This window comes from Triticum aestivum, chromosome 7D, assembly GCF_018294505.1.
Source record: "Triticum aestivum cultivar Chinese Spring chromosome 7D, IWGSC CS RefSeq v2.1, whole genome shotgun sequence".
Taxonomy (NCBI): domain Eukaryota; kingdom Viridiplantae; phylum Streptophyta; class Magnoliopsida; order Poales; family Poaceae; genus Triticum; species Triticum aestivum.
The window spans coordinates 280,432,516-280,576,694 of record NC_057814.1 but is presented as its reverse complement, the minus strand read 5'-3'; positions in this window follow the sequence as shown (position 1 = coordinate 280,576,694).

The window sequence follows — 144,179 nt, the reverse complement described above, 5'->3', positions numbered from 1 at the left end:
ATGTATGGTGTGTATGACCGTTGGTATATATATGTCAGTTTCTATATTACCATGTCATACTGATGATCATCTCTGCATTCCGTGTTATCCATTATATTCCGCATTTCCCTGCCAAGATTTAGCCATCCTTGTCTAAACCGTTGTTTTGTTTCTCCTAGGATGGTTAACACCCGCAACAACCCTCCTGTCCAGGCGCAGGGTGAAGCCAATGCAGTTAGGGGGGAGAATCTGCCTCAGCCGCCTTCACTGGCCAAAGTTATGCTGGAGGCAGAAAGAAACAAGCGTGAGACTAACCGCTTGCTAGAGCGGATCGAGCAGAATACTGCACGTCATCAGAGGAACGACTTGGTGTCCATCAATGACTTTATCAAGTTGTACCCACCGAAGTTTAACCATTCCGTCGAGCCCCTCGATGCGGATGATTGGCTCCGCAGCATTACCCATAAGCTACGTTCTGCCAACGTAGCCGAAGCTGATAAGGTTACCTACGCTGCCTACCACCTCGAAGGCCCTGCTAGCCTCTGGTGGGAAAACTTTGAGGCTATGCGCCCAGCCGGCCAAATCACTACTTGGGCTGAATTCAGTGAGGCTTTCCGTCAGCATCATATTCCGGAGGGTCTCATAGATCGTAAGCGGGAAGAATTCTGCAACTTCACCCAAGGCAGACTGACTGTGGATGCATACAGCCGCGAGTTTGGAAATCTAGCACGCTATGCTCCTGAAGAGGTATCCACCGACGCCCAGAAGCAGGCAAGGTTCCGCAAGGAACTTAGCCCCGAGCTTCGCCGTGATCTTCGTCTGCACGAGTGCACCTCTTTCCAGAAATTGGTCAATAAGGCCATCAGTGCTGAGACAGGACAGACTGACTATGATGCTACACGCAAGCACTCTCGCGATTTTGGTTCCTCATCCGGCTCCGGATCTCAGAAGCGCCGGGTCTGGATTCCAAACACTGCTCTGCCACCTAGGTTCACTCCGAGGCCATCCTTCGAGGCGCCTCGCCCCAACCAGCAGTATGCACCGCCCAAGGTCTATGGTGGCCCCGCTGCTAATGCTGCTCCACGCCCCAATGTTGTGACATGCTTCAAGTGTGGAGAAACGGGTCACTATTTGCGCGAGTGCCCCCGAAACAACCCCAATCAACCTGGACAGTCCGTTGGCCGTGGTAAGCCAGCAGGAAAGACTTACTACGCCAAGCCAGCCACCACTGCACGTGGCCATGTCAACTATGTTTCAGCTGAAGAAACTCATGAGGATCCCAACGTCGTCCTTGGTACGCTCCTTGTTAATTGCCATCCGGCAACTGTTCTTTTCGATACTGGAGCATCTCATTCATTTATCTCTGAGAGCTATGCTCGATTGCACAACACAACATTTTGTGACATGACCACCTCCATGGAAATTCAAACTCCTGGTTCTAGATGGCAAACCTCTAGGATTAGCCATGGAAATGAAATTCTCGTCGACAGATTGGTCTTCCTTGCATCACTAATAGCTCTCAAGTCCTCGGACATAAATATCATCTTGGGTATGGACTGGATGTCAGCCCATTATGCTAAGATTGATTGCTCTACTAGAACTGTTCAACTCACCCATCCGTCGGGCAAGACAGTCAATGTTTTGACACGGGTGTCTAAGCGTCAGCTTTACTCATTAAATGCCAACCCTCTTCCAGACCTTGAAGATGTTCCGGTAGTCCGTGACTTCCCGGATGTCTTCCCAGAAGAACTGCCAGGTATTCCACCTGACAGGGATGTCGAGTTCGTGATAGACCTTGTTCCAGGAACCGTCCCAATCTCTAGAAGACCTTATAAGATGGCACCCCTAGAGCTAGCCGAGCTTAAGAAACAACACGATGAGTCCTTGAAAAAGGGTTTCATCCATCCTAGTTCTTCTCCGTGGGCTTGCCCCGTCCTCTTCGTCAAGAAGAAGGATGGTATGGATCGGATGGTTGTAGATTACCGACCTGTCAACCTAGTCACTATCAAGAACAAGTATCCGCTTCCCAGGATCAACGACCTGTATGACCAGCTCGCTGGATCCTCAGTCTTCTCTAAAATGGATTTGAGGTTGGGCTACCATCAAATCAAAATCAAGAACGGGGACATTCCTAAAACGGCCTTTGTTACTCGTTATGGCCAATACGAGTATACCGTCATGTCTTTCGGTTTAACCAATGCTCCAGCGACCTTCTCTCGGTTAATGAACTCAATCTTCATGGAGTATTTGGATAAATTCGTCGTAGTATACCTCGATGATATACTCATCTACTCCAAGAATGAGGAAGAACATGCCGAGCATCTAAGTCTAGTATTGACGAAACTTCGAGAGCATCGCCTTTATGCTAAATTCTCTAAGTGTGGATTCTGGTTGCCAGAAGTGACCTATCTAGGCCATGTAATCTCTGGTAAGGGTATTGCTGTCAATCCCGAGCGAGTTCAAGCCATCCTTGACTGGACTCCACCTGAATCGGTCAAGCAAGTTTGGAGTTTCCTTGGTTTAGCGAGCTACTGTCGCCGCTTCGTCGAGAATTTCTCCAAGGTTGCTAAACATCTAACTGAACTCCTCAAGAAAGATAAAAAGTTCGAGTGGACCCCACAGTGCGAGTTCAGCTTTCAGGAACTGAAAAGACGCCTGACATCTGCTCCCGTACTCATACCACCAGATTTTTCTAAGGACTTTGTTATCTATTGCGACGCCTCGCGACAAGGACTAGGTTGCATACTCATGCAAGATCGTCACGTGATTGCCTACGCTTCCCGACAGTTGCGTCCACATGAGGATAGTTATCCCACACATGATCTAGAGCTTGCAGCCGTAGTCCATGCACTCAAAACATGGCGACATTATCTTCTCGGTAATCGTTGCGAGATTTTCACCTATCACCGAAGTCTGAAATACATTTTCACCCAACCGGATTTGAATCTCAGGCAAAGACATTGGGTCGAGTTGATCATATTACGATTTAGGAATAACATACACCCCGGGCAAAGCCAACGTCGTGGCTGATGCGCTAAGCCGTAAATCTTACTGTAACAACTTGATGTTACAACAAAGTCAACCACTTCTCCACGAGGAATTCTGTAAGCTTAACCTTCACATTGTCCCTCGAGGGTTCCTATCCGCCCTGGTGGCGACACCTACCCTTACGGCTCAGATCATCAAAGCTCAGAAGGTAGATCCGGGAATCTCCCGTATTAAGAGAAACATCAAGAAAGGAGTTGCGGATTGTTTCACCGTTGATGACCAAGGTGTTGTGTTCTTTGGAGACCGTCTAGTGGTACCCAAGGTACGCAACCTGAGGCGATTGATCCTTAAGGAAGCTCATGAATCTCCTCTCACCATTCATCCCGGTAGTACTAATATGTATCAAGACCTACGCCAGAGGTTTTGGTGGACTAGGATGAAGAGAGAAATTGCTCAATACATTGCTAATTGCGACATCTGCCGTCGTGTTAAAGCAGAGCATCAATGGCCTGCTGGCACCCTTCAGCCTTTGGCTATTCCTGAATGGAAATGGGATAAAATCGATATGGATTTCATTACCGGGTTTCCCAGGACCAAGAGAGGGAATAATGCTACCTTCGTTGTTGTCGATCGTCTTTCCAAAGTAGCCCACTTCCTACCTGTTCGTGAGAGTATAACCGCGAGCCAGCTAGCTGACTTGTACATCTCCCGAATAGTGTCTCTTCATGGTGTTCCATTGGAAATTAACTCAGACCGTGGAAGTCTCTTCACCTCTCGATTTTGGGAAAGTTTCCAGAATGCTATGGGAATTCGTCTCTCCTTTAGCACCGCCTTCCACCCTCAATCAAGTGGTCAGGTAGAACGAGTTAATCAAATTCTGGAGGATATGCTTCGAGCTTCTGTCATCTCTTTCGGCATGGATTGGGAGAAATGCCTTCCATTCGCCGAGTTCGCTTATAACAATAGTTATCAAGCTAGCTTGGGCAAAGCTCCTTTCGAGGTTCTCTATGGACGAAAATGTCGAACGCCTCTTAACTGGTCGGAAACCGGGGAAAGACAACTCTTTGGCCCGGATATGATTCAGGAAGCAGAAGAGCAGGTTCGCATTATTCGTGAGAAATTGAAAACAGCCCAATCTCGCCAAAAGAGCCATTATGATCGCAAACATAAGGCTATGAATCTTGAGGTTGACGAGAAGGCTTACCTTCGGGTTACTCCTTTAGAAGGAACCCATCGATTCGGTATCAAAGGCAAATTGGCTCCTTGTTACATTGGACCCTTTCGCATTCTTGCCAAGCGAGGAGAAGTTGCCTACCAATTGGAACTACCTCCGCATCTTTCCAAGGTTCATGACGTCTTCCACGTTTCTCAACTCAGGCGTTGCTTCTCGGATCCTATCCGTGAAGTGGACCACGAAACGCTTGATCTCCAAGATAATCTCACATATCGGGAATATCCCGTTCGAATCCTTGGTCAAGCCGAGCGTACCACTCGACGCCAAAACATCAAGTTTCTCAAGGTTCAATGGTCACACCATTCCGAGAAAGAAGCTACTTGGGAAAGGGAGGATCGTCTTCGACTTGAGTACCCCACCTTCTTCCCAACGGATCCTAAATCTCGGGGCGAGATTCTTTTGAGTGGGGGTGAGTTGTCACATCCTAGCTAGTTCATGCATTAGAGTGTTGCATCATGTCTACTTTTCACAGAAACTTGAAATGGGGATGCCAGAAACCCCCAGCACCCCCTGAACACAACTAGGGTTTACTAAAATCCTTTTCAATGAACCTGAAATGCCCTCCATAAATGTTCACCAGCTTTGGTCCTGGCCAAAACCTCTGCCAAAAATGGTTTCATATTTTTGGAGGCCATTCTGGATTTTTGCACCAAGCCATAAGTATTTGCATTTGGGCAATTTAAATCCTATAAATAGTTTTAAATGCCCAAATAATCTTGAAGGTATTTTTAGGCTGTTGAGAATAATTTCGAAGGTGCCACTGAATATTTTCAGGATTTTCCTAAATGGAATAGTATTTCTACTATTTCAAAACACAGAACAGAAATAAATAAAAAGAAAAACAGAAAGCAGAGAGGGAATCCTACCTGGCAGCCCACTGGCCGGCCCAGCACTGTGCTGGCACGTGCCAGTCAGCTGCTTGCTCCCGCCAGAGCAGGCAGAGAGGTGACGCCGGCGTGCGCGAGCTCGCCACGGCGCCACCTGCTTGCCGCCTCGCCATGGACGAGCTGGACGACCTCCACGTCGCGCCCCCGAGCCCCTGGACACCCCCATTCGCCCCCATCGCCTCTCCCTCGCTCTCTCTCACCATGGGCGACGCAGCCGCTGCCACCTCGCTGGAGTAGCCGTAGCCACCGCCGTCCTTGCGCCACCCCACCGTGTCCAGCAGCTCCGCCGTCGCCTTCTCCTTCGAGCAAGTCGAGCCCCGAGCGGTCGCTTGCCCCGAAGCCACTGCTTCGACCTCGCCTTCACCGCCCACCGCCGGAGATCCCCTTCGCCGTCACCACCGCAGCAGCTCGTCCCCGACAGCGCCACTTAGCTCATCGCCTCTGCCGTGAGCTTCTGCCCCTTCCCCATCCTCTCATTCCTGCGGCCGCCCCTTGCGTCGACCGCAACCAGCAGCACCGCACACGCCGCCGCACGAGCTCGTCGCCGACGAGGCTCCGACCATCCAACAGTCGCACCACCATGGCCGTTAGCTTCACTGCATCGGCAGGAGCCTGTAGCACCATCGCACGCCCCTCGCCGTGCTCTCTAGCGACGGGTTCGACCACACCCGTACCCCGGCAGCCGCACGGCTCGTCGCCGGCGTCGATTCCGGCGACCCTGAGCTCCACCTTCACCACCAACCGACGCGGGTTTCTCCTAGCTACGCCTAGGTGCTCTCTGCCGCCCATTTGCTCGCCGGAGCACGGATCCCGCACTCCACCGCCGCGTCTGGACGTCGCCGGCGGCTAAACGCCGGCGATTCAGCGTGGTTTGACCACGGGTTTGGCCCCCCAGAGTCACTGTCAGTGGGGCCCGCCTGCCAATTAACCTGAGTTAGAGTTAAAATTAATTCTAATTAGTTTAACTAACTAACAGTGACACTGACACAGGGGACCCACACGTCAGGTTTGACCTGGACGACCCCGTTGACCGCTGACGTCATCATGACACACTGCTCACGTAATAAGTAACTTAATTACTAGAATTATTCTTATATAGGAAATTCCAGAAATTATCACAAACTTCAAAAAATCATAGTAAATAACCTATAGCTCAGGATGAAAAGATTTATATATGAAAAATGATCAGAAAAATCCATTCTATCCATCTGTACTGGTTTCATGCATGTTCAAGCAAATTAACATACTGTTTAATGCAGAACAAGATAAAGCACTAACATGGGCCATTTATCAACTTGGAATTTGAATCTTTGATTCAAAATAGTCCAAACCCATCTGGTCTTAGTTGCATTAGCCCAATACATCCATTCTTGCCATGTCTCATGCATGCATCATATTGTTGCACTTGCTTGGTGTTGATTGTGCTTCAATGTGTCCATTGTGGTAGGTCCTGCCTCCGAGGACATTCACGAGTATCCGACTGAAGGGCAGTATCCCACCACCACTCCGTCAGGCAAGCAACCCGTTGATCATTTCGATACAAACCCATCTTCTCGCTTCTGCTCTCATTTACTGCATTAAGACAACGCGATTCAAACTGCTGTGTGTTGCAGTAGTTGAACCCACTTTCCTTTGCATGACCTGTCATTGCCATAGTAACTAGATGAAACCCACTAGCATGTGTAGGAGTTGACTGAGCCATGTTGTGTTCCTACAATGCTATGCTTGCTACGCTTAGAGTCATGTCAGGTCTGGCTCATCAGGGTGATGAACTAGAGTGAAAGCGTGTGTCGGTAATGAGAGTGAGGTGTTGAATACGATTTGGTAAAGGTATCGATGGGAGGCCATGTAGGAGTACATGGTGGGTTGTTTCATTGAGACCGTCCCTAAGAACTGAGATCTGTATGCGTGATTTAAGATTCAGCTACTACCATGCATTGGGCCCGAAACCAATGGACCCCCTCGGCTTCTTAATCACCCTTGTCCTCTGTCCAGGAGTTGCACGTAGTTTCTGGTGTTTGTAGTAAGCTAGAGGCCGTGGACAGCGCTGACCAAGGGGTGGGCTGTGATGCGGTAGGCTCGTGGCCCAGTGTACCGAGTCGCCCGTTTGGTGTCTCGGGAACCCTGCACACATTGTTCGGGGCCGTATGTGGAAACCTCGGCCGGACTCCCTGCGGATGGAACCTGAATAGGCGATAAACCTGGACTAGAGAATCGAGTGTTTCGGTAGGCTGTGGCCGACACCCTCGCTGGGCTTCCGCTTGAAGGTTGCCGAGTACACACTGTGTAAACGGTGGTAAGTGGTGAGAGCGTGTGTGACGAAGTACACCCCTGCAGGGTATAAAACTATTCGAATGGCCGCGTCCATGGAAAAGGACTACTTGGTCACTTATGCAGTTCATAGACAAGTAAATGGATACTATTGAAAGCCTCAAGATAAGTGTGAGTACCGCGGATGGCTCTCTCGTGGGATGACGAGGGACGATCCACGGTGGAGTATTGAGATGGTGATTAGTGGACTCGTGTGCGAAAACTATTTCACAAGTGGTGTCTCGTACGATAGCTTAGCCAAGAGTCAAAGCTGGCTTGCTGCAATAACTCCACTACCTTCTTGAGAATGAACATGTATAGTAGGATCTGTTGTAAGACTTGCTGAGTACCTTTGTACTCATGTTGCTTCAATTACTGTTTTCAGACGACAACACCGCCACTTCTGATGGGTTCTACGTAGAACTCGACGACGACGAGTGACTTGCCACCCAGGTGGTGATCTGGGCTTGTGAAGGGCCTACGTAGATAGGCAGGCTTCGTCAAGACTTCTTTCTTTCTAGTGTCTCTACCCAGACAAGTTTGCTTCCGCGTGTGCTTGTATGTTTGTATGACTTGAGTGTCGGGTCATGTGACCCCTATCTGTATGAACAAGTTATGTAAGGCTCTCTGGAGCCCTTTAAATAAAGTACTTTGAGTTGTAGAGTTTTTTTGTGATGCCATGTTGTATTTGCACATATCGAGCATATTGTGTGTATGATTGAAATGCTTGGTATGTGTGGGATCCGACAATCTAGTTGTTTATCCTTGGCAGCCTCTCTTATGGGGAAATGTAGTCTAGTGCCTCCTTGAGCCATAGTAGTCCGCTACAGCCCGGTTCACCGGAGTCCTGCTAGCCCAGCACTACTACTCTGGACACTTGACTTGCCGGCATGTGTTTCATATCGTTCCTGTGTCTTTCCCTTCGGGGAAATGTCAAGCGGTGACATTCGGAGTCCTGCCTAGCCTGCTACAGCCCGGGTTCCCGGAGTCCTGTTAGCCCAGTGCTACAGCCCGGATTCACGAGCTGCTGACCGACACGTTCGTTGTTGATTCATGTATGCCTGTCCCCATACGTTAGAGCCGCTTTGGGTTCACGACTAGCCATGTCGGCCCGGGTTCTCTGTCATATGGATGCTAGCGACATAGTCATATACGTGAGCCAAAAGGCGCAAACGGTCCCGGGCCATCGTAAGGCGATACCCGTGGTAGTACCGTGCGTGAGTCCGCAATGTGATATGAGGTGTTACAAGCTAGATCGGTGTGACTTAGAATCGGGGTCCTGACAGCGTTGGCATCAGAGCCGGACTGCCTGTAGGTGCGTTAAGCCAAACCGGTTGATGTCGAGTCTAGAAATGCTCTAGTTATATGTAGGGGAATTGATTGTGGGAGGGAACATAAGGCGCTTTTACTCCTTAACCTTATGCCCTCTGATCTGAGTCATTCTCTTCTCATTTTACGTGGGTTAAGGACTAGGCTCTCTTCTCTCTATCAGGTTCACGTGTTACTAATCCGTAGTAACTTATAGGATTGTTGGTTCCATGCTTCGGTTCAGTTTCTACTACCTTTAGTATGTTGTCAGTTGAACCAGAACCTTGATATGATGTTGTTGAGTGGTTTTGCAAACCGTTGTGAATGTTTCAAGTCTTTCCGAGCATTTACAGCCGTTATGCTGTCCGAATTCTCCTAGAAATTCTAATGCCTTTGCATTATTTCGTGCTTTCAGACGGCCACCCGTTCCCAGAATCAAGTGGTTCGTCTGACCTGGTGCCTCGATGTACCTGGTCACACGGCCATGCTGGTCCGAGTGATGGTTGAGACAGGCTATCGATGGTATACCGAGTATACCGTCGTGGAGCAGTTTCGAGACTTTAATCAAAGCCAATATTTTTGCACAGTCAGGATTTACCCTTCCTATCCTGGATCCGCTGAACCCCTCCATTGCTCTTATGGACTTGGGGTTACCATCGAGATGTCCGTGTAGGACGCAGCTGACTCAATTATGACTATCATACGAGCCAGAACTGCCTTGCTTCAGAACACTAACTTCTGCTATATGCCAGCATCACTCCCTGGGGCACAAGGGTACTATCAGGCTATTTACTGTGATCCTACCCATGAGGATTCACTACTCCGCACCACCACCGAGATGCTTGAGGACAAGGACCGTGAGAATCGTGCCTTGCGAATGGAGCTCTTTAATGCTCGTTCTAATCACTGGGCCACTCTAACACGGTTCGCACCTGTCGTGCAGGCCGGGTATATGGACATGAGGGACTTGTACCCCGTGCGGTCTGGTCTGCCAGATTGTATGGAATGGCGTGATGTAGGAGGCATCACCCCTCCTCGTGGACCCCGTCTGCCACCGATTGTTGGACCAAGGCCACACCCGAGTCCTTATGGACCGCAAGCTCCACAGGACCGACTGTTTCCAGATGATCATGTTCAGCTGCCAGGACATGGCGGTGATTTCTATGAAGATTACTACGGAGACGTCTGAGTTGGTGGTATTTCCACTAGTATTGTAACATTTGTATTCCCCACAGCCCTACGTGTCTTGTGGGATACGACTTGGTGTGTATCACGTTCCGGAGGTATAGAAAAATAATGTATAGGTGCTTGGAATGCCTCTGATGAGATGTATCATCTTTCATCGTAGTTGTACTCCAGCCTGGACTTGTACTAAACTATGTATGGTGTGTATGACCGTTGGTATATGTATGTCAGTTGCTATACTACCATGTCATACTGATGATCATCTCTGCATTCCGTGTTATCCATTACATTCCGCATTTCCCTGCCAACATTTAGCCATCCTTGTCTAAACCGTTGTCTTGTTTCTCCTAGGATGGTCAACACTCGCAACAACACTGCTGTCCAGGCGCAGGGTGAAGCCAATGCAGTTAGGGGGGAGAATCTGCCTCAGCCGCCTTCACTGGCCGAAGTTATGCTGGAGGCAGAAAGAAACAAGCGTGAGACTAACCGCTTGCTAGAGCGGATCGAGCAGAATACCGCACGTCATCAGAGGAACGACTTGGTGTCCATCAATGACTTTATCAAGTTGTACCCACCGAAGTTTAACCATTCCGTCGAGCCCCTCGATGCGGATGATTGGCTCCGCAGCATTACCCATAAGCTACGTTCTGCCAACGTAGCCAAAGCTGATAAGGTTACCTACGCTGCCTACCACCTCGAAGGCCCTGCTAGCCTCTGGTGGGAAAACTTTGAGGCTATGCGCCCAGCCGGCCAAATCACTACTTGGGCTGAATTCAGTGAGGCTTTCCGTGAGCATCACATTCCGGAGGGTCTCATAGATCGTAAGCGGGAAGAATTCTGCAACTTCACCCAAGGCAGACTGACCGTGGATGCATACAGCCGTGAGTTTGGAAATCTAGCACGCTATGCTCCTGAAGAGGTATCCACCGACGCCAAGAAGCAGGCAAGGTTCCGCAAGGGACTTAGCCCCGAGCTTCGCCGTGATCTTCGTCTGGATGAGTGCACCTCTTTCCAGAAATTGGTCAATAAGGCCATCAGTGCTGAGACAGGACAGACTGACTATGACGCTACATGCAAGCATTCTCGCGATTTTGGTTCCTCATCCGGCTCCGGATCTCAGAAGCGCCGGGTCTGGATTCCAAACACTGCTCTGCCACCTATGTTCACTCCGAGGCCATCCTTCGAGGCGCCTCGCCCCAACCAGCAGTATGCACCGCCCAAGGTCTATGGTGGCCCCGCTGCTAATGCTGCTCCTCGCCCCAATGTTGTGACATGCTTCAAGTGTGGAGAAATGGGTCACTATTTGCGCGAGTGCCCCCGAAACAACCCCAATCAACCTGGACAGTCCATTGGCCGTGGTAAGCCAACAGGAAAGACTTACTACGCCAAGCCAGCCACCACTACACGTGTCCATGTCAACTATGTTTCAGCTGAAGAAACTCATGAGGATCCCAACGTCGTCCTTGGTATGCTCCTTGTTAATTGCCATCCGGCAACTGTTCTTTTCGATACTGGAGCATCTCATTCATTTATCTCTGAGAGCTATGCTCGATTGCACAACACCACATTTTGTGACATGCCCACCTCCATGGTAATACAAACCCCTGGTTCTAAGTGGCAAACCTCTAGGATAAGCCATGGAAATGAAACTCTTGTCGACAGATTGGTCTTCCTTGCATCACTAATAGCTCTCAAGTCCTCGAACATAAATATCATCTTGGGTATGGACTGGATGTCAGCCCATTATGCTAAGATTGATTGCTCTACTAGAACTGTTCAACTCACTCATCCGTCGGGCAAGACAGTCAATGTTTTGACCCAAGTGTCTAAGCGTCAGCTTTACCCATTAAATGCCAACCCTCTTCCAGACCTTGAAGATGTTCCGGTAGTCCGTGACTTCCCGGATGTCTTTCCAGAAGAGCTGCCAGGTATTCCACCTGAGAGGGATGTCGAGTTCGTGATAGACCTTGTTCCAGGAACCGTCCCAATCTCTAGAAGACCTTATAAGATGGCACCCCTAGAGCTAGCCGAGCTTAAGAAACAACTCGATGAGTCCTTGAAAAAGGGTTTCATCCCTCCTAGTTCTTCTCCGTGGGCTTGCCCCGTCCTCTTCGTCAAGAAGAAGGATGGTACGGACCGGATGGTTGTGGATTGCCGACCTGTCAACCTAGTCACTATCAAGAACAAGTATCCGCTCCCCAGGATCAACGATCTGTATGACCAGCTCGCTGGATCCTCAGTCTTCTCAAAAATGGATTTGAGGTTGGGCTACCGTCAAATAAAAATCAAGAACGGGGACATTCCTAAAACGGCCTTTGTTACTCGTTATGGCCAATACGAGTACACCGTCATGTCCTTCGGTCTAACCAATGCTCCAGCCACCTTCTCTCGGTTAATGAACTCGATCTTCATTGAGTATTTGGATAAATTCGTCATAGTATACCTCGATGATATACTCATCTACTCCAAGAATGAGGAAGAACATGCCGAGCATCTAAGACTAGTATTCACGAAACTACGAGAGCATCGCCTTTATGCTAAATTCTCTAAGTGTGAATTCTGGTTCCCAGAAGTGACCTATCTAGGCCATGTAATCTCTGGTAAGGGTATTGCTGTCAATCCCGAGCGAGTTCAAGCCGTCCTTGACTGGACTCCACCTGAATCGGTCAAGCAAGTTCGGAGTTTCCTTGGCTTAGCGAGCTACTGTCGCCGCTTCGTCGAGAATTTCTCCAAGGTTGCTCCTCAAGAAAGATAAAAAGTTCACCACCTGCAAGGTAAGTGGTGAGAGCGTGTGTGACGAAGTACACCCCTGTAGGGTATAAAACTATTCGAATAGCCGCGTCCGCGGTAAAGGACTACTTGGTCGCTTATGCAGTTCATAGAAAAGTAAATGGATACTACTAAAAGCCTCAAGGTAAGTGTGAGTACCGCGGATGGCTCTCTCGTGGGATGACGAGGGAGGATCCACGGTGGAGTATTGAAATGGTGATTAGTGGACTCGTGTGCGAAAACTATTTTACAAGTGGTGTCTCGTAGGATAGCTTAGCCAAGAATCAAAGCTGGCTTGCTGCAATAACTCCACTACCTTCTTGAGAATGAACATGTATAGTAGGATCTGTTGTAAGACTTGCTGAGTACCTTTGTACTCATGTTGCTTCAATTACTGTTTTCAGACGACAACACCGCCCCTTCCGATGGGTTCTATGTAGAACTCGACGACGACGAGTGACTTGCCACCCAGGTTGTGATCTAGGCTTGTGAAGGGCCTACGTAGATAGACAGGCTTCGTCAAGCCTTCTTCCTTTCTAGTGTCTGTACCCAGACAAGTTGCTTCCGCATGTGTTTGTATGATTGAATGACTTGAGTGTCAGGTCATGTGACCCCTATCTGTATGAACATGTTATGTAAGGCTCTCTGGAGCCCTTTAAATAAAGTACTTGGAGTTGTAGAGTTTTGTTGTGATGCCATGATGTATTTACACATACCGAGCATATTGTGTGTATGATTGAAATGCTTGGTATGTGTGGGATCCGACAATCTAGTTGTTTATCCTTGGCAGCCTCTCTTATGGGGAAATGTAGTCTAGTGCCTCCTTGAGCCATAGTAGTCCGCTACAGCCCGGTTCACCGGAGTCCTGCTAGCCCAGCACTACTGCTCTGGACACTTGATTGGCCGGCATGTGTTTCATATCGTTCCTGTGTCTGTCCCTTCGGGGAATTGTCACGCGGTGACATCCGGAGTTTTGCCTAGCCTGCTACAGCCCGGGTTCCCGGAGTCCTGTTAGCCCAGTGCTACAGCCCGGATTCACACGCTGCTGACCGACACGTTCGATGTTGATTCATGTATGCCTGTCCCCATACGTTAGTGCCACTTTGGGTTCACGACTAGCCATGTCGGCCCGGGTTCTCTGTCATATGGATGCTAGCGACATTGTCATATACGTGAGCCAAAAGGCGCAAACGGTCCCGGGCCATGGTAAGGCGACACCCGTGGGAGTACCGTGCGTGAGGCCGCAATGTGATATGAGGTGTTACAGGCTAGATTGGTGTGACTTAGAATCGGGGTCCTGACAGCATTGGCATCAGAGCCGGACTGCCTGTAGGTGCGTTAAGCCAAACTGGTCGATGTCGAGTCTAGAAATGCTTTAGTTATATGTAGGGGAATTGATTGTGGGAGGGAACGTAAGGCGCTTTTACTCCTTAACCTTATGCCCTCTGATCTGAGTCATTCTCTTCTCATTCTACGTGGGTTAAGGACTAGGCTCTCTTCTCTCTATCAGGTTCACGTGTTACTAATCCGTAGTAACTTATAGGATTGTTGGTTCCATGCTTCGGTTCAGTTTGTACTACCTTTAGTATGTTGTCGGTTGAACCAGAACCTTGATATGATGTTGTTGAGTGGTTTTGCAAACCGTTGTGGATGTTTCAAGTCTTTCCGAGCATTTACAGCCGTTATGCTGTCCGAATTCTCCTAGAAATTCTAATGCCTTTGCATTATTTCGTGCTTTCAGATGGCCACCCATTCCCAGAATCAAGTGGTTCGTCTGACCCGGTGCCTCGATGTACCTGGTCACACGGCCATGCTGGTCCGAGTGATGGTTGAGACAGGATATCGATGGTATCCCGAGTATACCGTTGAGGAGCACGAGGTGTCCGCTGGATCCATCTTTTCGGAGTATTCGAGATCGATGCAGGGGTGGTGTTTGGCGATCACGGGCGACGCTGTCGGCTTGATGGCCGTGCGGGCTCCCACGGTAAAAATGCCGAGCTGGAGGGCCTGTCCTGAAGTTAGGCTCCTTCCAGAGGTGATATCATCATTGATGACAAGGCGAGCCATAGATTGCTTTTTGCGACTACACAGCGGAGCTCTCAATGAAAGCACCATTGTCGGTGTCAAAACCAGCAGATCTCGGGTAGGGGGGCCCAAGCTATGAGTCTAAGGATCAGAACAGGGGACAATGGGTTCACGGTGTTTACCCAGGTTCGGGCCCTCTTAAAGGAGGTAAAACCCTACTTCCTTTTTGATTGTATTCGATGACTATAGGGCTTACAAGAGTTGATCTACCTCGGGATCATAGTGGCCAAACCCTAGATGTCTAGCCTATGATTATTCTGATCGCCTCTGCGGACTAAACCCTCCGGTTTATATACACACCAGAGGGGCCTAGCTACACACCAGAGGGGCCTAGCACTACAGGAATGAGGCACTATGCCATCTGCCTGGCTGACGACAGAGACCTTTGCCGTCCGCCAGCAGACGGCAATTGGTCCGGCTGAATAGGCTACGGCGAAGGGCTCTTTGTCGTCTGCTGATGGACGGCAAAGATGAAACACTCTTTACCGTCCGCCAGCAGACGGCAAAGAGCCCGGACGGCACAAGTGCCACGTTAGGTCCGTTAAGGGTTAACGGCTTGCTTTGCCGTCCGCTGGCAGACGGCAAAGACAATTGCACATTTGTCGTCTGCCAGCAGACGACGAAGTACTAAAATAGGCCAGCCCCAGGTGCTGCCACGTGTCAAGCTATGCCGTCCGCTGGCGGACGGCAATGGTGCACGCTCTTTGCCGTCTGCCAGCAGACGGCAAAGTGACCAAATAGGCCAGCCAGTGCCCCAGGTTGCACAGGTTGCTGCAACGCGGCAGCTTTGTCATCTGCGGGCTGATGGCAAAGCTCTTTGCCGTCCGCTGGCAGACGGCAAAGAGCCTGTATAGCCCTTGTTTTTTTCTGTTTTTGTTATATCCTTGCATTTTCAAAAGACATAAATTATATCTATAGTTTCAACCTCAAACATAGCCCATGTGTCCATCATCTAGCAGTCCATAACGCAACAGAACACATAGGGTATTAAAACATCCAATACATACATAGTTTCACGGAGTTCATCAACATACATACATAGTTTCACCCAGTTATTCAACATACATTGTTTATCAACACAAAATCAAGACAGAAACTAAAACTAGCAGTCCATCAATCTAGCTTCCATGAAGTGAATCAAATCTGCAAAAATGGGAGTAAGCAAGTTAGAAGAAGAAGAAGAAGACTAGAAGAAGAAGAAGAAGGTTTTTACGCTTTTCCTTCTCATTCTTCTTCTTTTATTCTTTCTTTTTCTTCTCTTTCTTCTTCTATTCTTTCTTTTTCTCCTCTTCCTTGTTTTTCTTCTTCTTATTCCTTATTTGTGTCATTTTAGAGCTTACATAGGTAATTATGCCAGTTTTTAGCTAACTAATCTTATTATGTCAATTTGGAGGAAATTAAGGTAAGTATAGATCATTTTTGTGCTAACATAAGTAATTATGCCATTTTTAGTTAACGTAGGTAAAATGGATCATTTTGGAGCTAACCTAGCTAAAATGGATCATATTGGAGCCAACATACATAAAATAGATCATATTGGAGCTAACCTAGGTAAACTTGCTCATTCTGGAGCTAACCTAGGTAAAATGGATCATATTGGAGCAAACCTAGGTAAAATGGGTCATTTTGGAGCTAAGTTAACTAATTATGCCATATTTGAGTTAACTAAGCATATTATGCCATTTTTGACATAAGTAAGCTAAGTATAGGTCTTTATTTAGCTAACCTAGGTAACTAAGCATTTTAGAGCTAATTTAGTTAAGTATAGATCATTTTGGAGCTAAGTAAGCTAATTATGTCATTTTGTAGGAAGATTGGCTAAGTCTAGGTCATTATGTTAACCATTTTGGAGGAAATAAAGCTAAGTCTAGGTCTTTATGCATTTGGTAGGCAAAACACTAGAGAAATGTTACCGTCATCACGGAGGTGAAGGGTAGATCGGGTTTACGCCAGTGTCAGACGAAGAAGGACCGGTCGGGGTCGGGCTTGCGCCAGTGCGAGACGGAGAAGCATTGGTCGATGCTTGTCGGGAGGCATGCTGCACCAAAGATCATTTGCAATGTCTCGTTAGCATGATGCAACTGAAATGTGAATACTAGTAACTAATGACCATTCAAATGAAACTCACCCTGTCCGCTATACCAATCTGAGGCATCGGCGGAGGGGTCTGACCGTTTTTCTCGCACACGGACTTCACATTTTGATTTCATGAGTCAGTCATATTAGTTAGTAATGAAACAAACATTACATGCATGATTTGGCTAATAAGCAGGAGAAACTTACCACGTGGAGCTCGTATAGGGCCCGGTGAGATGCGTCATTCCGGTTCCTCTCCTTCTCCAGCATCCTTGCCGTCCTCTGCTCCAGCTCGGTCTCCCTCTCCTTGGCCTGCCTGTTTGCCTCCGCCAGAAGCTGCTGGGCCCTAGCCTCGATGGCGAGGTCCACTGGCCGTGGTCGAGGCGGTATGTCAGAAGAGACCTCGCGTGGTGCTTCTTGATCTCCTAGAGACTGCTAGGACAACGTATCAGTCAATCCCCAATGGCTACCAAGCCATGTTTCCTCCCATCACCAGATAGCATCACGAGCTCTGTATCAAAAGGACTCTGGCTCGGGTTGAAGTCATCCCCTTTCGTCGCCTTCCCCCAGTCTCTGTACCTCACGATGTTGTGGGAGGAGATGTTGGTGAAGCTCTCTGGATGATCGAGGTCATCCTCAAAGAATGCCTTGGCCTTCTTGAACGGGGCCATATGGGCCATGGCATAGAGGTCGTACAGCGGTGGCACTTCCTTATTGTTTTGTTTCCCCCAAAAGAGAGGAACAACATATTAGTTAAGGGCTGAAGTTAGCATGAAGAATGAAATTGCATGAATCGTTAAGGGCTGAAACCACATACCCAGTGATCCCCGTACTCAAACAGGTTGGAGCTCCCTTGATGGTGTGGCACACCTCGCATTTGGGAACGCTTATCCCTGGCCTTGTTGTGTTCGGCTAGCCATTGGGGAGAGCACCACTCATCCACCAACGCCTCCCAACAGTCCATCATATCCGCACACCATCTCGGGGGCACCTAAGTTTGGCAAAGAGAAATTTCAGCGCTACGCCTACGAATGAAATCAAGGAAACTAAGTACAAGGCCTTAAGAATAGGTAATTATCTTCATGTACTTCTCCTTACTCAGATACTTGCGGCGGCACTTCTTCTTGGCCCTCCTAATGTTAGTCGAGGCGTAGTAGTCTCGAACAGCCTGCACCCTAGCCTCGTGCCATAAGTTCTGAAGTAGGCGCTTGCACTCGGCTTCGAGAACCCTAGTCGCCTCCGCCTCGTGTTCCTCAGCAACCCTGTAGAAGGTCTGCAATCGAACAAGACAACACTGATTAGTACAATCACTAGGTAATGTTGATTTTTAATTCTATAAAGTAGAAATTACCCAAAACCGCTGCCTCACATTGTCAGCCACTGTCCCGCACACGACACCGTCGACCCTCTCCTCCGGCGGGGCCGGGGCAGCCACGTACAGCTCCCAGCTCATTGCTAGTTGTGGACCCTGACCCTCACCGGGCAACATGACCCACCCCGGGAAGTGGTGCCGGACTAGAGTACCAAGGACCTGGTTGGGCATGCGGACACCATTGAGGTGTATCCAACCCCTGCAGTATGACAAGGCCAACACATTAGATATTAATTTGAAGAAACATGAAGGAAAAAGGTTAAAATAGAGTAAATGCACTTACTTCTCCCCGTTAGGCTGAATCAACCACCTCTGATCACGGGTCGCCGGCACGGCCGGGAGCTTCGTACCACCACGCTGGTAGACCTTCTTCCCTGGTCAACCAGCTCGCCATCGCTAAAACTATCGTCAGACCAGGTCTCCTCGCCATCAGCATGGCCACTAGTCTCCGGAGTCACCTGGGACGAAGACTCTGGGACCAGATTCTCGTGGGACGAAGACTCTGTGGCCCGAGTCTCCTGTGATGAAGGCTCGGCAACACGAGGCTCGTCAGCCCGAGGCTCGTGGACCGGAGTCCGAGACGGGTCCAAGTCTGACGGCTCCACCTGAGACGGAGCACTCCGGTGGTCCGAAGAATCAGCTTCAGGTGGCCGCGAGGAAGGCACAACAACCTTCCTACCTCTCCCGCCGCCACATCCACCTCTAGATCCTCTCTTCGTCTTCCCCCGACCTCTCCCGGCCAAAGAAGAAGGGCCCGCAGGTGTAGGCATGCTTTCTACGAGCACTCTACGAAGCTACTGGGTGGAATATAGCCACCCCTCCCAGCACGCGCCAAGGAAGAAGGAGGCTCGGAGCGCTCTCGACCCACGCCCAGCATCTGTCAACACCTGCAATGACAAAGAGTAAACAAAATTAGTACAACATAAACATAATAAAAAAATTGTGGGTAAAAACAACACCAATACCCCTTTTCTGATATTTCAAGCTTTTGGATATTTACATAGGTAATATTCTCTATGAATTCCAAGAAAATTCTAGCATGTATGACAATGCCATATTTGGTTATCTTGCCAAGTATCATCTCTTGGAGAACAAAATGACATCACCAAAACCCCTCAAACTACTTAACCTAACTAACCTAGAAACTAACCTAACTAACCTAGTCTAAAGATAACTAACCTTGAAAATCAAACTAACCTAACTAACACCTTCTACTTATTCTAAAGATAACTAACCTAACCTAACTAACCTAGAAACTAACCTAACCTAGTCTAAAGATAACTAACCTAGAAATGAACCTAGCTACCTAAGCTAAACAAAATTAACCGAAAATAAACTCCTTTCCACCTTGATCTTTCTTTTTCTTCTTCTTCCTTCTTTTCCTTCTTCCTCTTATCTTCTTTTTCTTCTTCATTTTCCTTATTTTCCTTTTTCCTCTTCACTTCTACTTTTTCTTCTTTTCTTCTTAATATAAAAAACTAACCTAAAATCTAACCTACAATATAGTAACCTAAAAAAAGCTAACCTACAGTATACAATCTACTAACCTAATTAAAGCAACTAAATCTACTAACCTAAAGCAACTAAATCAACTAACCTAAAGCAACTAAATCAACTAACCTAAATCAATTAACCTAAAGCAACAAAACTAAAGCAACTAAATGTACTAACCTAAAGCAACTAAATCAACTAACCTAAATCAACTAATTAACCTAAAGCAACTAAAGCTACTAACCTAAAGCAACTAAATCAACTAACCTAAATCAACTAACCTAAAGCAACTAAATGTACTAACCTAAAGCAACTAAATCAACTAACCTAAATCAACTAACCTAAAGCAACTAAATCAACTAAAAGAGCAAGAAAAAAATAAAAAAAATAAAGGGCAGGACCTCACTAGCGGGCGGAGCGACGACGAGCGGCGGCGGGCGGCTGGACGGAGAGGCGCCGGGTGGTGGGGGCCGGAGCGGTGCCGGGGCGGCGGGCGGCCTCGGGGGTCGGGTGCGGTGGGGGTTGGCGGGGGCGGTGGCGGTGGGGGTCGGGTGCGGTGGGGGTCGGCGGCGGGGGCGGATCAGGCACGGGGACGGCGCGGTGAGGGGAGAGAGACAGAGGGGAGAGAAAGAGGATGGCGCGGGCGCTGACCTTTTTTGATAGGTCAAATCTCTTTGCCGTCTACTAGCAGACGACAAAGAGCCTAGGTAGTGGGGTGGGGCCGGGGGGACGGCCGTTACGTGGTCCACTTTCTTTGCCGTCCGCTAGCGGGCGACAAAAAAGCTTTGTCGTCAGCTACCGGACGGCAAAGAAAGTGGCCATTAAGTTCTTCTCATTAGTGGGCCACCCACTCTCTTTGCCGTCGGCTAGTTGACGGCAAAGCTTCCAAGCCGTCAGCAAGCGGACGGCAAAGAGCAGGCTGACGGCAAACATGTTCTTTGCTGTCAACTCATTCTTTGGCGTCACTTTTCGTCAAGCTGATGGCAAAGACCCTCTTTGCCATCAGCTAGCTGACGGCAAAGAGCTTGCTGACGGCAAAGATCCTGAATCCAGTTGTGTAGGGTTGTACAAAGACGGTTCACAGAGGAAAGGAGTATTACACCCGGACACCATACTTGCCGTTCTATGCACATAGGAGTCCTACCCGGGCACGGGAGGTGGTCTTCTGCTTCGTCTTCACGACCCATCAACCCGACCCATATCGAATAGGTCGGACACCTAGGACCCCTGAATCCAGAACTCCCTCAGTTCTCTCATTCCAGAATAACCAATTATAATTGTGTCCTCAGTTGGAATGCTGAACTGAGCCATGTAGTGTACTGACCATCTAAACTTCTTGTGCAGTTCCACTAAATTTAAGCACCGCTCTTTGCAGAAATAAGCAGACCACAATGCTTCTTGTTCGCGCACCTGTCCCAAAAACCTCTGTGCAGCCGTACTAGCTAGTCCTTGGCCCATGGATGAACTGGGAGAAAGTGCATTCCTGACTAGGATGCAGTTTTTTCCGCTCGTCCTTACACTGCAATCAGAAAGTAAAACATACGAATCAGCTTCTTTTAGATTGTGCTGGTCATTCTACCTAGTTACTACAAATGTAGGAATACCTGGAAGATGGATGATTAGACGATGGCAACTAGGAATAGCCATCTCATTTTGTGGAGTTCTACTAAAACTGAGGTGTGTACTTTTGATTGCACAGATAGAAACAATATGGAGACAAACATCCCTGTTTGTGCAAATATGAAATACGGTTATTTAGACAGTGATAGTTATTTCCAATGGCATATGATTAACAGCAGCATCTATTGTGTTATAATAGGCACTACATTGACAGTATGAAAGTGCCCTTAAGTAAGTAGCATCACATCACATCAACACTTCCACTAGATTAACATGCAGAACAATAGCATTAGTATTACTCTCATGAGAGTAGCACATGGTCAGTACATGTGCAATCAAATTTGTGCAGTTCCACTGGGATGAAGCAATGTTTTTTTTGACCTTGAAGACTGCAGGGCTTACAGCCCACAACATTTTATTAATGATAAGAGCAGGAACAATACAGTGCTTCCTCAAGTTGAAGAAAAAAAGAAGAATAAAACAAGAACCTAAAGACTTCAGGGCTTACACTGGGATGAAGCAATGTTAGCGGTGTGAGATTTAAGTGTAACTGCAAAAACACAATTCATGGGAAATAAAGCAAGACGGAAGCACTTCATAAAATGGTGGTGGCATTGCTTCGATTAATCAATGGCACTAGACCATTACTTAATAGTGACATTAGGTGGCATTGCTTCAATTTATCGATGGCACTAGACCATTACTTAATAGTGACATTTGGTGGCATTGCTTAATGCTTCATGTGATTTCACATTAACGGTAGCGTTATGGGCGTAGGGATAGCAGGGGCATAAAGTGGTGAGGCAGATGTGGTTGCCGAGAGCGGCAAACACTCATCTGGCATGTCTGCATTTGTCCCATTTTTTATCTCCTCGGCGACATGTGAGCACAGGAAATCTAAACCTAGTCCTAGATTCATGCTACAGCTTTCCCACTTTCTTCCCTATTTGAACCAACTCTTAGATTCGACTGTAAGAACTAGCTTTACCTCTAATAATAGTAAAAGTCTAGGTGGCTATGGAACAGCCGATGGAAGTAGAAAAAGATCCACACGCAGACACGTGGGGAGCTGGGGCAGTAGAGCAAGGCAGGTTTCGAAGGAATATATACCTAAGGGTCGTCGGCATGTGGCAAAAACAGAATCAGCAGGCCGCATCTTGGCCACAATACCGCAGGGAGGAAGAAGGGGTCTGAAAGTGCAACTATCCCTGGGTGGTTTTGGTAATTCCTAACAACATATAGCTCATTGAGCTAATGCTATTCCAAGATAAATATTTCAGGAAAGCTCAATGTTTAGCATGTCATGGATTAGAAAGTGGACCCTTCAAAATGCTAAGAACAAAGGATTGGATCAAGCTCAAAGCACAAGACTCTACATTTTCTATTTTAGTGATCCAAGATCACATTGAGTCGATAGGAAAAGCCAATACTATTAAGAAGGGATGAGGTGTTCCTTAATGAGGATCTTGCTCAAAATGCTTAGTGATATTCTCCAAAACCCTCCACTACTTTCTCATATCCACATATGTCCTAAACCAAAAAGTCCAACTCAGCCCCATCGATTCTGTCCATCCGGAGCCACCGAGTTCAGTTGACATAGCCACTGCCAGAAACCCTAATCAATTCGGTCTTACCGATAGGGATCTCGGTCTCACCGAGATGGGATTGCAAACTCTCGGTTCCCTTCGTAACGTTTCGGTCAAACCGAGATGAGCGATCGGTCCCACCGAGATTGCAATGCAAACTCTCTGTTTCCCCTTCGTAACGTTTCGGTCCAACCGAGATGAGTGAATCGGTCCCACCGAGTTTACCTGACCAACTCTCTGTTTGGCTATTACCAAAATCGGTCTCACCGAGTTTGTGTAATCGGTCTCACCGAGATTACGTTATGCCCTAACCCTAATGACATCGGTCCCACAGAGTTGACATGTCGGTCCCACCGAGAATCCTAACGTTCACATTTTGAACTAAATCGGTCCGACCGAGTTCTCTGAATCGGTCCCACAGAGTTTAGTGATTTGTGTGTAACGGTTAGATTTTGTGTGGAGGCTATATATACCCCTCCACCCACTCTTCATTCGTGGAGAGAGCCATCAGAACATGCCTACACTTCCAATACATATTTTCTGAGAGAGAACCACCTACACTTGTGTTGAGGTCAAGATATTCCATTCCAACCACATAAATCTTGATCTCTAGCCTTCCCCAAGTTGCTTTCCACTCAAATCTTCTTTCTACCAAATCAAATCCTATGAGAGAGAGTTGAGTGTTGGGGAGACTATCATTTGAAGCACAAGAGCAAGGAGTTCATCATCAACACACCATTTGTTACTTCTTCGAGAGTGGTGTCTCCTAGATTGGCTAGGTGACACTTGGGAGCCTCCGACAAGATTGTGGAGTTGAACCAAGGAGTTTGTAAGGGCAAGGAGATCGCCTACTTCGTGAAGATCTACCCTAGTGAGGCAAGTCCTTCATGGGCGACGGCCATGGTGGGATAGACAAGGTTGCTTCTTCGTCGACCCTTTGTGGGTGGAGCGCTCCGTGGACTCGGGCAACCGTTACCCTTCGTGGGTTGAAGTCTCCATCAATGTGGAGGTACGATAGCACCACCAATCGGAACCACGGATAAAAAATCTCCGTGTCAACATTGCGTTTGCTCCCTCAATCTCATCCCTTTACCTTCATGTGCAATTGTTTTACATTCCGCTGCTATACTCTTAGAATTGCATGTATAGGTTGATTGCTTGACTTGTGCTAAGTTGCTAAAATCTGCCAAGAACTAACATTGGGAAAAGGCTAGATTTTTATTTGGTCAAGTAGTCTAATCACCCCCCCCTCTAGACATTCTTCCGATCCTACAAGTGGTATCAGAGCTTTGGTGGGAGAGAACCGAACCGTGAAGCTACCGCGGAAGAGTTGAAGATGCTACAATACAATGCTCAAGCTTGTGATATTCTCTTCAACGGATTGTGCCCCGAAGAATTCAACAAAATCAGCCGTCTTGAGAATGCAAAGGAAATTGGGGATACTTTGATTGATATGCACGAAGGTACCGACTCCATCAAGGAATACATATTGGTTGTGCTTCCAAGTCAACTTGACAAGTTCAAAATGAAGGATGGTGAAGGTGTCGCTGAAATGTACTCTAGGCTTGCTCTCGTCACAAATGAGATTGCCGACTTAGGAAGTGAAGAGATGACCGACAAATTCATCATCAAGAAGATCCTAAGAGCCTTGGAAAGAAAATATGATACCGTGTGCACATTGATCCAAATGATGCCCAATTACAAAGATCTCAAGCCAACGGAAGTCACTGGAAGAATTGTTGCTCATGAGATGTCGCCTAAGGATAAGGAAGAGCTTCACAACAAGTCAAGTGGTGCTTACAAAGCCACATGTGATACTCCCACATCTTCAAGTGAGAAACAAAACTTCAATGAAGAATTGAGCCTAATGGTAAAGAACTTCAACAAGTTCTACAAGAGTACAAGCAAAGAAAGAAGTTCCAGGTCAAGGTCCTACAATGACAATAGATCTTCTAGTCGTGAGCGAAATTGCTACAATTGTGGACGACCCGGACACTACTCCAATGAGTGTACGACCCCCGACAAAAGATGAGAAGATTCTCCCAAAAGAAGAAGTAGAAGAGAAGAATCACCGCCAAGAGAAAGGAGGAGTAGAGATGATCATTATGAACGAAGACCCTCTCGGAGAAGCAAGGATTCGGAAAGAAAGGAAAAGTCATCAAGGAGCTACACAAAAAGAAGACATCAAGCTCATGTTGGTGAGTGGGTATCCGGCTCCGACTCCGACAATCACTCCGAAAGAAGTTATCACTCCGACTCCGAATATACTCAAGATGAAAGTGTTGCCAGTCTAGCACTTGTGTCAACCAACTCCTATGATATATTTGACTCACCAAATGACGGAATTGGAAGATGCTTCATGGCGAAAGGTCCAAAGGTAACAAATCCCGAGTATGTTGATTTCAATAGTGATGAAGATGATTTGCTAGGTGATGATGATTTACTTGTTGACAACTCTAGTGATGAAAACTATGATGAAACGTCAATTAATCATGCTAATCAAGATAAAACGAATGATGATGATAAGAAGGAGATTGAGCGTCTAACCACAGAACTAAACACTCTTAAGTTAGCTCATGAAACTACCTTGGAAAATCATCGAGAACTTTTAAAGACTCATGATAAGCTACGCTTTGAAAAGCTCAACTTGAGCAAGAGCATGAGTATTTAAAGGAAATCAATGATGATCTTCACAAGAAAAGTTCTTCTTACATTGCCAAGCGCTTACTCTTGTCTACTTACATGCCACAAGTTAAATCTAGCAACAAGAACAAGAAAGATTCTTCACCTAGTAGTAACAACAATCATGCTAAATCCAATGTTGATGCTTCTAGTAGTTCTCTTGATTCCACTAATGATTCTCTTAGCCAAGTTACACTTGAGCAAGAAAATAGCTTATTGAAGGGAATCATAGATAAATGTGTTTACAAGAGTCTTGCGGGAAGTAAGCAATTTGAGGAAAGTGTGCACAAGCAAGGAAGACACCGGAAGAATCAAGGTGTTGGTTTTGCACGAAAGTTCAATGCCAATGGAGTTGAGTGGGAAGAAGATCAATACCCCAAGACGAAGTTTGTTCGTCAACAAGAGAAGTATGTGTTGGGGAACGTAGTAATTTCAAAAAAAATTCCTACGCACACGCAAGATCATGGTGATGCATAGCAACGAGAGGGGAGAGTGTTGTCCACGTACCCTCGTAGACCGAAAGTGGAAGCGTTAACACAACGCGGTTGATGTAGTCGTACGTCTTCACGATCCGACCGATCAAGTACCGAACGCACGGCACCTCCGAGTTCAGCACACGTTCAGCTCGATGACGTCCCTCAAACTCCGATCCAGCCGAGTGTTGAGGGAGAGTTTCGTCAGCACGACGGCGTGGTGACAATGTTGATGTTCTACCGACGCAGGGTTTCGCCTAAGCACCAGTACGATATTATCGAGGTGTAATATGGTGGAGGGGGGCACCGCACACGGCTAAGAGATCAATGATCAATTGTTGTGTCTACGAAGATCTTTATCGGTCAAACCGCATAACAACATACGTTGTTCCCTTTGTCATCGGTATGTTACTTGCCCGAGATTCGATCGTCGGTATCTCAATACCTAGTTCAATCTCGTTACCCGCAAGTCTCTTTACTCGTTCCGTAATACATCATCCCGCAACTAACTTATTACTTACAATGCTTGCAAGGCTTATAGTGATGTGCATTACCGAGTGGGCCCAGAGATACCTCTCCGACAATCGGAGTGACAAATCCTAATCTCGAAATACGCCAACCCAACAAGTACCTTTGGAGACACCTGTAGAGCACCTTTATAATCACCCAGTTACGTTGTGACGTTTGGTAGCACACAAAGTGTTCCTCCGGTAAATGGGAGTTGCATAATCTCATAGTCATAGGAACATGTATAAGTCATGAAGAAAGCAATAGCAACATACTAAACGATCGAGTGCTAAGCTAACGGAATGGGTAAAGTCAATCACATCATTCTCCTAATGATGTGATCTCGTTAATCAAATGACAACCCATGACAATGGCTAGGAAACTTAACCATCTTTGATCAACGAGCTAGTCAAGTAGAGGCATACTAGTGACACTCTGTTTGTCTATGTATTCACACATGTATTATGTTTCTGGTTAATACAATTCTAGCATGAATAATAAACATTTATCATGATATAAGGAAATAAATAATAACTTTATTATTGCCTCTAGGGCATATTTCCTTCAGTCTCCCACTTGCACTAGAGTCAATAATCTAGTTCACATCGCCATGTGATTTAACATCAATAATTCACATCACCATGTGATTGACACCCATAGTTCACATTGTCATGTGACCAACACCCAAAGGGTTTACTAGAGTCAATAATCTAGTTCACATCGCTATGTGATTAACACCCAAAGAGTACTAAGGTGTGATCATGTTTTGATTGTGAGATAATTTTAGTCAACGGGTCTGTCACTTCAGATCCGTAAGTATTTTGCAAATTTCTATGTCTACAATGCTCTGCACGGAGCTACTCTAGCTAATTGCTCCCACTTTCAATATGTATATAGACCGAGACTTAGAGTCATCTAGATTAGTGTCAAAACTTGCATCGACGTAACCCTTTACGACGAACCTTTTGTCACTTCCATAATCGAGAAACATATCCTTATTCCTAAGGATAATTTTGACCGATGTCCAGTGATCTACTCCTAGATCACTATTGTACTCCCTTGCCAAAATCAGTGTAGGGTATACAATAGATCTAGTACACAGCATGCCATACTTTATAGAACCTATGGCCAAGGCATAGGCAATGACTTTCATTCTCTTTCTATCTTCTGCCGTGGTCGGGCTTTGAGTCTTACTCAATTTCACACCTTGTGACACAGGCAAGAACTATTTCTTTGACTGTTCTATTTTGAACTACTTCAAAATCTTGTTAAGGTATGTACTCATTGAAAAAACTTATCAAGCGTCTTGATCTATCTGTATAGATCTTGATGCTCAATATGTAAGCAGCTTCACCGAGGTCTTTCTTTGAAAAACTCCTTTCAAACACTCCTTTATGCTTTGCAGAATAATTCTACATTATTTCCGATCAACAATATGTCATTCACATATACTTATCAGAAATGATGTAGTGCTCCCACTCACTTTCTTGTAAATACAGGCTTCACCACAAGTCTGTATAAAACTATATCCTTTGATCAACTTATCAAAGCATATATTCCAACTCCGAGATGCTTGCACCAGTCCATAGATGGATCGCTGGAGCTTGCAATTTTGTTAGCACTTTTAGGATTGACAAAACCTCCTGGTTGCATCATATACAACTCTTCTTTAATAAATCCATTAAGGAATGTAGTTTTGTTTATCCATTTGCCATATTTCATAAAATGCGGCAATTGCTAACATGATTCAGACGGACTTAAGCATAGATACGAGTGAGAAACTCTCATCGTAGTCAACACCTTGAACTTGTCGAAAACCTTTTTGCGACAATTCTAACTTTGTAGACAGTAACACTACTATCACTGTCTGTCTTCCTCTTGAAGATCCATTTAATCTCAATGGCTCACCGATCATTGGGCAAGTCAATCAAAGTCCATACTTTGTTCTCATATATGGATCTTATCTCAGATTTCATGGCCTCAAGCCATTTCGCGGAATCTGGGCTCACCATCGCTTCCTCATAGTTCGTAGGTTCGTCATGGTCAAATAACATGACCTCCAGAACAGGATTACCGTACCACTCTGGTGTGGATCTCACTCTGGTTTACCTACGAGGTTTGGTAGTAACTTGGTCTGAAGTTACATGATCATCATCATTAACTTCCTCACTAATTGGTGTAGGAGTCACATGAATAGATTTTTGTGATGAACTACTTTCCAATAAGGGAGCAGGTACAGTTACCTCATCAAGATCTACTTTCCTCCCACTCACTTCTTTCGAGAGAAACTCCTTCTCTAGAAAGGATCCATACTTAGCAACGAATGTCTTGCCTTCGGATCTGTGATAGAAGGTGTACCCAACTGTCTCCTTTGGGTATCCTATGAAGATACATTTCTCCGATTTGGGTTTGAGCTTATCAGGATGAAACTTTTTCACATAAGCATCGCAACCCCAAACTTTAAGAAACGACAACTTTGGTTTCTTGCCAAACCACAGTTCATAAGATGTCGTTTCAACGGATTTAGATGGTACCCTATTTAACGTGAATGCAGCTGTCTCTAATGCATAACCCCAAAACGATAGTGGTATATCCGTAAGAGACATCATATATCTCACCATATCTAATAAAGTACGGTTACGATGTTCGGACACACCATTACACCGTGGTGTTCCAGGTGGCGTGAGTTGCGAAACTATTCCGCATTGCTTAAAATGTAGGCCAAACTCGTAACTCAAATATTCTCCTCCACGATCAGATCGTAGAAACTTTATTTTCTTGTTACGATGATTTTCCACTTCACTCTGAAATTATATGAACTTTTCAAATGTTTCAGACTTCTGTTTCATTAAGTAGATATACCCATATCTGCTCAAATCATCTATGAAGGTCAGAAAATAATGATACCTGCTATGAGCCTCAATATTCATCGGACCACATACATCTGTATGTATGATTTCCAACAAATCTGTTGCTCTCTCCATAGTTCCAGAGAACGGCATTTTAGTCATCTTGCCCATGAGGCACCGTTCGCAAGCATCAAGTGATTCATAATCAAGTGATTCCAAAATCCCATCAGTATGGAGTTTCTTCATGCGCTTTACACCAATATGACCTAAACGGCAGTGCCACAAATAAGTTGCACTATCATTATTAACTTTGCATCTTTTGGCTTCATTATTATGAATATGTGTATCACTACCATCGAGATCCAACAAACCATTTTATTGGGTGTATGACCATAGAAGGTTTTATTCATGTAAACAGAACAACAATTATTCTCTAATTTAAATGAATAACCGTATTGCAACAAACATGATCAAATCATATTCATGCTCAACGCAAACACCAAATAACACTTATTTAGTTTCAACACCAATCCTGAAAGTATAGGGAGTGTGCGATGATGATCATATCAATCTTGGAACTACTTCCAACACACATCGTCACCTCGCCTTTTACTAGTCTCTGCTTATTCTGCAACTCCCGTTTCGAGTTACTACTCTGAGCAACTGAACCAGTATCAAATACCGAGGGGTTTGTATAAACACTAGTAAAGTACACATCAATAACATGTATATCCAATATACCTTTGTTCACTTTGCCATCCTTCTTATCCACCAAATAGTTGGGGTAGTTCCGCTTCCAGTGACCAGTCCCTTAGCAGTAGAAGCACTTAGTCTCAGGCTTAGGACCAGACTTAGGCTTCTTCACTTGAGCAGCAACTTGCTTGCCGTTCTTCTTGAAGTTCCCCTTCTTCCCTTTGCCCTTTTCTTCAAACTAGTGGTCTCGTCAACCATCAACACTTGATGTTTTTCTTGATTTCTACCTTCGTCGATTTCAGCATCACGAAGAGCTCGGGAATTATTTTTGTCATCCCTTGCATACTATAGTTCATCACGAAGTTCTACTAACTTGGTGACGGTGACTAGAGAATTCTGTCAATCACTATTTTATCTGGAAGACTAACTCCCATTTGATTCAAGCGATTGTAGTACCCAGACAATCTGAGCACATGCTCACTGCTTGAGCTATTCTCCTCCATCTTTTAGCTATAGAACTTGTTGGAGACTTCATATCTCTCAACTCGGGTATTTGCTTGAAATATCAACTTCAACTCCTGGAACATCTCATATGGTCCATGACGTTCAAAACGTCTTTGAAGTCCCGATTCTAAGCCGTTAAGCATGGTGCACTAAACTATCAAGTAGTCATCATATTGAGCTAGCCAAACGTTCATAACGTCTGCATTTGCTCCTGCAATAGGTCTGTCACCTAGCGGTGCATCAAGGACATAATTCTTCTGTGCAGCAATGAGGATAATCCTCAGATCACGGATCCAATCCGCATCATTGCTACTAACATCTTTCAACATAATTTTTCTCTAGGAACATATCAAAATAAACAAAGGGAAGCAATAACGCGAGCTATTGATCTACAACATAATTTGCAAAATACTATCAGGACTAAGTTCATGATAAATTCAAGTTCAATTAATCATATTACTTAAGAACTCGCACTTAGATAGACATCCCTCTAATCCTCTAAGTGATCACGTGATCCATATCAACTAAACCATGTCCGATCATCACGTGAGATGGAGTAGTTTCAATGGTGAACATCACTATGTTGATCATATCTACTATATGATTCACGCTCGACCTTTCGGTCTCAGTGTTCCGAGGCCATATCTGCATATGCTAGGCTCGTCAAGTTTAACCTGAGTATTCCGCGTGTGCAACTATTTTGCACCCGTTGTATTTGAACGTAGAGCCTATCACACCCGATCATCACGTGGTGTCTCAGCACGAAGAACTTTCGCAACGGTGCATACTTAGGGAGAACACTTTTATCTTGAAATTTTAGTGAGAGATCATCTTATAATGCTACCGTCAATCAAAGCAACATAAGATGCATAAAAGATAAACATCACATGCAATCAATATAAGTGATATGATATGGCCATCATCATCTTGTGCTTGTGATATCCATCTCCGAAGCACCGTCATGATCACCATCGTCACTGGCGCGACACCTTGATCCCCATCGTAGCATCGTTGTCGTCTCGCCAACTATTGCTTTTACGACTATCGCTACCGCTTAGTGATAAAGTAAAGCAATTACATGGCGATTGCATTTCATACAATAAAGCGACAACCATATGGCTCCTGCCAGTTGCCGATAACTCGTTTACAAAACATGATCATCTCATACAATAAAATATAGCATCATGTCTTGACCATATCACATCACAACATGCCCTGCAGAAACAAGTTAGACGTCCTCTACTTTGTTGTTGCAAGTTTTACGTGGCTGCTACGGGCTTTAGCAAGAACAATTCTTACCTACGCATCAAAACCACAACGATAGTTTGTCAAGTTGGTGCTGTTTTAACCTTCGCAAGGACCGGGCGTAGCCACACTCGGTTCAACTAAAGTGAGAGAGACAGACACCCGCCAGTCACCTTTAAGCAACGAGTGCTCGCAACGGTAAAACCAGTCTCGCGTAAGCGTACGCGTAATGTCGGTCTGGGCTGCTTCATCTCACAATACCGCTGAACCAAAATATGACATGCTGGTAAGCAGTATGACTTATATCGCCCACAATTCACTTGTGTTCTACTCATGCATATAACATCAACGCATAAAACCAGGCTCGGATGCCACTATTGGGGAACGTAGTAATTTCAAAAAAATTCCTACGCACACGCAAGATCATGGTGATGCATAGCAACGAGAGGGGAGAGTGTTGTCCACGTACCCTCGTAGACCGAAAACGGAAGCGTTAACACAACGCGGTTGATGTAGTCGTACGTCTTCACGATCCGACCGATCAAGTACCGAACGCACGGCACCTCCGAGTTCAGCACACGTTCAGCTCGATGACGTCCCTCGAACTCCGATCCAGCCGAGTGTTGAGGGAGAGTTTCGTCAGCACGACGGCGTGGTGACAATGTTGATGTTCTATCGACGCAGGGTTTCGCCTAAGCACCGCTACGATATTATCGAGGTGTAATATGGTGGAGGGGGGCACCGCACACGGCTAAGAGATCAATGATCAATTGTTGTGTCTATGGGGTGCCCCCCTGCCCCCGTATATAAAGGAGCAAGGGGGGAGGCCGTCGGCCTAGGAGGAGGGCGCGCCAAGGGGGGAGTCCTACGGCCACCGGGAGTAGGATTCCTCCTTTCCTTGTTGGAGTAGGAAAAGGGAAGGGAGAAGGAGAAAGAAGGAAGGGGGCGCCCCCCTCCCTAGTCCAATTCGAACTAGTCCATGGGGAGGGGTGCGGACACCCTTTGGGGCCTTTCTCTCCTTTCCCGTATGGCCCATTAAGGCCCAATACGAATTCCCGTAACTCTCCGGTACTCCGAAAAATAGCCGAATCACTCGGAACCTTTCCGATGTCCGAATATAGTCGTCCAATATATCGATCTTTACGTCTCGACCATTTCGAGACTCCTCGTCAAGTCCCCGATCTCATCTGGGACTCCGAACTCCTTCGGTACATCAAAACATATAAACTCATAATATAACTATCATCGTAACGTTAAGCGTGCGGACCCTACGGGTTCGAGAACTATGTAGACATGACCGAGACACCTCTCCGTTCAATAACCAATAGCGGAACCTGGATGCTCATATTGGCTCCCACATATTCTACGAAGATCTTTATCGGTCAAACCGCATAACAACATACGTTGTTCGCTTTGTCATCGGTATGTTACTTGCCCGAGATTCGATCGTCGGTATCTCAATACCTAGTTCAATCTCGTTACCGGCTAGTCTCTTTACTCGTTCCATAATACATCATCCCGCAACTAACTCATTAGTTACAATGCTTGCAAGGCTTATAGTGATGTGCATTACCGAGTGGGCCCAGAGATACCTCTCCGACAATCGGAGTGACAAATCCTAATCTCGAAATACGCCAACCCAAAAAGTACCTTTGGAGACACCTGTAGAGCACCTTTATAATCACCCAGTTACGTTGTGACGTTTGGTAGCACACAAAGTGTTCCTCCGGTAAACGGGAGTTGCATAATCTCATAGTCATAGGAACATGTATAAGTCATGAAGAAAGCAATAGCAACATACTAAACGATCGAGTGCTAAGCTAACGGAATGGGTCAAGTCAATCACATCATTCTCCTAATGATGTGATCTCGTTAATCAAATGACAACCCATGTCAATGGCTAGGAAACTTAACCATCTTTGATCAACGAGCTAGTCAAGTAGAGGCATACTAGTGACACTCTGTTTGTCTATGTATTCACACATGTATTATGTTTCCGGTTAATACAATTCTAGCATGAATAATAAACATTTATCATGATATAAGGAAATAAATAATAACTTTATTATTGCCTCTAGGGCATATTTCCTTCAGTATGATCCTACTTCCTTCAAAGGAACACAAGCTCAAGATGATCTTCCACCACAAGACCACAAGCAAAAAGGCAAGGATAAGCTTCAAGAGGAAATTGATGCATTTGAAGAAGCACCTAAGGCCTTGGTGAAGTGGGTTCCCAAGACTACATCAAGTTCCACTTCATCAAGTAAAACTACGACTCCAAGGATTCCCATCAAGATGGTGTGGATCCAAAAGAAGAAGAACTAGAGAGTTCTTGAGGGTGACTCCGCCAACATACTTCACTCCTATCATTTTGGCAAGGACAAGTGCAAACAACTTCCATATCTTGCACTAGTTCAAGGAGTGACAAACCCTCTTGTTGGTAAGACAAGGGACAAGGTAACCTAATGACTTCATGGACATCATTTTGTGTATGCATCACTCTATGTCTATGGATATCCTTGTTTGTTCCTTGTGGGACTAACCCGTGTAGGTATTGAAAGTGCAACTCACTCCAAAGGATTGCTCCAAATGATCTACATCAACATTGAGCATCTACATCTTCAACACCTACATGAAGTCATCATCGACAAAACCCAAGGTTAGTTCATTCCCTTTAGGGAGAATATCACATCTAGGGGGAGCTTTACTCAAATCAATGAGCTAAAGCAACTCTAATGGTGTGAACACAGAAATGCTTTATGTAAAAGTGGTAACCCCACTTGTGCTTAAACGATGAGTATGACCTATGATCAAATGTTCTCATTTGACTCCTATGTCAATATACTCATATATAGATGACCTAGTCATCGCCAATTGCTTGATAGATGCTAGAATGGTTGTGCATGCTTTGACACATATTTCCTTTGCCATTTTCTTGTGCGAGCATGTTGGATGCATATTTTACTCATTCGAGGACATCCATTTGTTGCTATGATTCTTTGGCTCTTTCTCTTTTGCCAAATGGATGGACAAGAATGCCTAAGAACACCCTCTAGCTATCTATGCTTTTCTCGTCTCAATCTCTATTCATGATACATCACAAAGTTTGATCAAGTCAGATTCGAACCACTCTGTGTGAGGAGCACTCGGAGATCCCGATTCATCATAGACTTAAACCTCCAAAACCTCTTTGTGCATCTCGGTCTGACTGAGTCATCCTTTTCGGTTCTACCGAGTCACCAAGTTGATCTAGGGTTTTCAATCTCGGTGCAACCGATTAGAACTTTTCGGTCACACCGAGTTGCAGTAACTGCTTGCAGTTTTGCGTCTCGGTGCCACCGAGTCATTCCACTCGGTCACACCGATAGGGTTAGGTTATATATATACCGCTGGGTCAAAATTTGGAAATTTCTTTGAACCCCTTCGCCCCCGCGTGTAACCTACTCTGCCTCCTCTGGTCTCTGGATCGTCCTCTCGTCGCCAGCGACCTCCCGCCGCCGGTCTCCGCCGCCGTCAACGAAAATCTTCTCCGTCGTTGCCGTCGTAGCAAGTTCGTCGCCGCTCTAGGGTACGGACTTGATCATTGTGCTAATCTTTACCTCCGATTCCTAGCACATTGCTCTTCCATGTTTCTTGCCATAATTGAAATCATCCTGTCCAGTGAAAAAGTCCCGTAGATTAGTTTTGATTTGAAAATTTAGGGTTAGGTCTCCGCCGAATTCATCTCGGACCGTCCGAGTTGTAGAAATCGCTCTCACCGATTTTGGCTTAGGCCAGAGCACACACATTTTCGGTCCGACCGAAAATTGCAAATCGGTGTGACCGAGTTCGATTCTCTGTGAAACCCTAGCAGTCTCGGTACCACCAAACTGTGACTCGGTCTAACCGAGTTCACTTGTTCAGGTTCCAAAAGCTACTTCGGTATCACCGAGTTTACAAATCGGTAGATCCGAAATGCTTTCTGTGAAGAACTAAAACTAAGTTTTTAAGTCATCTGTTTTGCAAAAACTCCTGTACTTTGTGATGCTCATCTACTCTACCTCATCTACAACCTATTCACAGGGTCCGCTGATAGTTTGCTTGCAAGATGTCTGACCAAAGTGACAGCCAGAACAAGTCAGAGGAACAGGTTCAGTTGAGTGAGCGCACTAGTCCCTCTAGCAGCTATGATGATGGCAGCAGGAGCACTCCAAGCAATCTGCCAAAGGCTGCTACCAGAACAAGGAAGAAGAGAACTTCTGACTCTGAAGATGAAGGTTATGTGGCTGTTGAAGTTGAAGCCACTTCTAAGAAGAAAGTGCTGAAGAAAGAGTATGGCTCAGCTTCTGCAACTAAGCCAGGTCTGAAGACTAAGATGCCAGCAAGAAGACAGCCCATGTCTAAGCCAAGGAAAGTTGCCACAGGTGAAACTATGAAGTTCACTATTGACTCTGAAGAAGAGGCAGCTAGAGAAGATAAGAAGAAGAAGAAGAGGGCCAGAACCACTACTGCCAGAGTTCTTGGCAAGCCCTCAATGAGGAAAGATTCTGAAGAAGAGGAAGAGGAAGAGGAAGAGGATGCAACACCAACACCCAAAGCTCAAAAGCTTATGGGAGATGCAATTAAGGCAGGGGCTGCTCCATCTAAGCCCAAAACTGCTCCTAAGACTGCTGCTCCAGCTCCAAAGCCAAAACCCAAGTGGAGCACCAGGAACATCCCTGCCGAGGAGAAGAACAAGGCCCCAGTGCCTCAAGCTGCTGCTGAAGAAGAAGAAGAAGATGATGATTCTGTTATTTTGAGGAAGCTGAAGCCCAAGATCCCTGATCACAATGATGCACACCCAGTTGCAGAGAACATGAAAATCAAGAAGGATTCAGGATTGAGGCTATGGAGAGAATCTGATCCATATGCCACCAGGAGAAGGACTGATGTGGACTACAGATTCCACACTAAGGAACAACAAGACTTCTATGAGACTGTTTTACATGAGAAGAAGCCCATAGTGTGTGACATGAGATGGGTTGACTGGGAATTCATCAAGGAGAATGAGGATCACTTCCCTGGTGTATATGACAGCTTCAAGGCATGTGGAGTTGATAAGTTTGTGGCTCAGAAATTCACCAAGTGGAATGATGAGCTCAATATGCAATTCTACTCCACTGCACACTTCTATCTAGATGGAAGGATTGTGTGGATGTCTGAGGGTACTAGGTACCAGTCTACTGTTGAAGAATAGGCAAAACTCATAAATGCTCCTGAGGAACATGAGGATGACTTGGATGTCTATGCCAAGAAGAAGAAAGACCACAACCCTATGGAAAATATGTACAAAGAGATCCCTGATGATGCTTTGGACACACATAAGTTTGGATCGGTACACTATTTGTTGTCTGGACTACCAACAATCAATTGGATTCTAAGGCACACACTTCTTCCCAAGTGAGGTGATCACAAGATGATCAGAGGACATGCTATCAACTTGCTGCACATATTTGATGTCCCACAAAAGTTCAAGGTTATGAGCCAAATTGTGGAAACAATCAAGAGGACTGCAGCTGATCTGAAGAGAAGTTGTGGATATGCCCCACACATCCAGGAGCTCATCAACTCAAAGATGGGCAAGTGCAAGTACATCTTGGACAAAGAGCATCTACCCATCTATCCTGAATTTGAGGACAACACAGTTGTCATGACTGAGAATGAACCATCATCTGTGCAAGCACAAGAGAAGAAAGCCAAAGCTAAAGCTGAGAAGGCTGCAAAGATGCCAACTATGGAAGAGGCATCTCAGGTCTTCTTGAAGAGCAAGCAAGACCAGCTTGGATATCTGATCCAATCCACTCTGAGGATTGAGCGGGGCCTGGCCACCCTGGCCAAGAACCAGGAGAGCTTGGAAAGGATTGTTGAGACAAAATTCTATGACCTTTATGTCAAGATCACAGAGATCCAAACTACAGTTGAGCAAGTTCAGGAGGAAGCAGAGGAGAAGAAGGGCAAGTCTACCACAGATGCATTTGCTAGAGTGCCCAGAGGACAGAGATCTGCTGCAGTGCCAGTGACAGACACTAGAGCTACAGCATCCGCACCAGCAGCTACAGCTCCAGTTCCAGCTCCAGCAGCTACTCCAACAGCTCCAGCCACTTCATCGGAAGCTTTCGTCCTTGGCGTTCTCTCAACAGCACCTCCTGAAGATCGAGCCGGAGAGTCGTTTAGCACTATGCATTTTCAAACTTTTTGGTAACTTGTTGCCAAAGGGGGAGAAAAAAATATAGATCATAGGCTTCGAGAGAGAGAGAGAGAGTGTTGGTTTTTATCTCTCTTTGCACTCTTTTTGGTTGGTTTGAAACTTTAATGTGTGCTTGTGTGATACTACTTTATGTCCTTGTGAGATACTTATTTGGTCAAGTGTTTGGTCATATGCTACCCTTAATGCTTGTTGGTTAATGCTATCTTTCATACCCTATTATGATCATTCACTTTGCTTGGTGATGAGTGCATGCTTTTAATCTCTATCATTTTGAGCGCTCCACCAATATGTATGTGACATGGAAGAGTAACCCATGATCCTAATCGATTGTGCATTTGAATTCAAAAGCAAATCTTAAATAATGCACAAATTTAGGGGGAGCTCTTGCTTATCACATACTTCTCAAAGCGATGATGTTTTTCAATCTTATTTATCATTTGTCGAAGCTTTGATCAATATGTTGTCATCAATTACCAAAAAGGGGGAGATTGAAAGTGCAACTATCCCTGGGTGGTTTTGGTAATTCCTAACAACATATAGCTCATTGAGCTAATGCTATTCCAAGATAAATATTTCAGGAAAGCTCAATGTTTGGTATGGCATGGATTAGAAAGTGAACCCTTCAAAATGCTAAGGACAAAGGATTGGCTCAAGCTCAAAGCACAAGACTCTACATTTTCTATTTTAGTGATCCAAGATCACATTGAGTCTATAGGAAAAGCCAATACTATTAAGAAGGGATCAGGTGTTGCTTAATGAGGATGTTGCTCAAAATGCTTAGTGATATGCTCCAAAACCCTCCACTACTTTCTCATATCCACATATGTCCTAAACTAAAAGGTCCAACTCGGCCCCACTGATTCCGTCCATCCGGAGCCACCGAGTTCAGTTGACATAGCCACTGCCAGAAACCCTAATCAATTCGGTCTTACCGATAGGGATCTCGGTCTCACCGAGATGGGATTGCAAACTCTCTGTTTCCCTTCGTAACGTTTCGGTCAAACCGAGATGAGCGATCGGTCCCACCGAGATTGCAATGCAAACTCTCTGTTTCCCCTTCATAACGTTTTGGTTCAACCGAGATGAGCGAGTCGGTCCCACCGAGTTTGCTTGGCCAACTCTCTATTTGGCTATTACCAAAATCGGTCTCACCGAGTATGTGTAATCGGTCTCACCGAGATTACGTTATGCCCTAACCCTAATGACATCGGTCCCACCGAGTTGACATGTCGGTCCCACCGAGAATCCTAACGTTCACATTTTGAACTAAATCGGTCCGACCGAGTTCTCTGAATCGGTCCCACCGAGTTTAGTGATTTGTGTGTAACGGTAAGATTTTGTGTGGAGGCTATATATACCCCTCCACCCACTCTTCATTCATGGAGAGAGCCATCAGAACATGCCTACACTTACAATACATATTTTCTGAGAGAGAACCACCTACACTTGTGTTGAGGTCAAGATATTCCATTCCAACCACATAAATCTTGATCTCTAGCCTTCCCCAAGTTGCTTTCCACTCAAATCTTCTTTCTACCAAATCAAATCCTATGAGAGAGAGTTGAGTGTTGGTGAGACTATCATTTGAAGCACAAGAGCAAGGAGTTCATCATCAACACACCATTTGTTACTTCTTGGAGAGTGGTGTCTCCTAGATTGGCTAGGTGTCACTTGGGAGCCTCCGACAAGATTGTGGAGTTGAACCAAGGAGTTTGTAAGGGCAAGGAGATCGCCTACTTCGTGAAGATCTACCCTAGTGAGGCAAGTCCTTCGTGGGCGACGACCACGGTGAGATAGACAAGGTTGCTTCTTCGTGGACCCTTCGTGGGTGGAACCCTCCGTGGACTCGCGCAACCGTTACCCTTCGTGGGTTGAAGTCTCCATCAACGTGGATGTACGACAGCACCAAGTATCGAAACCACGGATAAAAAATCTCCGTGTCAACATTGCGTTTGCTCCCTCAATCTCATCCTTTTACCTTCATGTGCAATTGTTTTACATTCCGCTGCTATACTCTTAGAATTGCATGTATAGGTTGATTGCTTGACTTGTGCCAAGTTGCTAAAATCTGCCAAGAACTAAAATTGGGAAAATGCTAGATTTTTATTTGGTCAAGTAGTCTAATCACCCCCCTTTAGACATACTTCCGATCCTACAAGTGGTATGAGAGCTTTGGTCTCCATTTGCTTTGATTTCCATAGCTTTTGGTGGTCATAGCCTTGGTTTTACAAACTAGGAGAGTATGGCGTCTAGCGAGGGAAATTACCACCGTAGAGGTCCTTACATTGATGGCACTAATTTTGCTAGTTGGAAGCATAGGTGGAAAATGCATATTCTTGGACATAACCCCGTCGTTTGGGCTATTGTGTGTATTGGCTTGCAAGGTGAATTCTTTGATGGGAGAGAACCAAACTGTGAAGCTACCGCGGAAGAGTTGAAGATGCTACAATACAATGCTCAAGCTTGTGATATTCTCTTCAACGGATTGTGCCCCGAAGAATTCAAAAAAATCAGCCGTCTTGAGAATGCAAAGGAAATTTGGGATACTTTGATTGATATGCATGAAGGTACTGACTCCATCATGGAATCCAAATTGGATGTGCTTCAAAGTCAACTTGACAAGTTCAAAATGAAGGATGGTGAAGGTGTCGCTGAAATGTACTCTAGGCTTGCTCTTATCACAAATGAGATTGCCGGCTTAGGAAGTGAAGAGATGACCAACAAATTCATCATCAAGAAGATCCTAAGAGCCTTGGATGGAAAATATGATACCGTGTGCACATTGATCCAAATGATGCCCAATTACAAAGATCTCAAGCCAACGGAAGTCATTGGAAGAATTGTTGCTCATGAGATGTCGCTCAAGGATAAGGAAGAGCTTCACAATAAGTCAAGTGGTGCTTACAAAGCCTCATGTGATACTCCCACATCTTCAAGTGAGAAACAAAACTTTAATGAAGAATTGACCCTAATGGTAAAGAACTTCAACAAGTTCTACAAGAGTAGAAGCAACGAAAGAAGTTCCAAGTCAAGGCCCTACAATGACAGAAGATCTTCTAGTCGTGAGCGAAATTGCTACAATTGTGGAAGACCCGGACACTACTACAATGAGTGTACGGCCCTACAAAAGACGAGAAGATTCTCCCAAAAGAAGAAGTAGAAGAGAAGAATCACCACCAAGAGAATGGAGGAGTAGAGATGATCGTTATGAACGAAGACCCTCTCGGAGAAGCAAGGATTCGGAAAGAAAGGAAAAGTCATCAAGGAGCTACACAAAAAGAAGACATCAAGCTCATGTTGGTGAGTGGGTATCCGGCTCCGACTCCGACAATCACTCCGAAAGAAGTTATCACTCCGACTCTGAATATACTCAAGATGAAGGTGTTGCCGGTCTAGCACTTGTGTCAACCAACTCCTATGACATATTTGACTCACCAAATGAAGGAATTGGAAGATGCTTCATGGCCAAAGGTCCAAAGGTAACACATCCCGAGTATGTTGATTTCAATAGTGATGAAGATGATTTGCTAGGTGATGATGATTTACTTGTTGACAACTCAGGTGATGAAAACTATGATGAAACATCAATTAATCATGCAAATCAAGATAAAACGAATGATGATGATAAGAAGGAGATTGAGCGTCTAACCAAAGAACTAAACACTCTTAAGTTAGCTCATGAAACTACCTTGGAAAATCATCGAGAACTTTTAAAGACTCATGATAAGCTACGCTTTGAAAAGCTCAACCTTGAGCAAGAGCATGAGTTTTTAAAGGCAATCACTGACGATCTTCGATAGAAAAGTTCTTCTTACATTGCCAAGCGTTTACTCTTGTCTACTTACATGCCACAAGTTAAATCTAGCAACAAGAACAAGAAAGATTCTTCATCTAGTAGTAACAACAATCATGCTAAATCCAATGTTGATGCTTCTAGTAGTTCTCTTGATTCCACTAATGATTCTCTTAGCCAAGTTACACTTGAGCAAGAAAATAGCTTATTGAAGGGAATCATAGAGAAAGGTGTTTACAAGAGTCTTGCCAGAAGTAAGCAATTTGAGGAAATTGTGCGCAAGCAAGGAAGACACCGGAAGAATCAAGGTGTTGGTTTTGAACGAAAGTTCCATGCCAATGGAGTTGAGTGGGAAGAAGATCAATACCCCAAGACAAAGTTTGTTCCTCAACAAGAGAAGTATGATCCTACTTCCTTCAAAGGAACACAAGCTCAAGATGATCTTCCACCACAAGACCACAAGCAAAAAGGCAAGGATAAGCTTCAAGAGGAAATTGATGCATTTGAAGAAGCACCTAAGGCATTGGTCAAGTGGGTTCCCAAGACTACATCAAGTTCCACTTCATCAAGTACAACTACGACTCCAAGGATTCCCATCAAGATGGTGTGGATCCAGAAGAAGAAGAACTAGAGAGTTCTTGAGGGTGACTCCACCAACATACTTCACTCCTATCATTTTGGCAAGGACAAGTGCAAACAACTTCCATATCTTGCACTAGTTCAAGGAGTCACAAACCCTCTTGTTGGTATGACAAGGGACAAGGTAACCCAATGACTTCATGGACATCATTTTGTGTATGCATCACTCTATGTCTATGGATATCCTTGTTTGTTCCTTGTGGGACTAACCCGTGTAGGTATTGAAAGTGCAACTCACTCCAAAGGATTGCTCCAAATGATATACATCAACATTGAGCATCTACATGTTCAACACCTATCATCGACAAAACCCAAGGTTAGTTCATTCCCTTTAGGGGGAATATCACATCTAGGGGGAGCTTTACTCAAATCAGTGAGCTAAAGCAACTCTAATGGTGTGAACACAACAATGATTTATGTAAAAGTGGTAACCCCACTTGTGCTTAAACGATGAGTATGACCTATGATCAAATGTTCTCATTTGACTCCTATGTCAATATACTCATATATAGATGACCTAGTCATCGCCAATTGCTTGATAGATGCTATAATATTTGTGCATGCTTTGACACATATTTCATTTGCCATTTTATTGTGTGAGCATGTTGGATGCATATTTTACTCATTCGAGGACATCCATTTGTTGCTATGATTGTTTGGCTCTTTCTCTTTTGCCAAATGGATGGACAAGAATGCCTAAGAACACCCTCTAGCTATCTATGCTTTTCTCGTCTCAAACTCTATTCATGCTACATCACAAAGTTTGATCAAGTCAGATTCGAGCCACTCTGTGTGAGGAGCACTCGGAGATCCCGATTCGTCATAGACGTAAACCTCCAAAACCTCTTTGTGCATGTCGGTCTGACCGATTCATCCTTTTCGGTTCTATCGAGTCACCAAGTTGATCTAGGGTTTTCAATTTCGGTGCAAACGATTAGAACTTTTCGGTCACACCGAGTGGCAGTAACTGCTCGCAGTTTTGCATCTCGGTGCCACCGAGTCGTTCCACTTGGTCACTCGGGCACATGGCTAAGACAATGTTTTCTTGTGTGGTGCACCCTCCCCATGTATATATAGGTGGGAGGGGAGGAGGCAACCCCTAGGGCGCCCCAAGAGACCTGGCGGCAGCCCTAGGGTTGCTGCCTTGCCCTGCGCCCCCTTTCCTTTATTGGACATGAGGGGGAAAGGACAGGGAGATGGCTGCCTTAGGGCACCTCCCCTTTCCTTCCCTCCCTCCTTTGGTGCATGGGCAGGGGGTAGAGGGGCGCACCAGCCCCTTGTGGGCAGGTTTGCTCTTCCCCTTTCGGCCCATAAGGCCCAAAAACCTACCGGGGCTGCCTGGAACCTTTATCATGAATATGGAAATATTTATTATTTCCTCGAGGGCATATTTCCTTCAGTCTCCCACTAGCACTAGAGTCAATAATCTAGTTCACATGGCCGTGTGATTAACACCAATAGTTCACATCGCCATGTGATTAACACCCATAGTTCACATCGCCATGTGACCAACACCCAAAGGGTTTACTAGAGTCAATAATCTAGTTCACATCGCCATCTGATTAACCCCCAAAGAGTACTAAGGTGTGATCATGTTTTGCTTGTGAAAGAGATTTAGTCAATGGGTCTGCCACATTCATATCTGTATGTATTTTGCAAATTCCTATGTCTACAATGCTCTGCACGGAGCTACTCTAGCTAATTGCTCCCACTTTCAATATGTATCTAGATTGAGACTCAGAGTCATCCGGATCAATGTCAAAGCTTGCATGACCGTAACCCTTTATGATGAACTCTTTGTCACCTCCATAACCAAGAAACATTTCCTTAGTCCTCTTTAGGTACCTAAAGATAATTTTGACTGTTGTCGAGTGATCTACTCCTAGATCACTATTGTACCCCCCTGCCAAACGCATGGAAAGGTACACAATAGGTCTGGTACACATCTTGGCATACTTTATAGAACCTATGGCTAAGGCATTGGGAATGACTTTCATTGTCTCTCTATCTTCTGTCGTGGTCGGGCTTTGAGTCTTACTCAACTTTACACCTTGTAACACATGCAAGAACCCTTTCTTTGACTGATCCATTTTGAATTCTTCAAAACTTTGTCAAGGTATGTGCTTTGTGAAAGTCCTATTAAGAATCTTTATCTATCTCTATAGATCTTGATGCCTAATATATAAACAGCTTCATCGAGGTCTTTCATTGAAAAATTCTTATTCAAGTGTCCTTTTATGCAATCCAGAAATTCTATATAATTTCCAGTCAATAATATGTCATCCACATATAATATTAGAAATGCTACAGAGCCCCCACTCACTTTCTTGTAAATATAGGCTTCATCATAAGTATGTATAAACCATATGCTTTGCTCACCTCATCAAAGCATATATTCTAACTCTGAGATGGTTGCACTAGTCCATAGATGGATCGCTGGAGCTTGAACACTTTGTTAGCACCTTTAGGATCGAAAAAACCTTCTGGTTGCATCATATACAACTCTTCTTTAATAAATCCATTAAGGAATGCAGTTTTGACGTCCATTTGCCAAATTTCATAATTATAAAATGCGGTAATTGCTGACATGATTCAGACTGACTTAAGTATCGCTACGGGTGAGAAGGTCTCATCGTAGTCAACCCCTTGAACTTGTCGCAAACTTTCACGACAAGTCAAGTTTTGTAGATGGTGACATTACCATCAGCGTCTGTCTTCTTCTTGAAAATCCATTTATTCTCAATGGCTTGTGGATCATCGGGCAAGTCCACCAAAGTCCAAACTTTGTTCTCATACATGGATCCTATCTCAGATTTCATGGCCACAAGCCATCTATCGGAATTTGGGCTCATCATAGCTTCTTCATAGTCCGTAGGTGTGCCATGGTCTAGTAACAAGACTTCCAGGACAGGATTACCATACCACTCTGGTGCGGAACATGCTCTGTTCGATCTACAAGGTCCAGTAGTAACTTGATCTGAAGTTTCAGGATCATCATCATTAGCTTCCTCTCTAGTTGGTGTAGGCATCGGGAACCGATTTCTTAGATGTGCTACTTTCCAAACTGAGAGAAGGTACAATTATCTCATCAAGTTCTACTTTCCTCCCACTCACTTCTTTCGAGAGAAACTCCTTCTCTAGAAATGTTCCATTCTTGGCAAGAAAGATCTTGCCTTCTGATCTATGGTAGAAGGTGTACCCAATTGTTTCCTTAGGGTATCCTATGAAGACGCACTTCTCCGATTTGGGTTTGAGCTTATCAGGCTGAAGCCTTTTGACATAAGTGTCACAACCCCAAACTTTAAGAAACGACAGCTTAGGTTTCTTGCCAAACCATAGTTCATACGTTGTCGTCTCAACAGATTTAGATGCTGCCCTATTTAACTTGAATGCGGTTGTCTCTAATGCATAACCCCAAAACAATAGTGGTAAATCGGTAATAGACATCATAGAACGCACCATATCCAATAAAGTATGATTACGATGTTCGGATACACCATTATGATACGTCTCCAACGTATCTATAATTTTTTATTGTTCCATGCTATTATATTATCTGTTTTGGATGTTTAAGGGGCTTTATTATGCACTCCTATATTATTTTTGGGACTAACCTATTAATCGAAGGCCCAGTGCAAATTGCTGTTTTTCTGCCTATTTCAGTGTTTCGCAGAAAAGGAATATCAAACGGAATCCAAACGGAATGAAACCTTCGCGAGGATCGTTTTTGGAACAAACGCAATCCAGAAGACTTGGAGTGGATGTCAAGGAAGCAACGAGGTGGCCACGAGGCAGGGAGGCGCACCCCCACCCTCGTGGGCCCCTCGTAGTTTCACCGACCTACTTCTTTTGCCTATATATACTCTTATACCCCGAAAACATCCAGGGGAGCCACGAAACACTTTTTCCACCGCCGCAACCTTCTGTACCCATGAGATCCCATCTTGGGGCCTTTTACGATGCTCCGCCGGAGGGGGAATCGATCACGGAGGGCTTCTACATCAACACCATAGCCACTTCGATGATGTGTGAGTAGTTTACCACAGACCTTCGGGTCCATAGTTATTAGCTAGATGGCTTCTTCTCTCTCTTTCGATCTCAATACAAAGTTCTCCTCGATTCTCTTGGAGATCTATTCGATGTAATTCTTTTTGCAGTGTGTTTGCCGAGATCCGATGAATTGTGGGTTTATGATCAAGATTATCTATGAACAATATTTGATTCTTCTCTAAATTCTTATATGCATGATTTAATATCTTTGCAAGTCTCTTCGAATTATCGGTTTAGTTTGGCCTACTAGATTGATCTTTCTTGCAATGGGAGAAGTGCTTAGCTTTGGGTTCAATCTTGCAGTGTCCTTTCCCAGTGACAGCAGGGGCAGCAAGGCACATATTGTATTGTTGCCATCGGGGATAAAAAGATGGGGTTTATATCATATTGCTTGAGTTTATCCCTCTACATCATGTCATCTTTCCTAATGCGTTACTCTGTTCTTGTGAACTTAATACTCTATATGCATGCTGGATAGCAGTCGATGTGTGGAGTAATAGTAGTAGATGCAGAATCGTTTCGGTCTACTTGTCACGGACGTGATGCCTATATACATGATCATGCCTAGATATTCTCATAACTATGCGCTTTTCTATCAATTGCTCGACAATAATTTCTTCACCCACCGAAGAATTTGCTATCTTGAGAGAAGCCACTAGTGAAACCTATGGCCCCCGGGTCTATTTTCCATCAAATTAATCTCCCTCAACTAGCTATTTCTGTCGCCGTTTATTTTGCAATCTTTACTTTTCAATCTATACAACAAAAATACCAAAAATATTTACCTTCTTATCTTTATCATATCTCACTTTTGCAAGTGGTCGTGAAGGGATCGACAACCCCTTTATCGCGTTGGTTGCAAGATTCTTAATTGTTTGTGCAGGTACGAGGGATTTGCATGTAGTCTCCTACTAGGTTGGTACCTTGGTTCTCCAAAACGGAGGGAAATACTTACGCTACTATAACACCCACGATGCTGCTATATCTCCCACGTGTCGAGGCACGACTTGGAGGCATAACCGCATGGTGGTTTTGTCGCAAGAAGGGTCATCCTCACACAATCCCATGTAATGAACAAGAATGGGATAAAGAGAGTTGTCTTACAATCGCCACTTCACACAAATAACAAGTCAAACATACATCATCCAGAATACAATCAAGGCCCGACTACGGAACCAAAATGAAAGAAGACAACCCCAAATGCTAGATCCCTGATCGTCCCAACTGGGCTCCACTACTGATCAACAGGAAAAGAAACATAGTAACGACCAAGGTCCTCGTCGAACTCCCACTTGAGTTCGGTAGCATCACCTGCACTGGTATCGTCGGCACCTGCAATTGTTTGGAAGTATCTGGTGAGTCATGAGGACTCAGCAATCTCACACCCACGAGATCAAGACTATTTAAGCTTATGGGTAGGAAAGGGTAGTGAGGTGGAGCTGCAGCAAGCACTAGCATGTGTGGTGGCTAACATACGCAAATAACAGAGAGAAGAGAAGCAACGCAACGATCGTGAAGCTAGAAGTGATCAAGAAGTGATCCTGAAACTACTTACGCACAACCATAACACAAGAACCGTGTTCACTTCCCGGACTCCGCCGAGAAGAGACCATCACAGCTACACACGCGGTTGATGTATTTTAATTAAGTCAAGTGTCAAGTTCTCTACAACCGGACATTAACAAATTCCCATCTGCCACATAACCACAGGCATGGCTTTCAAAAGATAATACCCTGCAGGGGTGTCCCAACTTAGCCCATCACAAGCTCTCACGGTCAACGAAGGATATTCCTTCTCCCGGGAAGACCCGACCAGTCTCGGAATCCCGGTTTACAGGACATTTCGACAATGGTAAAACAAGACCAGCAAGACCACCCGTTGTGCCGACAAATCCCGATAGGAGCTGCACATATCTCGTTCTCAGGGCACACTGGATGAGCGAGACGTCGGGTTGGCATAGACCCTGATTGCCCAGGGGGCGCCGGACATCGCTCGGTTTGGACCAGCACTCGAAGGAGCACTGGCCCGGGGGTTTAAATAAAGATGACCCTTGAGTCTGCAGAACCCAAGGGAAAAGGCATAAGTGGCAAATGTTAAAACCAAGGTTGGGCCTTGCTGTAGGAGTTTTATTCAAAGCGAACTGTCAAGGGGGTCCATAAATCACCCAAACGCGTAAGGAACGCAAAATCAAGGAACATAACACCGGTATGACGGAAACTAGGGCGGCAAAAGTGGAACAAAACACCAGGCATAAGGCCGAGCCTTCCACCCTTTACCAAGTATATAGATGCATTAATTAAATAAGAGATATTGTGATATCCCAACATATCCATGTTGCAACATGGAACAAGCTTCATCTTCACCTGCAACTAGCAATGCTATAAGAGGGGCTGAGCAAAAGCAGTAACATAGCCAAACAACGGCTTGCTAGGAAAGGTGGGTTAGAGGCTTGACATGGCAATATGGGAGGCATGATATAGCAAGTGGTAGGTAGCGCGGCATAGCAATAGAGCGAACAACTAGAAAGCAAAGATAGAACTGATTTCGAGGGTATGGTCATCTTGCCTGAAATACCGCTAGGAAGAAGAACGAGTCCATGAAGAAGACAAACGGACATAGACGAACGATTCCTCACAACCGCAACGTAAGCGGAACTATCAAGGCGAAGCGCAACCAGAAAGAAGCAAATATAAGGGTAAACACACAATCGTAAACATGGCATGATGCACAATCAAGTATGATGCATCTCCGGTTTAAAAGAAGCATGGCATGGCAAAATGCAACAAACAATACTACAAATTCAGTGGAGCTCAATATGCAACGAGTTGCATATTGACAAAACACCACATCAATTATTTAGTTCTCTCCCGTTTATGTACCCAACAATATTAAATGTCTTTAAACATGGCAATATGTGAAGCATAATCAAACTACCTATCTAGGCAAGTTTAAATGAGGCCGGAAACAACAAACAACAATTCTGGAAAAACCTCATGTACATATTTTAGATTTGGTACTGTTCTGCCCTAAACACAATTTTAATGTTGTTAAACAGCAAAATAAAGTGCACCATGTTAAACTAGGCATTTTTCTACCCCATTTACATATAAAGTTTATTTAAATCCGAGCTACGGTTATTTAGTTATGAAATAAATCATTTTAACATGGCATTTAGCAAATTAAATGCAAGCAGCATTTTAAACATTTTAAACAAGGATGCAACCAGCATATTATGAAACTACATGAAATTCTAAGCATTTTACATATATAATTCATTTTAATCCGATGCACAGTTGTGGAGTTATTAAATGCATGATCATGAGGGTTTTTCTGCAAAACAGTAAACTCTGAATAATAGCTAAAATCGCAGGCAGGAAAAAAACACTATAGGGGCCGAAACTGAGATCTGGCCCAGGACGCTGGGGAGCTGCTCACATCGGGCCTCGAGGCCGGTCGGTGGATCTGGCCCAAGGGGCGGTTTGGAGGCAGACCGAGCGAGGGCACGGTCAACGGGAGGCGAGCGGCGCTCGATTTCCAGGTGCGCGGGACGAGCAGAGCTCCTGCTCGATGAAGAGGAAGCAGAGGCCGCGGCCTGGACTTGGCGGCAGGGACGTCGCAGGGACGGTGGCAGCTTGGCGTTCGATCCGGAGCAGGGGAGACAAGGGGCGGCGCAACTGGATCGGGCGAGGCGCGTGGTCAACGCGGGGTTTGTCCCGCTTGATGCAGGTGGCACTGCGATGCAGGGGACTTGGCGCGGCGATGCAGAAGTTTGACGGCGGAGGCGAGCGGCGCTGGCGAGGCGGCGGTGGCTCCGGGAACTTGACGGGGCGGTGGAGCCGCAGGTGAGGTCCGAGACGAGGCAGGCGCTAGATCCGGGGCGGAGGGACTCGTTCCCGGCGGCGACGGAGCTGCGGGCAACCATGGCGGCTCCTGGAACACAGAGGGAGAGGCATGAGAACCGAGGGAGTGAACCAGAGAGAGGAGGGAAGGAGGAGAAGAAGAGGGGAAGGGCGACTGGTTCCTGGAGGAGCTCGAGCATGAGGGCGGCGCTCGGGGAGGCTGGGTTCGCCGGCGGCGACGGCGCCATGGAGAGAGGAGCAAACGGGAGAAGCTCGCTCTCGGTCGGGGCAGCAGGGATCTCTTTGTGGCTCCGACCGAAGGAGCTCGGGCTCGGGTGCTGGTTGGATGGCTGCGGGTGCGGGTTGGAGGAAGGTAGCTAGGCTAATTGGGGATGGATCCCGAGGAGAATTTGGTGGAGTGGCGGCGGCGGCGACGGGTGGATGGGACAAGGTCCCTAGGTTTTAGGGTTAGTCTTTATATAACAAGTGAATTTTGGATAGGGGTATTTGGTCCCTCCGATCTTAATCGGATGGCCTGAAAAAAATAGGGTAGGAGAGTCCAACGAGAAACCGATGTTGCTTTAGGGATGTTAGGGGATGATCCGGACCCATCGGTAACAACAACCCGGGTCGGGTTCGGGACAATTTTCGGACGCGCGCGAGGGGTGGTCTGAGAGGGGTCGACAAAGACAAAGTGTCTGACAAAAGGCCCCGGAGAAGACAAGAGAGAAAACGAGGAGCAACGTTGCAAGTGTGGTTGGTCTCGAAACGGTCAACGAAAGCAAGGGGGACGCGGCAACTATGAGCGGATGCAAGTTTTATGAAAACATGCGGATGCAATGCGATGATGAATGCAACAAACAAATAAATACACACAACAATATGAAAAAAACATGGAAGCCATCTGGAGCATCGGTCTCGGGGCGTTACAACACTCCACCACTACAAGAGGAGCTCGTCCCGAGATCTAAGGATGGCACCGGAGAAAAGCGGAAGAGGAAGAGGAAGAGAAGAGGTAAAGCTAAGTTGCTTCTTTGACAAACGAGTGAAACGACGAACCTTGAGAGATTGAACGAACGAAAAGAGAGAATACAAGGGATATGAACGAGATTGAAAACACTCCGTTATCAAAGAGGAACAAGGAACATTGCGAGAACCGTCGTAGGTTGAAGAATATGAAACAAGAGCTTAACGGATCAAAAGGAATATGAAAGCACACCGGTAGAAAAAAGAAACAAGGAACACCATGTGAACCTTGGAGTTTGCAAAGCTATGAATGACGAGAACAATGGACGAAGTACATGCAAGCAGTCCGGTTGAAACGAGATGTACAAGGAACGATAAGGATCAATTACGATAACACTCCGGTTGGAAAATGGAAGGGATAGAATATGAACTTGGAAAAATGAAAGCACTTGGATGAGACTCCGGTTAAAATAGGAATGGTAGACACAACACTCTGGTTAAATGGATAAGTAAGAAAAGAACATGATCCTCACAATTCGAGATGATGAGCGAAGAGAGCAACATCACCATGCCTCCGGAAGAAATAATAGAAGATAGAACATTGGAATAAAAGAATGGAGATGAAAATGCCAACTTTTGCCACAAATGCGCTTGGAAAACACCCTTCCATGGAGGTAAGAACGGAGTAGTTGGAAAACCAACAACGAAACGAACAAGCTTGTAGTGGGCTTATGGAAAACTTCTCAAGATAGAGGCGAAATTCTGCCACTACGGAAACAACTAATATAATTGATAACACCAACGAGATGAAAAACTTCTTTCACCAAGAGGATAGGAAAAAACTTGGATCATTGATAAGCACCATAATAGCAACATTCCTTAGGGAAGGCTTTAGGTGAAATATGACACAAGATAACTCCAACAAAGAGATTAAAGGATTGAAAAGATCTCGTGAATGAATTTTAAATTGATAGTTTTAAAATATGTCATTCCGGACAACTTGTGAATCATGAACCATCAAGGGGGATTGTCAAGAATGATACAACACCATCTCGAAAGATAAGATAGAGAATTGCACTTCGGAATGCAAGATGAAGAATGCTTGAACTCCTAAAAACAAACATGTGTTGAGAACCATGTTTATTTTAGCGTATAGCTTGATGGATCTTGACTCCGAGAGAAATCTTGAAGAACAATTGAAGAATGAAAGGAATCCTTCACGAAGCACCATGTGAACCTTCCATGAAGAACTCCGGTAAAACCAGGATGATAGAAAGAGAGAGAAGTTGAAAACACAAGGTGAAGCCTTGCGATGATTTAGATGGAGCTTCACGACGAGATAATGCAGAAAGCTTGGAACAGCGGAAAAGAAAAAGATGAAGCCTCTCGAACCGAGAAATGTGACATGATTAACAACTCTGGAAAGAAGAAACTAGACCACTTGGATGAAACCATAATAAGAAATACGTTATGCATATCCTTCACCAATTTAAATTGATGACAAGCAACAGATTTGGCATACTACTTATTCTCGTAGAAAGAATTAAGAGAGATATAGCGCAAACTTGAGAAAAGTCTTCAATGATCCGCCGGTAGGAATGGAAAGAACGAATGAATTGATATGATAACCAAGGAAGAGAACTCTTGAACGAACCACGTAAGAATTGAAAATGAACGAAGAAAATATAAAGAAACACCGGGAAGAATTATAAAAAGAACGAAGATACTTGGGGAAATTTAGATACAAGAGAATGAAGAGATCACGAGCTGACTAAGGAATACTTAAGCGATGCACCGGTAAGATTTGGAGAACGAGAGCTGAAGGCTGGCATGAATAATTCTGAGATTATGGGCTCCGGAGAATCAAACTGAAAAAAATCCTGAATTGCTTTGGATGGGTGAAAAGAATTCTCGCAATCGAAAACAATTATGAGAGGATGGCATCAATCTAGAACCATGAATCTTCAAGAGAATGGACAAGATTTAGGAGAAATCCTTCTTCGGTCTTCAAATGTTGAGAATGATGATGAGAAACACCACCATGAATTGTCGAGGCACTCTAGAATGACAATTAGAAAGATTGAACGAACGATGAAAAGAATTTGAAAGATCTTGGAGAAAGACATTTGACTGATGATAATTCATTCTTACGTCAAACTTTGAAAAGAATTTTAGAAGCTCCGGCAAAATTAGAAGAGTCAGGTAAGATCCTGGAAAAAACTTGTGGGTTAGGGCCCACTCAAAAGAACCACCGTTGAACGATTGCTTGAAAAGAGAGATTGCACCGGTTGAATTAAATTTCTTGAATGAAATAGCATCCTCAAAAGAACTTGAGTGAACTGAGAATGGAAACTTGAATCTTCTGAGATATCTTCAACACTCCGGAACAAATGAATAGCGAGAGGTGAATGATTAATTGGTGCACCGGAATGGGAAAGCATTGTGAAAAGAGGAAAATGGATAAGATCAACACCGAAATCTTGAATTAAATCCACCGGAGAAGAAAAGAGAACGAAGAATGATGAACTTGAAGCTCCCTTAGTATCTTCATGGGAAATCACCGGATAAGAACATTGAAAGAAAAGAAGGAGAGACTTCCCATCAATAAAATGATACTTGATTAAGAAATCTGAATCCTTGAATAAAAGGGTGGGAGGGCGGGAAAAACAAAGACAACTTGGGACAGATGAAGCAAACACCGTTGCAAAGAACTGAGAATTGATCTCGCGAATGTTGAAATGATCGGATCCACTTGAAAAAGAGCACGTCGGTTGGAAAGAATTGGCATGACAATCTCGATGATCAAGAAGGATTGGTATTCACATAGAAGTATGAGAACACCGCTTAGGAAAGGTATGGAATCAACACTTGACTTCGAAGCAACTCGAATACCATAACTTAAAACAAAACAAAGGATTGGCTCGCAGAATAAGCCGGAAACAAACATATGATAGATCCCATATCGTATCATGTGTGTGTTGGAAAGATATCCAACGAGATACTTGAATTCCCACTTATAAACTCCTGAAACTTTCTAGTTATGCAATCTGGTGTTGGGGATACAGGGGACGCAATATATCTCACCCAAACTAACAATACCTAGATCCAGCTGTATCCATCCTTCAACACATAACCAAGAAACCTTCGGAAATCATTTACCTCAACCTTCGAAAAGCATCCGTTATACGAGTTATGGTAATACTCCAGAACTCCCGCCCCAGTACTGGGTGGCGTCGAGGTGATCTCACCAACAACTGCATAAAAAAGATTTTCGATGTCGGCAAAACTCAGGTATTCCAGAACTGCAACGATAAAATTGTGACGACAACACCTCGGAGCTCAACTCCCCGGGACACTGCCACAACCCCTAAATGTCAGGAGGCACCAAGAACAATGTTCTCGTCACAAAACCATCAGAATGATTCAAAGATACCCGCGTGATCCTAAAAAAGAAATTTAGTGAAATTTGAGGAGAGGAATGTCAAAACATCTACGTCAGGAGGCCTCACCAGAGCGACGAAGGGACTGGGGAGTAAAAAGAATCCTACTCTCCGATATATATAATCCTAAGACTCAAAACATTTTTGATCTAGACTCAACAACGCCAGCGATTCGATCAAGCAGGGGGCTCCTAAGTCGGGGATGGCTCTGATACCAACTTGTAACACCCACGATGCGGCTATATCTACCACGTGTCGAGGCACAACTTGGAGGCATAACCGCGTGGTGGTTTTGTCGCAAGAAGGGTCATCTTCACACAATCCCATGTAATGAACAAGAATGGGATAAAGAGAGTTGGCTTACAATCTCCACTTCACACAAATAACAAGTCAAACATACATCATCCAGAATACAATCAAGGCCCGACTACGGAACCAAAATAAAAGAAGACAACCCCAAATGCTAGATCCCTGATCGTCCCAACTGGGCTCCACTACTGATCAACAGGAAAAGAAACACAGTAACGACCAAGGTCCTCGTCGAACTCCCACTTGAGTTCGGTAGCATCACCTGCACTGGTATCGTCGGCACCTGCAACTGTTTGGAAGTATCTGGTGAGTCACAAGGACTCAGCAATCTCACACCCGCGAGATCAAGACTATTTAAGCTTATGGGTAGGAAAGGGTAGTGAGGTGGAGCTGCAGCAAGCACTAGCATGTATGGTGGCTAACATACGCAAATAAGAGCGAGAAGAGAAGCAACGCAACGATCGTGAAGCTAGAAGTGATCAAGAAGTGATCCTGAAACTACTTACGCACAACCATAACACAAGAACCGTGTTCACTTCCCGGACTCCGCCGAGAAGAGACCATCACGGCTACACACGCGGTTGATGTATTTTAATTAAGTCAAGTGTCAAGTTCTCTACAACCGGACATTAACAAATTCCCATCTGCCACATAACCGCGGGCACGGCTTTCGAAAGATAATACCCTGCAGGGGTGTCCCAACTTAGCCCATCACAAGCTCTCATGGTCAACGAAGGATATTCCTTCTCCCGGGAAGACCCGATCAGTCTCGGAATCCCGGTTTACAAGACATTTCGACAATGGTAAAACAAGACCAGCAAGACCACCTGCTGTGCTGACAAATCCCGATAGGAGCTGCACATATCTCATTCTCAGGGCACACCGGATGAGCGAGACGTCGGGTTGGCATAGACCCTGGTTGCCCAGGGGGCGCCGGACATCGCTCGGTTTCGACCAGCACTCGAAGGAGTACTGGCCCGGGGGTTTAAATAAAGATGACACTTGAGTCTGCAGAACCCAAGGGAAAAGGCTTAGGTGGCAAATGTTAAAACCAAGGTTGGGCCTTGCTGGAGGAGTTTTATTCAAAGCGAACTGTCAAGGGGGTCCCATAAATCACCCAACCGTGTAAGGAACGCAAAATCATGGAACATAACACCGGTATGACGGAAACTAGGGCAGCAAGAGTGGAACAAAACACCAGGCATAAGGCAGAGCCTTCCACCCTTTACCAAGTATATAGATGCATTAGTTAAATAAGAGATATTGTGATATCCCAACATATCCATGTTGCAACATGGAACAAGCTTCATCTTCACCTGCAACTAGCAATGCTATAAGAGGGGCTGAGCAAAAGCAGTAACATAGCCAAACAACGGCTTGCTAGGAAAGGTGGGTTAGAGGCTTGACATGGCAATATGGGAGGCATGATATAGCAAGTGGTAGGTAGCGCGGCATAGCAATAGAGCGAACACCTAGCAAGCAAAGATAGAAGTGATTTCGAGGGTATGGTCATCTTTCCTGAAATCCCGCTAGGAAGAAGAACGGGTCCATGAAGAAGACAAACGGACGTAGACGAACGAATCCTCACAACCGCAACGTAAGCGGAACTATCAAGGAGAAGCGCAACCGAAAAGAAGCAAACATCACGGTAAACACACAATCATAAACATGGCATGATGCACAATCAAGTATGATGCATGTCCGCTTTAAATGAAGCATGGCATGGCAAAATGCAACAAACAATACTACAAATTCAGTGGAGCTCAATATGCAACGAGTTGCATATTGACTAAACACCACATCAATTATTTAGTTCTCTCCCGTTTATGTACCCAACAATATTAAATGTTGTTAAACATGGCAATATGTGAAGCATAATAAAACTACCTATCTAGGCAAGTTTAAATGAGGCCGGAAACGACAAACAACAATTCCGGAAAAACCTCATGTACATATTTTAGATTTGGTACTGTTCTGCCCTAAACACAATTTTAATTTTCTTAAACATTAAAATAAAGTGCACCATGTTAAACTAGGCATTTTTCTACCCCATTTACATATAAAGTTTATTTAAATCCGAGCTACGGTTATTTAGTTATGAAATAAATCATTTTAACATGGCATTTAGCAAATTAAATGCAAGCAGCATTTTAAAAAATTTAAACAAGGACGCAAGCAGCATATTATGAAACTAGATGAAATTCTAAGCATTTTACATATAGAATTCATATTAATCTGATGCACGGTTGTGGAGTTATTAAATGCATGATCATGAGGGTTTTTCTGCAAAACAGTAAACTCTGAGCAATAGCTAAAATCGCAGGCAGGAAAAAACACTATACGGGCCGAAACTGAGATCTGGCCCAGGACGCTGGGGAGCTGCTCACATCGGGCCTCGAGGCCGGTCGGTGGATCTGGCCCAAGGGGCGGTCTGGAGGCAGACCGAGCGAGTGCACGGTCAACAGGAGGCGAGCGGCGCTCGATCTCCAGGTGCGCGGGACGAGCAGAGCTCCTGCTCGATGAAGAGCAAGCAGAGGCTGCGGCGTGGACTTGGCGGCAGGGACGTCGCGGGGACGGTGGCGGCTTGGTGTTCCATCCGGAGAAGGGGAGACAAGGGGCGGCGCGACTGGAACGGGCGAGGCACGGGGTCAACGTGGGGTTTGTCCCGCTCGATGCAGGTGGCACTGCGATGCAGGGGACTTGCCACGGTGACGCAGAAGGTTGACGGCAGAGGCGAGCGACGCTGGCGAGGCGGCGGTGGCTCTGGGAACTTGACGGGGCGGTGGAGCCGCAGGTGAGGTCCGAGAGGAGGCAGGCGCCAGATCGGGGGTGGAGGAACTCGTTCCCGGCGGCGACGGAGCTGCGGGCAACCATGGCGGCTCCTAGAACATAGAGGGAGAGGCATGAGAACTGAGGGAGTGAACCAGAGAGAGGAGGGAAGGAGGAGAAGAAGAGGGGAAGGGGCGGCGGGTTCCTGGAGTAGCTCGAGCATGAGGGCGGCGCTCGGGGAGGCTGGGTTCGCCGGCGGCGACGGCGCCATGGAGAGAGGAGCAAACGGGAGAAGCTCGCTCTCGGTCGGGGCAGCAGGGATCTCTTGGTGGCTCCGACCTAAGGAGCTCTGGCTCGGGCGCTGGCTGGATGGCTGCGGGTGTGGGTTGGAGGAAGGTAGCTAGGCTGATTGGGGATGGATCCCGAGGAGAATTTGGTGGAGTGGGGGCGGCGACGACGGGTGGATGGGACAAGGTCCCTAGGTTTTAGGGTTAGTCTTTATATAACAAGTGAATTTTGGATAGGGGTATTTGGTCCCTCCGATCTTAATCGGATGGCCTGAAAAAATTAGGGTAGGAGAGTCCAACGAGAAACCGATGATGCTTTAGGGATGTTAGGGGATGATCCGGACCCTTCAGTAACAACAACCCGGGTCGGGTTCGGGACAATTTTCGGACGCGCGCGAGGGGTGGCTGAGAGGGGTCGACAAAGACAAAGTGTCTGACAAAAGGCCCCGGAGAAGACAAGAGAGAAATCGAGGAGCAAAGTTGCAAGTGTGGTTGGTCTCGAAACGGTCAACGAAAGCAAGGGGGGACGCGGCAATTATGAGCGGATGCAAGTTTTATGAAAACATGCGGATGCAATGCGATGATGAATGCAACAAACAAATAAATACACACAACGATAACGAAAAAACATGGAAGCCGTCTGGAGCGTCGGTCTCGGGGCGTTACAGCTACTTTGTTGCATCACCCTTTCCTCTTCAAGGGAAAACCAACGCATGCTCAAGAGATAGCAAGAAGGATTTCTGGCGCCGTTGCCGGGGAGGTTTACGCCATGTGAAGTCAAGATTTGATCTCCCGCCAACGTGCAATTTCTGGCGCCGTTGCCGGAGAGATCTACGCTCAAGTGAAGACATACCAAGTACCCGTCACAAACTCTTATCCCTCGCATTACATTATTTGCCATTCACCTCTCGTTTTCCTCTCCCCCACTTCTAAAACGATTTTTGAAAACCTTTGCCTTTTCTTCGCCCTCCTTCCGTTCGATCTTGTGTTACCATGTATCTTCTTTTTTGATTGCATCTTCGATTGCTAAAAGTTTATGGATCCTTATCCCCTTTCTAATCTTTTTAAGAGATCCAATTATGATTAACGAATTTTTAGTGATTTGAGTGCACTAGATTATCTTTATGAGGTTTTGCTTGAAATTCATGAATCTGAAAATTGTGATGAAGAAATTTATGAAGAGATTCACAATATCTCCTTGAATAAAAAGCATGATTGCAATGATTTTACTATAAATTCTCTTAATGTCAATTGTGCTAATAATTTGCAAAACCCTAAGCTTGGGGATGCTAGTTTTGCTATGTCTACTACTTGTTGCAATGATCATGATTGGGGTGATTCTTCTTATAATCTAGAAAATTTATTTCAGCCCCATGATGAATATGAGATTGATAATAATGTTTGCAATAAAACTGAAAGTGGGTTTGGAAGAGTGTCAACTTTAGATCCCACATATTTGGATAATGTTCAATCTTATGAATTTTTTGATAAAAGTGGGTTTGGAGAGGTCATGACTTTAGTTAATGTTAATCCCACTACTTTGGAAGAGTGTCAACTTTGCATGCATGTGGATCATGTTGAGAAAATTTTATGTGATAGCTATATTTTTGAATATGATTATGATCCTACATGTAATTATTATGAGAGAGGGAAATATGGTGGTAGAAATTTTCATGTTAGTAAATTACCTCTCTTCATGTTGAGATTGCTATCGTCTCTTTCTTCTTCCTTGCATTTGCTAGTTTTTGCTTGCTATGGTAATTTGTTTGCTTATAAAATCCATATGCATAGGGAGTATGTTAGACTTAGATATGTTTATCACGTGTTCTATGATGCTCTCTTTGTGCTTTAATTCTTGTCTTTGATGTGAGCATCATTAAAATTATCAATGCCTAGCTAGGGGCGTTAAACAATAGCGCTTGTTGGGAGGCAACCCAATTTTATTTTTGTTTCTTGCTTTTTGTTCCTGTTTATTAATAAATAATTCATCTAGACTCTGTTTAGATGTGGTTTTATGTTTTAGTTAGTGTTTGTGCCAAGTAGAACCTTTGGGAAGACATGGGTGAAGTCTTTGCAATGTTGCTGTAAAAAGCAGAAACTTTTGCGCTCACGAGAATAGATGCCAGTTTTTACTGGAGAGTCATTTTAGGTTGATTCTTTTTGCAGATGATTAATAGACAAATTTCTCACGTCCGCCAATTTGTTTCAGAATGTTTGAAGTTCCATAAGTATACGTTTGATACAGATTACTACCGACTGTTCTGTTTTTGACAGATTCTGTTTTTCGTGTGTTCTTTGCTTATTTTGATGAATCTATGGCTAGTATCGGGGGTATGAACCATAGAGAAGTTGGAATACAGTAGGTTTAACACCAATATAAATAAATAATGAGTTCATTACAGAACCTTGTTGTGGTGGTTTGTTTTCTTACACTAACGGAGCTCATGAGATTTTCTATTGAGTTTTGTGTTGTGAAGTTTTCAAGTTTTTGGGTAAAGATTTGATGGATTATGGAATAAGGAGTGGCAAGAGCCTAAGCATGGGGATTCCCAAGGCACCCCAAGGTAAAATTAAAGGACAACCAAAAGCCTAAGCTTGGGGATGCCCTGGAAGGCATCCCCTCTTTCGTCTTCCTCTATCGGTAACTTTACTTGAGGCTATATTTTTATTCACCACATGGTATGTGTTTTGCTTGGAGCGTCTTGTATTATTTGAGTCTTTGCTTTTTTAGTTTACCACAATCATCCTTGCTGTACACGCCTTTTGGAGAGACACACATGAATCGGAATTTATTAGAATACTCTATGTGCTTCACTTATATCTTTTGAGCTAGATAATTTTGCTCTAGTGCTTCACTTATATCTTTTAGAGCACGGTGGTGGTTTTATTTTATAGTAATTATTGATCTCTCATGCTTCACTTATATCATTTTGAGATTCCTTTAGAACAGCATGGTAATTTGCTTTGGCTATAAAATTAGTCCTAATATGATAGGCATCCAAGATGGGTATAGTAAAAACTTTCATATAAAGCGCATTGAATACTATGAGAAGTTTGTTACTTGATGATTGTTTTCAGATATAAAGATGGTGATAATAGAGTTGTGCTAGTTGAGTAATTGTCAATTTGAGAAATACTTGTGTTGAATTTTGCAAGTCCCGTAGCATGCACGTATGGTAACCGTTGTGTGACAAATTTGAAACATGAGGTGTTCTTTGATTGTCATCCTTATGAGTGGCGGTCGGGGACGAGCGATGGTCTTTTCCTACCAATCTATCCCCCTAGGAGCATGCGCGTAATGCTTGGTTTTTGATGACTTGTAGATTTTTGCAATAAGTATGTGAGTTCTTTATGACTAAAGTTGATCCATGGATTATACGCACTCTCACCTTTCCATCAATTCTAGCCTCTTCGGTACCGTGCATTCCCCTTTCTCACCTTGAGAGTTGGTGCAAACTTCGCCGGTGCATCCAAACCCGTGATATGATACGCTCTATCACACATAAACCTCCCTATATCTTCCTCAAAACAGCCACCATACCTACCTATTATGGCATTTCCATAGCCATTCCAAGATATATTGCCATGCAACTTTCCACCATTTCATTTATTATGACATGCTTCATCATTATCATATTGCCTTGCATGATCATGTAGTTGACATCGTATTTGTGGCAAGGCCACCATGCATAATTTTTCATACATGTCACTCTTGTTTCATTACCCATCCCGGTACACCGCCGGAGGCACTCATATAGAGTCATATTTAGTTCTAGTATTGATTTGTAATCATTGAGTTGTAAATAAATAGAAGTGTGATGATCATCATTAATAGAGCATTGTCCCATGAAAAAAAGGCCAAATAAAAAAAAGAAACGCCAAAAAAAGGAAGGCCCAAAAAAAAGAAAAGAAGGGACAATGCTACTATCCTTTTTCCACACTTGTGCTTCAAACTAGCACCATGATCTTCATGATAGAGAGTCTCTTATTTTGTCACTTTCATATACTAGTGGGAATTTTTCATTATAGAACTTGGCTTGTATATTCCAACAATGGGCTTCCTCAAATGCCCTAGGTCTTCATGAGAAAGCAAGTTGGATGCACACCCACTTAGTTTCTTTTGTTGAGCTTTCATACATTTATAGCTCTAGTGCATCCATTGCATGGCAATCCCTACTCCTTGCATTGACATCAATTGATGGGCATCTCCCTAGCCCGTTGATTAGCCTCGTCAATGTGAGACTTTCTCCTTATTATGTTCTCCACACAACCCCATCATTATTCTATTCCACCCATAGTGCTATGTCCATGGCTCATGCTCATGTATTGCGTGAAAGTTGAAAAAGCTTGAGAAATAATAAAGTATGAAACAATTGCTTGGCTTGTCATCGGGGTTGTGCATGATGAGAGCATTTATGTTTGACGAAAATGAAGCATGGCCAAACTATATGATTTTGTAGGGATGAGCTTTCTTTGGTATGCTATTTTGAGAAGACATAGTTGCTTAATTAGTATGCTTGAAGTATTATTATTTTTATGTCAATATTAAAATTTTATCTTGAATCTTTTGGATCTGAACATTCATGCCAGAATAAAGAAAATTACATTGAAAATTATGTTAGGTAGCATTCCACATAAAAAATTCTGTTTTTATCATTTACCTACTCGAGGACGAGCAGGAATTAAGCTTGGAGATGCTTGATACGTCTCCAACGTATCTATAATTTTTTATTGTTCCATGCTATTATATTACGGAAAAACTAACGCCCACACGTGTGGGCGTTTGCACATCGCCCACACGCCTCCATCACCACTCATTTGGCCATGTATGAACAGATGACATCAGTAGAAATCTTTTTGGTTTTCCGCTTAAAAATGTTTTATCTCCTAATTAAAAAAGCGAATTAAAAATCCGTTTTCACCATTAAATCTGTCTCGACGAGCTCTTCAAAACTAGACCCCATGTTGATATGTTTCGACAAAAAAATTTTTTTGCCCAAAAGGGGCCATGATATTTACACTGTAGTTTCCATAGTTCTTAAACTAAAGTTGCCATGTGGCAATTTTAGTTTGTAGATCAGGGTAATTTTAGTTTTTGATGATGGAAATTCCAGTATTTTGACCATGAAAATATTTTTTGTATGAACCATGGCAATTTTAAGTGCATGTATCATGGAAATTTTAATTTATTGTGCATGACAAGTCTACTTTCTTAATTCCCCGTTTTATAATATGTCAAAATTTATTTTTAAATGTAGAAGAAAATAGCTTAAACATATCATGGCAACTTCAGTGTAAACATCATGGCAATTCATGTGCAATAGACACGACAACTTTTAACCAAAAAAAATTTCGTCGAAATATATTGATATGAGATCTAGTTTAGAAGATCTCCTCGCGAGAGGTTTAATGGTGAAAACGGATTTTCAATCAGAATTTCATTTAAGAGATAAAAAATTTTAAAAACAGAAAATCCAAAAAGATTTCCACATGCATGCATGCGGTGACATGGCGTAGTCTGTGTGCTATAGGGCGTGTGGGCGGGTTTGGCTCCCACCACACGTGTGGGCGTTAGCGTTGTCCTTATATTATCTATTTTGTATGTTTAATGGGCTTTATTATGCACTTCTATATTATTTTTGGGACTAACCTATTAACCGAAGGCCCAGTGCAAATTGCTGCTTTTGTGACTATTTTAGTGTTTCGCAGAAAATGAATATCAAACGGAATCCAAACGGAATGAAACCTTCGCGAGGATCGTTTTTGGAACAAACGCAATCCAGGAGACTTGGAGTGGACGTCAAGGAAGCAACAAGGTGGCCACGAGGCAGGGAGGCGCGCCCCCACCCTCGTGGGCCCCTTGTAGCTTCACCGACCTACTTCTTTCGCCTATCTATACTCTTATACCCTGAAAACATCCAGGGGAGCCACGAAACACTTTTTCCACCGCTGCAACCTTCTGTACCCGTGAGATCCCATCTTGGGGCCTTTTATGGTGCCCCGCCGGAGGGGGAATCGATCATGGAGGGCTTCTACATCAACACCATAGCCTCTTCGATGACGTGTGAGTAGTTTACCACAGACCTTCGGGTCCATAGTTATTTGCTAGATGGCTTCTTCTCTCTCTTTGGATCTCAATACAAAGTTCTCCTCGATTCTCTTGGAGATCTATTTGATGTAATTCTTTTTGCGGTGTGTTTGTCGAGATTCGATGAATTGTGGGTTTATGATCAAGATTATCTATGAACAATATTTGATTCTTCTCTGAATTCTTATATGCATGATTTAATATCTTTGCAAGTCTCTTCGAATTATCGGTTTAGTTTGGCCTACTAGATTGATCTTTCTTGCAATGGGAGAAGTGCTTAGCTTTGGGTTCAATCTTGCAGTGTCCTTTCCCAGTGATAGCAGGGGCAGCAAGGCACGTATTGTATTGTTGCCATCGAGGATAAAAAGATGGGGTTTATATCATATTGCTTGAGTTTATCCCTCTACATCATGTCATCTTGCCTAATGCGTTACTCTGTTCTTATGAACTTAATACTCTAGATGCATGCTGGATAGCGGTCGATGTGTGGAGTAATAGTAGTAGATGCAGAATCGTTTCGGTCTACTTGTCACGGACGTGATGCCTATATACATGATCATGCCTAGATATTCTCATAACTATGCGCTTTTCTATCAATTGCTCGACAGTAATTTCTTTACCCACCGTAGAATTTGCTATCTTGAGAGAAGCCACTAGTGAAACCTATGGCCCCCGGGTCTATTTTCCATCATATTAATCTCCCGTCAACTAGCTATTTTTGTCGCCGTTTATTTTGCAATCTTTACTTTTCAATCTATACAACAAAAATACCAAAAATATTTATCTTATTATCTTTATCAGATCTCACTTTTGCAAGTGGCCGTGAAGGGATTGACAACCCCTTTTATCGCGTTGGTTGCAAGGTTCTTAATTGTTTGTGCAGGTACGAGGGAGTTGCCTGTAGTCTCCTACTGGATTGATACCTTGGTTCTCAAAAACTGAGGGAAATACTTAAGCTACTTTGCTGCATCACCCTTTCCTCTTCAAGGGAAAACCAACGCATGCTCAAGAGGTAGCACATTACACTTTGGTGTTCCAGGTAGCGTGAATTGTGAAACTATTCCACATTGTTTTAAATGAAGGCCAAACTCGTGACTCAAATATTGCGATCAGATCGTAGAAACTTTATTTTCTTGTTACGATGATTCTCCACTTCACTCTGAAATTCTTTGAACTTATTCAAATGTTCATACTTATGTTTCATCAAGTAGATATACCCATACCTAGTCAAATCATCTATGAAGGTCAGAAAATAACGATACCCGCTGCATGCTTCAACACTCATCGGACCACATATATCAGTATGTATTATTTCCAATAAGTCATTAGCTCGCTCCATTGTTCCGAAGAACGGAGTTTTAGTCACCTTGCCCATGAGGCATGGTTTGCAAGTATCAAATGATTCATAATCAAGTGATTCAAAAAGTCCATCTGCATGGAGTTTCTTCATGCGCTTTACACCGATATGACCTAAACGGTAGTGCAACAAATATGTTGCACTATCATTAGCAACTCTGCATCTTTTGGCATCAATATTATGAATATGTGTATCACTACGATCTATATTCAATAAACTATTCACATTGGGTGTATGACCGTAGAAGGTTTTATTCATGTAAACAGAACAACAATTATTCTCTGACTTAAATGAATAAATGTATTGCAATAAATATGATCTAATCATATTCATGCTCAACGCAAACACCAAATAACATTTATTTAGGTTCAACACTAATCCCGAAGGTAGAGGGAATGTTTGATGATGATCATATCAACCATGGAATCATTTCCAACACACATTGTCACCACGCTTTTAACTAGTCTCCACAACTCCTGGTTCGAGTTACTAATCTTAGCAATTGAACCAGTATCAAATACCTAGGGGTTACTGCGAACACTAGTAAAATACACATCAGTAACATGTATATCAAATATACCTTTGTTCACTTTGCCATCCTTCTTATCCGCCAAGTACTTGGGGAAATTCCACTTCAATGACCATTCCCTTCGCATTACAAGCACTCAGTTTCAGGCTTGGGTCTAGCTTTGGGCTTCTTCACGGGAGTGGCAACTTGCTTGCCTTTCTTCTTTAAGTTCCCTTTATTTCCCTCACCCTTTTTCTTGAAACTAGTGGTCTTGTTAACCATCAACACTTGATGCTCTTTCTTGATTTCTACCTTCACCGATTTCGGCATTGCGAAGAGCTTGGGAATTGTTTTTGTCATCCGTTGCATATTATAGTTCATAACAAAGTTCTAGTAGCTTGGTGATAGTGACTAGAGAACTTTGTCAATCACTATCTTATCTGGAAGATTAACTCCCACTAGATTCAAGCGATTGGTAGTACCCAGACATTCCGAGCACATGCTCATTGGCTGAGCTATTCTCCTCCATCTTGTAGGCAAAGTACTTGTCAGAGGTCTCATACCTCTCAACACGGGCATGAGTCTGAAATACCAATTTTAGCTCGTGGAACATCTCATATGCTCCATGGTGTTCAAAATGTTTTTGAAGTCCCGGTTCTAAGCCGTAAAGCATGGCGCACTAAACTATCAAGTAGTCATCATATCGAGCTCGCCAAATGTTCATAACGTCTGCATCTGCTCCTGCAATAGGTCTGTCACCTAGTGGTGCATTAAGGACATAATTCTTATGTGCAGCAATGAGGGTAATCCTTAGATCACGGACCCAGTCCGCATCATTGCTACTATCATCTTTCAACTTAGTTTTCTCTAGGAACATATCAAATATAGGAGATATATCGCAAGCTATTGATCTACAACATAGATATGAAAAACTATCAAGAATAAGTGCATGATAAATTAAGTTCAATTAATCAAATTACTAATGAACTCGCACTTAAATAAACATCCCTCAAGTTTATCTAAGTGATACATGATCCAAATCAACTAACCAATGTCCGATCATCACGTGATATAGGGTAGTCATCAATGGTGAACATTTCTATGTTGATCATATCTACTATATGACTCATGTTCGACCTTTTGGTCTCCAGTGTTCCGAGACCATGTCTGCACATGCTAGGCTCATCATGTTTAACCCAAATATTTTGCATGTGCAAAACTGTCTTACACCCATTGTATGTGAACGTAGAGTCTATCACACCCGATCATCACGTGGTTTCTCGAAACGACGAACTTTCGCAACGGTGCATACTCGGGAAGAACAATTTTATCTTGAAATTAAGTGAAGGGATCATCTTATAATGCTACCGCCATTCTAAGCAAAATAAGATGCATAAAAGATAAACATCACATGCAATCAAAATATGTGACATGATATGGCCATCATCATCTTGTGCTTTTGATCTCCATCTCCAAAGCATCGTTATGATATCCATCATCACCAGCTTGACACCTTGATCTCCATCATAGCGTCGTTGCGTTGAGGTCGTCACACCAACTATTGCTTCTACAACTATCGCTAACGCATAGTGATAAAGTAAAGCAATTACATGGCGCTTGCACTTCATACAATAAAGAGACAACCCTAAGGCTCTTGCCGATTGTCGATATTTCAAAGCATGATCATCTCATACATCAACATATATCACATCATATCTTGACCATATCATATCACAACATGCCCTACAAAAACAAGTTAGACATCCTCTACTTTGTTGTTGCAAGTTTTACGTGGCTGCCACGGGCTTCTAGCAAGAACCTTCTTACCTACGCAAAAACCACAACGGTGTTTCATCAAGTTTGCTATTTTAACCTTCTTCAAGGACCGGCGGCAGTCAAATTCGATTCAACTAAAGTACGAGAAACAGACACCCGCCAGCCACCTTTATGCAAAACTAGTTGCATGTCAGTCGGTGGAACCGGTCTCATGTGCGTGGACATGTAAGGTTGGTCCGGGCCGCTTCATCCCACAATACCGCCAAATCAAAATAAGACGTTGGTGGTAAGCAGTATGACTATCACCGCCCACAACTCTTTGTGTTCTACTCATGCATATCATCTACGCATAGACCTGGCTCTGATACCACTGTTGGGAATCGTTGCATGGAAAACAAAAAAATTCTACGCGCACGCAATGATCTATCCATGGAGATGCATAGCAACGAGGGGGAGAGTGTGTCTACATACCCTCGTAGACCGTAAGCGGAAGCGGTTCATAACGCAGTTGATGTAGTCAAAGTTTCTTCGCAATCCAACCGATCGAGTACCGAACATACGACACCTCCGCGTTCAGCACACGTTCAGCTCGGTGACGTCCGCGCCTTCTTGATCCATCAAGACGGCAAGGTAGTGGATGAGTTCTGATAGCATGACGGCATGGTGACGGTGATGGTGATGTGTTCTCCGCGAGGCTTCGCCTAAGCACTACGAAAATATGACCGAGGAAGTAAACGGTGGACAGGGCGCCGCACACGGCTAAGACAATGTTGTCTTGTGTGGTTCCCCCTCCCCACGTATATATAGGTGGGAGGGGAGGAGGCAGCCCCTAGGGAACCCCAAGAGACCTGGCGGCAGCCCTAGGGCTGCTGCCTTGCCCTGCGCCCCCCTTTCCTTATTTGGACATGAGGGGGAAATGAAAGGGAGATGCTGCCTTAGGGCGCCTCCCCTTTCCTTCCCTCCCTCCTTTGGTGCATGGGCAGGGGTAGAGGGGCGCACCAGCCCCTTGTGGGCAGGTGTGCTCTTCCCCCTTTGGCCCATAAGGCCCAAAAACCTACCGGGGCTGCCTGGAACCCCTTCCAGTGACCCAATAACTACCCGGTACCACCCGAAACACTTCTGGTGTCCAAATACCATCATCCTATATATCAATCTTTACCTCTCGAGCATTTCTAGACTCCTCGTCATGTCCATGAGCTAATCTGAGACTCCGAATGACATTCGGTCACCAAATCACATAAGTCATGTAACACTATATCGTCATCGAACATTTAAGCATGCAGACCCTACGGGTTTGAGAACTATGTAGACATGACCGAGACACCTCCCCGGTCAATAACCAATAGCGGAACCTGGATGCTCATCTTGGCTCCTACATATTCTACGAAGATCTTTATCGATCGAACCGTTATGACAACATACGTAATTCCCTTTGTCCATTGGTATGTTACTTGCCCGAGATTCGATCGTCGGTATCTTCATACCTAGTTCAATCTCGTTACTGGCAATTCTCTTTACTTGTTCCGTAATACATCACCTCGTGACTAACTCCTTAGTCATTTTCTTGCAAGCTTATGATGTGTATTACCAAGAGGGCCTAGAGATACCTCTCCGATACTCGAAGTGACAAATCCTAGTCTCGATCTATGCTAACTCAACAAACACCTTCGGAGATACCTGTAGAGCATCTTTATAATCACCCAGTTATGTTGTGACGTTTGATAGCACACAAGGCATTCCTCCGGTATCTGGGAGTTGCATAATCTCATAGTCGAAGGAATATGTATTTGGCATGAAGAAAGAAATAGCAATAAAACTAAACGATCATTATGCTAAGCTAACGGATGGTTCTTGTCCATCACATCATTCTCCTAGTGTTGTGATCCCGTTATCAAATGACAACACATCTGTATTGTTAGGAAACCTTAACCATCTTTGATCAACGAGCTAGTCTAGTAGAGGCTCACTAGGGACACGGTGTTTGTTTATGTATTCACACATGTATTAATGTTTCTGATCAATACAATTCTAGACTGAATAATTAACCTTTATCATGAATAAGGAAATAAAAAATAACAACTTTATTATTGCCTCCAGGGCATATTTCCTTCAACTCCTCCCTCCATTCCAAAATGTAGTACATATAGCTTTATTGAAAATTCGAACCTCGCAAACTTTTACCGAGTTTTCGTATAAAAAATGCACATATAGAATACCCAGTATATATCATTTCATTCATATTCGAGAGGTAACTATAAAGATGGGGGAGGAGTGCACAAAGAAAGGCCGTCGTATCACCTGCAGCAATTTCAACCATCCTTTGGTGTGGAGGAGTATCATAGGAAATCTATATGATATGATTTTTATAGGATTTTTTCCTTTAGAGCCAATTGGTTCATAGGAATAGATTCATATACTCCACATTTCAAAGGAAAATAAACATGCTATCATTTTTATAGTTTTAGATCCAGTTGGTTCATATGAATGGATTCCTATAATCCCACAATTTCAAAGGAAAATAAACATTAGCGTATATTCAATAGAAAAGTTCCTATGATGTGAACCAAATGACATGTCTTTTCCAATCCCTACTCATAGGAATATAGATACATGTCTTCTCTTTCCCTACAACTTCCATGTATCCATCTTCTATTCCTAAATAGCTAGTAAAACCCACTAGTAGCTTTCTTCCTGGACATGCAACTATGGCACAAGAACACGTCATGCATGCAAGTCATAAATCACATTGTTTTGTACTCTATGCATGCAAGCACCATATCATCAATTCATGCATGTTACTCATAAGTTATTTCTTGCATTAGATTCTATATTGACAATGTATGTGTTGGTCACGTGCACACATATGTAGTTCACATTCACATTTTTGTTAGAAATGTCATTCTTTTAACCGCAATTCATTTTTTCTCTTTGTGTTACATTTTCGTTTTAAGCATACATTCACTTCACATTAGTTATAGATCTTTTTGGAGGAACTTTTATGCATTATTTTGAGTAACAAATTTCACGCGGCCACGGGTATATCAAAATGCGGGGCCCATGCATCACTGCCTTTTGGTCGAACCTACGTCCACAATTTTTTGTACTACATATATCTCCACTGGTCCCCGATCCCAAAATGCTGCCTCGTTCCCATAAAACCAACCGGCCCACCCATGTTAAGGCGTCGACTCAAACTCAATCCCTCTCCCGTTTACTACGTCGTGGCCCCGCACGCTGTAGTACTCCTACAAACCCTACTCGCCGCACGCATCATCTGTTTTCTTCAGAAGGACGAGGGAGAAGCGGATTTGTAGTGGAGCCTTGTACTCTAGGGTGTCCTAGATAGATGTCGCATGCATCATTGGTTTTCTCTTTTCTTTATGCTCTTGCGCCTAGAGTGAAATGATGGTAGCTTCGTCCGTCCAGCTTAATGCGAGAAAGGTGGGGCTTTGTGATTTGACCCCTCATCGCTCATTTACTACTACTACGGCGCTAGAACCGGGGTGCCTCCAAGTCCAACCGCTGCTCCGAGCTGTAATTTGGTGCATCGCGCGTGGAACAAGACAGTGGATGAGCCACATGTGGGCCAAAGGGGTCTTGTTAAGTGTGTCGCCATTTCGTGTGCGGACTGACCCTGCTTGAGTTGCTACGCCAACACGACAGGAGCAGCCTGCCACTTGGTTTTGCTCCTTGGTGAATCCCGACTATATTGATCTAAAAAGATACTACTCCCTCCGTCTCGGTTTATAGGGCGTGCACGTAGTTCTAGGTCATCCATTTGACTAACTAAATATGAGTTACTATGTCACAAAAAGTATATCATTGGATTCTTAAGCGGATGTAGTTTCTAAACATATATTGTTCATCGTATATATAGCTAGTTAAATTATCAACCTAGAACGACGTGCATGCCCTGTAAACCAAGACAGATGAAGTAGTAAAAATGAGGTGATTTTACCGAGCGGTGGGCGGGGGAGCATGGCCTGTCATGTGGTCCCACGTGTCATGATGTACCAAGGCGATGCGCGTCCCTCTTGAGGCAGAACAATGGTAGAAGCAATATGTGGTTTTCTTGAAGGAGATGATGGCGAAGCGGATTCAGCAAAGTGTGAAATAATGGTTGCTTCGTCTGTCTCGGAAGGTGCGTCATTGTGATTTGATGTCTCATTGCTCATTACTACTACTGGGGCGCTACGACTGGGGTGCGTCCCCCTGCTATTCTGCACTGTTATTTGGTGCATGACACGTCGACCCGGTTGCTATATGTCCCACATGTTGGCGAGAGGCAGTACATAATTCATGAAAGCAAGCATCTCCACTCTTTTAGTACGACGGAGGAGTACAAGACACGCCTTGGTTTTTGCTGGTTCGCACGATCCATCGATACAAACCCGGACTAAAAAAGGCGAGGGCGGGTCTTTTCTTGCACGGCAGGCAGGGGAGTTTGGCATAGTCTGTTCGAGGAAACGAGGCAGGAAGGGAAACAAGCAAATAAAGGTTGAGTGGCTTAGTTTTGCAAAAATCTGATTTTACGGAGTACGTACCCACTATGGAGGTAGTACTACTTACTACTCCCTCCTTTCCGGTTTATAGGGCTCATCTAAAAAAAATCGTTTTTCCGTTTTATAAGTCTCAATTCTACTAGTAGTACCATCACATGTTTCGATTTTGAGGTGCATGAAATCACCCGATGCAAGAAGTATCAAGAGAAAACTCACCAATGCATGTAGAAGTTGATGGAAATTTAGTGGTCATTCATGCATTCGTTGTAATTAATGCATCGGTAAACATAACTTCTTGAGAAAAATGAGCGTACTAATTACTTGTGCAAACTATGAAATTAGTTCCACCACTCACCGTCTACCTTGGTTGGAGAGATTTTGAAATTGAGCCATAAACCGGAAAGGAGGGAATAGTAACATAGCCTAGGGCAGCTTGCTGCACCACGGACTCCAAGGAAATTGCTGTAGTACTACTCCTATGTACCACTATACTACTCCTACTACTAAAAGACATATATTTCAAACAATATGATAATCTCTCGAACCAAGGTAGGGACGAGGAGTAACAGAGGGAGTAGTAAAATTTTCTCCTTGTCCCGCGAGCCACCGCGCGCGTGGGCGAGGGAGCAGGCATAGGCGTAGTAAGCAAGCTTCTCCACATCCTGCGACCGCGCCCATGGGCGGGGGAGACGGCATACTAAGCAAGCTTCTTCTTGTTCTGTGAGTTGACGTGACACATCAAAAGTAATACGTATAGAGCATCTCCAGTGTATAGAGCCTTGCCTCTAAGGTAGGACCCACATGGTTTGCCTCTTATCAAATGAAAAAAACTGCAATGTATAGAGACTCTAACTAGCCTCTAAGGTGGGCCCTAGCAGAAAACTGATTAGCAACACATTTGTCCAATCAGTACTATTTCTCTTGTACTCCTACTTTCTTATGCTTCCTAAGGCTGACAATTGGGACCAGATGGATTGTTACATTGTTAGAGGCAACCTCTAAGGTTAGACCTGATGCTAGCCATTTTTTTGTTAGAGGCGGTTCATGCAATGTATAGAGGCCTGCCTCTAAGTGGAGAGAGGGCTTATAGGAAACAAAAAGCATACATTGTGGATGCCCTAAGTGCCTAATTTTGGTATATATGACTCAATTTAAAATCCACAATGCATCCATAATAGATGCTGAGTGGTGGAACAAGTTTGTTACTTCCATAGTTCGCAATAGTACTGAGCATGTGAGATGGTGAATGGAGGGAGTACGATGCCATTAGTACTATAGTTCTTTTGGAAGGGTTGTAGTAGTCCCTCCCATTCTTATGTTCACATTTCAAGCTTCAATAAAAACGTTGCACGCAAGGATTAAGAGAAACCTTAGCAATGCATGTACTCCCTCAATCCATATAGAGTACAAAATGTGTTTTGGAGGCTAACTTTGACCACATGTTAGAGCAATAATATGACATCCAACTTACACGAATCTTACCATGAAATCCGTACGTGGTCATTATACGGCTAACACATGCATTGCAATTAGTACGTAGATATAGTAGTACACACTCACTATCTAGTAGTACTCTACACTACAACTACTAGGAAGCCATCCAACTGTGTCCCGGCAGAAGACCGCGGACGCCGATTATTCGTTCATATTTAAATTTGTTTTCACATAGGAAAATATCCATGAAAACAACACATGGCAAAATTTCACGGCGAATGAGGGATGTGAATGTGCTGGGAGGGATGGGGCTGGGAGGGGCTGTTTGGATCTTGCCTGGGTTAGCCAAAATAATGGCAACCCTTTTGTCCTCCCGTGCCTTTGCCATCGATGAACGAGGAAGAGCTCGGGTGCTCATGCATCCTCCAGAGCGCGTGTTGGATATGAGGTCGCACGAGTTGTGCTTTTTTTGTCCCACCACGCCGCCCGAGACGGCTGCAGACCGACCTGCGACCCGCAAATTACGCCATCCAACCGTAGCCGCACCCATTCTAACAGCAACCCAACCAACCGGACGAAATTCATGCAAACACGGCGATATTTCATATAAACAATGACGGAATTCATATAAAATACCGGATTTTCATACAAACATGATGGATTTCATTACATTCAAATCAACTAAGCGGTGCTAGTCCTGAACAACACATGTATAATAATACCTAGCCTAAATGCTCGCCCGCCGATCGATAGGTCTTCCTCATGTCTGGTAGCACGATCACCGGACTTCCTCGAGCCCTGGAGGTATATGCTTCAGCGCAAAGGATGGCTCGCTTCCCCACCGCTCAACTGATATCGTTGGCTGATGCCCAAGATAGAGTCTGAAGGGGGCTTCTTCGCTTCCATGGAGCCCATGCGGGGTTGACGGAGGTCCTCCACTACAAAAAAATACACATTGAAAGGATCGAGAAGAGGTGTCTACAGGGGGGAATAGACTCTTAGCAAGAAAACTAGCAGTTCTTAAATTCTTCAAGTTGAGGTGGAGTTTAAGCACAAGTTTTAACCTTCACAATACATATCAAGCAAGCATGTAAAGAGTATATGAGCAGCGGAAACTAAAGCATGCAATTTGCAAGAAATGTAAAGGGATGGGATTGGAGTGTGCAAACGCAATGTAGACACGGAGATTTTTTATCCGTGGTTCCGATAGGTGGTTCTATCGTACATCCACGTTGATGGAGACTTCAACCCACGAAGGGTAACGGCTGCGCGAGTCCACGGAGGGCTCCACCCACGAAGGGTCCACGAAGAAGCAACCTTGTCTATCCCACCATGGCCATCGCCCACGAAGGATGTGCCTTACTAGGGTAGATCTTCACGAAGTAGGCGATCTCCTTGCCCGTACAAACTGCTTGGTTCAACTCCACAATCTTGACGGATACTGCATAACCCAGACGCAACCGAGAGGATTGTAGAGTGGGCCTTGGAGCTATCGAGCTCTGGTTTGAATTTTGAAAGTACTTCGACAATCAAGAGCAGAGTCTTGGCGGATTTCATCGCGGAATGGAACTCAATGCCCGACGAAGAGATCCAGGAGACCACTCTCCCCGGCAAGGAACCAAGTCGCAACTGGATCATGTACTTTGACGGGGCTTTTTCACTGCAAGGCGCCGGTGCTGGTGTGCTGCTTGTCGCACCCACCGGAGAGCACCTCAAGTATGTAATCCAGATGCACTTTCCCAGGGAGATGTCCACAAACAATACTAATGAACATGAGGGGTTGCTTGCCGGTCTCAGGATCACGGCAGACCTCGGGATTAAGAAGCTCATCGTCAGGGGTGATTCATAGTTTGTCGTCAGGAAAGTCAACAAAGATTATCAGAGCCCTTTGATGGAGGCCTACGTAGATGAGGTGAGGAAGCTGGAAGAGCGCTTTGACGGTATACAAGCGGAGCACGTTCCCGAGTGGAGAACGACATCGCCGATTACCTGTCGAAGCGCGCTGCATTCAAGCTACCTGTGGAACAAGGTACTTTCGTGCTTCGGTTAACTCAACCATCCGTTGAACCATCAACAGAGCAGAACAAGCGGAGGAAATCAGGCCCCAGCAAGTACTTTCCCGCTGAGCCCCCTGGGGCCGCCGGCAAGGATGTTGCCGTGGATGCCAAGCCTGCCAAGGAGCAACTGACTCCGGCTCTTCTTCTTGGCCTTCTTCATTGTTGACGTCGTCATTCCCTTGTCGTGGTGGAGAAGGAGGTTCATGAGGTTCATCTTGGTGTACTTCCTCGTTTTCTTCATCTTGGTGTGTCCCACTTGTGGATGCTTCCGTATCAACTCTTGGTTCACCTTGTCGTGAGGTAGAAGCTTCCACTTGGACGGACGAGGTACTCTCCTTCACCTCCGTTGGATCTTGCCAATAGACAAGTCTTGGATTGCTTCCGAAGGGTCTTTCTCTCCTACATCAAATGGCAATTGCTCTACTTGCGAGCCGTTAGATTCATAAAACTTCACATCTACCATCTCTTCAACCTTTCGGGTGAAATTGTTGTAGACACGGTAAGTGTGAGAGTTTGAGCCATAAACAAGTAGGAAACCTTCATGAGATTTAGGAGCAAATTTAGAACGGCGATGCTTACCAAGAATGTAGCACTTTGAGCCTAATACTCGAAAGTATCCAACTTGGGGTTTGTTACCGGTGAGGAGCTAGTATGCCATCCTGGCGAGTAGCTTGTGAAGATACAAGCGGTTTGTTGCATGACAAGCTGTCTCAACCGCTTCCGCCCAAAAGTGTTTTGGAGTCTTGTACTCATCAAGCATCATTCTTGCCATCTCAATAAGAGTCCGGTTCTTCCTCTCGACAACTCCATTTTGTTGAGGCGTGTACATAGGCGAGAACTCGTGTGAAATCCCCTCTTTCTCAAGAAAGGTATCCACATTTGCGTTCTTGAACTATGTTCCGTTGTCTCTACGAACCTTCTTGATATTCACTTCAAATTGATTTTGGGCCTTCCTAGAGAAGTTCTTGAAGATCTTTTGGACCCGCGACTTATCATCAAGAAAGAACACCCACGTAAATATTGAAAAATCATCGACTATAGCTAGACCAAATGAGTTTCCACCGAGTCTTTTGTAGGCATTGGGACCAAAGAGATCCATATGAAGTAGCTCGAGCGGTCTTCTCGTGGTCATGATGTTCTTCACGGGGTGGCTTCCTCCAACTTGTTTTCCTGCTTGACAAGCACTATAAAGTTTATCCTTGTCAAATATGACATCTTTTACTCCAAGGATATCATCACCTTTAATAAGCTTATCAAGATTTCGCATGCCCACGTGACCTAACCTTCTATGCCACAACCAACCTTTCAAAGATTTAGCAATAAAGCACGTTCTACGTTGAGCCTTTTTAGTGAAATCAACAATACATAGATCACCTCTACGTATACCGGTAAAGACCATTTTAGGATTATTTCTATGAAACACTTGGTAGTCTACTTCAGTAAACAGCACATTGAAGCCAAAGTCAGCAAGTCTGGATACGGAAAGTAAATTATAGCCAAGAGTTTCAACGAGCATGACATTTTGTATGGAGCTATCATGTGAGATGGCCACCTTACCAAGGCCAACCACCTTACCCTTTGAGTTATCACCAAAGGTGACATACTTTCGGGGGCCGTCATTTTCAGCAAGCTCACGAAACATATCCTTGTCTCCGGTCATGTGATCGGTACATCCACTATCAAGAACCCATTCCTTTCCTCCAGCTATGTAGCCGCAAAGATTAGCCATAAGACCAAAGTCTCTCATAGACTCATCGAGATCAATGTCACTATCATCGTCCTCATCATAGTATCCATGTTCAACATCATCATACGATGGATCAATTCCTAGAGAGAGTGATTCATTAGATAAATGATCATCACAATAGTCATCTTTATGAAATCTAATGGCTTCGGAGATGATATGGCTAATGATTCCAACATCTCCTTTGGCACGCATGAGGTTACGAAGCTCAAATAGACAATCATCAAACTTAGGATCACTAGTACTCATTTTATTCAAGGCAATTGACTTATGAAGAATCTCATCTAGATTTTGCAAGGAATAGTTTGGAAATCTTTCCTCAAGAAACCTCCATATGGTGTAGGCACAATCAAGAGCAGGCAAGCTAGCAATCAAGTTTCTAGGTAATCCTCTAGTGATAAGATTGATAGTTCTAAGATTACGGATCATGTCAATAGATTCATTAAGGGTAGGATGCAAGGGGTCAACAAGGCGAGCACAAGGGGTAGTAATGTACTTGCTCAAATGATATCCATTGAAAATCTCAAGCATCTCATTTTTCCGCTCATGAAAGAACTCTCCATCAAGTATAGGCAATCTATGTCCAAGACTCCCCAACGTAGACTCATCCATCTTCCTCCAATGGTGATTGAACCAAAGCAATCGAGACCAAAGATCTGATACCAATTGAAAGGATCGAGAAGAGGTGTCTAGAGGGGGGTGAATAGACTCTTAGCAAGAAAAGTAGCAGTTTTTAAATTCTTCAAGTTGAGGTGGAGTTTAAGCACAAGTCTAAACATTCAAAATACATATCAAGCAAGCATGACAAGAGTATATGAGCAGCGGAAAGTAAAGCATGCAATTTGCAAGAATGTAAAGGGTTGGGATTGGAGTGTGCAAACGCAATGTAGACATGGAGATTTCTTATCCATGGTTCCGATAGGTGGTGCTATCGTATATCCATGTTGATGGAGACTTCAACCCACGAAGGGTAACGGCTGCGCGAGTCCACGGAGGGCTCCACCCACGAAGGGTCCACGAAGAAGCAACCTTGTCTATCCCACCATGGCCATCGCCCACGAAGGACTTGCCTCACTAGGGTAGATCTTCACGAAGTAGGCGATCTCCTTGCCCGTACAAACTCCTTGGTTCAACTCCACAATCTCAATGGAGGCTCCCAAGTGACACCTAACCAATCCAGGAGACGCCACTCTCCAAAAGGTAATAGATGGTGTGTTGATGATGAACTCCTTGCTCTTGTGCTTCAAATGATAGTCTCCCCAACACTCAACTCTCTCTCACAGGTTTGGATTTGGTGGAAAGATGATTTGAGTGGAAAGCAACTTGGGGAAGGCTAGAAATCAAGATTTATGTGGTTGGAATGGAATATCTTAGTCTCAACACATGAGTAGGTGGTTCTCTCTCAGAAAATGTATGCTGGAAGTAGGCACGTTCTGATGGCTTTCTCCAGGAATGAAGAGTGGGTGGAGGGGTATATATAGCCTCCACAGAAAATCTAACCATTACACACAATTTACCAAACTCGGTGGGACCGAATCATGAAACTCGGTCGGACCGATTTAGTTCACAATGTGACCGTTAGGTATTTCGGTGGGACCGATATGATCAACTCGGTGGGACCGATGTGCTAGGGTTAGGGTACAACCTCATCTCGGTTTGACCGATGACCCAACGGTGGGACCGATTTTGGTAATAAGCGAAACAGAGAGTTGGTCAAGCAAACTCGATGGGACCGATTGCATATCTCGGTGAGACCGAAATTATTGCAATAGGCAACAGAGAGTTTGCAATCCCATCTCGATGAGACCGAGATCCCATCGGTGAGACTGAATTGATTAGGGTTCCTGGCAGTGGCTATATCAACTGAACTCGGTGGCGCCGGATAGATCAAATCGGTGGGGCCAAGTTTGACTTTTGGTTTAGGAGATGCGTGGATATGAGAAAGTGGTTGAGGGCTTTGGAGCATATCACTAAGCACTTTGAGCAAGCAATGCATTAAGCAACACCTCATCCCCTTTTAATAGTATTGGCTTTCCTATGGACTCAATGTGATCTTGGATCACTGAAATAGAAAATGTAGAGTCCTGAGGTTTGAGCTTGAGCCAATCCTTTGTGCTTAGCATCTTGAAGGGGTTCCACATCGTCTTGTCCATGCCACTCCATTGTTGGACTTATCTGAAATATACTAGATAAAAGTATTAGTCCAACAAGAGATATGTTGACATTAATTACCAAAATCACCCAGGGAGCACTTGTGCTTTCACACATTTGTGACATTTTGGGTCGAACGATTTTTTTTTCTATCATGCTTATGACACTTCTATGAAAATAATTGTGACAAAACCTGGTATCATCATAGATGTGGTGGGCTCCTACTTCTATGATAAATAATCATGACAGAAAATGGGCTTTTTCGTCCTGGGTGGGGCGGAGACGCCGCTGCATGACATTCTTTGGGCCGTCCATGACGGAAAAAACCATGGTAGAAGCGAGGGCGAGGAAAATATCAGGGAGTTCTCGGTTACGGTGGGTGGTCGGGGGCCGAGCGACGCGCGTTTCTCTCGTACACGTACGCGCGTGGGTGCGAGGCGTTGGGCTCTAACTGAACCCGAGCCAGGCGTTCGCCTACTGAACCCGAGCGATTGCACTGCAGGCTACGCGTTACTAAACCCAAGCGATCGATCGATGGCTGTTAACTGAACCCGATCGAGCGATTCCTTCGCTACTGCTACTAACTGAAGCCGATAATACCCTGCTGCCTCCTTCCCTTGATGAACAGTGAGCGTTGTTGGGGGGTTTGGATGAACAGTTCCCGGTGGGGGGTTGGATGAACATGACTCCTTGGTAGTAGAGGCCATTGCCGCTGGATGAACAGGACCCCGATCGAGACGGTTGGGGTGGATGAAGAGGACCCCGTGGAGGGCTGGATGAACAGGACCCCGTGGAGGGCTGGATGAACAGGACCCCGTGGAGGGCTGGTTGAACAGTAGCCGGTGGAGGGCTGGATGAACAGTAGCCCATGGAGGGGTGGTTGAACAAGACCCCGTGGAGAGGGCTGCTTGAACAGTAGCCGGTGGAGGCCGGATGAACAGTCGCAGGTGGAGGCTGGAGGAGGCCGACGATGGATGAACAGTAGCCCGTGGCGGCAGTCGACGGTAGAGATGAACAATATCCCGTGGAGTCCCGTTTTGCGGTACGCCACACCCCTCCCGATGAACATGACCCCCGTTTCGACTGTAGCACTCCAAAACAAGTCTGTTTCCTCCGTTTTGTGGTACGCCACACCCCTCCAATCAACAGGACCCCGTTTCGACCATAGGAGGTCCAAGAGAAGTCCGTTTCCTCCATTTTGCGGCACCCCAAACCCCTCCCGACGAACAGGATCCTGTTTCGACCGCGGCCGGTCGAACACGTGGATGTTTCCTCCGTTATGCGGTACGCCAGGCCTCGTTTCGATCGGTTGTTCCGTCCAAGCCGGTTGGTTCCCGATGAACACGACGACGATGCAGTTTCTCTGTTCCGACCCAGCCATGTACACGAGCCCTGGCCGTACGTATGCGCGAGTACGCGTTCGAGATCCCGCCCGTATGTACATGCGTTGCCGTATTTACTTTCTTGCACCCTGGATGTACGTACGTGTACATGCTATGTGCGTGCCTCTACTATGACATGTGCACGCCTATACTACGACACGTGCCCTTCCTTACACGGCCACGGTTCATCGCTGCATCCTGCAGACAGACCGATCGACCAGTATGTACGTACACGTTCGTGACCAGAATGACAACGCTACGTACGCTTCGACCAGGTGGGTCCCAACTGTCAGGCACTTCCTTGCGTGCGAAGATGTAGCTGGTGGGTCCCAGCAGTCAGGGGGGAAACATTTTTTTTCACGAAATATGGTGGCCCGTCCGGTGGGTCCCTGCTATCAGGTGGAGGAATCATTATTTTGCGTGTAATAAGGAGGCACTTCCTTGTTGCGGCCGTGGACCCAGCTGTCATCCTCTCCACGTACAGTATTCTTCCGACGGAAGTCGTTCATTGACCACATTCACCACGCCATGCCGAGAGCACCAAGGCGGTGGACGACGGCGAGGCCTAGGAAGGGGACGACGTGGAGCAGGGGAAGACGCGGCAGTGGATGCCCACGTGGAGAGGAATACGAGGGTTCACTGGTTCGGCTGTGGTGTGAGGCTGCCGTCGCCGCAGGGCCTGGACAGTGGTGGGAGTAGTAGGGGGCGATGAGCAAGAGCACGCGGTGGTTTGGACGGCTCGAGCAAGAAAATCAGAGGTTGAAGAAGTAGGACGACCATTGGATGTTAACAATACAACGGTCACTGGTGATTGAATCATTTGTTGACTAAGTTGACAAAGCCCTCCATCCGCGTCAACCCTCCGTCCGCGTCAACTTAGTAGGCCCACAAGTCAGCCTCCCACTATGGTGGGTCCCAGCTAGCAGGGCGAGCATTCATTTTTTTGTGCGTAATAAGGAGTCACTTCCTTGCGTGCGAATATATAGCTGGTGGGTCCGAGCTGTCAGCGGGAGTATTCATTCTTTTTGGCTTAATAAGGAGGTACTTGCTTGCGTGCGGCCATGGACCATGTGGGTCCCAACTGTCAGCCTCTCCATGTACATCCCTCTTCCGATGTTGCCGTTTGTTGACAACGTTGACCGCGCCGTGCCGAGAACACCAGCGCGATGGACGACGGCGATACCCAGGAAGGGAATGACCAGGAGGCGGCGAAGCCACAATAGTGGAGGGATGTGGGTGAGTAGAGGGATGGCCTGGCCAGCGGTGGGAGTAGTAGGGGGCGGTGAGGCCCGCACGGCAGCACAGCCGGCAAATAGGAGGCGGGAGCAGGCGGTCCCGCCGGCGCTGGATTTGGCAGCTGGAGCAAGAAGATCAGAGACTGAAGAAACACGAGGGTCGTTGGATTGACATCCAACGGTTACGTCTGCTAGAATCGTTTGTTGATGTATATAATAAGTAAACAAATCTTGCATACGCGTGAACTTAATAGGCCCACAAGTCAGACCATTCCCTATTTTTTAATAATCTATATATAGCTCATTGCAACTTCTTATGCAATTTTGTTCTGTTTGCCAGGGCCAGGGTTAAAAATTTAAATGAAATTTCGCATATTTCTGTGGGTTCCAACCTATTTATAATATCGAAATGTCGAGCCAGATTTAAAGTACTTTGAAGATATATTTAAATTAGGTTAAAGCCCAGTGAAATAGGGATCTAAAAATGTGAAAAATTTCAGAAATTATAAAGTAATTGCCAATTTGTCATCTATTTTTATATTTACAACCAATTTCATATTACTTTCAAGATTTGCAGGCGTCTTGAAAGAGATGCAGCCCATCAGGGCATAGAAAAATAAGTAGGCTTGGATTGTTTATTCTTTAGAAAAAATAAACTGGGCTCATTTTCACAAAGAAAAAATAGCTGGGCTGGTCACATGGTGAACATAAAATATAAGCCTGGGTTAGACGGGCCACAGCCCAGTTGAAACCCTGCTCTGTTTCAACAATAACAAAAAAATACTGCTCGAGCAGCTACGTCCCAGGTGTCAGCCGATCTTGTGTTGTTCTCTTGTCTATTGACTATATACGCTGACAATGTCGTGGGTCCCAGATGTTAGGAAACCACTAGGAGGAAGCATTTTTTTTCCATACGCTGACATGGTGGGACCCTTCTGTCATCCTCTCCATGTACAGTCCTCTGCCCATTCCTGTTGTTTGTTGACCATGTTGACAACGCGAGAGGGCGGCGCCGCGGCGAGCGCACCAAAGTGCGCGGAGGACGACGGCGAGGCCTCAGACGTTGGTGTTAACGATTTAGGAGACGGTGGGCGGCGATGCGTGTGCTGAGGCGCAGCCAGCCATGGGAGCCGGAAGCAGGCGGTCCCGCCGACGCTTGTTTGGTTTTGGCGGCTGGAGGAAGACAGGATTGAAGAAACACGACAAACTGTAAAAGCAGCAGGAGTACTTAACAACCTTAACTGAGACCAGCAGGGGCACTAAACAACCATAGCTAAAAGCAGTATGAGTACTTATACAGGTTCAACTGTACAAAGCACACCTCGAACAGTGCTACTTTGCCTACAGTTAACCAAGGGTGAGGCCGCCAAGCCCCAGGACAAGGCCCAAGCACCACCCCGCGCATCCACAACCTTCTGAAAGCGGCTTCATCTCACAATGTGGTCAAGAAATAGGATATTCGCTTTAGAGCCATGGAAAAGCAGCAACACAATCTTCTGTCCTATTCTCCAAGATGGACGGGCCTTCATTATTTGAGACCACCCATGAATAAGTATCTTTTCACCTCCAATGGGAATGGAGTAGGTCGACATAAACATCATGTTGTAACCAAGCGCAAGTCTGACCCGACCATGGTCAGGCATCTGTATAGGAACAATAGAACTGGGCAGTTTCTGTTTCAAGAAGACCACAGCTGTAAAACTGTGTATAAGCAATAGTTTATGAACGACATATATAATAGAAAATAGCTCGAACCATAAGTTTCTCGACATAGTTGGACATGTTCAATGAGTGCAGCAGTGGCACACATATCCCACGTGGCCTTCCACCATTGAAACGTCCCACAAGGACCTCAAGACGATCAATAAAGTGTAGGAACTTGTGGATGTCGTCCCAGTCAACTTCAGTGCCATCAGTAACAGCCGAGTTCTTACAGAATAACAAACGAGTAGCTTGCTTAACTCTGAGAAAACCTACACGTGCCACCAATTATAAGAAAATATTAGTTAGAAGTAGCATCTTCATGAGAGATTCGTTGCTGCTTCTAAAGTTAAATTGTGATTAGTTAGACAGAATAGGTGGATTAAGAAGTAATCGAGGCAACAAGTAAGAACCAGATACAAAACTAACATGTATGAAAAATTGGAACGACGTCGGGGTGGAAGATTGCAGTGAATATGAGACCAGGTTCTGCTATTTCCATCAGCATTCGAGCGCCAACTTTCAGTCCGTAACACTTGAGAAAGTTTATCCAAGATCGTCCCTGAAAAAAGCAGCGATCTTCTTGGTTCATGAACCTAACTCGTAACTTATATCCATGGATTGTCTTCATTGTGACCATTAAACTGGTGTATTCAGTTATGGCAAGGCCGAGCACTTGAGTACATGTATTCTGGCAGAGCAAGTAATGCACTGCAGGAAAAACAATATGAGAACACAATGTATTCCCTATCCAAATCTAGAAATAATTTCCTCCTTCACATTATTATTGACCATGGTACTAGTTCCTTTTATCCAAATATAGCAATCCAAATTTCCAAATTAGTCGACAGCATGTTCAAAAAACCCCCACCCTCCCGGATAGAAAAGAGGATTCTAGGAACATACTGTGCGTGTTTTAAAATCCTGTGTTAGGATGAGAAGGAACAAGTGTGGTGTCTCGCCGAGGGCGCAGAAACCCGTAGGGTCCTCGCACTTTGAGCACTGCAAATGAAACACACTAGATTCAGTAGGAAGAAAAATGCATCAACGACGGCGGCTGCCATCCTAGGATTACCCGCGACCAAGGGACTTGGATTTATCGGGGATGGATGAAGAATTTGTACCTGGTTCTCCATGAGAAAACCCTATGCAATCGACGAGAGGGGATTTTCTCTGAACAAGCAGATGAGGGAAAAGGGGATTCAGGCACAGTGAAATATTGCCACTTTGTCCGTCCAACTAACTGCTAAAGCTGGAAAGGTGGTTTTTTTTTGTGATTTGACGGCTCATTGGGCATTACTGCGGTGCTATGACCGGGGTGTATCTACCGTGCAGTTGTGCACTCTAATTTGGTGCATATGGCACGTGGACCCCGTTACCGGATGCCCCACATATTAGCGAAAGGAAGTAGAAAGACAGGAGTAACTAGTTACACATAAATATATTTTTGACACAGAGATACTCACTCTGTAAAGAAATATAAAGATCTTGTATATCACAACTTTATACATAAGAAAAATCAAGGGGAATATATATAACATATATAATTATAAAAAATAGAGTTTTTTTAACATAGTATAGATGAGTTCGTGATGATGGTGTGCCTGCCATCCTGCTATATAGGCTGTCTGATTTATATCTGACGGATAGGAAGGAAACTATGGTAATTTTGCAAAAAGGTACCCACACACCTCTCCACATTTGCAAATAAGGCCTTCTCTCATTCATCCTTTTCTCTCACAAGATAAAATACTCATACAAATGCATCTTAATGTTACGTGCAACGCACAGGCCTTATGGGGGTTCAGCTGAGAATATAATACTCAGACAGGCTCACGGTTCTGGACTTTGGGCCACAGGCCGGTGGGCCAGCCTGTTTGGGGGCTCATGTGTTCTACCTCAGCACTTTTCATATTGCAAACGATCGGTATGGCGCTGGCTTTAGATGCTGCCGCAAGGCGAATACACAAAATTGAATAAAGCACGGCAGGTGTTGGAATGAAATCGAACGACAGTTCCTAACCAGCAATCAGAGTTGCAATTCTATCAACGATATACCATGTGGTAAATAATATTGTCGTACTACTTATACAGACATGACACTTGTTTCACCATGCCAAATTATTACATCAAAATCTCTCGGGGGGTAGATCAGTTCAGCAGTTGCGTGCTGCTATGGAAGAATTTCAAAGTTGATTTGGACCAGCTCTCCATGCCGAGAAAGTACGATTTTGACATCATCCCCTACCACAAGATATGATTTAGATTTGACCCTTGACCATCCTTTAGCATCAATCATCATGCGACCATCCTTTGTACTTACGGTATATTGAGCAGGTTAATTCACACCAAGGCTGCGCATGGTAAGAGAAACTTGGCCACGGTCGCCCGAATTGTTGAACGACTCCCACGTTGCTCTAGGAATTCTCTATTTGCAGACAAGAAGACATACACAAATAGTTAGAACAACACAGTGAATCATGTGAAACAACATGGAAAGAATAAAGAACAAAGCACTTGGGCAGCCAATGCTTACCAAGAAGGTGGACATGTCAGTTTATGTAAGGACTTTGGTATATGAAGTGCGAACTGCAGCCCAGTCTGTTGCTGGTGCAACTGTTGGTTCCGTTGCTGCTGCATGGGCCGGAGCAGATGCAAGTGCAAGTGTTGGTGCAGGTGCTGAAGCCGTTGCTGGTGCCCGTGACAGTGCGACTGGTAGTGCCGCTGCTGCTGCCGGAGATGGTGCTCCTTGTAGAGCTGGTGCCGGTGTCGGAGCAGGTGCCGGTGTCGATGCCCGATCCTCCGGTAGATCAGCCTGATCCGCTGACGTGGTCGGTGCCCAATACTCAGCTCGATCAGACTGAGCTGCTGCCGTTGTCAGTGCTAGAGCAACTGCCGGTGCTCGATCCATTGCTGAAGGTGGTACCAATGTGCGAGACAGCGGCGATCGTGTCTGGTCTGCTATGATCAGCTTTCTAACTTGACTAGGCTCCGTGACTATGATCCAGTATTTTTCTTCATTTCTTTTAAACACGAGAAGGACTAATTGTGGCGTGTTTGTTAAACCAAACTGCAGTTCATCATAGGGATTCAGCTTATACTCAGACAACAGACTGATCCAATTTTTTCTAGTAATATAAGTGATGGATAGTGCCTTCATTACTGACACGACATAAGAAGTAAAACCTGCAAAAATAGCCATCGTAGAGCAACCAAACGGTTTATTCTGTGATGAATGCCACATGGCAAAACCTACATCGTAAAATTGCAGCAAAAGAAAGAAAACATGACATTAAATCAATAATATTTAGACGGTACATGAATAAGATTTACTTGATGTGACACGAGTGAATCCTTACTAGGAAATCACTATGTTGAAGTACTAAATAGAAGATTGGTCGTCCAACTACGTGTGGCATGCAGGGCCCCCGCCTACTCCCACAAGCAGGACAATCCAAAGGTCATGAAAAATCCGATGGACCGAACATCCATGGGACTGGAAATCCTGGTGGGTGCGATACCTTGCAATGCATACAGATATTGGAGTGTAACCATAATTGATAAACCGTCCTCACAAAAAAGATGATCTGGATACTTCAAAATATACAGACTGAATTGAGTGGACAGACATTAACATAGATTGTTCTCAGGACTAACCACACGCCAAAAGCGGCAGTACTAAACAATACAGGGTTCACAAACACAAATCAAGTACTGAACAATAGTACTTACTATAGACAAGCAAAGTTGCACTAATTAAACTCAGCAGACTATTTCTTACCACCAACCTACGGGATGAACCCCGCACAACTGACTGGGCCATGGTCTTTGTGAGAGATGTCTACCTGCACCATCACCATCTCGTCAACCTTGGAGAACCTAACAGAGTGGTCTTTGCACTCATAAACATGACGATGAAGACAAGCCGCATCAAATTTGTCGAGAAGCTTTACAAGAACCACATCCTTCGTAATCAAAGGCACAACCAGGAAATTGTTGTGGTCAAGTGCAGCCTCAAGAACACGCATGACAACAATGCTACAGGAAAACACTAGTTCAGGACACGTGGCGACAAGGACACAGCAGCTGGATAGTTTAATAGTAGAACTCATCCTCAGGTCTTCCAGTTCACATGACATGACTTTGAGAACTTCATCTCCACTGCGGACCTGGTTCTAATTCAAACAGAAGCCAAATATTTTATTACTACCTCCGTTCAGAAATATAAGATGATTTTTGATATTTTACTCCATATATGACTACATATACGCACAGAAATGAGTGAACAAAGACACTAGAACATGTCTTCAAAGGCATGAGAGCAGAGGGATTACTTGCAATATCCATAACACAAGTTACTGAGGCAAATATACCCTATTCAAAGGTAGCATTGATGTTCATAAAGTAGTTGAAAGTAATCTATAAGAAATCAGTGTCAACCTCTTGCATGTTTTGATCAAAAGAGGAATTTAGAACCGTCATTTGGCACACAAAAATCCCATGCAAGATCACTCAGAAAGTTGTACTACTAGTACTAGTACCGCGTGTTAGATGAAAACACGATTAAGATCGAGAAAAAGATCGTCAAGAAGAGATATTACCTGGACTGGCTTAATGAGGGATCCCAGAGAGGGGGGCTTGGACAGAGCGATGGCTTTATGCTTGTCTGGGGTAGTCTCGGTGGGGTGCTTGCGCTTCTTCGTACCATGAGCCTCGACGGTTTTGGCCAGAGCCATAGACATCACTTCGGCCGGTGCTCCAGCGTCCATCAAGAAACTGTCAAATAGAAATAAAAGAAAAGAGACCATAATCACAAACCCAAAAGAAGAACAGAGAGGGAGTTATAGGATCATTCTCGGGGTTGCAAGACCGGGCCTTGGACAGAATCAACACCATTGATGCGCTCAACTTTCCTTCTTTGGGAGACAAGAACAATGGCAGAAGCAGGTCGGGGTTTTCTTGTAGAAATGAGGAACAAGATGAGGGAGAAGCAAGTGGGGGTTTTCTTCAAGAGAGGAAGCTGAGAGAGAAGAATGAAATAATGGTTGCTTCGTCCGTCCAACTTACTGCTGGAAAGGAGGGCGTTTTGTGATTTGATGGCTCATTGGGCATTTGTGATTGTACAAAAGTAGGGGCCCTTCTTTGTACCCCTTTACTTGTGCACGGGCAGTTAGAGCCGCACCTACGGCCACACTTAGCGGGGCAGAAGAAGAAGCAAAGTCACAAGACTACCAGAGCCGTGCTCAAGACCAAAAGCATGAAGAGCAGAGGGGCGAGGTGAAACTCCCCCGGCAAGGCCCTTGCCGGGGCGGCCTTCACGGCCCCCGCAAGAACCTTGCCGAGGAAACTTGCCCAACACACCCAGGGCCGTCACCCTTGAGTCTAAAAGTTCCGTCGCCATCAACTACATTGGAACCAAGGCTCGGGAGGCGCGTCCATGGTGGCATGCAAATCTTTGTGAAGACAAAAGGGCCTGCGAGGCCTAGGTCGGAACCAGAAAACAAGAAAACAGCGAGGATCCTTGCCGAGGATGCCCACGAGATCCCGGCAAGGCCCCTGCCAAAGATACCCACGAGGCCCCGTGTCAGGACCCCGATTCTAAGTCACACCGATCTAGCCTGTAACACCTCATATCACTTTGCGGCCTCACGCACGGTATTCCCACGGGTGTCGCCTTACCATGGCCCGGGACCGTTTGCGCCTTTTGGCTCACGTATATGATAGTGTCGCTAGCATCCATATGACAGAGAACCCGGGCTGACATGACTAGTCGTGAACCCAAAGTGGCACTAACTTACGGGGACAGGCATACGTGAATCAACATCGAGCATGTCGGTCAGCAGCGTGCGAATCCGGGCTGTAGCACTGGGCTAACAGGACTCCGGGAACCCGGGCTATAGCAGGCTAGGCAGGACTCCGGATGTCATCGCGTGACATTTCCTCGAAGGGACAGACACAGGAACGAAGTGAATCACATGCCGGCCAGTCAGGTGTCCGAAGCAGTAGTGCTGGGCTAGCAGGACTCCGGTGAACCGGGCTGTAGCGGACTACTATGGCTCATGGAAGCACAAGACTACATTTCCCCATAAGAGAGGCTACCAAGGATAAACAACTAGGTTGTCGGATCCCACACATACCAAGCATTTCAATCATACACACAATATGCTCTGTATGTGTGAATACAACATGGCATCACAACATAACTCTACGACTCAAGTACTTATTCATTAGGCTCCGAGGAGCGAGATATTACAAACATAGGTCTCATGACCCAACATTCAGAGCATACAAGTCAAACACATGCGGAAGCTTAACATGTCTGAGTACAGACATCTACAAATGAAAAAGGCTGAGAAGCCTGACTATTTACTAGATCCTGCCGAGGGCACAAGATCGTAGCTGAGGTAACAAGCTACGTCGAAGTCCACACGAAACTACTAGCGAGACTGACGTCTTTCTGCAAAACATAAAATAAGCAAACATGAGTACAAATGTACCCAGCCAGCTTTGACTCAGTGGCTATCCTGAACTACGACTGCAAGAAACTCTTTTGAGGTGGCGCACACGAGTCCACATATTCACCATATCAATACACCACTATGGATTCGCTCTTGTCTCCCTACGAGAACGCCATCCATAGCACTCACGCTTATCTTGCGCATTTTAGAGTATCCACTTTCACTTGTCTATGAACTGTTATAGGCAACCCAGAAGTCCTTTACCGCGGACACGGCTATTCGAATAGATGATGTTAACCCTGCAGGGGTGTAGTTTGACACACACGCTCTCACCACTTACCGCCGTTTACACGACATGTACTCGGCAACCTTCAAGCGGAAGCCCAGCGAGGGTGTCGGCCACAGCCTACCTAAACACTCAAGTCTCTAGTCCAGGTTTATCGCCTATTCAGGTTCCATCCGCAGGGAGTCCGGCCGAGGTTTCCACATACGGCCCCAAACGATGTGTGCAGGGTTCCCGGGACACCAAACGGGCAACTCGGTACACCGTGCCACGAGCCTACCGCATCACAGCCCACCCCTCGGGTCAGCGCTGTCCACGGCCTCCAGCTTACTACAAACACCAGAAACTACGTGCAACTCCTGGACAGAGGACAAGGGTGATTAAGAAGCCGAGAGGGTCCATTGGTTTCGGGCCCAATGCGTGGTAGTAACTGTATCATGGATCACAAACATAGAACTCAGTTCCTGAGGACGGCTTCAATGAGACAACCCACCATGTACTCCTACATGGCCTCTCACCGCTACCTTTACCAAATCGTGTTCACACACTTAGCTCACACACAATAGGACATGTTCATCACCATTCCAATTCATCCCCGATGAATCAGACCTGACACAACTCTAAGCATAGCAGGCATGACAACAATCATGAATGAGTAGGCACATCAGGGCTCAAACAACTCCTACTCATGCTAGTGGGTTTCATCTATTTACTGTGGCAATGACAGGTCATGCAAAGGATAAAGGGGTTCAGCTACCGTAGCAAGTAACAGATGAATCGTTGTTGTCCTAATGCAGTAAAAGAGAGCAGGAGCGAGAGAGTGGGATTGTATCGGAATGAACAAGGGGGTTTTGCTTGCCTGGCACTTCTGAAGATATTATAGTTCTTCATCGGTGTCATCGATCACGTCATCGGAGCATCGGCTACTGAGAGGGGACGGTTACCGGCAAACAGAGAAGGACACAATCAATGCAATGCGACAATATGATGCATGGTCATGACATGTCAAGAATGTTATGATTTACACTAATGCATCTAGCAACAGTTTAAATGAGGTCCATATGAACTAAGTGTTCATATGCAAACTCCATATTTAGCATTTATAATGTCATTATCATGTTTTCACCTATACAGCAGGTATAACTTAGTTTTACATTCATGAAAATGATACAGATGGATAGATTGCATTTTTCTGATAATTTTTCATATATAAATTATTTTATTCTGAGCTACGGTTGATTTTATATGATTTTTAGAAGTTTATACTATTTTCTGGAATTTTCTAAATTATTTTGAATCCAGAAAACCAATACTGCATCAGCATGACATCATGCTAACGTCAGCAGGTCAATGGGCCACGGTCCAGGTCAAACCTGACGCGTGGGTCCTGTATGTCAGCGTAATAGGGCAAGAACAGAGGCTGACCAGTGGGTCCAGGTCAACGTACACGTCAGCATAGTCAAAGCTGACACGTGGGTCCATCGTGTTTAGATTAATCTTAATCTATTCTTGTTAGCTGGTTAATTAGGTAGTGAGGCCCGGCTGTCATTGACTCAGGTGGTAGTTAGTGGGGTGATTAGCTCCTAACAGCCGGGTTAGGTCGGCGGTTAGTCGCCGGCGACGTCCAGAGACGGCGGCGTTGCTCGGGTTTTGCCCTCCGGCGACCAAATCGGCGGCGGAGGGGCTCTACGTGAAGCTGCGACTCGTCCGCGTCCAGCGGTGCCAGTAGCTCGAGCCGGGGTGAACCAGAACGACGGCGGGGAGAACATCCGCGGCGGCGCCCGCACGGGGTTCGCCGAGGCAGCGTTGTGGTGTGCGGGAAGAAGAGTTGGTGGGAGTTATCGGCTCCTGGGAGCGTGATGAGCATGACGACGGCCTCGGACATGAGCTACAGCAGTTGTGGCCGCGACGGCACCATGGCCGGCGGCGAGGAGTGCTCGGCATGGTGGGACGGCAACTAGAGGACAGGAACGAAGGGGGCGAGCAAGGGGAAAGAATCAGGAGCTCACAGGAATGTGACAGGGCAGGTCAGCGGCCTCGTGGACGCTCTGCCCGAGGCGAATCGACGCCGGCGATCTCCGGCCAGAGGCGGCGGGGACGAGCTCGATGGCGACGCTTCCAGGCGTCGGGGCTTGCTTCCTTCATCGAGGGGACGTAGGAGATGATGACGGTGCTGCTAGACATCCTAGCTAGGCGAGGGGGGGCTCGGTGGCCACGGCAACGGCGAGCGGCGTCAACGAGCTCCGCTCGGGCAAAGAGGAAGAGGGAGCAGAGGAGGGGGAAGAGGTCGGGAGAGAGAGGGGTCTCTGGGCGTCTCCGTGGCGCCCTCACAAGAGCCGGGCGTCGCGGTGGAAGCAGGAGCTGGCGCGCGCGCGGCGACCACGCGCCCCTGCTCCTACTAGCAGGAGGAGGAAGGCGACAGGAGCCCGGGAGGTGGGATGGCGTAGCCACTTGGGCTGTAGGTAATGCCTAGGTAAGGTTCTCTCTCTCTCTTATTTTTGTCTTTAGTTTCTGTCTTCTATTTTCTTTCTCTATTTTGGAGTAGTAAAAATAATAATTCATTCTGTAAAATCCTGAAAATAATTGTGGGCAATTTTGAAAATATTTCCAACAGCCCTCAACTAGTTTCAGAATTATTAGAGCATTTAAAATATTTATAGGATTTAAATGCCCCAATTCAAATACAATAGGAGTTAATTCAAAAATCCAAAATGACCTAGAAGTATTGGCATCATTTTCGGCAGAGGTTTTCACCTTTATCAATAATCATGAACATTTTCAAAGGCATTTTGGGTTAATTGAAAATATTGTTTATTTGAACCTAGTTGAATGCATTTGGTGCTAGGGTTTCAACATCCCCATTTCAAGTTTCTTTGAAAATTAAACATGATGACATGAGGAACAAGCAAAGTCAAACAAGGGCTGATCTGGGGCTGTGACACCCCGGCAAGGCTCTTGCCGAGGGCGCCCACAAGGCCCCGGCAAGACCCTTGCGGAGAATATCAACAAGACCGCGGCAAGGCATTGCCGCCCCAGCTCAGTGGCGGACCCACCAACCAAGCAGGTACCCACATGGCAGTACGTGGCTGCTAAGCCAACTAGTCAAGCACCTACGTGGTGGCATGTATTTCTTCGTGAAGACCCTGCCACCACACCAGCTTAGCAGCCTTCTAGCCTACATGGTGCTGCATGCCTCATTGGCCTGGATGCGTGTCAGAGCAAGGCGAAGCGGCGACGGACAGGACGAGCCTTGCTACCGTCCCCGATAAAGTAAGAGGACACCTAAGTAGCGCATTTAATGCGTTTTGTCCTACGGCGCCAGAGATATACTCGACTACTGTACAACTTTCCGCCTCCTGTGTGCCACTGTGGCAGCCCCATTGACTATAAAAGGAGGCCCACGGCGTAGTGAGAGAGGATTTAGACTTTCTGGACTCTGCACGCCTTGTAGCTAGTCCAAGAACACCAGATAAACACAAGCCAACAGGAGTAGGGTATTACGCATCACTTGCGGCCCGAACCTGGATAAATTTCCTGTGTTGATCTCTTAAACACGCTCTTTCCAGAGCCCCGCGCCCGCCGACTGTAGAAGGGATTCTCCGTGATTCCATAGGTGTCGTTTCCACCGACATCTTTGGCGTGCTAGGTTGGGGGCGCAAGCTGTGAAAATCCAGTTTGAAGGTCAGCGCATCGACTTCATCATCACCATGGCCCCCAAGAGAAAGGGGATCACAGCGATCGGGTCGCCCGGAGCCGGCCCGTCCGCGCCAGCGCGGGCAGGCGGCCAGGTGGCCACGGATTGGGCCGAATACATGGCCTGCGAGCATCCACGACACTCTGGCGATCGGAGCCAGGTGAGCGGCGTCATTTGAATCCGAGACGACGAACCGCACGCCGCTGGGTCCGGGGGCGGGGTTGTGCTACCCACGGGCGGCGCGGTGTGACGCCCCCGATTTGACCGTACACTAATCATGCACGCAAATGTGTACGATCAAGGTCAGGGACTCACGGGAAGATATCGCAACACAACTCTAAAACATAAATAAGTCATACAAGCATCATAATACAAGCCAGGGGCCTCGAGGGCTCGAATACAAGTGCTCGATCATAGACGAGTCAGCGGAAGCAACAATATCTGAGTACAGACATAAGTTAAACAGGTTTGCCTTAAGAAGGCTAGCACAAAAGTAGCAATGATCGAAAAGGCAAGGCCTCCTGCCTGGGACCTCCTAACTACTCCTGATCGTCGTCAGCGGGCTGCACGTAGTAGTAGGCACCTCCAGTGTCGTAGGTGTCTTCGTCGACGGTGGCGTCTGGCTCCTGGACTCCAACATCTGGTTGCGACAACCAGATAGAAAGGAAAAGGGGGAAAAGAGGGAGAGAAGCAACCGTGAGTACTCATCCAAAGTACTCGCAAGCAAGGAGCTATACTACATATGCATGGGTATATGTGTAAAGGGGCATTTTAGTGGACTGAACTGCAGAATCCCAGAATAAAAGGGGGATAGCTAGTCCTATCGAAGACTACGCATGTAGAAGAGAGTAGATTGAAGTCCTCCAAGTAGCAGCGCATAGCATAATCCTACCCAGCGATCCCCTCCTTGTCGCCCTGTTAGAGAGCGATCACCGGGTTGTATCTGGCACTTGGAAGGGTGTATTTTATTCAGTATCCAGTTCTAGTTGTCATAAGGTCAAGGTACAACTCCGGGTCGTCCTTTTACCGAGGGACACGGCTATTCGAATAGATAAACTTCCCTGCAGGGGTGCACCACATAACCCAACAGCTCGATCCCATTTGGCCGGACACACTTTTCTGGGTCATGCCCGGCCTCGTAAGATCAACACGTCGCAGCCCCACCTAGGCTCAACAGAGAGGTCAGCACGCCGGTCTAAACCTATGCGCGCAGGGGTCTGGGCCCATCGCCCTATGCACACCTGCACGTTGCGTACGCGGCCGGAAGCAGACCTAGCCCCCTTAATACAAGCGCGAGCTTACGGTCCAATGCGGCGCGCGCCACTCAGTCGCTGACGTCAAAAAAGCTTCGGCTGATACCACGACGCCGGGATACCCATAACTACTCCCGCGTAGATGGCTAGTGCGTATAGACCAAATGGCCAGACTCAGATCAAATACCCAGAACTCGTTAAGTGTGTTAAGTATCCGCGAACGCCGACCAGGGCCAGGCCCACCTCTCACCTCGGCGGTCTCAACCTGCCCTATCGCTCCGCCATAAAGTAACAGTTGGGGGCCGTCAGGAACCCAGGCCCACCTCTACCGGGGTGGAGCCACCTGTCCTTTCAGCCCCCTCATCAGAATCACTTGCGGGTACTCAACGAGCCGACCCGACTTTAATCACCACATGTGTCATGTATATAATGTTTATAGTATATACCCGTGATCACCTCCCGAAGTGATCACGGCCCAGTAGTATAGCATGGCAGACGGACAAGAGTGTAGGGCCACTGATGGAACGCTAGCATCCTATACTAAGCAGTAGGATAGCAGGTAAGGGTAACAACTGTGGCAACAATGTCAGGCTATGCATCAGGATAGGATTAACGGAAAGCAGTAACATGCTACACTACTCTAATGCAAGCAGTATAGAGAAGAATAGGCGATATCTGGTGATCAAGGGGGGGGGGGCTTGCCTGGTTGCTCTGGCAAGTAGGAGGGGTCGTCCACTCCGTAGTCGAACTGGGCAGCAGCAGTGTCGGTCTCGTAGTCTACCATAGAGAAGAGGGGGAAGAAACAGTAAATCCAATGCAAACATAAACATGACGATGCGTGACATAACAATGAGCAGTGCTAGGTGTGACCTAACGCGACAGTAGGTGGTACCGGTGAAGGGGGGGAACATCCGGGAAAGTATTCTCGCTGTTTCGCGTTTCGGATAGACGGACCGGAGGGGGAAAGTTGCGAGTTCGATAGGCTAGGGGGGTGGGGTGGACGAACGGACTGCGTACCCGGATTCGTCTCGTCGTTCTGAGCAACTTTCATGTAGAAAACATTTTCATCCGAGTTACGGTTTAAAAGATATGAATTTTCAAAGATTATTTGAATTTCTGGAATTATTTGAATTTAGCAAAAATGAATTATGATGTCAGCATGAGGTAACGCTGACGTCAGCAGGTCAACAGGTCGGCTGACCAGTGAAACCAGACAGGTGGGTCCAGTGGGACCCACATGTCAGCCTCTGTTAGTCTAACAGTAATTTAAACTAAACTAACAGTCTAATTAGAGGGGTGGGCCCCATATGTCAGTGAGTGTTTAATCTAACAAATTAATTTTATTTATAAAAACAATTGTTAGACTAATTAACAGAGGGGGGGCCCGCATGTCAGTGGCTGGGGGCCACCCAGTCAGCACGTTGACCGCGGTCAACAAGTCAAGGGGGGCCCTGGGTCCACCAGTCAGTGGCCCAGGCGGTGCCACACGGGTGCCACGTCGGTGACGTCGCCGGAATCACGCCGGTGACCATTCCAGCGGCGGAGGTTCGCCGGAGTTGCTCGGATTTCCAGCACGGTGCACCATTCCGCGCGTTTTCGGTGGCGTTCGAACAAGTAGATCGTCCCGCGTCGATCTAGAGCGATCCCCGGAGCGGGGGTGGCCGGAGTGGAGCTCAACGACGACCGCGGGCGGCGCCGGACTACGGGCATCTCCGAAAACCACGCTACGGGCTGCGTTCTAGCTAACAAATGACGCTAGCGGGCTCTACGGACCTCCGGCAACTCGACGGGGGCCACGGCTTGGCTCGGAGATGGACGGGGTGAGCGCAACGAGCTCGCGGACGAGGCCGCATGCGGCAATGGCGACGGCGGCACCGCGAGCCATCTACGGTGTATGAGGAGGAACCAGAGGAAGGAGGAGGGGCGGAGGCTTACGACGCGGCACACGGAGGCCCTCGAGTGAACGGGAACGCAGAGGGGAGGCGGGATGAATCGCGGCGGGCGGCAGCGACCGAGGTTGGGGAAAAGCTTGACCCGGCCGCTGCAGGGCACCCCAGCTCGTCCTGAAGCGCGGGGTCGATGAGGACGACGTAGAGGGAGCTCGGGGACTCGGCGGCTCGACGAACGGTGATCGGGGCCACGCCTACGGCGAGGCTTCGGCGGCGATCTCGCTCGGGCGAGGGGGTGGGGCAGAGAGAGAGAGAGAGAGAGCGGCCGAGATGGAGAGAGGAGTTGGTGGAGGTAGGTGGGGAGGAGGCCGAGGCGTCGAGGGGAGGGGTCGGCCTTATCCTCTCCGGGTAGTCGTCGTCGAGGCGGTCCGGCGGGGCTCGCCCCTGTTGCGACCCCTGTCGGGGGAACAGGGGGGAAGATGACCCAGGGAGGGGTTGGGCCAGACCAGCTGGAGTGGGTCGAGGCTCGGGCCAGGCACTGTGCACTTGGCCCAGTGCACAGTGGCCTGTGCTTTACACTTTTGTTTTTTTTTCTTTACTATTTCCATCTCAACTTCATTTTATTTTAGTTTTATAAAATGCCAAATGAGCACCTAAATTGGTATTACTAATTAGTCCACTGCCACAATTATTTTGGCATATTATTAAATTAGTTATATTATTATAACTTTATAAAAGGCATTAAATTAATTGCTTTTGCTGCTGTTTTAATTACTTTAGAGCCCTAAAACATTTTATCAAAGTTTGGTCTCTCCACCAATATATCCTATGAATTATTTGCCACAATAAGAACATTTTAGTTTTTATGTTTGAAAACATTTACTGTTTGCCTATATCTTAAATTTGAATTTGAATCGTTCTGAACTATCGAGAGTTTATCAACAGTAAACGGGGTGACGTGGCATCGTTAACGTGGGATTACTGTAGCTTAATTATCCGGGCGTCACAATTCTCCTCCACTACAAGAAATGTCGTCCCGAGATTTAAGAGGTTGTGTAAGGGGGGGAGTTCTGGTTACGAAATTCTAACGGGTCTTCTCGGTCTTGGATGCTCTTCTCGAAGAGGTCCATCCATTACGTTGATGTATTCATTTCTCTGCTTCAGGTCATCATGATGAAGTCGACATCCTTTCTTCGGGAACTCCATCGTACTTACGTAAAATGATAAGGGGTAACTCGAAAGAATGGAACTCTCCACGGTTTCTTATCCGATAGATAACATTAGGGAAGGTGGCGAAAAGTAACTCTCGAATTGAAACTTAAGAAATTATCGAGAGTAAAGTAAGAAGGTCCAATGTAGAAGTTTCAAGTGCATAGGCAATCGTTCGTTGCCTGATACGAAAATGTGAAGGGGGCTCAGAGCAATGGGAATAAGTATTGCGTCTGATACCAGAATAGATCACTAGGCAGGTGGCCCGTGAACTACGTACAAAGTCAAGCTCTAGGAATAACTTTGGTAACAAGGTGTCCAGGAGAGTCAGGTTTCGATCCTGTGGAACTGTGGGTTATGGGCCCACCATGTGGGTTAAAAGTAGGAAGGCGGAGACGTCTTGCGTGATCATGCAAGCAAGGCATGTCAGAGGGTAGCCTGTCAGTTATGTCGGCAACAACGTCGGTACCAAGGGCGAGGGACGAAGAGAACCATTTTCCTGCTCGTTGAACGAGGCGGACCAGTAGGCAAAGTTCTCGTCCATCAGTGGTTAACGAAATGTCACCCACAATATTAACAGGGTCTTACTGACAGAGTTGTACACCGAGGTGTTTACATAAGCAGGAGAATATTACTGCTTAGATCATCTAGATCACCAGAAAGGTTAAATCAAACAATGGAAAGGAAAATATGATTATCAGATTAAATAGAAGAATGGAAAGGAAAATGTGTTAAAAACACATATTTCAAGGGTATATTCTTCCCAAGGGTAAGCAGAGCCTGATATCCATGACGGGATATAACGTAGAAAACTCTTTAGGTAAGGGGAAGGAAATTTCATGGCATTACCCATACAACGGTGTTTGGATAATTGAGCAGGAAACAATTAGCTTTGGGCTTCAAATGTTCCTGTTGAAAATCAGAGTACCATAGACATGCTTTGAGATAGCATTGACATGGTCAACAGGTGAAGATCAGAATTTGGAAACAAAAAGGATCCATCAGGAACAACTTATAGAATAAGTCTTACAATTTCCTCATGGAAGAATAGATAACCTTGCTGAAAGGAAAGCTTATAACAACAGGTCCTCCGGCCAGGTGTGTTCGGCATGTCATCCCTTACCGGGTCATAAATAGGCCAATGTTATAACTCTTGGAAATATGTTCCAACCATCATATCTGACCGAGATTCAGATCTGATTGGTGTCAGGATAACTCAGACTCAGGCTGCTTGAGAAGAAAGGTGCAACACAAATTGTCGAAACGACATCGGAGATTCTCGGGAGATGAACTATGGAAGCGAGTTCCGGACAAGGGTTCATCATTACATCAAGGAGAGGTGAGGAAGTGACTGATTGACCCCGCGACAATCCATTGAGATTTCCAAAAGATGGATTTCCATCACTATGTGAACAAGGAGATAACATTAGCTAGATCGAATGACTTAAAGATGTATGCTTGAGGAAAACATACACAGTTAAACATTGGTTGAAATGTGCACCCGAAATATGGGCTAGGTAGCACAATCAATGTCCGAATGATGATTCATTAAGCCATAGACGTAGAATGAAACTATAGACCAATAACTTCAAAGCAATAGGGTTGCTAGAAGTTTAGAATTTACACATCACAGACCATTGGTCGGTATTCCTTTTAGAAACAACACGGGGACCAAGAAAGAATGGTGATGGGAAGAAGTATCACTGTACCAAGATGTCATACGAGGTGGTGAAATTCTTACGACATACTTGACATAAAAGATGGTAATACTCCAAGGTAGAACATATCATAAGATAGATAGCAAGGAAATCAAGGTACAACACAAAACGCGAACAAGTTTGTGTTGAACAGAAGGCAATCGAGTGGTCGATGATAACACAAATCATCGAGGGCAAGGATGGTATTTCTCATCATGAATTCAATTGATATCCTTGAGGAGCTCGGAATGTTGATGATGATCATGACAAATTTGTCGAGAGGATCCACGAAGAAGCAATTGATCAGCGACTGCGTCAAGCAAAAGGACTGATGCAACAAAAGATTATTTGAGCCACAGATACTACACAAACTCGGGGCCAATTTTGTTGTTCGAGGTGAAACGATATGACAAGGAAAGTCGACGTAAGCTTAGCTCATCATCGAAAGTGGTGCTCCGGGAATAAGGACTAGGTAGCACAGTTACAATCATCAAGATAATGATATAGCCAAACAGGCTAGGAATGGCGTGATCGGGTACAAACTCGCACTTAAAGAAGATTACTAAGAGTTGTTGAACCGTAGTGCGGACTCGATTCAGTTATCGATGTCCTTGAGTGTTTAATAACTTGGAGCCCGTGAAAAATTGGAATGAATGAGAATGTAATACTTGATGGAGAACTCATAAGAAGTTATGCAGTTCCGTGATAATCTCGAGATACCAGGGGGTAATACTTGACGACAATTCAAAGTAGAGGTTGGACTGGGGTATTAATCTGCAGAAGACAAGTGCTTAAACTTGCACGAGAAATGGTATTTAAAGGAGAACATGGTCAGAAATCACGATCATAAATGATCGAACCACGGATACAAGATGAACTTATAACAAGGGGATAATTATTTTAACAGAAGCTTCCATGATAAGGTATACATCGTGTCCATGGGCATGAATGCAAAGTTCAAGGTCGACTCCCACTTCTCCAATGCATAACCTTTCATTTACTTCTAGCGTTCGATGAAGTTATTTAGTAGAAAATTATCTGGTAAAATACCAGAAGGGTATGGCTTGTGAAAACCTTCGGGTTCATACGGTTTTTTTTGGGAAGGTATAGGTTCAACCCATCAGGGCATCTTAGGAACTTATACCACAAACTTCGGAGTAAATAATACAAGCTCGAAAGTAGAGCATGGGTGTCAAAACGAGAGGATACAATTTACTAAAGGCATTATGTATCAGGGAAAGAACTCACAAGGTTATTCAATATGAAGGACACTGTCGGATAAAATCCAACAAAGGAACCGATGGTCCACAAGGGATCTGATGTGAGCATCGGTACTCAACCAGAGGAAGAAGAAGGCAAGGAGATCTGATTATAGAAACTACTGACTAACTCAAAGTTTGAATGCAAAATAATTATGATTTCCAAATCAGGGGGGTTAGAAGCAACGCTCTGATCAAGGATGGATAAGTGAGTAGGCTTAGGGGTACAATCGATGGCAATTTGATAGGTCGAGATCCAGCTCATGTTAAAAATGACGTTTGAGCCAGAAGGAAGAATTCTAGGATCTGATTGAGGATTGTGAGCATTCGCAATATTTTGAATCAACAGACTCAAAATGATAATGACAAGGGATGACTATAAGATTACGAGACTTATGGGATTATCCATAATGCAAGCAAGCAAGAATTCCAAGAGCAATAGGCTGCTCAGGATTTTTGGTAGATCGAATAGTATTTTGAAGACTATTGTGGAATACTTGAATCAACTGGGGATGAACGGATACTCGGTAAGTGCGAGAATTATCCGTAGGGGTATTCAGGTGACAAAGAACAGCAAGGCAGTAAGCTCAAAGGATTCTCGGAACAACAGAGAGAATTTCGGGGTATCTTGTAATAACAAGATCAACGGGGAAACATTGTATGAATGGCGAGTATACGTGGTTATCCATAGGAGTTTATCGATGGAAGGGAATTGCAAAAGCGATGAACACAAGTTCTCGGGTTAACAGCGGAGAGTGTCTTCAGGGTCTTCACGTGCAGCAGACGATCATCAGTAATAAGGGGCTCTCCGAGTGAAAGTGATAACGAGATCCTAATGTTAGATTTAGCAAAATTCACTTAACCCGAATAGAAGAGAGATCAGAGTCCCAGAGTATAGACAAGGAGTAAAAGATCCTAATACCACCCAATGGCGACGTGGGCCCGTAAGCCACACAGCCATGTTAGTAAAAGTTTTTCAATGACTAGACTCGACTTCGGCCAAGGAGTGTGGAAGGGGGATTCCTACAGGCAGTCGGCTCTGATACCAACTTGTGACGCCCCTGATTTGACCGTACACTAATCATGCACACAAATGTGTACGATCAAGGTCAGGGACTCACGGGAAGATATCGCAACACAACTCTAAAACATAAATAAGTCATACAAGCATCATAATACAAGCCAGGGGCCTCGAGGGCTCGAATACAAGTGCTCGATCATAGACGAGTCAGCGGAAGCAACAATATCTGAGTACAGACATAAGTTAAATAGGTTTGCCTTAAGAAGGCTAGCACAAAAGTAGCAACGATCGAAAAGGCAAGGCCTCCTGCCTGGGACCTCCTAACTACTCCTGATCGTCGTCAGCGGGCTGCACGTAGTAGTAGGCACCTCCAGTGTCGTAGGTGTCTTCGTCGACGGTGGCGTCTGGCTCCTGGACTCCAACATCTGGTTGCGACAACCAGATAGAAAGGAAAAGGGGGAAAAGAGGGAGAGAAGCAACCGTGAGTACTCATCCAAAGTACTCACAAGCAAGGAGCTATACTACATATGCATGGGTATATGTGTAAAGGGGCATATCAGTGGACTGAACTGTAGAATGCCAGAATAAAAGGGGGATAGCTAGTCCTGTCGAAGACTACGCTTCTGGTCATCTCCATCTTGCAGCATGTAGAAGAGAGTAGATTGAAGTCCTCCAAGTAGCATCGCATAGCATAATCCTACCCGGCGATCCCCTCCTCGTCGCCCTGTTAGAGAGCGATCACCGGGTTGTATCTGGCACTTGGAAGGGTGTATTTTATTCAGTATCCAGTTCTAGTTGTCATAAGGTCAAGGTACAACTCCGGGTCGTCCTTTTACCGAGGGACACGGCTATTCGAATAGATAAACTTCCCTGCAGGGGTGCACCACATAACCCAACACGCTCGATCCCATTTGGCCGGACACACTTTTCTGGGTCATGCCCGGCCTCGTTAGATCAACACGTCGCAGCCCCACCTAGGCTCAACAGAGAGGTCAGCACGCCGGTCTAAACCTATGCGCGCAGGGGTCTGGGCCCATCGCCCTATGCACACCTGCACGTTGCGTACGCGGCCGGAAGCAGACCTAGCCCCCTTAATACAAGCGCGAGCTTACGGTCCAATGCGGCGCGCGCCACTCAGTCGCTGACGTCAAAAGAGCTTCGGCTGATACCACGACGCCGGGATACCCATAACTACTCCCGCGTAGATGGCTAGTGCGTATAGACCAAATGGACAGACTCAGATCAAATACCCACAACTCGTTAAGTGTGTTAAGTGTCCGCGAACGCCGACCAGGGCCAGGCCCACCTCTCACCTCGGCGGTCTCAACCTGCCCTGTCGCTCCGCCATAAAGTAACAGTCGGGGGCCGTCAGGAACCCAGGCCCACCTCTTCCGGGGTGGAGCCACCTGTCATTTCAGCCCCCTCATCAGAATCACTTGCGGGTACTCAACGAGCCGACCCGACTTTAATCACCACATGCGTCATGTATATAATGTTTATAGTATATACACGTGATCACCTCCCGAAGTGATCACGGCCCAGTAGTATAGCATGGCAGATGGACAAGAGTGTAGGGCCACTGATGGAACGCTAGCATCCTATACTAAGCAGTAGGATAGCAGGTAAGGGTAACAACTGTAGCAACAATGTCAGGCTATGCATCAGGATAGGATTAACGGAAAGCAGTAACATGCTACACTACTCTAATGCAAGCAGTATAGAGAAGAATAGGCGATATCTGGTGATCAAGGGGGGGGCTTGCCTGGTTGCTCTGGCAAGTAGGAGGGGTCGTCAACTCCGTAGTTGAACTGGGCAGCAGCAGTGTCGGTGTCGTAGTCTACCGGAGAGAAGAGGGGGAAGAAACAGTAAATACAATGCAAACCTAAACATGACGATGCGTGACATGACAATGAGCAGTGCTAGGTGTGTCCTAACGCGACAGTAGGTGGTACCGGTGAAGGAGGGGGAACATCCGGGAAAGTATTCCCACTGTTTCGCGTTTCGGACAGACGGACCGGAGGGGGAAAGTTGCGAGTTCGATAGGCTAGGGAGGTGGGGTGGACGAACAGACTGCGTATCCGGATTCGTCTCGTCGTTCTGAGCAACTTTCATGTAGAAAACATTTTCATCCGAGTTACGGTTTAAAAGATATGAATTTTCAAAGATTATTTGAATTTCTGGAATTATTTGAATTTAGCAAAAATGAATTATGACGTCAGCATGAGGTAACGCTGACGTCAGCAGGTCAACAGGTCGGCTGACCAGTCAAACCAGATAGGTGGGTCCAGTGGGACCCACATGTCAGCCTCTGTTAGTCTAACAGTAATTTAAACTAAACTAACAGTCTAATTAGAGGGGTGGGCCCCATATGTCAATGAGTGTTTAATCTAACAAATTAATTTTATTTATAAAAACAATTGTTAGACTAATTAACAGAGGGGGGGCCCGTATGTCAGTGGCTGGGGGCCACCCAGTCAGCACGTTGACCGCGGTCAACAAGTCAAGGGGGGCCCTGGGTCCACCAGTCAGTGGCCCAGGCGGTGCCACGCGGGTGCCACGTCGGTGACGTCACCGGAATCACGCCGGCGACCATTCCAGCGGCGGAGGTTCGCCGGAGTTGCTCGGATTTCCAGCACGGTGCACCATTCCGCGCATTTTCGGTGGAGTTCGAACGAGTAGATCATCCCGCGTCGATCTAGAGCGATCCCCGGAGCGGGGGTGGCCGGAGTGGAGCTCAACGACGGCCGCGGGCGGCGCCGGACTATGGGCATCTCCGAAAACCACGCTACGGGCTGCGTTCTAGCTAACAAACGATGCTAGCGGGCTCTACGGACCTCCGACAACTCGACGGGGGACACGGCTTGGCTCGGAGATGGACGGGGTGAGCGCAACGAGCTCGCGGACGAGGCCGCATGCGGCAATGGCGACGGCGGCACCGCGAGCCATCTACGGTGTATGAGGAGGAACCAGAGGAAGGATGAGGGGCGGAGGCTTACGACGCGGCACACGGAGGCCCTCGAGTGAACGGGAGCGCAGAGGGGAGGCGGGATGAATCGCGGCGGGCGGCGGCGACCAAGGTTGGGGAAAAGCTTGACCCGACCGCTGCAGGGCACCCCAGCTCGTCCTGAAGCGCGGGGTCGACGAGGAGGACGTAGAGGGAGCTCGGGGACTCGGCGGCTCGACGAACGGTGGTCGGGGCCACGCCTACGGCGAGGCTTCGGCGGCGATCTCGCTCGGGCGAGGGGGTGGGGCAGGGAGAGAGAGAGCGGCCGAGATGGAGAGGGGAGTTGGTGGAGGTAGGTGGGGAGGAGGCCGAGGCGTCGAGGAGAGGGGTCGGCCTTATCCTCTCCGGGTAGTCGTCGTCGAGGCGGTCCGGCGGGGCTCGCCCCTGTTGCGACCCCGGTCGGGGGAACAGGGGGGAAGACGACCCGGGGAGGGGTTGGGCCAGACCAGCTGGAGTGGGCCGAGGCTCGGGCCAGGCACTGTGCACTTGGCCCAGTGCACAGTGGCCTGTGCTTTTACACTTTTGTTTTTTTTTCTTTACTATTTCCATCTCAACTTCATTTTATTTTAGTTTTATAAAATGCCAAATGAGCACCTAAATTAGTATTACTAATTAGTCCACTGCCACAATTATTTTGGCATATTATTAAATTAGTTATATTATTATAACTTTATAAAAGGCATTGAATTAATTGGTTTTGCTGCTGTTTTAATTACTTTAGAGCCCTAAAACATTTTATCAAAGTTTGGTCTCTCCACCAATATATCCTATGAATTATTTGCCACAATAAGAACATTTTAGTTTTTATGTTTGAAAACATTTACTGTTTGCCTATATCTTAAATTTGAATTTGAATCGTTCTGAACTATCGAGAGTTTATCAACAGTAAACGGGGTGACGTGGCATCGTTAACGTCGGATTACTGTAGCTTAATTATCCGGGCGTCACACGCGGCAACCTCTACGGCGCCACAGCTGGCAGCCGTGCCTCGTCCTTCCCAGGCCGCGCGCGATGAGCGACCCCACGATGCCGGAGCCACCGGGGGCCACCGTGGAAAGAGCCCTGTGCGCCACTCGCAGGACGCACCAGGCCGGCCTGCGCGCTCGGACGCCGGTGGAAGCGGCGTGCGATCGCGAGACCGTGACAGGAGCCCCTTCTAACCTAGTTAGAAGCCGGAGCGCATCACGGTCTACGCAGCTCTCGCCGCCGCCCACGCCAGCAGTGTCACATCCTAGCTAGTTCATGCATTAGAGTGTTGCATCATGTCTACTTTTCACAGAAACTTGAAATGGGGATGCCAGAAACCCCCAGCACCCACCTGAACACAACTAGGGTTTACTAAAATCCTTTTCAATGAACCTGAAATGCCCTCCATAAATGTTCACCACCTTTGGTCCTGGCCAAAACCTCTGCCAAAAATGGTTTCATATTTTTCGAGGCCATTCTGGATTTTTGCACCAAGCCATAAGTATTTGCATTTGGGCAATTTAAATCCTATAAATATTTTTAAATGCCCAAATAATCTTGAAGGTATTTTTAGGCTGTTGAGAATAATTTCAAAGGTTCCTCTGAATATTTTCAGGATTTTCCTAAATGGAATAGTATTTCTACTATTTCAAAACACAGAACAGAAATAAATAAAAAGAAAAACAGAAAGGAGAGAGGGAATCCTACCTGGCAGCCCACTGGCCGGCCCAGCACTGTGTTGGCCCGCGCCAGTCAGCTGCTTGCTCCCGCCAGAGCAGGCACAGAGGTGACGCCGGCGTGCGCGAGCTCGCCACGGCGCCACCTGCTTGCCGCCTCTCCCGTGGACGAGCTAGACGACCTCCACGTCGCGCCCCCGAGCCCCTGGACACCCCCATTCGCCCCCATCGCCTCTCCCTCGCTCTCTCTCGCCATGGCCGACGCAGCCGCTGCCACCTCGCCGGAGTAGCCGTAGCCACCGCCGTCCTTGCGCCGCCCCACCGTGTCCAGCAGCTCCGCCGTCGCCTTCTCCTTCGAGCAAGTCGAGCCCCGAGCGCTCGCTTGCCCCGAAGCCATTGCTTCGACCTCGCCTTCACCGCCCACCGCCGGAGATCCCCTTCGCCGTCACCACCGCAGCAGCTCGTCCCTGACAGCGCCACTTAGCTCATCGCCTCTGCCGTGAGCTTCTGCCCCTTCCCCATCCTCTCATTCCTGCTGCCGCCCCTTGCATCGACCATAACCAGCAGCACCGCACACGCCGCCGCACGAGCTCGTCGCCGACGAGGCTCCGGCCATCCAACGGTCGCACCACCATGGCCGTTAGCTTCACTGCATCGCCAGGAGCCCGTAACACCATCGCACGCCCCTCGCCGTGCTCTCTAGCGACGGGTTCGACCACACCCGTACCCCGGCAGCCGCACGGCTCGTCGTCGGCGTCGATTCCGGCAACCCCGAGCTCCACCTTCACCACCAACCGACGCGGGTTGCTCCCAGCTACGCGTAGGTGCTCTCCGCCGCCCATTTGGTCGCCGGAGCACGGATCCCACACTCCACCGCCGCGTCTGGACGTCGCCGGCGGCTAAACGCCGGCGAGTCAGCGTGGTTTGACTACGGGTTTGACCCCCCAGAGTCACTGACAGTGGGGCCCGCCTGCTAATTAACCTGGGTTAGAGTTAAAATTAATTCTAATTAGTTTAACTAACTAACAGTGACACTGACACAGGGGACCCACACATCAGGTTTGACCTGGACGACCCCGTTGACTGCTGACGTCATCATGACACACTGCTGACGTAATAAGTAACTTAATTACTGGAATTATTCTTATACAGGAAATTTCAGAAATTATCACAAACTTCAAAAAAATCATAGAAAATAATCTATAGCTCAGAATGAAAAGATTTATATATGAAAAATGATCAGAAAAATCCATTCTATCCATCTGTACTGGTTTCATGCATGTTCAAGCAAATTAACCTACTGTTTAATGCAGAACAAGATAAAGCACTAACATGGGCCATTTATGAACTTGGAATTTGAATCTTTGATTCAAAATAGTCCAAACCCATCTGGTCTTAGTTGCATTAGCCCAATACATCCATTTTTGCCATGTCTCATGCATGCATCATATTGTTGCACTTGCTTGGTGTTGATTGTGCTTCGATGTGTCCATTGTGGTTGGTCCTGCCTCCGAGGATATTCACGAGTATCCAACTGAAGGGCAGTATCCCACCACCACTCCGTCAGGCAAGCAACCCGTTGATCATTTCAATACAAACCCATCTTCTTGCTTCTGCTCTCATTTACTGCATTAAGACAACGCGATTCAAACTGTTGTGTGTTGCGGTAGTTGAACCCACTTTCCTTTGCATGACCTGTCATTGCCACAGTAACTAGATGAAACCCACTAGCATGTGTAGGAGTTGATTGAGCCATGTTGTGTTCCTACAATGCTATGCTTGCTATGCTTAGAGTCGTGTCAGGTCTGGCTCATCAGGGTGATGAACTAGTGTGAAAGCGTGTGTCGGTAATGAGAGTGATGTGTTGAATACGATTTGTTAAAGGTATCGATGGGAGGCCATGTAGGAGTACATGGTGGGTTGTTTCATTGAGACCGTCCCTAAGAATTGAGATCTGTATGTGTGATTTAAGATTCAGCTACTACCATGCATTGGGCCCGAAACCAATGGACCCCCTCGGCTTCTTAATCACCCTTGTCCTCTGTCCAGGAGTTGCACGTAGTTTCTGGTGTTTGTAGTAAGCTGGAGGCCGTGGACAGCGCTGACCAAGGGGTGGGCTGTGATGCGTTAGGCTCGTGGCCCGGTGTACCGAGTCGCCCGTTTGGTGTCTCGGGAACCCTGTACACATTGTTCGGGGCCGTATGTGGAAACCTCGGCCGGACTCCCTGCGGATGGAACCTGAATAGGCGATAAACCTGGACTAGAGACTCGAGTGTTTAGGTAGGCTGTGGCCGACACCCTCGCTGGGCTTCCGCTTGAAGGTTGCCGAGTACACACTGTGTAAACGGTGGTAAGTGGTGAGAGCGTGTGTGACGAAGTACACCCCTGCAGGGTATAAAACTATTCGAATAGCCGCGTCCGCGGAAAAGGACTACTTGGTCGCTTATGCAGTTCATAGACTTTTAAATGGATACTATTAAAAGCCTCAAGATAAGTGTGAGTACCGCGGATGGCTCTCTCGTGGGATGACAAGGGAGGATCCACGGTGGAGTATTGAGATGGTGATTAGTGGACTCGTGTGCGAAAACTATTTCACAAGTGGTGTCTCGTAGGATAGCTTAGCCAAGAGTCAAAGCTGGCTTGCTGCAATAACTCAACTACCTTCTTGAGAATTAACATCTATAGTAGGATCTGTTGTAAGACTTGCTGAGTACCTTTGTACTCATGTTGCTTCAATTACTGTTTTCAGACGACAACACCGCCCCTTCCTATGGGTTCTACGTAGAACTCGACAACGACGAGTGACTTGCCACCCAGGTGGTGATCTAGGCTTGTGAAGGGCCTACGTAGATAGACAGGCTTCGTCAAGCCTCCTTTCTTTCTAGTGTCTGTACCCAGACAAGTTTGCTTCCGCATGTGCTTGTATGTTTGTATGACTTGAGTGTCGGGTCATGTGACCCCTATCTGTATGAACAAGTTATGTAAGGCTCTCTGGAGCCCTTTAAATAAAGTACTTTGAGTTGTAGAGTTTTGTTGTGATGCCATGTTGTATTTGCACATATCGAGCATATTGTGTGTATGATTGAAATGCTTGGTATGTGTGGGATCTGACAATCTAGTTGTTTATCCTTGGTAGACTGTCTTATGGGGAAATGTAGTCTAGTGCCTCCTTGAGCCATAGTAGTCCACTACAGCCCGGTTCACCGGAGTCTTGCTAGCCCAGCACTACTGCTCTGGACACTTGACTGGCCGGCATGTGTTTCATATCGTTCCTGTGTCTGTCCCTTCGGGGAAATGTCACGTGGTGACATCCGGAGTCCTGCCTAGCCTGCTACAGCCCGGGTTCCCGGAGTCCTGTTAGCCCAGTGCTACAGCCCGGATTCGCACGCTGCTGACCGACACGTTTGATGTTGATTCATGTATGCCTGTCCCCATATGTTAGTGTCGCTTTGGGTTCACGACTAGCCATGTCGGCCCGGGTTCTCTGTCATATGGATGCTAGCGACATTGTCATATACGTGAGCCAAAAGGCGCAAACGGACCCGGGCCATGGTAAGGCGACACCCGTGGGAGTACCGTGCGTGAGGCCGCAATGTGATATGAGGTGTTACAGGCTAGATCGGTGTGACTTAGAATCGGGGTCCTGACAGCGTTGGCATCAGAGCCGGACAGCCTGTAGGTGCGTTAAGCCAAACTGGTCGATGTCAAGTCTAGAAATGCATTAGTTATATGTAGGGGAATTGATTGTGGGAGGGAACGTAAGGCGCTTTTACTCCTTTACCTCATGCCCTCTGATCTGAGTCATTCTCTTCTCATTCCACGTGGGTTAAGGACTAGGCTCTCTTCTCTCTATCAGGTTCACGTGTTACTAATCCGTAGTAACTTATAGGATTGTTGGTTCCATGTTTCGGTTCAGTTTCTACTACCTTTAGTATGTTGTCAGTTGAACCAGAACCTTGATATGATGTTGTTGAGTGGTATTGCAAACTGTTGCGAATGTTTCAAATCTTTTTCCCGAGCATTACAGTCGTTATGCTGTCCGAATTCTCCTAGAAATTCTAATGCCTCTTCTTTATTTCGTGCTTTCAGATGGCCACCCGCTCCCAGAATCAAGTGGTTCGTCTGACCCGGTACCTCGATGTACCTGGTCACACGGCCATGCTGGTCCGAGTGATGGTTGAGACAGGCTATCCATGGTATCCCGAGTATACCGTCGAGGAGCAGTTTCGAGACTTTAATCAAAGCCAATATTTTTGCACAGTCAGGATTTACAATTCCTATCCTGGAGCTACTGAATCCCTCCATTGCTCTTATGGACTTGGGGTTACCATCGAGATGTCCGTGCAGGACGCAGCTTACTCAATGATGACTATCATCTGAGCCAGAACTGCCTTGCTTCAAAACACTGACTTCCGCTATATGCCAGCATCACTCCCTGGGGCACAGGGGTACTATCAGGCTACCTACTGTGATCCTACCCATGAGGATTCACTACTTCGCACCACCACCGAGATGCTTGACGACAAGGACCGTGGGAATCGTGCCTTGCGAATGGAGCTCTTTAATGCCCGTTCTGATCACTGGGCCACTCTGACACGGTTTGCACCTGCCGTGCAGGCCGGGTATATGGACATGAGGGACTTGTACCCCGTGCGGTCTGGTCTGCCAGAATGTATGGAATGGTGTGATGTAGGAGGCATCACCCCTCCTCGTGGACCCCGTCTGCCACCGTTTGTTGGACCTAGGCCACACCCGAGTCCTTATGGACCGCAAGCTCCACAGGACCGACTGTTTCCAGATGATCATGTTCAGCTCCCAGGACATGGTGGTGACTTCTATGAAGATTACTACGGAGACGTCTGAGTTGGTAGTAGATCCGCTAGTATTGTAATAGTTGTATTCCCCACAGTCCTGCGTGTCTTGTGGGATACAACTTGGTGTGTATCACGTTCCGGAGGTGTAGAAAAATAATGTATAGGAGCTTGGAATGCCTCTGATGAGATCTATCGTCTTTCATCGTAGCCGTACTCTAGCCTGGGCTTGTACTAAACTATGTATGGTGTGTATGACCGTTGGTATATATATGTCAGTTTCTATATTACCATGTCATACTGATGATCATCTCTGCATTCCGTGTTATCCATTACATTCCGCATTTCCCTGCCAAGATTTAGCCATCCTTGTCTAAACCGTTGTTTTGTTTCTCCTAGGATGGTTAACACCCGCAACAACCCTGCTGTCCAGGCGCAGGGTGAAGCCAATGCAGTTAGGGGGGAGAATCTGCCTCAGCCGCCTTCACTGGCCGAAGTTATGCTGGTGGCAGAAAGAAACAAGCGTGAGACTAACCGCTTGCTAGAGCGGATCGAGCAGAATACTGCACGTCATCAGAGGAACGACTTGGTGTCCATCAATGACTTTATCAAGTTGTACCCACCGAAGTTTAACCATTCCGTCGAGCCCCTCGATGCGCATGATTGGCTCCGCAGCATTACCCATAAGCTACGTTCTGCCAACGTAGCCGAAGCTGATAAGGTTACCTACGCTGCCTACCACCTCGAAGGCCCTTCTAGCCTCTGGTGGGAAATCTTTGAGGCTATGCGCCCAGCCGGCCAAATCACTACTTGGGCTGAATTCAGTGAGGCTTTCCGTGAGCATCATATTCCGGAGGGTCTCATAGATCGTAAGCGGGAAGAATTCTGCAACTTCACCCAAGGCAGACTGACTGTGGATGCATACAGCCGTGAGTTTGGAAATCTAGCACGCTATGCTCCTGAAGAGGTATCCACCGACGCCAAGAAGCAGGCAAGGTTCCGCAAGGGACTTAGCCCCGAGCTTCGCCGTGATCTTCGTCTGCACGAGTGCACCTCTTTCCAGAAATTGGTCAATAAGGCCATCAGTGCTGAGACAGGACAGACTGACTATGACGCTACACGCAAGCACTCTCACGATTTTGGTTCCTCATCTAGCTCCGGATCTCAGAAGCGCCGGGTCTGGATTCCAAACACTGCTCTGCCACCTAGGTTCACCCCGAGGCCATCCTTCGAGGAGCCTCGCCCCAACCAGCAGTATGCACCGCCCATGGTCTATGGTGGCCCCGCTGCTAATGCTGCTCCACGCCCCAATGTTGTGACATGCTTCAAGTGTGGAGAAACGGGTCACTATTTGCGCGAGTGCCCCCGAAACAACCCCAATCAACCTGGACAGTCCGTTGGCCGTGGTAAGCCAGCAGGAAAGACTTACTACGCCAAGCCAGCCAACACTGCACGTGGCCATGTCAACTATGTTTCAGTTGAAGAAACTCATGAGGATCCCAACGTCGTCCTTGGTACGCTCCTTGTTAATTGCCATCCGGCAACTGTTCTTTTCGATACTGGAGCATCTCATTCGTTTATCTCTGAGAGCTATGCTCGATTGCACAACACCACATTTTGTGACATGCCCACCTCCATGGAAATTCAAACTCCTGGTTCTAGATGGCAAACCTCTAGGATTAGCCATGGAAATGAAATTCTCGTCGACAGATTGGTCTTCCTTGCATCACTAATAGCTCTCAAGTCCTTGGACATAAATATCATCTTGGGTCTGGACTGGATGTCAGCCCATTATGCTAAGATTGATTGCTCTACTAGAACTGTTCAACTCACCCATCCGTCGGGCAAGACAGTCAATGTTTTGACCCGGGTGTCTAAGCGTCAGCTTTACTCATTAAATGCCAACCCTCTTCGAGACCTTGAAGATGTTCCGGTAGTCCGTGACTTCCCGGATGTCTTCCTAGAAGAACTGCCAGGTATTCCACCTGACAGGGATGTCGAGTTCGTGATAGACCTTGTTCCAGGAACCGTCCCAATCTCTAGAAGACCTTATAAGATGGCACCCCTAGAGCTAGCCGAGCTTAAGAAACAACTCGATGAGTCCTTGAAAAAGGGTTTCATCCGTCCTAGTTCTTCTCCGTGGGCTTGCCCCGTCCTCTTCGTCAAGAAGAAGGATGGTACGGATCGGATGGTTGTAGATTACCGACCTGTCAACCTAGTCACTATCAAGAACAAGTATCTGCTTCCCAGGATCAACGACCTGTATGATCAGCTCGCTGGATCCTCAGTCTTCTCTAAAATGGATTTGAGGTTGGGCTACCATCAAATCAAAATCAAGAACGGGGACATTCCTAAAACGGCCTTTGTTACTCGTTATGGCCAATACGAGTATACCGTCATGTCTTTCGGTTTAACCAATGCTCCAGCCACCTTCTCTCGGTTAATGAACTCAATCTTCATGGAGTATTTGGAGAAATTCGTCGTAGTATACCTCGATGATATACTCATCTACTCCAAGAATGAGGAAGAACATGCCGAGCATCTAAGGCTAGTATTGACGAAACTTCGAGAGCATCGCCTTTATGCTAAATTCTCTAAGTGTGAATTCTGGTTGCCAGAAGTGACCTATCTAGGCCATGTAATCTCTGGTAAGGGTATTGCTGTCAATCCCGAGCGAGTTCAAGCCATCATTGACTGGACTCCACCTGAATCGGTCAAGCAAGTTCGGAGTTTCCTTGGTTTAGCGAGCTACTGTCGCCGCTTCGTCGAGAATTTCTCCAAGGTTGCTAAACCTCTAACTGAACTCCTCAAGAAAGATAAAAAGTTCGAGTGGACCCCACAGTGCGAGTTCAGCTTTCAGGAACTGAAAAGACGCCTGACATCTGCTCCCGTACTCATACCACCAGATTTTTCTAAGGACTTTGTTATCTATTGCGACGCCTCGCGACAAGGACTAGGTTGCATACTCATGCAAGATCGTCACGTGATTGCCTACGCTTCCCGACAGTTGCGTCCACATGAGGGTAATTATCCCACACATGATCTAGAGCTTGCAGCCGTAGTCCATGCACTCAAAACATGGCGACATTACCTTCTCGGTAATCGTTGCGAGATTTTCACCGATCACCAAAGTCTGAAATACATTTTCACCCAACCGGATTTGAATCTCAGGCAAAGACGTTGGGTCGAGTTGATCACAGATTACGACTTCGGAATAACTTACACCCCGGGCAAAGCCAACGTCATGGCTGATGCGCTAAGCCGTAAATCTTACTGTAACAACTTGATGTTACAACAAAGTCAACCACTTCTCCACGAGGAATTCTGTAAGCTTAACCTTCACATTGTTCCTCGAGGGTTCCTATCCACCCTGGTGGCGAAACCTACCCTTACGGATCAGATCATCAAAGCTCAGAAGGTAGATCCGGGAATCTCCCGTATTAAGAGAAACATCAAGAAAGGAGTTGCGGATTGTTTCTCCGTTGATGACCAAGGTGTTGTGTTCTTTGGAGACCGTCTAGTGGTTCGCAAGGTACGCAACCTGAGGCGATTGATCCTTAAGGAAGCTCATGAATCTCTTCTCACCATTCATCCCGGTAGTACTAAAATGTATCAAGACCTATGCCAGAGGTTTTGGTGGACTAGGATGAAGAGAGAAATTGCTCAATACATTGCTAATTGCGACGTCTACCGTCGTGTTAAAGCAGAGCATCAACGGCCTGCTGGCACCCTACAGCCTTTGGCTATTCCTAAATGGAAATGGGATAAAATCGGTATGGATTTCATTACCGGGTTTCCCAGGACCAAGAGAGGGAATAATGCTATCTTCGTTGTTGTCGATCGTCTTTCCAAAGTAGCCCACTTCCTACCTGTTCGTGAGAGTATAACCGCGAGCCTGCTAGCTGACTTGTACATCTCCCGAATAGTGTATCTTCATGGTGTTCCATTGGAAATTAACTTTGACCATGGAAGTCTCTTCACCTCTCGATTTTGGGAAAGTTTCCAGAATGCTATGGGAACTCGTCTCTCCTTTAGCACCGCCTTCCACCCTCAATCAAGTGGTCAGGTAGAACGAGTTAATCAAATTCTGGAGGATATGCTCCGAGCTTCTGTCATCTCTTTCGGCATGGATTGGGAGAAATGCCTTCCATTCGCCGAGTTCGCTTAGAACAATAGTTATCAAGCTAGCTTGGGCAAAGCTCCTTTCGAGGTTCTCTATGGACGAAAATGTCGAACGCCTCTTAACTGGTCAGAAACCGGGGAAAGACAACTCTTTGGCCCGGATATGATTCAGGAAGCAGAAGAGCAGGTTCGCATTATTCGTGAGAAATTGAAAACAGCCCAATCTCGCCAAAAGAGCCATTATGATCGCAAACATAAGGCTATGACTTTTGAGGTTGACGGGAAGGCTTACCTTCGGGTTACTCCTTTAAAAGGAACCCATCGATTCGGTATCAAAGGCAAATTGGCTCCTCGTTACATTGGACCCTTTCGCATTCTTGCCAAGCGAGGAGAAGTTGCCTACCAATTGGAACTACCTCCGCATCTTTCCAAGGTTCATGACGTCTTCCACGTTTCTCAACTCAGGCGTTGCTTCTCGGATCCTATCCGTGAAGTGGACCACGAAACGCTTGATCTCCAAGATAATCTCACATATCGGGAATATCCCGTTCGAATCCTTGATCAAGCCGAGCGTACCACTCGACGCCAAAACATCAAGTTTCTCAAGGTTCAATGGTCACACCATTCCGAGAAAGAAGCTACTTGGGAAAGGGAGGATCGTCTTCGACTTGAGTACCCCACCTTCTTACCAATGGATCCTAAATCTCGGGACGAGATTCTTTTGAGTGGGGGTGAGTTGTCACATCCTAGCTAGTTCATGCATTAGAGTGTTGCATCATGTCTACTTTTCACAGAAACTTGAAATGGGGATGCCAGAAACCCCCGGCACCCCCCTGAACACAACTAGGGTTTACTAAAATCCTTTTCAATGAACCTGAAATGCCCTCCATAAATGTTCACCACCTTTGGTCCTGGCCAAAACCTCTGCCAAAAATGGTTTCATATTTTTGGAGGCCATTCTGGATTTTTGCACCAAGCCATAAGTATTTGCATTTGGGCAATTTAAATCCTATAAATATTTTTAAATGCCCAAATAATCTTGAAGGTATTTTTAGGCTGTTGAGAATAATTTCAAAGGTGCCTCTGAATATTTTTAGGATTTTCCTAAATGGAATAGTATTTCTACTATTTCAAAACATAGAACAGAAATAAATAAAAAGAAAATCAGAAAGCAGAGAGGGAATCCTACCTGGCAGCCCACTGGCCGGCCCAGCACTGTGCTGGCCCGCGCCAGTCAGCTGCTTGCTCCCGCCAGAGCAGGCACAGAGGTGACGCCGGCGTGCGCGAGCTCGCCACAGTGCCACCTGCTTGCCGCCTCGCCCGTGGACGAGCTGGACGACCTCCACGTCGCGCCCTCGAGCCCCTGGACACCCCCATTCGCCCCCATCGCCTCTCCCTCGCTCTCTCTCGCCATGGCCGACGCAGGCGCTGCCACCTCGCCGGAGTAGCCGTAGCCACCGCCGTCCTTGCGCCGCCCCACCGTGTCCAGCAGCTCCGCCGTCGCCTTCTCCTTCGAGCAAGTCGAGCCCCGAGCGCTCGCTTGCCCCGAAGCCACTGCTTCGACCTCGCCTTCACCGCCCACCGCCGGAGATCCCCTTCGCCGTCACCACCGCAGCAGCTCGTCCCCGACAGCGCCACTTAGCTCATCGCCTCTGCCGTGAGCTTCTGCCGCTTCCCCATCCTCTCTTTCCTGCGGCCGCCCCTTGCGTCGACCGCAACCAGCAGCACCGCACACGCCGCCGCACGAGCTCGTCGCCGACGAGGCTCCGACCATCCAACAGTCGCACCACCATGGCCGTTAGCTTCACTGCATCGGCAGGAGCCTGTAGCACCATCGCACGCCCGTCGCCGTGCTCTCTAGCGACGGGTTCGACAACACCCGTACCCCGGCAGCCGCACGGCTCGTCGCCGGCGTCGATTCCGGCGACCCTGAGCTCCACCTTCACCACCAAACCGACGCGGGTTGCTCCCAGCTACGCGTAGGTGCTCTCCGCCGCCCAGTTGGTCGCCAGACCACGGATCCCGGACTCCACTGCCGCGTTTGGACGTCGCCGGCGGCTAAACGCCGGCGAGTCAGCGTGGTTTGACCACGGGTTTGACCCCCCAGAGTCACTGACAGTGGGGCCCGCCTGCTAATTAACCTGGGTTAGAGTTAAAATTAATTCTAATTAGTTTAACTAACTAACAGTGACACTGACACAGGGGACCCACACGTCAGGTTTGACCTGGACGACCCCGTTGACTGCTGACGTCATCATGACACACTGCTGACGTAATAAGTAACTTAATTACTGGAATTATTCTTATACAGGAAATTTCAGAAATTATCACAAACTTCAAAAAATCATAGAAAAATAATCTATAGCTCAGAATGAAAAGATTTATATATGAAAAATGATCAGAAAAATCCATTCTATCCATCTGTACTGGTTTCATGCATGTTCAAGCAAATTAACCTACTGTTTAATGCAGAACAAGATAAAGCACTAACATGGGCCATTTATGAACTTGGAATTTGAATCTTTGATTCAAAATAGTCCAAACCCATCTGGTCTTAGTTGCATTAGCCCAATACATCCATTTTTGCCATGTCTCATGCATGCATCATATTGTTGCACTTGGTTGGTGTTGATTGTGCTTCGATGTGTCCATTGTGGTAGGTCCTGCCTCCGAGGATATTCACGAGTATCCAACTAAAGGGCAGTATCCCACCACCACTTCGTCAGGCAAGCAACCCGTTGATCATTTCGATACAAACCCATCTTCTCGCTTCTGCTCTCATTTACTGCATTAAGACAACGCGATTCAAACTGCTGTGTGTTGCGGTAGTTGAACCCACTTTCCTTTGCATGACCTGTCATTGCCACAGTAACTAGATGAAACCCACTAGCATGTGTAGGAGTTGATTCTGCCATGTTGTGTTCCTACAATGCTATGCTTGCTACGCTTAGAGTCGTGTCAGGTCTGGCTCATCAGGGTGATGAACTAGAGTGAAAGCGTGTGTCGGTAATGAGAGTGATGTGTTGAATACGATTTGGTAAAGGTATCGATGGGAGGCCATGTAGGAGTACATGGTGGGTTGTTTCATTGAGACCGTCCCTAAGAACTGAGATCTGTATGCGTGATTTAAGATCCATCTACTACCACGCATTGGGCCCGAAACCAATGGACCCCCTCGGCTTCTTAATCACCCTTGTCCTCTGTCCAGGAGTTGCACATAGTTTCTGGTGTTTGTAGTAAGATGGAGGCCGTGGACAGCGCTGACCAAGGGGTGGGCTGTGATGCGGTAGGCTCGTGGCCCGGTGTACCGAGTCGCCCGCTTGGTGTCTCGGGAACCCTTCACACATCGTTCGGGGCCGTATGTGGAAACCTCGGCCGGACTCCCTGCGGATGGAACCTGAATAGGCGATAAACCTGGACTAGAGACTTGAGTGTTTAGGTAGGCTGTGGCCGACACCCTCGCTGGGCTTCTGCTTGAAGGTTGCCGAGTACAAACTGTGTAAACGGTGGTAAGTGGTGAGAGCGTGTGTGACGAAGTACACCCCTGCAGGGTATAAAACTATTCGAATAGCCGCTTCCGCGGAAAAGGACTACTTGGTCGCTTGCAGTTCATAGACAAGTAAATGGATACTATTAAAAGCCTCAAGATAAGTGTGAGTACCGCGGATGGCTCTCTCGTGGGATGACGAGGGAGGATCCACGGTGGAGTATTGAGATGGTGATTAGTGGACTCGTGTGCGAAAACTATTTCACAAGTGGTGTCTCGTAGGATAGCTTAGCCAAGAGTCAAAGCTGGCTTGCTGCAATAACTCCACTACCTTCTTGAGAATGAACATGTATAGTAGGATCTGTTGTAAGACTTGCTGAGTACCATTGTACTCATGTTGCTTCAATTACTGTTTTCAGACGACAACACCGCCCGTTCCGATGGGTTCTACGTAGAACTCGACGACGACGAGTGACTTGCCACCCAGGTGGTGATCTAGGCTTGTGAAGGGCCTACGTAGATAGACAGGCTTCGTCAAGCCTCCTTTCTTTCTAGTGTCTGTACCCAGACAAGTTTGCTTCCGCATGTGCTTGTATGTTTGTATGACTTGAGTGTCGGGTCATGTGACCCCTATATGTATGAACAAGTTATATAAGGCTCTCTGGAGCCCTTTAAATAAAGTACTTTGAGTTGTAGAGTTTTGTTGTGATGCCATGTTGTATTTGCACATATCGAGCATATTGTGTGTATGATTGAAATGCTTGGTATGTGCGGGATCCGACAATGTAGTCTTGTGCTTCCATGAGCCATAGTAGTTCGCTACAGCCCGGTTCACCGGAGTCCTGCTAGCCCAGCACTACTGCTCTGGACACTTGACTGGCCGGTATGTGTTTCATATCGTTCCTGTGTCTGTCCCTTCGGGGAAATGTCACGCGGTGACATCCGGAGTCCTGCCTAGCCTGCTACAGCCCGGGTTCCCGGAGTCCTGTTAGCCCAGTGCTACAGCCCGGATTCGCACGCTGCTGACCGACACGTTCGATGTTGATTCATGTATGCCTGTCCCCATACGTTAGTGTCGCTTTGGGTTCACGACTAGCCATGTCGGCCTGGGTTCTCTGTCATATGGATGCTAGCGACATTGTCATAAACGTGAGCCAAAAGGTGCAAACGGTCCCGGGCCATGGTAAGGCGACACCCGTGGGAGTACCGTGCGTGAGGCCGCAATGTGATATGAGGTGTTACAGGCCAGATCGGTGTGACTCAGAATCGGGGTCCTGACAAGCAGAAGCGCTGGCGCGCGTGCAACCGCTCCTCGACTTCCCCCTTGCTGCAGAGAAGCTCGACGAGTGGAGGGCCACCATCGGAAGCCTTGTCAGCTTCGCCAACAAAGACGAGCCACTCCCAACAGGACCCTCACGCTGACGTTCTATTGTCAGGACCCCGATTCTAAGTCACACCGATCTAGCCTGTAACACCTCATATCACTTTGCGGCCTCACGCACGGTATTCCCACGGGTGTCGCCTTATCATGGCCCGGGACCGTTTGCGCCTTTTGGCTCACGTATATGATAGTGTCGTTAGCATCCATATGACAGAGAACCCGGGCCGACATGACTAGTCGTGAACCCAAACTGGCACTAACTTACGGGGACAGGCATACGTGAATCAACATCGAGCATGTCGGTCAGCAGCGTGCGAATCCGGGCTGTAGCACTGGGCTTACAGGACTCCGGGAACCCGGGCTGTAGCAGGCTAGGCAGGACCCCGGATGTCACCGCGTGACATTTCCCCGAAGGGACAGACACAGGAACGAAGTGAATCACATGCTGGCCAGTCAGGTGTCCGGAGCAGTAGTGCTGGGCTAGCAGGACTCCGGTGAACCGGGCTGTAGCGGACTACTATGGCTCATGGAAGCACAAGACTACATTTCCCCATACCAAGTATAAACAACTAGGTTGTCGGATCCCACACATACCAAGCATTTCAATCATACACACAATATGCTCGATATGTGTGAATACAACATGGCATCACAACATAACTCTACGACTCAAGTACTTATTCATTAGGCTCCGAGGAGCGAGATATTACAAACATAGGTCTCATGACCCAACATTCAGAGCATACAAGTCAAACACATGCGGAAGCTTAACATGTATGAGTACAGACATCTATAAATGAAAAAGGCTGAGAAGCCTGACTATTTACTAGATCCTGCCGAGGGCACAAGATCGTAGCTGAGGTAACAAGCTAAACCTCGAAGTCCACACGAAACTACTAGCGAGACTGATGTCTCTCTGCAAAACATAAAATAAGCAAACGTGAGTACAAATGTACCCAGCAAGACTTACATCAAAACTATCTACATATGCATCGGTATCAACAAAGGGGGTGGTGGAGTTTAACTGCAGCAAGCCATCTTTGACTCAGTGGCTATCCTGAACTACAACTGCAAGAAACTCTTTTGAGGTGGCGCACACGAGTCCACATATTCACCATATCAATACACCACTATGGATTCGCTCCCGTCTCCCTACGAGAACGCCATCCATAGCACTCACGCTTATCTTGCGCATTTTAGAGTATCCACTTTCACTTGTCTATGAACTGTTATAGGCAACCCAGAAGTCCTTGACTGCGGACACGGCTATTCGAATAGATGATGTTAACCCTGCAGGGGTGTACTTCGTCACACACGCTCTCACCACTTACCGCCGTTTACACAGCATGTACTCGGCAACCTTCAAGCGAAAGCCCAGCGAGGGTGTCGGCCACAGCTTACCTAAACACTCAAGTCTCTAGTCCAGGTTTATCGCCTATTCAGGTTCCATCCGCAGGGAGTCCGGCCGAGGTTTCCACATACGGCCCCGAATGATGTGTGCAGGGTTCCCGAGACACCAAACGGGCGCCGGGTACACCGTGCCACGTGCCTACCGCATCACAGCCCACCCCTCCGGTCAGCGCTGCCCACGGCCTCCAGCATACTACAAACACCAGAACTACTTACAACTCCTGGACAGAGGACAAGGGTGATTAAGAAGCCGAGAGGGTCCATTGGTTTCGGGCACAATGCGTGGTAGTAACTGTATCATGGATCACAAACACAGAACTCAGTTCCTAAGGACGGCTTCAATGAGACAACCCACCATGTACTCCTACGTGGCCCCTCACCGCTACCTTTACCAAATCGTGTTCACACACTTAGCTCACACACAGTAGGACATGTTCATCACCATTCCAATTCATCGCCGACGAATCAGACCCGACTCAACTCTAAGCAGTAGCAGGCATGACAAACAAGTTTGAATGAGTAGGCACATCAGGGCTCAAACAACTCCTACTCATGCTAGTGGGTTTCATCTATTTACTGTGGCAATGACAGGTCATGCAGAGGATAAGGGGTTCAACTACCGCAGCAACTAACAGATGAATCGTTGTTGTCCTAATGCAGTAAAAGAGAGCAGGAACGAGAGAGTGGGATTGTATCGGAATGAACAAGGGGGTTTGCTTGCCTGGCACTTCCGAAGATCATATAGCTCTTCATCAGTGTCATCGAACTCATCATCGGAACATACGTCTACTGAGGGGGAACAACCACCGGCAAACACAGAAAGAACACAATCAATGCAATGCACAATATGATGCATGATCATGACATGTCAATATGCTGTGATTTGAGCTAATGCAGCTAAGAACGGAAGGGTTTGAGTTCATTTGAACCAAAGGTTCAAATTCAAATTCAAACTAAGAACTTATAAAGTGCATTATCATGTTTTGATCTAAACATCAAGGTTAAGTTGTTTAAATATGCATGAAACCTGTACAGATGGATAGATTGGATTTTTCTGATCATTTTTCATATATAAATCTTTTCATTTGGAGCTACAGATTAATTTCTATGATTTTTAGAAGTTTATAACATTTTCTGAAATAAATAAACTATTTAAGATTTATTTAAACTCCGGAAAGGAATTACTGCGTCAGCATGACGTCACTATGATGTCAGCGGTCAACAGGGCCGGTCCAGGTCAAACCTGACGAGTGGGGTCCACACGTCAGTGACTAACTAACTAATCTAAGTTAATTAGTGTTAAACTACTACTAACTAAAAATGTCAGTGGAGTTAATTAAACTTAATAAAAAACTAAACTAGGATTAGCTGGGGCTGGGGCCCACTTGTCAGCGACCCAGGGGAGGTCAAACCCTTGGTCAACAGGGTCAAACAGGCCGGCGGCTTGACGCCGGCGATGTCATTCGCGGCAGTGGCGCCCGGGATTCTTTCTCCGGCGACCAAAACGATGGCCGAGGCCATATGCGGGACGAGGGGACCCGTCCGCATCGATTGGTGGTCGAGGCCGGGCCTGAGGGGCCTGGAGGCGACGGCGGCGAGCACAACGGTGGTGCCCGGAGTACGGCGCGCTCGGGAATGGCGTTGTGGTGTACGGGAGGAATAGCTGGTGGTGGTGTTCATCTCCTGGGAGGGTGCGGAGCTTGTTGGCGGGCCCGGACGCAGGTTGCAGCAGCTCTAGCCGCGGTGGTGCCATGGCCAGCGGTGGCGAGCTCGGGAGCTTGCGGAAACGGCGACTAGAGGACGTGCGAGGCCGGGGCGAGAGAGGGGTTTCGTTCGCGAGCTCACCACAGTTCGAGTGGAGTCGAAGAAGGGGTCGGGGAAGCGCTGTGGCCGGCGAATCGACGACGGTGGGGACGAAGCAGAGGCGGCGATGGGGACGACGGGGGCAACGTTCTGCTTCTCCCTGCCTTGCGTGCATCGACGAGAGAGGGTAGCGCGAGACGGTGGAGCTCTGGGAAGGGCGGTGGCGCTTGGGGATGACGGCGGCCACGCGAGCGAAGCACGGCGGCCACGCGTTCAGTGAGGTGGGGAACGGCGATGGAGAGAGCAGGGGGAGTGTGAGAGAGGTCGGGCGGATCGGGACGACACTAGGGCATTCATCCACGCGTCCAGGGGCTCAGCGGCAAGCAGGAGGTGGCGAGGCGTTTGCTCCCGCGCGGCGGCCACACGCGCTGTCCTCCTGGCGGGAGGTAAGTGATGACTCGTAGAGGCCAGTGGGCTGGGCCTCTGCTGGGCCGCCAGGTAAGTGCCCAGTTCTTTCTCTCCCTCTCTTTTATTTTCCGTTTTCTAATTATTTTGATTTGTTTTGAATTAGTAGAAATACTAACTCATTTTGTAATATCCTGAAAATAATTGTGGGCACTATTAGAATTATTTCCAACTGCCCCCAATTGCTTTCATAAGTATTGAAGCATTTAAAATATTTATAGGCATTAAATGCTTCAATTCAAATACAATATGATTTAACTAAAAATCAATAAATGGCCAAGAAATATTCTCATCATTTTTGGCAGAGGTTTTCACCTTTATCAGAAATCATGAACATTTTCAAAGGCATTTTGGGTTCTTTGAAAAAGATTTTTTTTGAACCTATTTGAGTTCTTTCTGGTGCTAGGGTTTGATCAATCCCCATTTCAGCTTTAAATAAAATTTAGACATGCTGCAACAGACATGTGCTAGCCTAGTGCAAGGTAAAGCTAGGGATGTGACAACTCACCCCCACTAAACAAGAATCTCGTCCCGAGATTCAAGACGTGAGGTAAGTAGAAGGAGGGGACACAAGCTAACACGATCTCATGATCCACCTTCCCTTCTCAAAGATGTTGATTCATTGCTTCAAGTTGATTTTGATGTCTTTGCCTTCGAGATCTTCATCCAACACGACGTCAAAAGAGCAGAAACTCTACGAGAATTGATCTTCACGAAGATTGAGCATCTCACGATCAACTCACGGAATAAGACATAGTAACATCCCTTGAGCTGAGACACAATTCATACATCCAGCGGGATGGAGTGAAACAAATGACGAAGGTTCACTGGGTAGGCAACAATTCCACACTTATGAAGGTGGTGAACGGTTGTCAACGTAGCGAGGAGTTGAGTTGCCATGATACGATAACGAGAAATATTAAGGAAGATGACTCGCAGAATATCCCCTTAAGTGGCAAAAAGAATTACTTTTGATTCAAAGATCATTGAAACTCTTTATACCAGCCCAAGGCAAAACACAACAATCGTTTGGCGGAGTACGAAGGATGGCACAATGGCGGTGCAAGCTGGGAACAAAATGCAAATGATGGGAACGATTCTAGTAACTGGGGAGAAACCCAACAGTAGAGAGTGATTCCACTATTGGAAAGGTTATAACATAACCGAGGAAATTGGGGCCAATCCCAGTTAGTGCCGATGAAAACACCTAGTGCTTGTGCGTGCTCTCAAGAACTTGAGCATTTCCATATTCATCAAGGTTTTACCAACATTCGTGACAGGGATCCCGGTAACACAACATACTACCATGATGGATATTGGTGGAGAATGCAGATGCAAAGGAAGATAACACATTCTCAGATTTTTCCTTCGCAATGCCAAAGAAGCAAATCTAGATGATCGACCGAGAGACATTTAGCACTCCGCTTCTAATGTTCTCCTTGATGTTCTAGCTACCACGGTTATGCTTAAAAAACATCAACATGGCCATCAAGTAAAAGTCGGACTTCGGGAGCACAAAATCCATAAGGAACAACTATTGGAATAAATTCTACGAGATCCTTATGGGGAGGTGGCCAACTTTCTCAATCAAGATACTACAATAATAAGTCTTCCGGTTGGGTGTGTTGGCCACAACATCCACTTTACCGGGTTACGGAGAGACCAATATTATAGTTCTTGAGGAACATTCCAACCATCATATCTGCCTGAGACTCAGATCTGGTTGGTGTCAGGGTAATTCAGACAACGTGTCTGGAAAAGAAAGTTTGCAACACAAACCGACGAGATGATGTTGCGAGATTCTCGGGAGATGAGCTATGATAGCAAGCTCCAAAACAAGAGCTGGTTCTGCTACATACGTGTGAACATGATGTCCAAGACAAGCATGATAAGGTAGAAGTCTTACAACAAAACACTACCGAGTTCAGGTGGGGAACCATCATCGAGGATATTGAAGTCCTTGTATAAGTCTTGCTCTTAAGAAGGAACTTCTTTTCCTTGAACAAATCAATCAGTGGCTTGGTGTGCTACGGAATTCATATGGAACGAAGATGATCAGTCTAACAGACCACAGAATACTTTGCACGTGCATGGCTGACTTGGGGTGATTCCAGGGGAAACAAACACAATCTTTCTCGAACTCACGGCGGCAACTTACACCAAATGCACATGAATTCGAGGAAGTCACTACTTACATCTTAACATATTCTTCATGAGCCGGCATGAAGAAAATGCTTACACAAGTTTCCAACACCAACTTAGATGTTCAACATGAATCATGGAGGAGAAGAGATGCTGTTGATGGGCTCAATAACAACTCATCGGAATTTCCATATCACTGAACTTCCACCATCATGTGAACCCGGTGATAGCATTGGTCAGATCCAAAAGATATAATGGTGTATGCTCGAGGGATCAACCATGAGTAAGACAACATTACGAACACCATTGGTTCTGATTTGATTTGACGATAGCCCACACTCAAATCAAGGTTTGGGCAAGACGATAGGTTCAACAACTGATCACAAGGACCAATCGATGAAGAAATCATCTTTCTACAACAAACACACAAAAATATATCCCTTAGGGATGAGCGTGGTCGGACAAGCTTTTATCTTCCAACTCTCCAAGTTGTTGTTTAGCTTGACCAACTAGCTAAGGGGTGTCCAACACGGATTCTTGGAGAAGGGGTGGTTTACAGGAAACCAACTTGATCACGAATTCAACATAGCGGTCAGGTGACAACCTGGTGATACTTCTGAGAAGATATTCGGAAAATCACGTACCACCGTTATGTTGCTAAGCTCGAGAACAATCTTGCTTTTCAGGGCAAGACAATATGACCGAATAAGCAAGGACTGACACTATCCTAACTCATTGATCGAAAAGTGCATCGGGAATAAGGACTGGGCAGCACGATCAACCTTAGGATGTGATTCAGTAACCAACACGCTAAGGATGAAATTATTGTCCTTTAACTACCAAACAACGGAGTTGCTAGGAGTATTGATTTCACACATCATAGTTCACCTGTCGTCATTCCGGTTGTGACAACACGGAACCGAGGAAGGAGCAATGATGGCGAGAAGTATCACTACATCAGGAATTCATAAGAGTTGGTGCAATTCTCATGATAATTCTGACATAAAGGGGGTAATACTCCGAGGTAGAACAGAACAAAAGCTGGATTGACATTTTGATCTGCGGAATACAACTACCTTCACCAATCCGAGAAATGGATAAGGTACTGGAGTTTGTTTCTCCTAGTCATTCCGGAATAGAATGGCTTGACGGACCACAAGAATAATAGGCGTTGATAACATGAATGCACAACTACTCCTGACTATCAATTGATAGACGAGGGCCAGAAAATAACTAAAGAGGGACAACCCAAAGGAACATATGTTTTTCTGAGTTGTGGATGCATGGATTAGTATGTCGAACAAATTCAACATATTTCTTCCGGATAACCCATGCAGAGGAGGAAGGACTGGCAGAGTCACAATATGAATGGAGTACTCCTCAAGAGCACCCTGGTTGTGATCTTTTGGTTCAAAAGAACTCCTGCCAAGAATGGTTCATGGTATTTGGAAGAACGATATACCACGGACCTCGAAGACTATCACAAAGGTTACTAATATCCTAAAGGAACGAGCAAACACTAGCTACACGAATTAAGTAGAGTGAATCTTGGGTTCAAGAACCCAGAAATAGAATGCCTACTAACTAAATGGCACCATGGGATGCTTTCAAGAATAATGGCCAGAATCCACACACTGGGAATGCAAAGCATTGCTAGATTACTAAGTGGTTCTGTAAGACGACTGGGGTCATAATAATAGCTCCAACATATATGACGAGGTAACGGAGTACCTCAACACACTGGTTAGTGTGATTAATCTGGCCCAAGGAACATCGGGAACGGAAAGAAGGGATTTGCAAATGCATCAGACTATTTAGAGACCCGGGATGACTCGGATAGCATAACGGCTGTAAATGCTCAAAAGGATTTAAGACATCCTGCAAAATGGTGGCGTAACCACTCGATCATCACAATATCAAGAATTTGAGGCTAGCTATGGATACACGGAAGTAGTAGGAACTGAAATGAAGCTTAAATCCAACAGTCCTATGAGTCTACGGATTAGTAACACATGATCCTGATAGATAGACGAGAAGCCTAGTTCTTAATTCCCGTAGAAGAGAAGAGGATGACTCAGATCAGAAGGGCATAAGGTAAAGGAGTAAAAAGAGCCTTACGTTCCCTTCCACAATCAATTCCCTTATATAACTAAAGCATTTCTAGACTCAACTTCGACCAGTTTGGCTTCGTAGACCTACAGGCAGTCAGGCTCTGATACCAACGCTGTCAGGACCCCGATTCTAAGTCACACCGATCTAGCCTGTAACACCTCATATCACTTTGCGGCCTCACGCACGGTATTCCCACGGGTGTCGCCTTACCATGGCCCGGGACCGTTTGCGCCTTTTGGCTCACGTATATGATAGTGTCGCTAGCATCCATATGACAGAGAACCCGGGCCGACATGACTAGTCGTGAACCCAAAGTGGCACTAACTTACGGGGACAGGCATACGTGAATCAACATCGAGCATGTCGGTCAGCAGCGTGCGAATCCGGGCTGTAGCACTGGGCTAACAGGACTCCAGGAACCCGGGCTGTAGCAGGCTAGGCAGGACTCCGGATGTCACCGCGTGACATTTCCCCGAAGGGACAGACACAGGAACGAAGTGAATCACATGCCGGCCAGTCAGGTGTCCGGAGCAGTAGTGCTGGGCTAGCAGGACTCCCGTGAACCGGGCTGTAGCGGACTACTATGGCTCATGGAAGCACAAGACTACATTTCCCCATAAGAGAGGCTACCAAGGATAAACAACTAGGTTGTCGGATCCCACACATACCAAGCATTTCAATCATACACACAATATGCTCGATATGTGTGAATACAACATGGCATCACAACATAACTCTACGACTCAAGTACTTATTCATTAGGCTCCGAGGAGCGAGATATTACAAACATAGGTCTCATGACCCAACATTCAGAGCATACAAGGCAAACACATGCGGAAGCTTAACATGTCTGAGTACAGACATCTACAAATGAAAAAGGCTGAGAAGCCTGACTATTTACTACATCCTGCCGAGGGCACAAGATCGTAGCTGAGGTAACAAGCTAAACGTCGAAGTCCACACGAAACTACTAGCGAGACTGATGTCTCTCTGCAAAACATAAAATAAGCAAAGTGAGTACAAATGTACCCAGCAAGACTTACATCAAAACTATCTACATATGCATCGGTATCAACAAAGGGGGAGGTGGAGTTTAAGTGCAGCAAGCCAGCTTTGACTCAGTGGCTATCCTGAACTACGACTGCAAGAAACTCTTTTGAGGTGGCGCACACGAGTCCACATATTCACCATATCAATACACCACTATGGATTCGCTCCCATCTCCCTACGAGAACGCCATCCATAGCACTCACGCTTATCTTGCGCATTTTAGAGTATCCACTTTCACTTGTCATTGAACTGTTATAGGCAACCCAAAAGTCCTTTACCGCGGACACGGCTATTCGAATAGATGATGTTAACCCTGCAGGGGTGTACTTCGTCACACACGCTCTCACCACTTACCGCCGTTTACACAGCATGTACTCGGCAACCTTCAAGCGGAAGCCCAGTGAGGGTGTCGGCCACAGCCTACCTAAACACTCAAGTCTCTAGTCCAGGTTTATCGCCTATTCAGGTTCCATCCGCAGGGAGTCCGGCCGAGGTTTCCACATACGGCCCCGAACGATGTGTGCAGGGTTCCCGAGACACCAAACGGGCGCCCAGTACACCGTGCCACGTGCCTACCGCATCACAGCCCACCCCTCCGGTCAGCGCTGCCCACGGCCTCCAGCATACTACAAACACCAGAAACTACTTGCAACTCCTGGACAGAGGACAAGGGTGATTAAGAAGCCGAGAGGGTCCATTGGTTTCGGGCACAATGCGTGGTAGTAACTGTATCATGGATCACAAACACAGAACTCAGTTCCTGAGGACGGCTTCAATGAGACAACCCACCATGTACTCCTACATGGCCTCTCACCGCTACCTTTACCAAATCGTGTTCACACACTTAGCTCACACACAGTAGGACATGTTCATCACCATTCCAATTCATCCCCGACGAATCAGACCCGACTCAACTCTAAGCAGTAGCAGGCATGACAAACAAGTATGAATGAGTAGGCACATCAGGGCTCAAACAACTCCTACTCATGCTAGTGGGTTTCATCTATTTACTGTGGCAATGATAGGTCATGTAGAGGATAAGGGGTTCAACTACCGCAGCAAGTAACAGATGAATCGTTGTTGTCCTAATGCAGTAAAAGAGAGCAGGAGTGAGAGAGTGGGATTGTATCAGAATGAACAAGGGGGTTTGCTTGCCTGGCACTTCCGAAGATCATATAGCTCTTCATCAGTGTCATTGAACTCATCACAAGAACACAGAAAGAACACAATCAATGCAATGCACAATATGATGCATGATCATGACTAGTCAATATGCTGTGATTTGAGCTAATGCAGCTAAGAACAGAAGGGTTTGAGTTGATTTGAACCATGGGAGGTCAAACCCCTGGTCAACAGGGTCAAACAGGCCGGCGGCTTGACGCCAGCGATGTCATACGCGGCGGTGGCGCTTGGGATTCTTTCTCCGGCGACCAAAACGATGGCCGAGGCCCTATGCAGGACGAGGGGACCCGTCCGCATAGATTGGTGGTCGAGGCCGGGCCTGAGGGGCCCGGAGGCGACGGCGGCGAGCACAACGGTGGTGCCCGGAGTACGGCGCGCTCGGGAATGGCGTTGTGGTGTACGGGAGGAAGAGCTGGTGGTGGTGTTCGTCTCCTGGGAGGGTGCGGAGCTCGTTGGCGGGCCCGGACGCAGGTTGCAGCAGCTCTACCCGCGGCGGCGCCATGGCCAGCGGTGGCGAGCTCGGGAGCTTGCGGAAACGGCGACTAGAGGACGTGCGAGGCCGGGGCGAGAGAGGGTTTCGTTCGCGAGCTCACCACAGTTCGAGTGGAGTCGAAGAAGCGGCCGGGGATGCTCTGTGGCCGGCGAATTGACGACAGCGGGGACGAAGCAGAGGCGGCAATGGGGATGATGGGGGCGACGTTCTGCTGCTCCCTACCTTGCGTGCGTCGACGAGAGAGGGTAGCGCGAGACGGTGGAGCTCTGGGAAGGGCGGTGGCGCTTGGGGACGACGGCGGCCACGCGAGCGAAGCACGGCGGCGACACGTTCAGTGAGGTGGGGAACGGCGATGGAGAGAGCAGGGGGAGAGTGAGAGAGGTTGGGCGGATCGGGACGACACTGGGCATTCATCCACGCGTCCAGGGGCTCGACGGCAAGCAGGAGGTGGCGAGGCGTGTGCTCACGTGCGGCGGCCACACGCGCTGTCCTCCTGGCGGGAGGTAAGTGATGACTGGCAGAGGCCAGTGGGCTGGGCCTCTGCTGGGCCGCCAGGTAAGTGCCCAGTTCTTTCTCTCCCTCTCTTTTATTTTATGTTTTCTAATTATTTTGATTTGTTTTGAATTAGTAGAAATACTAACTCATTTTGTAATATCCTGAAAATAATTGTGGGCACTATTAGAATTATTTCCAACTGCCCCCAATTGCTTTCATAAGTATTGAAGCATTTAAAATATTTATAGGCATTAAATGCTTCAATTCAAATACAATATGATTTAACTAAAAATCCATAAATGGCCAAGAAATATGCTCATCATTTTTGGCAGAGGTTTTCACCTTTATCAGAAATCATGAACATTTTCAAAGGCATTGTGGGTCTTTGAAAAAGATTTTATTTGAACCTATTTGAGTTCTTTCTGGTGCTAGGGTTGGATCAATCCCCATTTCAGCTTTAAAGAAAATTTAGACATGCTGCAACAGACATGTACTAGCCTAGTGCAAGGTAAAGCTAGGGATGTGACATCTATCAAGCCGGTGCATGCCGGCGGTGGGGGGACCGGAGACGCTGTGACCACGGTGCACTCTCCTCCCCCGCGGCCGCGATAGCAGCCACCGGCCCATCAGGCCGACGCCTGTGACAACGTTTCCACAACGTCGTCTGACCCGCGAACCCGCTGCGACCAACATCATGAGAGCGAGCTCAGGAAGACGCTTGAACTACCATCAAGCAACGACGGGAGGCACGCCATTAGTCAGATCGGCATGCGGGGCCTGTTATGGACCACCCAGCGCCAGGAGCCCTGGCGGCCTGCCTTACGAGGTGGGTTGTCCGGCCTTTACCCGAGAGCTACGGCAGTTCCAGCGGCCCTCCCACCGGATGTTGAAGCCTGATGTTGGGGAAAAGTACAACGCAAGACTCACCCGTCGGATTTCCTCAGCATCTACACCATCGCGATGAAAGCCGCCAGGGCTCGCGACGATAAGCTGCTTGCCAAATACTTTCCGTTGGCACTTATGCCCAACGTCATTTCATGGTTGATGCACCTGCCGATGGATTCCATCTCTTCCTGGTCGGACATGTGCCACGAGTTTGTTGGCGCCTTTACCGGAGGCCACCAAGCTCCTGGCCAGGCAAGTGACTTGCATGTCATCCCCCAGAAGGATGGTGAGTCCCTGCGTAAGTACATACAAAGATTCAGTCGTGTGCAGTACACCATCCCAGACGTTCACCCCGCCGCTCTCATCAGTGCGTTCCATCAGAACGTACGCAACCGCAAGATGCGTGAAGAGCTGGAGATGAACAAGATCTAGGATGTAGCCGAACTTTATGTTCTGCCGAATAGGTGTGCTTGGGATGAGGAAGAAAGGAAGGAAGTACCCCGGCAAAGACGCCAGCGCGGAAACCGACTCCACGGACGAAGACGTCGCTGCCCCGACGAAGAAGGGCCGACGCCATAACAGCAAACGTAAGGGCAAGACTGTGCTTGCCATTGAGGGATCCGGTGACCTCGGCGCCACCAAGAAGGCCAAGGCCGACGACCCCGACAAGGAGTTTGCCGGGTGCTCCGACAAGCAGTACTGCAAGATCCACCGCACCAAGGGCCATGACATCCAGAACTGCCGACGGGTTGAGCTGCTTGCTGAAAAGCAGAAAGCTGAATATGAAAGGCGGGACAAGGAGAAGGGTCAGGATGGTGCTGAGGGGTCCGACAAGAAGCGTGGCGGCCAAGGGGGTCACCACGGCAAAGATAATCAACAAGAGAGGCCTGCTCGGGGCCGCGACAAGAAGGAAGAAGATGATGATCATGACGAGGACAACGAGTCCGGCGAGCACGAACTCCAGAAAGCTACAGAGGCCATGTGCGTCGACGGTGGCGCCTTGCTGCACACCTCTCACCGCCAACTGAAGCAGTGGACGCGTGAGGTCACTGCGGCAGAGCCATCGTTCGATGCCCAGAAGCCACTGAAGTGGTCCCGCACGCCCTTCATTTTTGACACCGAGGATCACCCTGATCGCACGACTGCGGTCGGGTGTTTGCCGTTGTTGGTTTCACCAACAATATGCAACCTCAAGGTGACCAAAGTGTTGGTTGACGGTGGGGCCGGTCTGAATTTGATCTCGCCCGCTGTGATCAAGAAGCTGTAGATTCCTGATGGAGATCTCGAGGAGATGGGCACGTTCCAAGGGGTCAACCCGGGAAGGAGTCAGCTGAAAGGTAAGATCAAGCTGCCCGTTATGTTTGGGGGTGAGCTCAACTACAGGACGGAGAAGATCGTTTTTTATGTTGCCGAGATCCCCTTACCATACAACGGGATCCTTGGCCGCCCAGCGCTGGCCAAGTACATGGCGGCTGTCGGATGTGGGGTTCCGGCAAAACCCTTAAGGTTCAAACTCTGGGGTGCGCGCGAAGTCTTTCCCTCCTACCGATCCACACCCTAGCTCACCAAGATCTCGCGGACGAACTCGACGAACTCGCAACACAGAGAGACATGAGATTTATACTGGTTCGGGCCACCGGTGTGGTGTAATACCCTACTCCAGTGTGGTGGTGGTGGATTGCCTCTTGGGCTGATGATGAACAGTACAAGGGGAAGAACAGCCTCATGAGGTTGAGGTGTTCTTGTGGCTAAGGTAGGCTCTCGATCAGGAAGGCCCTGGTCCTCTCCCCAAATATTGAGCGGGAAGGGAGCCAACAACGACGGGCAAATTTGAAGGGGGACAGCTAGGACAAGCTATCCTGACAAAAGTGGTCTTCGCCTGTGAAAGGCTCTGGTGGTGACGCCGTCTTGGGCTCCACGATGACCTCCGTCCTGTCGTCCTTCTGGTCTTGGTCTCGTTGCACCGATATGGCAACCTTTGCCTGCTGCCTTGGTACTCCTCACCTGCGCTTGCCTCCTTAGCACCAAAGAGGAAACAAGGGCGCTGCGCGCGCTGGCACCCACCTGGCGCCTGCCTGGTCTCGATCGTCATGGCTCATGTCACGAGAGCCTCATGAGGTTTGCCCCGCCTTGATATCTCCGCTCCTCGTGAGCCTGCCTGGCTAGGCCACCCCTGAGGAGGTCTTGCGTCGTCCGCCTCACGAGGCTTGGCCCCTCGCGAGGTTCTTGGATGCCTTGCTGACGAAGATGGGCCGTACGGCCCGCTGACTTAGCCACGCCGTGGGCCGCAGGCAGGCAAGTCTGGGCACCCCCATTCCCAGAACCCCGACAGTAGCCCCCGGGCCCAAGGTGCGCTCGGGCTTGGCTTCGCGGCGGAGCCAAGGGTCAAGTACGGAGCGCCGCGGCCCCAAAAGCCTGCGGCCTCGGTTGACGCGTGGTGGTTGATTGGACATGGGCGTCTCCGCTTCCCCACACTGCCTCGGCAACCGCTCGACTGGACAAAAGGCTGGCGCGGGCAGCACTTGCCTTCATTGTTTGTTCCTCGCCTTGCTCTAGATCCCCTTTCTTGCTCCTCGCCACCGCTACCTCAGATCTGCTCCAATCTCGCTCCCCATCTGTGACCCATGGCGCTGCGCAAGGTTAGGACTTCCTCAGCGCCGGCTTGGTATGAGCCGGCTCTTGAAGCGCCCACCATCACAGAGAAGAGCCTCGCCTCTGTGCGCCTGCTGACGGCGGGGGAGAGCAACGAGTGGGGGAAGACGGAGCTCCGGCTCGCCTCCGATGCGCCGGAGCCTGAGGGAAGCACCTTCTTTCCCTTCTTCTTGAGCAGCGTCGCCGTCGGGTTGGTCCCTCCTTTCTCCGACTTCTTTTATGAGGCTCTCGACCACTACGGGCTGCTGGCGTTGCACTTCCATCCCAACTCTGTCCTCCTCTTGTCCATCTTCGCCTACTACTGCGAGGCGTACCTGGGCGTGCTGCCGTCTGTGGCACTTCTGCGCCACTTCTTCTTCCTTCGCGTCACCGATGGGCCACTCTCCGGATGCACCAACTTCGTCGTGTCTGGGAAGGCCAACTCGATCTCGAGCACTGGGAAGAGGGCCGACAATATCCGATCCAAATGGGTCATGATGGACGCCAAGCGCGCCCATCCGCGCCTGGTGTTACCGACGAAGGCGCCCCAGCTCAACAAGGGGTGGCCCAAGGCGGAGCTTGCCAATGAGCGAGCATTCTCTGTGTTGGGGCAGATGACGACTGACTTGAAGCCTGGCAACGCGAAGGCAGCCAAGGTGACGGGGGCAATGCTCCTGAGGGAGTTCTTGATGCTGCGAGTTGCCCCTCTCCAGGCGCGCTCGCGCCCCTTGTGGGAGCTTGAATAAGAGGGGAACAAGACCCGTCTGAGGCCTGGGGCCCTTCCTGGCAATGAATTGGATGCTGTCCTGCGCCTCATAGTTGGGGACAACCAGGAGTACCCACCTAATTCCTTCGTTCCTTTGTTCCTCCGCAAGGACTGGGAGGAACTTGTCGCCTCCAGGCCGACCTTTGACGCGCGCGGCCTGGTGCCGCCAGCGCTCGCAGGATCTCCTGCAGCACCGAAGCCGGTGGAGGTGTCCTCTGACGAGTCCCGTGGAATGGAGGAGGAGGAGGTGGACTCAGAGAAGACTTTTGAAGAGGTGGGGGAGACTTCCCCTCTGAGCAAGGCCGAGATCCTCCACGCCCTGCCCGACGACGCCGAGGCCGACGCCCGCCAGGAGGAGAGGGAGCAGCCCCTCATCCCTACAAGGGGCAGGTCGTCATTGGTTCCTCGAGATGCTGCCCCTGTCTCGACGCCTCCTTAGGCCAGCTCCGGCCCTTCTGCCGCCGGGGCCCGCGTGCCCACTCCTCAGGTTCCGACGCTGTCAGGCTTCAAGCTCCCCAAGCGGAAATATGTTGCAGTGGATCGGTAAGTGCCTTAAGCTTCGCCTTGTCCCTTCTTGTACTTGTTATATCCTAACGTTTGCGCTTGGTCGATCAGGCCGACACCTTCAGTGAAGAAGAGGAAGGAGGATACGGCGGCCGTGCCTTCCTCCACAGAGAAAGGAGGCAGCGGCGCCTGCACCTCCCCAACCCGGTCGTCATCGCGAGGCCAAGAGGAACATCGCCCTGTGGAATCAACCCCCATAGCCCCGCTGGCTCTGGAACTGCCGGCGTCTGGCGCGGTTGATGAGGTCCCAGCTGCTCCGGAACCCGCAATCTCCCGGGCCCTCGCGACGACGTCGCCTCCTCCTACTGCGGGACCTTCACTCCCAGGTTCTTCTACCTCTGCTGCTGTCCTAGAGTGTGATCTTTTGGAGATGACCCAGTTGCAGGAAGATCTCCTGAGCGCGGACCCGCGCCTGGTGGTCGGGCGCCTGGAGCTGGCCTCTGGCTGGCTTCACTCCGACTTGGCGGTTCGCGCGACGCGGAGGTAGGCCGCGGCGTCCTCCGAAAAGGAGAAGCAGAGCGCTGCCACTACTGCAGCCGATCGTGAGGCGTCACTGAAGGACGCCAAGGCCACCCGCGACCGCTGCCGAGAGCTGGAGGACGAGCTGAAGAGCCTGCGCGACAAGCACGCCAAATAAGCACGCTGCCGCCAAGCGAAGGAGGAGGAGTTGAAGGCCCAGGAGGACGACATCAAGAACCGTGATGCTGAGCTTGCGGAGTTGGGGAAGACGCAGGCCGCTGAGCGCAACCGGTTGGAAGAGCTGGAGTGGAAGGTGGAGGCGAGGGTGGCCGATCTTGACGCCAAGGCGCAAGTCCTGGCCGAAGACCGCGTGGCCTTTGCCGATCTCGAGAAGAGATCTCGCAAGGCACTGAAGACGCTCTACGAGCACGGCCTGGAGAAGTCGCTGGCCACCGATGAGGACAGCCCCGCCCGGCTGCTTCCTCTCTTGGTGAAGGCGCTCGAGGAAGTCATTGATGGTGTCGGTCCCATGGCGGAGGCAGAAGCTCGCGTCCTGTCTTAAGCTGCATTGACTCGCGTCTTCAGCCATCTGCACCTCCGCGACCCCAACGCTTCCCTTGACGAGCTGCTGGAGCCCGTGGCCGATGATCTTAGCGCAGCCGCCGCCGCAGCTGTACAAGGTCAAGTGGAGGCCTTGCTAAAGAAGTTCCACGGCTTTGTCTCCGCTGCTTTGTCCGGCGATGCCGCCGATCCTGCGACTGGTGATGAAGGTGAAGACGACGTCACCCATGGAGGAGCACCTTCCGCAGGCGATGGCGGTGTCTAGGGGTGACCTGCGGCTATTCTCCCGTTTCGTTCCTGCAACATGTATCAGGCCTCGTGGAGGTGTTTAGACTTTTCATTTGGTATTGTGAGGACAATGTGCTTGTAATATTTGCTTCGAGATTTTGTGCTTTCCTTCCTATCTGCTTTGTGTTCTACGTTGGCAGAGCCCGGCACCGCGCATACCTCAACCGCCATTGGGCCGACCGGAGACCAGGACGGACCAAGGAGTGAGGGGCTACGTGACTAGTTAGGCTCCTGAGTCGCGATGCTCAGGAGTCCCCCTTGACGCGCAAACAATCTCCATACCTTCCCTATCCGAGGCCTCGGGAGGGGCGTGCGACAACTAGGTCCGGGAGGCCTGTTTGGGCGGCGTGCGCTTGGGCGTGACCCGAGAGCAGCCCCTAGGCCCGGGAGGCCTGGTTGGGTGGCGAGCTCTTGGGCGTGACCGGAGCGCAGCCCCCGTGCCCAGCCCCCTCACGCGGCTCTCCCGAGGGGAGGCGTTGTGGTGAGGCTGGACGCTGAGCTCTGGGCTCCCTGAGGTTGGTACGACCGTGAAGCCACCCTCAGTTGTTTATCACCAGCGCGGAGCATAGTGCTTCCGCTTGTGCACGGGCATAGCCGCTCCTCGGCAGAGTCGACGGCTAGCGCGGAGCATAGTGCTTCCACTTGTGCGTGGGAGGGGGCCCCCCTCCGGGAGGAGCCCCCGGGGCGTGTATAGCCCCGCCCTGACACGTGGCTTGCACGGCAGGGCTGCGAGATGTATCTCGGCACTCGTGAGCCAGCACGGGACTCACGAGGCCCTACCTCAAGGCGGGTTGCGCCTAGTCTTGAGTCTTGGTTGCTGTGTGTTCCTGCAACGCGGTTAGGTGCAAGCACTCTGCATCCTCAGGTCCCGGCCCTCGAGCGAGCTCAGCCGCCGCTGGTATGCCAGGTCGCGATGCCATTGTCAAGGCCAGGGGGTGAGGACTGGAGAGCCAGTAAGAGCTCCTGAGTCGCGATGCTCAGGGACCCCTTTTAACGCGCAAGCGAATTGCACGGGATGAATGTACCCGTGGCGGGTGGTGATCGAGCGGGCGATAACCGTAGGCAGGTTAAGCATGGAAGGCAAATCAGCTTGGGTAAATGTAGGAAGATACATGCCACTGGGTCCGGCCCGAGCGGCTTGGGGATGATGCAGCCCGAGGGGCGCCCCCAGCAAGGTAAGCTAAAGACATAAGCAAAAGGGATACATGCCAAAGGGACGGTGTCGGGTGGTAGGTGCGACATATGCCAACGGGTGGCTTATCATAGTGGGAGCTAGTAAGACGTCGCCAGTGCCTGGAAACGGGATGAGGCGAAGACATGAACGCCGGCGAATCTTACCCAGGTTCGGGCCTCTCCATGGAGATAACACCCCTAGTCCTGCTCTGCGGGGTCTCCACATGATCACTAGATCAAAACAAGTAGCTACAAATGCTCCTTGAGCTGTCGGGTTAGAGGGAGAAGAAGGGCAAGGCTAGCTCTCCTTTTCTCTCTATGTGGTGTGTGTAATTCTATGAGACCAACCCTTTGCATGGGTTCCCTGGGGGGTTTATATAGGCCTACCCCCCAGGGGTAAAATGGTAATCCGGCCGGGCATGGGTCCCAGCCGTCAGTGTCTGTGCTAGCCGGCTTCTCCGCCGGCCATTGGGGCCCGCCGACTGGTGGGTTCCGCCGGCTGCCGGCCTCTTGGCCGACAGGCCGGCCCCACCGCTTGGGGGCTTTGTCGGCGGCTGGTTACTGTTGCCTCGCCTCTAATGACGAGGGCTTTGTCGAGGTAAGCGTGGCTACAGTGCCGCCATCTCGCGGACTCTCACTGTAGCCTCACCTCGTCTTGTCTCCTTAATGAGGCACATGTTTCGAGGGAGGGAGGTAGCCGGCTATTGGGAGCCGGCTACGCCCCTGGCCGACTTGGGGAGGCCGGGCCGCCTTCGAGCGTCTCCCTGGCTAAAGGGACCCGCCGCCCGCAGGCCATACTGGCGCCTGTCGTGGGTGACATCGAGGTCAGCATGGCTACAGTACCGCGCCAGACGGGGGATGGCTGACCCGTACGGCGCCCTGTGGCCATGCCTGTTCCGGGATTCAGGGTGTAGTGTGCCGTACTACGGCCACGCCCATCTTATCACTGTTATGTGGGTATAGTCTTAGTGGGTGCAGTCTTGGCCGGTTTCTGGGAGTCGGCCTTCTTCATGGCCGGCTTCTGGGAGTCGGCCTCTTGCGGCCGGCTTCCTGGAGTCGGCTATCTCGTATCTTTCTTGGGGGAGGTTCTCGGAGACTGGGTTGCCTTCTGGGAGTCGGCCTTGGGGATAGTCGGCCGGAAGAAGGCGGCCTTATGCCTTGTGTCCTTGAGAGCTTGAATGGCCTGATAATTTTTCGAAGAGCCAGGGGGACTCGGTTAGGCTACCCGTGGCCATTTACTCCGACAGACGGACCCATGCGGCTTGGCAATAATGCAGCCCGAGGGGCGCTCCCAGCTAAACGAGCTTGGAAAATGTCACCTGGTTCTGTAGACGAAATCGAGTTGGTGCAGCTGAAGGCGTGCGTCGAAGGAATGACTCTTCACGAGCAACCGGGGCCCTGAGCCTCGGGAGGCTCTGGGGGCTCGGGAGGTTCCTTGAAGATCGTCTCCATTTCATCCAGGACGGCATGGTACCTGGCCTCCTGAGCTGCCAGGACGCGCCGCATGTTGCGCTGATAGGCTGACGCCACGCTCGGCCAGCCGCAGGGCATGCGAACGTAGCTGTGTGGCGGGCCCTCGCAACGGCCCACACGCGAAGGCCAGAAACGCTCCTGAGATGCGGCCCTGTGGAGCCTTGGGACGTCGATGCAGACACGTAGCCCAGCATCCTCGCCTGGATGGGGAGCTGCGCCTCGTGAGCGGCTATTTCCGTGCATGGCTCTTGCGTCTTGCAGTTCCTGAGTGGTCTTGGTGATGAACTCCTAAGTGGTGGGCACTCCTTGCCCTGTGTTCTCCTGAGGGAAACGTGCCGCGAAGCACGCCTCCAAGTGCTGCCTAAGCGCCTCCCTTGTGAGGTTGGCAAGGTCTGAGGCCCTCTAGAAGAGAGCCCCCGAGCCCTGCCCGAGGAGGGTGCCGGGCGCGCCTTCCTATGTGTTGGAGGGAGGCGCGCCTGAAGCGGGCACTGATCCTGATGAGGCTCCAACAGCGTCGCCACCCTCCTGAGATTCTGCTCGGCGCAGCTGCTTCTTCTTCTTGGGGAGGGCCTCAGGAGGGCCCTCACTTTTGCGGTCGGGGTCATTGATTGCTGCAGCTTGGAAGGCGCGCTCGAGGGAGCACACCACATCTCTCTCTTCACATGGGACCGTGATGATTCCGCCGCTTCCCGGCATCTTGAGGACGTTGTAGCCATGATGGGTGACCGCCATGAACTTGGCCAGGGCTGGATAACCGAGGATGGCGTTGTACGGCAAGCGGATGTGTGCGACGTCGAAGTCAATGAGCTCAGTGCGGTAGTTCTTGCGCTCCCCGAAGGTGACGGGCAAGCGGACTTGCCCTATCGGTGTGGTGGAGCCGTCGGTCACTCCTAAGAAAGGCTTGGTAGGCTGAAGCTGCTCATATGGCACTTGGAGGTTGTCGAACGTGTCGACGGACAGGACGTTGAGCCCTGCGCCACCGTCGATGAGGGTCTTGGTTACTTGGACATTGCTAATGACTGGTGAACAAAGCATCGTGAGAGCGCCAGTGGTGGCTGCGCACTTGAGCTGATCTGCCGAGTTGAAAGTGGTGGCACATTGGGACCACCTGAGTGGGCGCGTGGTCTCGAGCTTGGGGAGCACCGCGTTCACTTCACGAGCTAACTGTTTGAAGATGCGTTGAGAGGCTGGGGCCTGCGTGCCGCCCAAGATGCAGGCGATTGCACGCGGCTCCTGGAAGCCCCCAGCCCCCTCATCCTGATGGTGATCGTTGTCCCTTCTTGGTGGCGACAGCGGGGGAAGGCCAGCGTTGCCCTGGGGGCGATCCTCACGAGGCTGCTCCCTCCAGGCGCCCTCGCGAGGATGGTCCTGCCAGCGGTCCTCACGAGGCCTGTCGCGCCACTCCTGGCACGGGCCACGGTCGTCCCAGCGTCGGCCTCCACGTCCTCCTCCATGGCTGTAGCCCCGGTCGCTACGCTCGGGGCGTCGACCGAAGCGTCCTTCGCAGATGGCTCTGAGCTCTTGACAGTCACTGGTGTTGTGGGTGTTCAGATTGTGGAAGGCGCAGAACGGTCGGCTGTTCTTGGATGACTCGGACTGATCTCTACCCCGCTTGGTGTCGGGCTCCGCTGCGAGCACTGCCGCTTCCTTCTACTCTGTGCCCGCGGCTGCCAGCTCGAGGAGGGAGAGGCGCCCCTCCTCAGCTCTTGCGCACTTGGTCGCCAGGTTGAACAGCTCCTGAGATGTGCACAGCCCCTCATGGATAGCGAGCTCTTCCTTCATCTTTACGTCACAGACGCCGTCTGAGAATGCAGAGATGATGGCCTCGTCCGTGACCTTGGGAATCTTGAGCCGAGTGTTGTTGAAGCGCTGGATGTACTTCTGGAGGGTCTCCCCTGGCTGTTGCTTGATGCGGCGCAGGTCACCTGCAGCCGGCGGGCGGTCGGGGGTGCCCTGGAAGTTGGCGACGAAGCGGTCGCGCATCTCATCCCAGGAGGAGATCGAGCCGTGCTGTAGGTTCAGGAGGCAGGAGCAGGCACCATCCTTGAGAGCCATAGGGAACCAGTTCGCCATGACCTTCTCGTCGCCGTTGGCCACTTCGATGCTCAGCTCGTAGAGTTGTAGGAACTCCGCGGGATCGGAGGTGCCGTCGTAGCGGGGAGGCAAATCCGGCTTGAACTTGCCTGACCAGGCGATGCTACGCAGTTCGGGGGTGAAGGCGCAGAAGCCGGCCATGGTTGCCGGGGCCCACCTCGGAGGCGGAGCTTGGTCTCGATGAGGTCCGCGTGGCGCCACCTCAGGCGGCGAACGGTCTTGACGAGGCGACGCGGGGAGCGCAGGTGCAGCTTCCCGCGGCCGAGGGATTTCTTGGCAGCTTCTCTCTTCGCGCGCGGGCACCGGACGTGCCGGATCAAGCCGTGAGGCCGCGCGCCTTGGCACCAAGGCGCAGTCCTGGGGCAAAGGTGGTGGAGGCGCGCCATGAGCTACGTTGCCTGTGGCTGGCGGAGGGTGAGGCAGAGAGAGGGACGGCGCTGGGGAGGCCCCTGCGGCGCGGACGAGCTCAGCGACGCGGTCGAGCCACTCCTCGTAGAGGTCGTTGACGGGGCGGTAGCGCAGGAGCTCGTTCGCCGCGAGGAGCATGGCCCGTGCCTCCATGGGAGCGTGTCGTGCATGAGACGAAGAACCGGCCGAGGTCAGCGAAGGAGTGGCGGTGCAGCCGTCCTGCCGCACCGATGGATGCAGCGAGGACGCCTTATGCTCGTTCCCCGCCGGGCCGGTGGCAGCGTTGGCGGTGGGAGACGGAGAACGACGGGGTGGCCCGCCGACGGGAGCCGTCTGAGCAACGCAGGCGGTGAGGGCAGCCCGTCACTCAGCTCGAGCGCGGCGAGTGTCCGCCATGGAGATGACGGAGCGACGGAG